Below are 144,179 nucleotides of genomic sequence, written 5' to 3'. Positions count from 1 at the left end.
GCTGTGATTTCCTTTGGCCCTAGAATAATGCCCAGTGTTCAGAGGCCACGTACCCTGAACTCGAAAAGTTCTGAGGACATAGTTGACTGGCTTACACCGGACACCTAATCTTCTACAGCTTCCGCTCGGAACCTTGACGCACCATCCTCCTCCAGCTCAGCTTCGGGCACCTTTCAAGTTACCACTCGCCCGCCTGCCGCCACCACCAACACTAGCACCACAGCTGCTTCACTTGATCTGTCAGAGGAGTTATTTACACATCAGTTGGAAGAAATGAGTGATGCGCAACCATTATTGCCAGAGGATGTAGATAACAGGGATATGTCTCAGTCAGGCAGCATTACACACATGGACATACGGTGTGATGATGATGATGTTGTACCCGCTGCTGCTTCCTTTGCTGAGTTGTCAGATACAAGTGAAGCGGTTGATGATGACGATGTGTCCGTCGATGTCACGTGGGTGCCCGCTCGAAGAGAAGAAAAACAGGGGGAAAGTTCAGATGGGGAGACAGAGAGGAGGAGGAGACGAGTTGGAAGCAGGGGAGGTCATCGCAAGGAGCTAGTGGCACAGTCAGACAGCATGTATCGGCACCCGGGGTCAGCCAGACAGCACGCCATACAACGCATGCTGTTGCCACCACCAGAATGCCGTCATTGCAAAGCTCAGCAGTGTGGCATTTTTTTTGTGTGTCTGCCTCTGAAAACAGCGATGCCATTTGCAACCTGTGCCAAAAGAAACTGAGTCGGGGGAAGTCCAACACCCACCTAGGTACAACTGCTTTGCGACGGCACATGATCTCAAATCACAAATGCCTATGGGATCAACACATGATGAGTACAAGCAGCACACAAATTCAAAGCCACATTCCTCCTCCTGGTCCAGCATCTTCAACCACGTCAACCACTGCTGTCCTCCTTGCCCCCTCTCAAACATCCGCCACTCCGCCTCTCACCTTCAGCAGTTCCTGCTCATCTGCCCACAGTCAGGTGTCTGTCAAGGAAATGTTTGAGCGTAAGAAGCCAATGTCACAGAGTCACCCACTTGCCCGGCGTCTGACAGCTGGCTTGTCGGAACTCTTAGCCCGCCAGCTTTTACCATACAAGCTGGTGGAGTCTGAGGCCTTCAAAAAATTTGTAGCTATTGGGACACCGCAGTGGAAGGTACCCGGCTGAAATTTCTTTGCACAAAAGGCAATCCCCAACCTGTACTCGATTGTGCAAAAGGAAGTCATGGCATGTCTGGCACACAGTGTTGGGGCAAGGGTCCATCTGACCACTGATACCTGGTCTGCAAAGCACGGTCAGGGCAGGTATATCACGTACACTGCGCATTGGGTAAACCTGCTGACGGCTGCCAAGCATGGAATGCGTGGCTCTGCAGAGGAGTTGGTGACACTGCCACGACTTGCAGGCAGGCCTGCTGCCACCTCCTCTACTCCTCCTACTCCATTCTCTTCACTAACTTCCTCGGCTGAGTCCTCTTCTGCTGCTGCGTCTTGCTCCACATCAACTGCACCCCCCCCCAGCTCCCCAGGGGCTATTCCACATCCCGGATACGACAGTGTCACGCCGTCTTGGGGTTGACTTGCCTGAAAGCAGAGAGTCCCACCGGACCAGCACTCCTGTCCGCCCTGAACGCACAGGTGGATCAGTGGCTGACTCCGCACCAACTGGAGATCGGCAAAGTGGTGTGTGACAACGGAAGCAATTTGTTGGCGGCATTGAATTTGGGCAAGTTGACACATGTGCCGTGCATAGCACATGTGTTGAATCTGATCGTACAACGCTTTGTGCATAAGTACCCAGGCTTACAGGACGTCCTCAAGCAGGCCAGGAAGGTGTGTGGCCATTTCAGGTGTTCCTACACGGCCATGGCGCACTTTTCAGATATTCAGCGGCGAAACAACATGCCAGTGAGGCGCTTGATTTGCGACAGCCCGACACGTTGGAATTCAACACTCCTAATGTTCGACCGCCTGCTCCAACAAGAAAAAGCCATCAACGAGTATTTGTATGACCGGGGTGCTAGGACAGCCTCTGTGGAGCTGGGTATTTTTTTGCCACATTACTGGACGCTCATGCGCAATGCCTGTAGGCTCATGCGTCCTTTTGAGGAGGTGACAAACCTAGTCAGTCGCACCAAAGGCACCATCAGCGACATCATCCCATTTGTTTTCTTCCTGGAGCGTGCCCTGCGAAGAGTGCTGGATCAGGTCATAGATGAGCGTGAAGAGGAAGAGTTGTGGTCACTATCACTACCAGAAACAGCCTTATCAGCATCGCTTGCTGCACCTGCGGCAACGCTGGAAGAGGAGTCTGAGGAAAAGGAGTCAGAGGAGGAATGTGGCTTTGAGGAGGAGGAAGACCAACCACAGCAGGCATCCCAGGGTGCTCGTTGTCACCTATCTGGTACTCGTGGTGTTGTACGTGGCTGGGGGGAAGAACAGACCTTCAATTACATCAGTGAGGACGAGGAACGGGACATGAGTAGCTCGGCATCCAACCTTGTGCAAATGGGACTGTCATGCCTGTTGAGGGACCCTCGTATAAAAAGGCTGAAGGAGAACAACCTGTACTGGGTGGTCACGCTACTAGACCCCCGGTATAAGCAGAAAGTGACTGAAATGTTACAGAATTACCGGAAGTCGGAAAAAGGATGCAGCAGTTCCAAAAGAAGTAAAAAAAATATGCTTTACACAGCGTATAAGGGTGATGTCACAGCACAACGGGAATCTAACAGGGGAAGAGGTGAAAGTAATCCTCCTCCTACCATGACCACGCCGGCAAGGACAGGACGCTTTACAGACGTGTTGTTGATGGAGGACATGCAGAGCTTTTTAAGTACTACGCATCGCCACAGCCCTTCGGGGTCCACCCTCAGAGAACCACTCGACCGACAGGTAGCAGACTACCTTGCCTTAACTGCAGATATCGACACTCTGAGGAGCGATGAACCCCTTGACTACTGGGTGTGCAGGCTTGACTTGTGGCCTGAGCTATCCTAATTTGCGATAGAAACTTCTGGCCTGCCCCGCTTAAAGTGTCCTGTCAGAAAGGACCTTCAGCGCAGCAGGAGGTATTGTCACTGAGAAGAGAAGTCGCCTAGGTCAAAAAAGTCTAGATTACCTCACCTTTATTAAGATGAATGAGGCATGGATCCCGAAGGGACTGACAGTGGGGGATGCATATGACTAAGAAAGGCCTGATGAGATGCCTTGGGCTATAAAATGGTCCACACGCTGCTGTATTTAATCTCTGCATGCCGGATGACTTGCGTGACTTCTTCGCCACCAACTAGGGTTCAAGCCGCAATGTTTTAGTGCACTTTCTGCCTGGAAAACATCAATTCTTCCGCTGCAACAATACCAAATTTTTCAGGCATGTGTACATGCCTAATTTTTCTGGGCTCTGGTGCTGCACTGTAGCTGCAAAAGCAAAACAAAAAAAAAAGGCACATACATGTGTCAATACCCCTTCGTGATCGTTACCTTGTTGTGGTGAAGGGGCTTGCGTATCACAATGAAGCGATCACCTCTATGAGTGTGTTGGCAATGGCAATGTTGGCACACCCCAGATGAGATAAGGTCGTTGCTTCATTGTGAACAGACCAAAAGCGAATGGCTGGATAATTTTGCATAGAAAAAACATTAATTTTCTTTGTGATCATCTAAGGTGATCATTAAAGCCTACTAGGCCAACAATGGGCCCACACTGCAGAATCATTGTTTTCTGGGTCACTTAACTGTCACTGACTCTACCTCAGCATGACCATAGGCTTTGAAAAACCGCCATCGACTGCAATCTCCCAAACGTGCGCACGAGCACAGTCATCACTACACCAAGATTGACGCATAGAGGAATAAAATTTATGTCATGAGTGTGTCAACTATTGACAACTCTTTGCGGTTGTGTAAACTCTATTCCATACACGTCCCCTGATAGGGGACGTAACAGGGATTAAACTGATAGGAATAGTACTACTTAACATACCACTCATATTGGGATTGCATAGTACATTGCACGTCGCACGCGGAGTGCCCCAAATTGGAAGTAAGAGGACCAACCAAGCATCTTTTTCCATCTCCCGATTCCTAAAATCTATTCCATACACGTCCCCTGATAGGGGACGTAACAGGGATTAAACTGATAAGAATAGTACTACTTAACATACCACTCATATCTGGTAGCACAGTAAATTGCACGGCGCACGCGCAGTGCCCCAAATTGGAAGTAAGAGTACCAACCAAGCATCTTTTTCCATCTCCCGGTTCCTAAAATCTATTCCATACACGTCCCCTGATAGGGGACGTAACTGGGATTAAACTGATAGGAATAGTACTACTTAACATACCACTCATATCTGGTAGCACAGTAAATTGCACGCACAGTGCCCCAAATTGGAAGTAAGAGGACCAACCAAGCATCTTTTTCCATCTCCCGGGTCCTAAAATCTATTCCATACACCACACCGGCCCCTGATAGGGGATAAAACAGAGATTAAACTGGTAAGAACAGATTTTTTTAATAAAAAAAAGAGGACAGCCTCTGCGGAGCTGGGTATTTATGCCCTTTATGGATTAAAACCCGAATCTGCGTCAACCTACGTAATTTTCCATGGGAGTTTTGCCATGGATCCCCTTCCGGCATGCCACAGTCAAGGTGTTAGTCCCCTTGAAACAACTTTTCCATCACTATTGTGGCCAGAAAGAGTCCCTGTGGGTTTTAAAATTCGCCTGCCTATTGAAGTCGATGGCGGTTCACCCGGTTCGCCCGTTCGCGAACATTTGCGGAAATTCACGTTCGCCGTTCGCGAACGGAAAATTTTATGTTCGTGACATCTCTATTCAACACGTGTTTTGTACATGGACTATCTGCTGCGGAGGCGGCAGTGTTATATATGAAGAAAAGTTAAAGTTAATAAAGAAGTTATATAAAGCATTTGGTGTGCTCTTTAAACCTACTGTTTCCATAGAACGGCGCTAGAGGAATTACAGAGTAACAGACAGTCTGGTTAGACTAAAATTCTGAGATATCAGAATTCTTCTAATGCCACAGCGCAAAAGGCACTTCATAGTGCTGCGCCTGCCACAAGCAGTGCAGTTATATGTTCTAATGCCTTTTTGTGGAGTGTATAAGTGGAAAAAAGAAAAATATATTTGCCGTTCAGCGGTGCAGTTATATGTTCTGAAGCCTTTTGTGTCGTGTATAAGTGGAACAAAATAAGGGCCTATTTGCCGTTCAGCAGTGCAGTTATATGTTCTAAAGCCCTTATGTGGAGTGTATAAGTGGAAAAAAGTAAAATATATTTGCCGTTCAGATGTGCAGTTATATGTTCTAAAGCCTTTTGTGGAGTGTATAAGTGGAAAAAAAATAAGGGCCAATTTGCCGTTCAGCAGTGCAGTGATATGTTCTAAAGCCCTTTTTTTGTGTATTAGTGCAAAAGAAAAATATATTTGCCTTTCAGAGCTGCAGTTATATATTCTAAAGCCTTTGTTGGAGTGTATAAGTGGAAACAAGAAAAATATATTTGCCGTTCAGCATTGCAGTTATACATTCTAAAGCCTTTTGTTGAGTGTATAAGTGGAAAAAAATAAGAGCCTATTTGCCGTTCAGCAGTGCAGTTATATGTTCTAAAGCCTTTTTTGTTGTGTATTAGTGCAATAGAAAAATATATTTGCCGTTCAGTGGTGCAGTTATATGTTCTAAAGCCTTTTGGGTCGTGTATAAGTGGAAAATAAATAAAGGCCTATTTGCCGTTCAGCGGTGCAGTTATATGTTCTAAAGCCCTTTTGTGGAGTGTATAAGTGGAAAAAAGAAAAATATATTTGCCGTTCAGCAGTGTAGCCGACCAGCTAAGACCTGTCCTAGGTTGCTAATATAGCTTATATGTTTATACAGTTAGACCTCCCAATAACTTTAATACAGTTCCTATGTTTATGTGTTAAAGACAAAAGCAGAGTTATTTACTGTGACTTCATGTTTGGATGTCATATAACTGTTATATATATTGTGTTCACAGAAGCAGAAAAGATAATATGCCTTTAAGATTCATTATATAATGTAAGGTAAGCTCAATGACACAGCAGAAACAACAGAAAGCATAGAGTTAAACTGTTGTTGCTGGGCATGAGTCTTGACCAATCCTAGCCAGCCTCACACAGCGAAGGAGTTTTGACAAATTACAGCCATTCTCACACACAGCTTGTGTGGGAAATTCCCCTAGCAGAAGCTGCTGGAATCATTATTCACCAGAGAAAGAAGCTGAACAGACACACACTCGTCTAAGAGCTATGTTTTATGGAAGCAAGAGGCCACTGTTATATAATGTTCCTACTGGTAATTTAGTGATTAGAACTGTATACTGAACCAGTTATATGTATGTTTACTTACAGTTCCACCATACAAATTTCATACAAACGAACTACTGAGCCATACAATCATACAATCCAAACAAATTTCATACTATACCAATTGCAAATTCCATATTGCAATCCAAATTGCATACAACCATACCAGATCATACTCAACCAATCTACAAATAGTTACTGCTAACTGCATACTGCAAATTGCGACCAAATCCAGCAAGTAGAACTATTAGTTAGACCTGAGATATACCTCTCAGAGAGATCATAAAGTGCTTAAATAACTTAAAGTGAGAGTACAGATACTGAAGAGAGAAATATATCCACCATCTTATGTTGAATGACAAGATTGAACAGTTGAACCACCATCTTATGCATACCACCATTTTGTGATACTTTATTCAACACGTGTTTTGTACATGGACTATCTGCTGCGGAGGCGGCAGTGTTATATATGAAGAAAAGTTAAAGTTAATAAAGAAGTTATATAAAGCATTTGGTGTGCTGTTTAAACCTACTGTTTCCATAGAACGGCGCTAGAGGAATTACAGAGTAACAGACAGTCTAGTTAGACTAAAAGTCAGAGATATCAGAATTCTTCTAATGCCACAGCGCAAAAGGCACTTCATAGTGCTGCGCCTGCCACAAGCAGTGCAGTTATATGTTCTAATGCCTTTTTGTGGAGTGTATAAGTGGAAAAAAGATAAATATTTTTGCCGTTCAGAGGTGCAGTTATATGTTCTAAAGCCTTTTGTGGAGTGTATAAGTGGAAAAAAGAAAAATATATTTGCCGTTCAGCGGTGCAGTTATATGTTCTAAAGCCCTTTTGTGGAGTGTATAAGTGGAAAAAGGAAAAATAAATTTTCCGTTCAGCGGTGCAGTTATATGTTCTAAATCCCTTTTGTGGAGTGTATAAGTGGAAAAAAGATAAATATTTTTGCCGTTCAGAGGTGCAGTTATATGTTCTAAAGCCTTTTGTGTCGTGTATAAGTGGAACAAAATAAGGGCCGATTTGCCGTTCAGCGGTGCAGTTATATGTTCTAAAGCCACCTCCACGCTGTCATTGTGCCACTCTGTGGCCTCCTCCTGATGGTGCTGCTGCCGCCACCTCCACACTCTGTCATTGTGCCACTCTGTAGCCTCCTGATGCTACCGCCAGCTCCACACTGTCATTGGGCCACTCTGTGGTCTCCTCATGCTGTTCCCACCCTCCCCACTTCATGACTGGGCCACTATTTTGCCTTTCAGCCTAGCTCACATCATTTATTTGACCCTTCTTCTGATCTGTCAGAAGGAAGGGAAAATGAGACGCACAACAGATCCTGTCTGTGTAGCAGCTGTAAGGCCTGTATGGTCCCATCAGAATTGGCTTGTGATTTGGTAGCCAAAAGCAGGAGTGGGTACACAACACAGAAGACATGCAAATATTCCATTCACGTGTGATCTCTGTTTTGAATCCACTCCTTTTTTTTTTTTTGGCATTAGCAATACTGATGGATTACTGATCCAATGCTGACCGAGTGAAGGCGGATTCTCAACAGACAGAAACAGTTTTTTGGGGGTTATTGTACTGATGGATCAGAGGAAGGGCAAAATAATCAGTGTCAACTACTATAACTGAGTTGATTTATACATATCCCCCTAGCACGTGTTGGGACTTCAATCTATATTATTTACAATTGGCCACTAGGACCATCAGTGTCCCTGGATTAACACGTGTTAGTAATTCTAAAATATAGCTTTTATTACTTGTCCATAAAATAGCTAACTGGGAACTCTATCTTAACTCTATAGTTAAAATTATCAGCATAGCCTGCCTGTCTGTTGGTAATTATTACAATGTGATCTCTGATTATCAGGTCCGTCCACTAGGTGGCTCTGTGCGCCTGCAGCAGCCCGTTTCATACGTCCTTTATTATTCAGGTGCCTCTCTGCTTATATAATGCACGCTGTTGTTCCCACAGCGTGTAGGCTCCAGCCACTTTAGCGGACTAGACTCATGTATTTGTAGCTCACTCAGACATAAATACGGCCAGGCTATTGCTGGCTAAAACGCTAACATCACTAACTGCCCCCCGACATGTTTCGCCAACCAGGCGTCTTCAGGGGTTTGGGCAGAGGACTGAATGTTAGGGGCGGAGCCAGGTTTATGAAACCTCTCTTTTCTCGTCATGGGTTTATTGACCAATGGATTTCTCTCTGGCTGTGGGCTTAGCATTAAACCAATAGCGATGCTTGTACTGGCTGTACCCAGGTTAGAGCTCCTCCCATATCTTTGTAATAGTGGGCTTCGACCTGCGCCGTGTAGGATGCGCTCATCTCTCATTAAACAGCTATGCGAACGGAAATATAAAAATGTTATGGCCCCAGGAAGACAAGAAAGAAAAATTAAAATGAAAAAACGAAAAAAAAAATACTTCAGTATCCATGGGGTTAAGAACCGTTAAGTGAAGGTGAAATCATTGGAAAATAATGATCAATGTTCAGGAGGGGAGGGGGCATTCATGAAAACTCTGTATTGGGTCCACCAATGTGGAAAAATGACCCTACCTGGATATCTAGGTTGCATTCACCACCCACCTGTTCTCTCCAGGCCAGTTCTTCTGATGGGGCACTGAATTTCCTAGTTATACCCCTGTCAGGTCACTATTTGTATCATTAGTGTATATACTGCTCGCCTCTGGGGTCCCTGCAATCCTAAACAGCCAAGAAGTGGTGACCACACACAGGGGTGCACCATCAATGAGGAGAGGTAAGAGGACTGCCTCATCTAAGGTCAAGTGGGAGGGGCGGCAGGGCTCTGGGCAGTGAGCACTTGCATTGTGAAAGCGCTCATGTCTCCATATTCAACTGTATCATCATCCTCAGGACGGCAATACAGTTGAACGCTGCGGTAGGGCATGGAAATGATGTCTCCCTACCTTGCCATTCCCAGTGATAGGCTTCAGAAGCTTACTCAGGCAGTGCAATGACCCCACTGTCATTGTGGCATTTTAGCCGGGCAGCATACAGCTCAGGACACAGACTGCTGACAGCCGCATGGAGGTAAGTATTTGAGTTTATTTTTCTTTGGCAGCATGCTGTTGGCCATTTTTTGTACGGGAACACATTATAAGGGAGTATTTTTGTACTGGCACACTGAAGGGCATTTTTTTGTACTAGTACACATAAGGAGGTATTTTTTTTGCACCAGCACTAATTATAAGGGGGCATTTTTTATACTGGCACACATTATAAAAGGCAGTTTTTGTATTGGCACACATTTTAAGAAGGCGTTTTTTGGTACCGGCAGACATTATAAGGGGTGGGGTTTGTACTGACACACATTATAAGGGAGAATTTTTGCACTGGCATACATTATAATTAGTGTTAGGCTCGAATATTCGAATAGCGAATATTATTCGCGAATATCGGCACTTCGAGAACTCGCGAATATTTAGAATATAGTGATATATATTCGTAATTTCGAATATTCTAGATTTTTATTCTAGATGAGAAGGCTGCAATGTCTTTGTCTGAGCTTAGCAACATCCCTAGCAATAGGAAAGTAGCCCCCCCCCCTTACTATATAAGAACCTCCCCAGCAGCCCTTGTATGAAGTATTGTGCGGTTCTGAGAGACAGCAGTGTCATTGCTGTGCTCTGTGCTTTGCTGTGTCATTACATTAGATAGTTAGTGGGAGATAGTCAATGTAGGTTAGATAGTGATATAGTGTAGCTGATAGGTTCTGCTGTCGATACAGACATGCTACATACATAGTGCTGTGATGTCACAAGTTCACAACAATACTTAGTGCACAATCACTAATAAGTAGTTAGACCTGTTAAAATGTGAAGCTGCACGTATTGCGCCAAAATATTTGCATCATTAGTGCCGATATCGCAAATATATTGGAGCACTCTATCTGCATATAAAGCTATTGTAATGTTCTGCCATGCCAACCATTTTCTCCAGTCTCAGGAAACTTTTAGCAGCTTAAAAAATTTAGCTATAGTGACCCACGCTAGTATTTCGAGCGCATTACACGAATATTACATTGCCGATTTCTCGTGATTAAGAAAAAAATCTCGAATTTGCGAATTCTCGAATATATGATGAATATTCTACCAAATATTCGCGAAATATTACGAATTTGAATATTGCCCCTGCCGCTCATCACTAATTATAATAGGGTATTTCTTTTACTGGTACACATTGTAAAGGGAATTTTCTTTTTACTAACAAACATTATAAGAGAGTATTTTTGTACTGGCACACATTAGAAGGCGTTCTTCTACTGACACACATTATAAGAGGAATTATTATGACTGGGGGGCATTATGGCATTATGGTGGGCTTTATTACTAATGGGGGACTATGGGGAACAGGATTTCTAGTATGGGCACTATGGGGGCACTATTAATTCTGGGGCACTATTAACACTAAGTGCATTCTGGCAGATAATTATTTCTATTGGTGGGACTTTTGGGAGCACTATTACTGTGGGGGCACCCTGTCACAGTATCAGCTTAGTACAATTATTTTTGGGGAGCACTATGTTTATGACACTATTAGGCCTCTTGCACACGACCGTATGACCTCCGAGACATACGGTCCGTGAGCGGGCCATATGTCCCGGAGAGGCATTGATCATGCGCATGGGAGTATACAGCATCATAGATTACAATGATGCTGTGCACGTCAGGCCACCCGCGGAGCTATTGTCCTGCACTCATATGAGAGCATACGGCCGTGTGCAAGACGCCTTAGAGTAGGGGGTACTATTTGCTGGGCACAGTTATTTTTTAGGTCATTTCGGGGGGGGGGGGGGGGAATTATCTGTTTCTGCACTATAGTATTGGGGAGCACAGCGGGCACCGTATTGGGGTGTTGAGAAGGTGGGAGGATGATAGAAAAGTAGGAAACTAAGATGTCTGTTTGTAAAACAGAGAAAGAGATGGCAGTTAGGTCTGAAAGGAGAAAATGGGGACAGAGAATGTCTATATCAGAGGAGACACCATTGGATGTAAGAGGTATGTGGGGCTATATCAGGCCCCATTCAGAAGACCGTAGTTTTGGACCGCATTTTTTGCGGATAGAATGCAGACCTATTAATTTCAATAGGTCTGCAAAAAATGTGGACAGCACACTGTCCTTTTAAAGCCTACCCTGGTTATACCCCTTTATATCTAAGTGAGTTACTGGCTTAGGTGAGCCGTAAACATACAGTCGTGTGTTTTGAAAATGACACAAATATTAGTATTCACAAAGTTTGCTGCTAAACTGCTTTTAGATCTTTGTTTCAGTTGTTTCTGTGATGTAGTGAAATATAATTACACGCACTTCATACATTTTAAAGGCTTTTATCGACAATTACATGACATTTATGCAAAGAGTCAGTATTTGCAGTGTTGGCCCTTCTTTTTCAGGACCTCTGCAATTCGACTGGGCATGCTCTCAATCAACTTCTGGGCCAATTCCTGACTGATAGCAACCCATTCTTTCATAATCACTTCTTGGATTTTGTCAGAATTAGTGTGTTTTTGTTTGTCCACCCGCCTCTTGAGGATTGACCACAAGTTCTCAATGGGATTAAGATCTGGGGAGTTTCCAGGCCATGTACCCAAAATGTCAACGTTTTGGTCCCCGAGCCACTTAGTTATCACTTTTGCCTTATGGCACGGTGCTCCATCGTGCTGGAAAATGCATTGTTCTTCACCAAACTGTTGTTGGATTGTTGGAAGAAGTTGCTGTTGGAGGGTGTTTTGGTACAATTCTTTATTCATGGCTGTGTTTTTGGGCAAAATTGTGAGTGAGCCCACTCCCTTGGATGAGAAGCAACCCCACACATGAATGGTCTCAGGATGCTTTACTGTTGGCATGACACAGGACTGATGGTAGCGCTCACCTTTTCTTCTCCGGACAAGCCTTTTTCCAGATGCCCCAAACAATCGGAAAGAGGCTTCATCGGAGAATATGACTTTGCCCCAGTCCTCAGCAGTCCATTCACCATACTTTCTGCAGAAGATCAATCTGTCCCTGATGTTTTTTGGAGAGAAGTGGCTTCTTTGCTGGCCTTCTTGACACCAGGACATCTTCCAAAAGTCTTCGCCTCACTGTGCGTGCAGATGCGCTCACACCTGCCTGCTGCCATTCCTGAGCAAGCTCTGCACTGGTGGCACTCCGATCCCGCAGCTGAATCCCCTTTAGGAGACGATCCTGGTGCTTGCTGGACTTTCTTGGATGCCCTGAAGCCTTCTTAACAAGAATTGAACCTCTTTCCTTGAAGTTCTTGATGATCCTATAAATTGTTGATTGAGGTGCAATCTTAGTAGCCACAATATCCTTGCCTGTGAAGCCATTTTTATGCAACGCAATGATGGCTGCACGCATTTCTTTGCAGGTCACCATGGTTAACAATGGAAGAACAATGATTTCAAGCATCACCCTCCTTTTAACATGTCAAGTCTGCCATTTTAACCCAATCAGCCTGACATAATGATCTCCAGCCTTGTGCTTGTCAACATTCTCACCTGAGTTAACAAGTTAACAAGAGGTCCTTTAATGACAGCAATGAAATGCAGTGTAAAGGTTTTTTTGGGATTAAGTTAATTTTCATGGCAAATAAGGACTATGCAATTCATCTGATCACTCTTCATAACATTCTGGAGTATATGCAAATTGCTATTATAAAAACTTAAGCAGCAACTTTTCCAATTTCCAATATTTATCTAATTCTCAAAACTTTTGGCCACGACTGTATGTGGCCACTTCTACATATGGCTGCAATAGGGGTCTGGTTAGGTCGAGGTACAGATGAGAAGATAGGATCTTCCTATGTCATACCTGTTATCTCAGGCTAGAAAAACACATAAAACCGACATACAAAGGGCTCAAGAAAAGATTGACACACCCAGATGTAACTGGGTGTGTCAAAATTTTAAAGTGATAATTTCTACATTGTAGCAGATATTACAGATGTTCCTACTTGAGCATGGCTCCTAATCTCACCAACCTCAAACCTGTCAGTTCCTACATATGTGGTGTTACTTATAGACGTCAGATTCTAGAAGTCACAGGATTCTCAGGGTTTCCTTGAAGAACTATGAAAACAGTAAGTTCCGAATTAAATGTTGATGATTCATTTTGCAAACCAGAAGTTTCCGCTATCTTACTTCTGAAACTCTAAGGACAGCTTATTTGAAACAAGTATTACAGAGAGTAGAACACCAGTCACCCTTCCTTCATGCAGAGGACAGGAGAGAGAATTGTGTCCTCCTTACTAATCACCATTTGTAAAAAAAAAAAAGTTCATCCAAGTGACTTAGTAACAGACTTAGTTTGGGTGAAGAAAAGACATCCATCCAGTTCACTCTATTATCATTGACTTTTGGGGGGAGTCTTATGAAACCCAGCTGCTATCTTCTTGAACTCCCCTTCTAAGGAAGAATTTGTGGTTACAAATGAATGTGAGGACATGCTGGAATGCTTCACTTCTGACAATTTTGTCAGTAAGGACAAAATTCTATGTCTTGCAGCTGCCACCCAAGGGATCTCACTTCATATAGAGACCATGGGAGCGGTACAAATTGAAATGAATGAAGCTGAGCTGCAATACCACAAACAACTATGAAAAGGAGGAGTGCTGTTCCTGGAAGAAAGTAGCCATGTTTTTTATGGTTAAATATATTTTTATTGAGATATAAGATACGTAATAGCATAAATCGAAAGAGTGCTTCATGAGAATGACAACTTCGACATGTATGAGGAGTAAATCCTCCAAGGTAAACAAATTACAAAGCATGTAACAATAATTAGACCCGTTTTCTGAAAACTACATAAGTGGTCTCAAGGCTGATATTGTCACTGTAGAAAACCTAAGAGACCAAGAATACACTTGAGAGGAAAAACTTAGAAAAAAAAAAGTGGAGGGGGGGTGAGAGTGGACAGACATGAACAAAGGGGAACAAAGGGGGGGAAAAAGGGGGGGGGAGGTGGGAAAAAGCTATAGCTTTAACCAGGTATTATTACGAGGCACTGGATGATACATTGCCGGTAGTTAACCAACCCGAAAATGCTGTTGAGGAGCGAAACCGATACCAAGGTTCCCAAACCCGCAGAAAGGCCGGAAGTATATTACGGTCAGTAGCGCCCAATTCCTCCATGTGAACCAGGAAATCAAGCGCCATGACCCAATGGACTCTCTGTAAACTCTCGGTCGATCTCCAGCTGCGGGGAATGATCTGTTTCATGGCCAGGACAAACAATCTTAATGAGCCCTTTTTGACTTGAGAGATTCGGCCAGGGAAAATTGACAAAAGAGCTATAGCAGAAGATGCTTGTGCATTAGATCTGTAAATGTGATTATGGAGAGAAAAGACTTCACGCCAGAGGGGGGCAACTCCCGGACAGTCCCACCAAATGTGAGACATTGTACCCACATCTGAAGAACATCTCCAGCATGTGTCTGATACTGATGGATAGAACTGATGTAATTTAACCAGGGTCCTATACCATCTGGTGAGTACCTTATAATTAAGTTCTTGTAGGTTGCAGGAAACCGTCAGAGCATGTGAAAAAAGTAAGGACCTCTTCCACTGCTCAACGGTAAACGTGCATCCCAATTCCGCTTCCCAATCAATCATGAATTTAAGTTTGGTGCGGGAGGGGTCAGCGGCGGTAACTCCAGGCTCCTCGGTGTTCAGCATGGCATATACCATAGAAATAACGTGTCTAGGCAAAATGTTTACAACACACATTTTTCTCAAAGTCTGTTAGCGGAGGGCATGACTGTAATCCAGGTGTCAGGAAATTGACAAAGCTGCGAAGTTGTAGATAAAGAAACCACTGTCCCAGGGCAGCGGGGATAACTCAAGGGTAGTATACCCTTTTGATTGCATATGTCTTTCAAACATATTTAGAGCTCACTCTTAGGTCGGAGGGCTGGTATTTGTTTGAGGCCTGATGGTAAATCTGGGTGATCAGTTAGGATAGTGAGGGGGCCTGGTAAATTTGCAAGGTGGAGTTTTGTGGCGAATCTGTTCCATGTTCTAGCTAGCGAAAATAGAAGTAAGTCTGATTGTGAGTGAGGCAACTGGATCATGACATTCCAAAATATACCTTTCGCCAGATGAGGGGTTAATTTGTGTTCAATTTCCACCCATAATTTTGAGCAGCAGTTGTGATGTAGGTCTAAGATACAGGTCATGATCGTGGCTCTGTAGTATGTGAGGAGATTAGGTAGGCCTGTTCCCCCTGTGTTTTTAGGTTGTGTCAGTAAGTTGTAGTTAAGTCTAGCCCTGGAGTTTTGCCAGATGAAGCGTGAAATTAGACTTTTGAGTCGGCTGAAGTAATTGAGGGGTACACCACAGGGAATTGTTTGATATATATATATAAAAGACGAGGCAAAATTCCATCTTGATGGCATTGATTTTACCAAACCATGATATGTAAAGTGGTGACCATTTTTGAAGGTCCGCTTCTATAGATCTAATCATGGGTTGGTAATTCAATTTAAAAAGGAGAGAGAGATTTGCTGGGATACGAACACCCAAGTGTTTGACAGACTGAGTGGCCCACTGGAAGGAAAATGAGTCCTTAAGAGAAGCGGCCTCACGTTGTGGGAGTGTGATATTCAGTATTTCTGACTTCTGAATATTAACTTTAAAGTTGCTAAGGCGGCCGAAGAGCTCAAATTCTTTGAGTACAGATGGTAGGCCAAAAAGGGATAGTTTATGTTTGGTCTTACCTAGTTTAAATCCTCGTATGGAGTGTTAGCTCTAATGGAGTTTGCAAGGGATTCCATCACTAAAATATATATAAAGAGTGACAAGGGACACCCCTGGCGTGTTCAATTTTGTATAATAAAGGGATAAAGGGAGTAGATAACAATCCATTAACCCGCACGCAGGCCGAAGGGAAGGAATATAGCGCTAAAATTCTATGTAGCATCTTAGCCCCTAGACCAATATGAATTAGTGTTTCTTCCAAAAACCGCCAATTAACTCTATCAAATGCCTTTTTAGCATCCACTGCGAGAAGGCACAAGGGCAACTTGTGTAATTTCGCTCTGGCTATCAGACCTATGGATTTGAGGGTATTGTCCCAACTTGTTCTCTATGTATATAGTTTGGGATAAGAGGATGTAGTCTCAAGGCCAGAAGCTTGGCGTACACTTTAAGATCTATATTTAGAATCGCTATAGGCCTATAGTTCGAGCATGCCTTAGGGTCTCTTCCTGGTTTGGGAATAACCGCTATATGTGCTTGTAGAGCCTGAAATGGAAAGGGACAGTCTTTGGAGATAGAGTTAAATGTGTCAGTCAATATTGGAACTAAGTCCTCTTCTAGGACTTTGTAAAAGCGGGGTGACATCCCATCTGGGCCGGGGCACTTTCCAATTTTCAAGTCTTTAATGGCGCATCAAATGTCGGGATGAGTAAAATCATCATCTAAGGAGGCAGCTGTATCATTGGAGATATGGGGTGGGCCGTATTGTGACAAGTAGTGTTGGATATCATTCCCACTAGGGAATACGTGTGTGACTCCCACGGGTTTGAGGTTGTACAGATTTGAGTAGTAAGAACTAAACTCTGAAGATATCTCTGATGGGGAATGAACCAGTCCTCCTGAGGGTGTATTGAGGGCCACTACATGAGTTAGAGGAATCTTAGTGTGAAGCATTCTCGCTAACCATTTCCCACTCTTGTTACTATATTCGAAATAACCGTGCTTAATTTTTTCCCTAACACATAGCGATTTCTGGTCTAAGATCTGTAAGATTTGATGTCGTATGGAGGAAATATAGGTTTTAAGGATATCTGAAGGGGATATCTTATTCTGGGACTCTTTTATGTTAAGATCTGAGATGAGGGCCGACAATTTATTTGTTCACTCTCTTTTCAGTCTGGCGCCATGCGAAATAAAGATGCCTCGAAGCACACATTTAAGGGCTTCCAATTTCAGCGGTGGGGAGGTAGGATCAGCTTGGTGATGTATGCCGAAGTCTTTGACTGCCCTTTTGATGTCATCTAAACAAATAATATCATTTAGTAGGTTGTCATTTAATCGCCACGAAAAGGAGTGTGGGTGAGTAGTGTGTGCTGTAAAGAGACCAAAGACCGGAGCATGGTCAGACCAAATGCGCGTATCTATGGAACATTTAGGGCCTGTGTCTAGGAGCTTCTGTGACACAAAAAGGTCTAATCTCCCGTAGCTGTTATGAACTTGAGAGTGGAAACTATAGTCCCTGACACCTGGATGCAGTGTATGCCAAAGGTCAACCAGCCTGAGAGCCGAAAGTTCAGCTTTAAATTTGTGAAGAGACACTGAGGAGACTGAAGACTTGCCAGAGGAAGAATCTACAGCTGGGTCCATCACCATGTTGAAGTCCCCTCCGAGAATGATTGAGGATCCCTCTGCGAATTTGGAAAGTAGTCTTAGAATTCTAGACCCAAAAGATGCTTGGCACTGGTTGGGAAAATAGACATTAGCCACCGTAATAACCGATTGATCAACCAAGAGTTTCAGAAACAGGAATCTGCCATTAGGGTCAATATCGGAAAATAAAACAGAGTACCGGAAGTTCTTGTGAAACACCACAGACACACCCCTCGCCTTTCTGGTAGGATTGGGACTATGGAACCATGTCTGATAAGACCTATTATCGCATTTCAGAATAGAAAATGCCTTAAAGTGGGTTTCCTGGAGCATAGCTATCATGACCCTTTTCTTATGTAGGCGGTACAGCACCTGACTCAGTTTCTCGGGTATGTTAAAACCACGCACATTATAGGTACAAAATCATAGGGGTGCCATCATGAAATACGTGTAAGGACCCAACTATTATTAAGGAAGCTCACACCTATAAAGGCAGAGAATTCGTACAAGGGGTAGAAAACACGGAGTGAAAGACGAACACACAGTAACGTAAGAAGGGGAAAATAAAAAGGAAGATACAGGAGTATAAGGGAGAGTCGACTAAGTCAACTCAGTTATACCCTAAATAGTGGCTTCGGTCACTAGCAACCTCTAATGCCGCCGTCCCTAGGTGGAGGAGAAGAGGACAAAGGCTCAGCAGCCACCTTACTAAACTCAACGGCAAGTAACAATTAACATTAGATTTAACAGGACAAAGAAGGCAGTAATAGAGAAATCACGGCATGTGATATCCATAAAAGGAGGACATCAAAAAGAGGTTAATCTCAATGAGATAATAGGACAGTGGCCTCTGCTGCAAAAGAGGATACACATATAAAACGGCATCAACATTCAACCATCTGGGCCTTGAGAGCGTCTGGAGGGTCTCTTCTGCTTAGGTGGATTTTTCTGCCATTGTTCCCTGTGTGGAATGGAGAAAGTCTCTCTTGGACGTGGCCAGTCCAGCAGTTCAATGCGCGGGAGATCAAAGGTCGCCAGAAAGCGGGACAGGTCCACTAAGGATTTGAACACCGCTGACTTTTCGTCCTTTTTAGCTATTAATTGGAAAGGATAGCCCCATATGTATGCAATGTTGTTGGTCTTGAGCGCCTCTAGGAGTGGTTTCAAGGCTTTACGTAACATCAAGGTACGTCTTGCCAAATCTGGTAGAATTAGGATCTCATTATTCTCGAATAAAGTTGGTTCTGTTTTCCTGCTTGCTTTCAAGATTGCTTCCTTATCTTTGTAGAAATGTATCCTACAGATGACATCTCGTCGACGGGATGGGTCCCCGGATTTAGGGCCCAAGGCCCTGTGTATTCGGTCGATTTCTATAGGATGATCAGCTGGTCTGGATATTAGAGAACCAAAAAAGGAAATAGCCCATGGCTCTAGATCTTGTGGCAGGACGGATTCCGGAAGTCCCCGTATACGGAGATTGTTTCTCCTATTACGATTTTCCATATCGTCCAAGTGAGAGAGAATATCTTCTATTTGATCGGAATGTTCCACAAGCGCTTGCTGATGGGAATCAAGCAATGCAAACACATGCTCTTAAGAGGTCTCAATGTCCTCAACCCTCCTGTGTATCAGAGCTTTGCACTGCCCTGGGATAGTTATCTCCAGGGCCACTGTAAGGGAGAAGAGGCTTGCACCGCAGCAGTGGTAGCAGACATGGCGGGGGAGGATGAGGCATGCAAACGTGGGCTGACTGCCACTGCATAAGAGGAGGGAGAATCGCCTCTACCCGAAGTCATGGCATGCCGAGGTGTAAGTGATTCCTGAGGCACAAGCGCACGGCGTTGTGTGGGAGATATAGCTTCACTGTTTGTCGTCGCCATCTTGGGAAACTCGTCTTCCTCTTGCTGCTCACCAGAATGACTGTGGTGGCCGAAATATCGGGAGATGGCTCCCGAGGATCGTTTCACAGGCGCAGGGGTTGAAGAGGTTCTCCTTCTGCACCCCTTCATGGGTTTAGGATGTCTGATGGCGTCCTGTTTGAGGTATATGTTCCGGGGTCGTTCAGGAGCTCTGTGGAAGCACGTCTCACAGCGCCATTGGCAAGCTCCGCCTCCCCGCCATGTTTTTTATAACTTTAAACCTCTCGTCCACTGAGATTTTGCAGCAAATCTCAAAATCCACTGAAGAGGGTAAACAAGTTATTAGAACTGAAATCCTGTGGAACTGAAAAAAAACGAATAAAGACAAAATATCATGTTTCAGAATTACATATTCAAAATCCCCTTGTTTTTTACGTCGTCAGCCGTTTTGCTTGATTGTTTCCCACATTATCAACAACAAAAATATTGAGCAACAGCTTTGTCTGAGAGATTTGTATACCTTTAGCACTGAAAGGGGCTTTTCCATAAACTTAAATTGCATCACATTTTTGCTCTACATTTAGCCAGGAGCATACACAGATCTCATAGGGCCCCATAGCAAAACTTCTCATGTTTTTGTAAAATAAATTACACTTTAATTGCATCATATCATTGGAGTGCAGCGATTTTTCTTCAATTGCTGAATTGACTACCAAGTCCTTTCACTTGCACCATTGCACCTAAGAAGAGTAATGCAAACCCCATTTTTGTTCATACATCCCATCCCAGGCAAAATAAAACACTTGTCCCATATTTTATGCTTGTCTTTAAGTGGAAAAAAATGTAATTAAAAAATTGTAAGAAAAAAACGATCGTCCTTGTCCTCACTGACTTTATTGACTTTCTATGTCAGAAAAGTGGATCAGGCACGCATTTTGACCACCATATTTCTCAATGTATTTACACCACACAACTGGCATAAATACACTGATAAATGACCCTCATCCAGCTCTAACTCACTGCTTCCCTTCACTTAATATATTACAACACTGGCTGTCTGCAGCTACCACTAGGGGGAGCTCAATGCATAAGAATTTATAAAGTTACCATTGACTGCAACTGAAGCTGTAATAATCTCTTTGCACTGAGCTTGTGGTGGTTGCATGAAAATGCAGTGTTTTCATGTCCAGAAGAGAATGCATTCAGCATGGGGCCCCCTCCTCCAGGACCCCTTAGCAATCACATGGTTTGCCTCCATTTAAGGTACACTACTGCATTTAGAGTGTACTCTGGGAAAGCTTCCAAACATCATGCTAAACGTGTCCATAGTCTACCATTTCCAGAGGGTCCTTTTGGGCTCTGCCTGGTTGGCATACGTAATTATCCTATAAACAACATAGAATAGCATAGTAGACTATATTACAGTTGTGTTCAAAATTATTCAACCCCCACTGAAATTGAGTGTTTTGGCCAGTTTGACATTCATTTTGATCATTTCAGTCATCTTGTTTACAATTAAATCAAAGAGGCACTTGTAAGTCAGACAAATATAACATAACATTTATAATGAAATAACCACAAATGTCTTTTCTGTGCTCACATCATTATCAGTTTTATTCAACCCCCAAGTGACATTCAATCTTAGTACTTAGTACAACATCCTTTTCCAGTTATAACAGCTTTTAAACGTGAAGCATAGCTTGACACAAGTGTCTTGCAGCGATCTACGGGTATCTTCGCCCATTCTTCATGGGCAAAAGTCTCCAGTTCAGTCACATTCTTAGGCTTGCGCGCTGCAACTGCTTTCTTTAAGTCCCACCAGAGGTTCTCAATCGGATTTAAGTCTGGTGACTGCGATGGCCACTTCAAAATGTTCCAGCCTTTAATCTGCAACCATGCTCTAGTGGACTTGGAGGTATGCTTGGGATCATTGTCCTGTTGAAAGGTCTAACGTCTCCCAAGCTTCAGGTTTGTGACGGACTGCATCACATTTTCATCCAATATCTCCTGGTACTGAAGAGAATTCATGGTACCTTGCACACGCTGAAGCTTCCCTGTACCTGTAGAAGAAAAACAGCCCCAAAGCATGATTGACCCCCCGCCATGCTTCACAGTAGGCAAGGTGTTCTTTTCTTCATAGGCCTTGTTCTTCCTCCTCCAAACATAGCGTTGATCCATGGGCCCAAACAGTTCTAATTTTGTTTCATCAGTCCACAGAACACTTTTGTGGTTTGTCCACATGACTTTTGGCATACTGCAGTCGACTTTTCTTATTCTTTGGAGACAGCAAGGGGGTGCGCCTGGGAGTTCTGGCATGGAGGCCTTCATTACGCAGTGTGCGCCTTATTGTCTGAGCTGAAACTTCAGTACTCACATCTGACAAATCTTTTTTCAGTTCCTCAGCAGTCACACTGAGACTTTTCTCCACTTTGCTCTTCAGGTAGCGCACAGCAGTCGAAGTCAGCATCTTCTTTCTGCCACGACCAGGTAGCGTTTCAACAGTGCCCTTTGCCTTGAATTTGCGAATGATGCTTCCTATGGTGTCTCTTGGTATGTTTAACATCTTTGCAATCTTCTTATAGCCATTGCCCTTCCTGTGAAGAGAAATCACCTCTTCTCTTGTCTTCCTGGACCATTCTCTTGACTTCACCATGTTTGTAAACACACCAGTAAATGTCTAGAAGGAGCTGAGTATCACAGTCCTTTTAAATCTGCCTAATTGGTGCTTATTATGCTTGATTGCTGCTCCTTGACATCCACAGGTGTTTTCAATACACAAAACACTTGAATGAACCTCTGTTCTTAACAGTGGTAGTCTTTAAGGGGTTGAATAATTGTGTCAATGAAGAAATCACAAAAAAAACATTTAATACTGTATTACAAAAACAAATGATGTCATTTTAGTTGCATTTGGTTCTTTAAAAAGTCCTTGTAAGATGTCATTCTGAACACAATTACAAATGTACACTAAATTCCCTAAAACCCTTTACAGCATTGGGGGTTGAATAATTTTGAACACAACTGTATGTCATCACACAGTGTCCTAAAAAAGTATACCTTTAACTGAGACCATAATAGCTTACATGTGAAGGAACAAGGAGCACCCTGGCTGCAGGCCTGATGTCCAGGAGGGCAGGTAAACCAGTCATTAGAGGTTTGCAGTCACTGACCAGAAGACTCCAGGAAGGGTGCCCTACTCCCCCAGGTTACTTGCAAGGGGGTCAGAGACTTTTGGGCATGGTCTTTGACTATTATACGGTACCTGACTTGAGGATGGTGCAGTGACTCATATGGACAAGGTTTAGCTTGAACAGATTTATTCAGGTTAAGGTAATGACTGTACATTTACAGAATCTCAAAGAGGGCACAAACTTGATGGTTGCACACAGTATTATTTCCATATACTGAATGAACAAACCACATATCAGAGGGTTCCTGCCGATCCAACTGTTTGACACGAGCACCCCTAGCCTTTTGGCCCCATAGATGCTACATACTGCACAAACTGAAGCACATTGTGGCATATTTACAAAGGTCCATATACAATCAGTAATGCACAAACTGGTGGAAATGATAGAATATTTGGATTCTTACATTTACACAATTTGGGCACAACAAGGAGGACCGGTATGGTTTCACTTAGCCAACTTCATGAGCTGTGATGCAGTGGTATTCTCCCACTCGGGTCGGTGAAGGTTACATGTCACATTTTACCACCAAGCTTATGAGGCTCTAATTGTGGTACCCCTCTGTCTGGTAGTCCCACACTTCCAGGCACTCCTGAACAAGGCTGATAAATGTAACATCCCAGAGTTATGTTACTAAACTCTTTTTCCCCGCTACTATTTGTTGGTAACATGTGCCTTGTCATCTAATGTGATTTTACATAATATTCCTCACAAATGTGCATTTTCTAAGCCTGTTACATGTATTTGCTGTAATTTCCATGTACACCAGCAGGTGGCAGCAATGTTTAGCAAGGTCTTAGGTCAGTTTAGCATATCTAGACTGGAATAGTACATTCCAGTTTAGCTCCCCCCTCTTTGAGCAGAGTGGGCTTGCCCATGTCCTGCCTCATGGGGAGGAAAGGAAGTTAGAGTGAGTGTGCCAGCCACCCTGGCTAGGGGAAGGCTGTGCTGGTAGGAGCTCCCAGTTCTAGGGATCCCAACCCAGAATATTGTCTCGACTGAGACCAAAGATCACCATTCCCAGCCTGAGTCTCCAGTCTCAGTCGGTTGACAAGCAAGCAGCCACCTCCAGAACTCCAGGACGAACCATTCCCTGTGAGCACAACTGTGAGTAACTATCCAGAGACCAGGAGAAGCCAAATTCCTCCTCAGCTAGTCAGTCCCATATACAGCAGAAGATAGACAGAGCAGAAGGTATAGATTCCTGCCACATATTACAGAGCCATAAGCAGACGACTAATCCTGCAAGAGAGCTCCAGGCACATGATAGAAGCAGAAGAGATATTGATCCCTGCCATACATTGCCAATACCTGCTGGGACCCAGGACTATTGCTGTAACTCATATGGATTAATGCTGCCTCCAGTAAAGACAAGTTGAATTATATTCCAAGTCTGGATCTCATTCATTGCTACCAAGTCCCTCAATTACTCCTACTAGCAACACACTTATTTATTGCAAGTGAGCCAGGATCCAGGAGTCCAGCCGTACCAAGGTAGGAGACACTGTTGACACTATACCTACTACCGTGTTTCCCCGAAAATAAGACATCCCCCGAAAATAAGACCTACTTACAGTTTTGCCTCTTGCTGTAATATAAGGCATCCCCCCGAAAATAAGACCTCCCCGATAATAAGGCCTCCCCGATAATAAGGTCCCCCGGAATATAAGGTTCCAGAAGTTACTGTAAGGCGTCTGACTCCTCTGGATCGTAGCGGCGGGTGCCGCCGCACAGCTCACTGATTGGCCGCAGCGCGGCCAGAGCTGTTCAGGCGGTGCGAGGTCTCTTTAAATTAGAGAGCCCGCGCCGCCGCCAGGACAAGCTGCCGCCTGCTGCTCGCTCTGCCCTGACGGAGTCTGGCTGACTCACATTTAGACAGTGAGTGAGTTGCGCAGGGCAGGAGTCAGGCACACTTTGTGGAATCTGGCCGGCATGGACACACAGTGGTGACTGAGGTGGGGGGGGGGGGGGAATGTCTGATAAAGTGGTTGGGGGATGTCTGGTGAAGGTGGGAGGGGGGGAGAGACTAAATAATCCACTGTCCGCTGGCACAGGGGAGGGGGGTCACTTAAAATGACACAGGGGGATCAGAGGAGGGAATCAAAATGACACAGGAGGATAAGAAAGGGGTACTAAAATGGTAATCCCCCCTCAGATTCTCCTGTGTCATTTTGATTCCCCCCTCTGATCCCCCTGTGTCATTGAAAAAATAAGACATCCCTGAAAATAAGACCTAGCGCATCTTTGGGAGCAAAAATTAATATAAGACACTGTCTTATTTTCGGGGAAACGGGGTACTACACAGAGACATTATACCACTCTGGCATTCCTCATCTGGTACGTGAGTTGCAACATCTTAAAGGGCCCTGTGTTAGTACCCTGCGCACGCTGCAATTGGCGTCACAAACAAAAACTATAGACTTATATACCCATATCCGGACCCACTGCATAATTTAGCATCCGTGTAACCGTACCACGGTCCTGCTCATTGCATAAGCATGTCCACATTGTTGCGGGACATTGTACAGAGTTGGCACACTGGTTTTTCAGCAGCCACTATTCCATGCTCCACACAGAAACTGCTAATTGGCTTTGGCCATTTCCAGGCCAAATCGAGGATTTGCAGAGTATTTCCTAGCAAGAGTCCATGAAAAATGAACTAACCAAAGGGGTACTACTAGGTAATAACCATGCAGGGTGCCCAAAGTTTTGCTTTTCCTTTTTTGCTTTTTTGTCATTTTGAAAATGCAAAAGATGTAAAAAAAACGTTTTGCTTAAAGAGGACCTTTCACTAGTTTAAAAACTAAAAACTAACTATATCAGTGGGCAGAGCGGCGCCCAGGGGTCCCCCTGCACTTACTAGTATGTCTGGGCGCCGCTCCGTTCGCCCGGTATAGGCTCCGGTGTCTGCAGCTCCCTCTGTTGTACTGGGCGGAGTTTTTGTATTAGGGTTGTCCCTTGCTGCAGCGCTGACCAATCATAGCGCAGGCTATGAGCTCTGCGCTACGATTGGCCAGCGCTGCAGCAAGGGACAACCCTAATACAAAAACTCCGCCCAGTACAACAGAGGGAGCTGCACACCCCGAAGCCTATACCGGGCGAACGGAGCAGCGCCCAGACATACTAGTAAGTGCAGGGGGAACCCTGGGCGCCGCTCTGCCCACTGATATAGTTAGTTTTTAGTTTTTAAACTAGTGAAAGGTCCTCTTTAACAAAGGGAATGTTTAACTTTATGCCTTTCGGAGATAATTTCCTCTTCAACTTGCTTAACTGTTCACAGTAACAGTAATTTTGACCAAGTGTGCCCAAACACTGTATAAGAACAGATCAAGAGAGCAATTTGCTGACACAGGAAGAAAACACAGCAAACAGCTTTTTTTGCTTGTTTCCTGGCAAAGATCTACTATAAATGTTCAAGAAACTGTTCATATTGTAGGTGAAGGCTGCCTGGTAGAAGAGTTAGGTACAGATAATCAAAAAGGTCATAGTTACGGTAAAAGAGTTCTAGATGCAATCTAGTGAACTTTATAGAAAGCACATTCATGTGGGTGGATGGCAGCTATTATAACCCACAAACCTGAGCGTGCTGATCCGTTAGCGGTCTTAGTGGACTGGTAATGTTACACCACAAGTCCCTGCATATCTTTAGCAATGAGTAATCATCATTCATAAAAGTAAAAAATGAAAAATAACTGTAAAAAAAAAAGTTTATATCTAAATAAAAAGTTGTGTAACTTTGTCAATATTATCTAGGCTTCTATGTTTTTGTTCCAGTGTGATGCCATTTTATTTTGTTTTCTCCTTTCTTCAAAGCCACCTTCAGAATTCTTTATGCCTTAAAACAACAGCACTATCTGATCTCATCTGCCTGATCTCAGTGCACCACATCATTGAGTAATATATTCTTCTCCTGTTTTATGCTGATTAATAATGTAGGGTGGAAAATGTATAGCATATACTCCCCATATAATCATACATTGAATTTCATGTGTTTGCAAGTCAACCTATTCAATTGCACTTCTGTATGACTTGTAATTCACATATGCCTTGAAAAAGAGCTCTCAAATATAGCCTCGAACATCTGTGTACTCTTTAAAAAGTTAAGGCATAAAGAATTCTGAAGGTGGCTTTGAAGAAAGGAGAAAACAAAATATGTATAGACCATGGGGTACTACATACCTCCCAACTTTTCAAAATCGCAAAAAGGGACAATATATGCCGTCACGCATTGCAGCAATTTTTTTCATACTAGGCCATGCCTCTAACTCAGCCCAAAGCATAATTACTGACTCAACTGCAGCAGCTGGTGATCGGGTAGGTGAGTGTAAGTTCCTTTTATTTTTTTCACAGAATGTGAAGACCCTGGGACATTTTTTTCCTTGCTCTTCAATATCCATTTAAATATTAGCACATAAATCCTCGAATTTTTTATATTTTAAGGTTCAAATTGCACCAAATAATGAAGTTATGGTCTAATATACAGGTAAAAACCATACAAATAGTTTAGTAAGGAGCAACATAGTAAATTTATTAATGCACATTTATACATCAATTCTCTAGGTCAAAAAGAGGGACATTTAAGGATCAAAGACGGACAGAGGGACTTGGGTCAAAAAGAGGGACACTTGGGAGGCATGGGGTACTGTGTAGCTGCACAACACCCTCTCCCAACTGCAGGGACAAACTAAAGACTCCAGCAGTCCACCTGCTTTCCTCCCTACATCAAAAAAAATCAAGGTTTTTTGCACTTAGTTCCTGCCTACAAAAGTGAATGTGTGCATGTCTGTGCATTAGGAATGAACGAACCCGAACTGCAAAGTTCGGGTTCGGTGTTCGGGTGGTTTTATCATTTTCCGTTATAACATGGTTATATCGGAAAATAATAACATGGTTAAGACAGAATGTAAAACAATATAGCCATTTAGGGGTTAAAAAAAAAAACAGCAACTCACCTCATCCACTTGATCGGCCTGCAGCAGCTTCTTCTATCTTCACTGAACAGGACCTACCAAAGGACCTGCAATGTGCGCAATGACGTCACCACGCTCTCCCACGTGGTGACGTCATCACTAAAGTTGAGCGGACACCTGGATGTTCGGGTTCGGCAGGTTCGGCCGAACTTGAAAAAAAAGTTCGGGTTCGGGACCCGAACTTGACCCTGAACCTGAACCCCATTGAAGTCAATGGGGACCCGAACTTTTGGCCACTAAAATGGCTCTAAAATAGTCCTGGAAAGGGCTAGAGGGCTGCAAAAGGCATCAAAATGTGCTTAAGAGCATGGCAATTGTTCTGCAAACAAATGTGGATAGGGAAATGACTTAAAATAACATAAAATACTGAAAAATTTAAAATAAAAATCTGGATCTAGGAGTAGGAGGTTGAGGAGGCGGTGGATGGGTGGATGTGGCGGTGTAGGTGGAAGCGGCCGTGAAGGAGGAATAGGTAGCCAACACTGATTTGTGTTATTTTTTATTTTTAAAATGGGGTATCCCCCAAAATATTGGGACATATAACAAAATAAAACAAAGAATAAGTGCACTTGAGTACAAGAATGGATGGTTGAGGCCGGTATAAATGTCTATTCTGCACAAGGTACAGACAAGTCCTGTGGGATCCATGCCTGGTTCATTTTAATAAACGTAAGCTTGTCAACATTGGCTGCGGCCTGTGATAATGCTCTCTGTCGTGCTAAACATACGTTCACACTATACACTGGCTGCAGGGCAGGTCAGCACCTCCAAAGCTTTTCCACATTTGGGCCATGCTAACCCTGCCTTCTCAGGTGCTGGCGGTGCCCCAGCTGCATTGGCGACCTCTTCCTCCTCCTCTGCCTTCGCCTTGTGCTTCCACTGTGCCCCCGCTGTCAGGTGGGAATGCCATCAGCAGCGTGCGCTTGTAGTCGCGCATCTTCCGATCAGTAACAGATGTTTTCACTAAATTTAGTTCCCTGTCAGCAATGCAGAGCAGGGGTTCATTCACGGCAAAAGGTGGTTCATGTCACCCAGCAATAGATCAGAGGATTATGAGAGATTTAGGCCCCTGTCACCCAGGCACAGGAGGGGTTCATTCACGGCAAAAGGGGTTCATGACACCCAGCAATAGAACAGAGGATTTTGAGAGATTTAGGCCCATGTCAACCAGGCACAGCAGGGGTTCATTCACGGCAAAAGGGGGTTCATGTCACCCAGCAATAGAACAGACGATTTTGAGAGATTTAGGCCCGTCACCCAGGCACTGCAAGGGTTCATTCACGGCAAAAGGGGGTTCATGTCACCCAGCAATAGAACAGACGATTTTGAGAGATTTGGGCCCCTGTCACCCAGGCACAGCAGGGGTTCATTCACGGCAAAAGGGGGTTCATGTCACCCAGCAATAGAACAGACGATTTTGAGAGATTTAGGCCCCTGTCAACCAGGCACAGCAGGGGTTCATTCACGGCAAAAGGGGATTCATGTCACCCAGCAATACAACAGAGGATTTTGAGAGATTTAGGCCCCTGTCAACCAGGCACAGCAGGGGTTCATTCACAGCAAAAGGGTGTTCATGTCACCCAGCAATAGAACAGACGATTTTGAGAGATTTAGGCCCCTGTCAACCAGGCACAGCAGGGGTTCATTCACGGGAAAAGGGGGTTCATGTCACCCAGCAATAGAACAGACGATTTTGATAGATTTAGGCCCATGTCAACCAGGCACAGCAGGGGTTCATTCACGGCAAAAGGGGGTTCATGTCACGCAGCAATAGAACAGACGATTTTGAGAGATTTAGGCCCCTGTCACCCAGGCACAGCAGGGGTTCATTCACGGCAAAAGGGGGTTCATGTCACCCAGCAATAGAACAAACGATTTTGAGAGATTTAGGCCCCTGTCACCCAGGCATAGCAGGGGTTCATTCACGGCAAAAGGGGGTTCATGTCACCCAGCAATAGAACAGACGATTTTGAGAGATTTAGGCCCCTGTCACCCAGGCACAACAGGGGTTCATTCACGACAAAAGGGGGTTCATGTCACCCAGCAATAGAAGTGACGATTTTGAGAGATTTAGGCCCGTCACCCAGGCACAGCAGGGGTTTGCATATGCCAAAAATGGTAAAATGTCACCGGACAATTGAAAATAAGGGCACTAAAATTGGAACTTTTTTGCATTAAAATGGCTCTAAAAAAGTCCTTGAAAAGGCTAGAGGGATGTAAAAGGCAGTAAAATGTGCTTAAGAGCATGGCAACTGCTTTGCAAACAAATGTGGATAGGGAAATAACTTAAAATGAAATAAAATAACTAAAAATTACTAATTATTAACCTGCAACTCAGAGAAGGAGGTGGATATGGAGTCGGAGGTTGAGGAGGCGGTGAATGTGGTGTTGTAGGTGGAGGCAGCAATGGAGGAGGAACAGGTAGCCAACAATGTTTTTTTTTTTTATTATTGGGGTAGGTAGCCCCCAAAATATTGGGACGAATAAAAAAAAAGAAAACAAAGAATCATTGCACTTGACTTGAGTACAAGAATTTATGTTTGATGGTGGTATAAATGTCTATTCTAGACAAGGTACAGACAAGTCTTGTGGGATCCAAACCTGGTTTATTTTAATGAACGTGAGCTTGTCCACGTTGGCTGTGGACAGGCGGCTGCGTCTGTTTGTAATGATGCCTCCTGCCGTGCTAAATACACGTTCAGAGAGTACACTGGCTGCAGGGCAGGCCAGCACCTCCAAGGCATACAGGGCAAGCTCTGGCCATGTGAACAATTTGGAGACCCAGAAGTTGAATGGGGCAGAACCATCAGTCAGTACATGTAGGTGTGTGCACAGGTACTGTTCCAACATGTTGTTCAAATGCTGCCTCCTGCTAACACGCCCCATATCAGCAGTTGGGGCCGGTTGTTGCAGCGAGGTGACAAAGCTTTTCCACATGTCGGCCATGCTAACCCTGCCTTCTGAGGTGCTGACGCTGACACAGCTGCGTTGGCGACCTCTTCCTCCTCCCCTGCCTTCGCCTTGTGCTTCCACTTGTCCCCCAGCGTCAGTCGGGAATGCTCTCAGGAGCGCGTCTACCAGCGTGCGCCTGTAGTCGCGCATCTTCCGATCACGCTCCAGTGAGGGAATTAAGGACGGCACATTGTCTTTGTAACGGGATCCAGCAGGGTGGCCACCCAGTAGTCAGCACACGTTAAAATGTGGGCAACTCTGCAGTCGCTGCGCAGGCACTGCAGCATGTAGTCGCTCATGTGTGCCAGGCTGCCAGAGGTAAGGACAAGCTGTCCGCTGTAGGAGGCGTATCGTCTGCGTCCTCCGTATCCCCCCTGCCATGCACCAGTGATGGGCCTGAGCTGCGTTGGATACCACCCTGCTGTGAACATGCTTCATCCCCATTCTCCTCCTCCTCCTCATCCTCCTCCTCATCCTCCTCGTCCTCCAGTAGTGGGCCCTGGCTGGCCAAGTTTGTACCTGGCCTCTGCGGTTGCAAAAATCCTCTTTCTGAGCCACTTCTAAAAGACTGGCCTGAAAGTGTTAGAGATGACCCCTCTTCCTCCTCCTCGTCCTGGGCCACATCCTCTTCCATCATCGCCCTAAGTGTTTTCTCAATGAGACATAGAAGTGGTATTGTAACGCTGATAACGGCGTCATCGCCACTGGCCATGTTGGTGGAGTACTCGAAACAGCGCAACAGGGCACACAGGTCTCGCATGGAGGCCCAGTCATTGGTGGTGAAGTGGTGCTGTTCCGCAGTGTGACTCACCCGTGCGTGCTGCAGCTGAAACTGCTTGCACAGTCTCTCCAGCATGTGCAAGGTGGAGTTCCACCTGGTGGGCACGTTGCATATGAGGCGGTGAGCGGGAAGGCCGAAGTTACGCTGTAGAGCAGACAGCCGAGCGGCGGCAGGATGAGAATGCCGGAAGCGCGTACAGACGGCCCGTACTTTATGCAGCAGCTCAGGTAGTTGTGAATGAATTTTTGCACCACCAAATTCAGCACATGCGCCAGGCAAGGGATGTGCGTCAAACCGGCTAGTCCCAGAGCTGCAACGAGATTTTGCCCATTATCGCACACCACCAGGCCGGGCTTGAGGCCCACTGGCAGCAAACACTCGTCGGTCTGTTGTTCTATACCCCGCCACAACTCCTGCGCGGTGTGGGGCCTGTCCCCCAAACACATCAGTTTCAGAATGGCCTGCTAAAGTTTACCCCTGGCTGTGCTGAAGTTGGTGGTGAAGGTCTGTCGCTGACCGGATGAGGAGGTGGTAGAAGAGGAGGAGGAAGCCGAGTAGGAAGAGTAGGCAAAGAATGATGCCCTGCGATCCTTGGCGGCGGAAGGACGTGCGCCAAACAGCTCTCTGCCTGGGGCCCAGCCGCCACTACATTTACCCAGTGTGCTGTTAGGGAGATATAGCGTCCCTGGCCATGCTTACTGGTCCACGTATCTGTGGTTAGGTGGACCTGGCCACAGATGGCGTTGCGCAGTGCACACTTGATTTTATCCGATACTTGGTTGTGCAGGGAGGGCAGGGCTCTCCTGGAGAAGTAGTGGCGGCTGGGAACGACGTACTGTGGGACAGCAAGCGACATGAGCTGTTTGAAGCTGTCCGTCTCTACCAGCCTGAATGACATCATTTCAAAGGCCAGTAGTTTAGAAATGCTGGCATTCAGGGCCAGGGATCGAGGGTGGCTAGGTGGGAATTTACGCTTTCTCTCAAATGTTTGTGAGATGGAGAGCTGAACGCTTCCGTGTGACATGGTGGAGATGCTTGGTGACGGAGGTGGTGTTGTTGGTGGCACATCCTCTGTTTGCTGGGCGGCAGGTGCCAACGTTCCTCCAGAGGCGGAGAAAGAGGCCGAGGCAGCAGCAGAAGAGGGAGCAGGAGGGGCCTGAGCCCTTTCTTGGTTTTGAAGGTGCTTACTCCACTGCAGCCCGTGTCTCGCATGTAGATGCCTGGTCATGCAGGTTGTGCTAAGGTTCAGAACGTTAATGCCTCGCTTCAGGCTCTGATGGCACAGCGTGCAAACCACTCGGCTCTTGTCGTCAGCACATTGTGTGAAGAAGTGCCATGCCAGGGAACTCCTTGATGCTGCCTTTTGTGTGCTCGGTCCCTGGTGGCGGTGGCCAGTAGCAGGCGAACTGTTTAGATGACGGCTGCTCTGCTTTTGCACCCTGCTCCCGCTTTTGCTACGCTGTTGGCTCGGTCTCACCACTGCCTCTTCCTCCAATCTCTGAAAGCCAGTGGCACGACCTTCATTCCATGTGGGGTCTAGGACCTCATCGTCCCCTGCATCGTCTTCCACCCAGTCTTCCTCCCTGACCTCCTTTTCGGTCTGCACACTGCAGAAAGACGACGCAGTTGGCACCTGTGTTTCGTCATCATCAGAGACGTGCTGAGGTGGTATTCCCATGTCCTCATCAGGAAACATAAGTGGTTGTGCGTCAGTGCATTCTATGTCTTCCACCCCTGGGGAAGGGCTAGGTGGATGCCCTTAGCAAACCCTGCCAGCAGAGTCTTCAAACAGCATAAGAGACTGCTGCATGACTTGAGGCTCAGACAGGTTCCCCAATATGCACGGGGGGGATGTGACAGACTGATGGGCATGGGTTTGAGGCGCCACCTGTGTGCTTTCTGCAGACGACTGGGTGGGAGATATTGTGAACGTGCTGGATCCACTGTCGGCCAGCCAATTGACTAGCGCCTGTACTTGCTCAGGCCTTACCATCCTTAGAATGGCATTAGGCCCAACCAAATATCGCTGTAGATTCTGGCGGCTACTGGGACCTGAGGTAGTAGGTTCAGTAGGACGTGTAGCTGTGGCAGAACGGCCACGTCCTCTCCCTGCACCAGAGGCTCCACCAACACCACCACCACGACCATGACCGCGTCCCTTATAGATAGCGTTCACAAAGCAAAGTAAAAATTGGTTAAGTATGCTAAAATAATTAACGCCAATATAAACCCAGATGTAGGGTATTGCACTAAATATTTGTTTTGCTCCCTTAGTGCCCACACAGTAGTTATGCCCTTTTGTACCCCCACACCTTAGTTATTCCCCCTTTGTTCCCCCACAGAGTAGGTATGCCTCTTTTGTGCCCCCACCCAATAGTTCTGACTCCTCCATGCCCCCACACAGTATTTATGCCCCTTTTGTGCCCCCACACAGTAGTTATGCCCCATAAGTGCCCCCACACAGCAGTTATGCCCCATTGGTGCCCCTTTTACAGTAGAATGTGACACCACACAGTAGTTATGTAGATTTATATGTGTATATACATATATATATATATATATATATATATATATGCATATGTGTAGACATGCTGTAGATGTTGTCTATATATAGATGTACAGTACAGACCAAAAGTTTGGACACACCTTCTCATTCAAATAGTTTTCTTTATTTTAATGACTATGAAGGCATCAAAACTATGAATTAACACATGTGGAATTATATACATAACAAACAAATGTGAAACAACTGAAAATATGCCATATTCTAGGTTCTTCAAAGTAGCCACCTTTTGCTTTGATTACTGCTTTGCACACTCTTGGCATTCTCTTGATGAGCTTCAAGAGGTAGTCACCTGAAATGGTCTTCCAACAGTCTTGAAGGAGTTCCCAGAGATGCTTAGTACTTGTTGGCCCTTTTGCCTTCACTCTGCGGTCCAGCTCACCCCAAACCATCCCGATTGGGTTCAGGTCCGGTGACTGTGGAGGCCAGGTCATCTGGCGCAGCACCCCATCACTCTCCTTCATGGTCAAATAGCCCTTACTTTCAAAGTTTTGTTAAAGTAATGATGGCCACTCGTTTTTCTTTACTTAGATGCTTTTTTCTTGCCATAATACCAATTCGAACAGTCTATTCAGTAGGACTATCAGCTGTGTATCCACCTGACTTCTCCTCAACGCCACTGATGGTCCCAACCCCATTTATAAGGCAAGAAATCCCACTTATTAAACCTGACAGGGCACACCTGTTAAGTGAAAACCATTTCAGGGGACTACCTCTTGAAGCTCATCAAGAGAATGCCAAAAGGGTGCAAAGCAGTAATCAAAGCAAAAGGTGGCTACTTTGAAGAACCTAGAATATGACATATTTTCAGTTGTTTCACACTTGTTTGTTATGTATATAATTCCACATGTGTTAATTCATAGTTTTGATGCCTTCAGTTTGAATCTACAATTTTCATAGTCATGAAAATAAAGAAAACTCTTTGAATGAGAAGGTGTGTCCAAACTTTTGGTCTGTACTGCATATTTGTCTATATAGATTTATAAGTATCTATACATTGGTATAAATATACTGTAGATCTAGACATGTCTATGTAATATGTGTATATAATAATGAATATGTGTATATTTACTGTAGATGTATATGTATCTATGTATAAATGTAAATGTATATGGGTATTTATATATTTATATAAAAATAAATATGTGTATTTAAACTGTTAATGTACAGTCGTGGCCAAAAGTTTTGAGAATTACATAAATATTGGAAATTGGAAAAGTTGCTGCTTAAGTTTTTATAATAGCAATTTGCATATACCCCAGAATGTTATGAAGAGTGATCAGATGAATTGCATAGTCCTTCTTTGCCATGAAAATTCTTAATCCCAAAAAAAACTTTCCACTGCATTTCATTGCTGTCATTAAAGGACCTGCTGAGATCATTTCAGTAATCGTCTTGTTAACTCAGGTGAGAATGTTGACGAGCACAAGGCTGGAGATCATTATGTCAGGCTGATTGGGTTAAAATGGCAGACTTGACATGTTAAAAGGAGGGTGATGCTTGAAATCATTGTTCTTCCATTGTTATCCATGGTGACCTGCAAAGAAACGCGTGCAGCCATCATTGCGTTGCATAAAAATGGCTTCACAGGCAAGGATATTGTGGCTACTAAGATTGCACATCAATCAACAATTTATAGGATCATCAAGAACTTCAAGGAAAGAGGTTCAATTCTTGTTAAGAAGGCTTCAGGGCGTCCAAGAAAGTCCAGCAAGCGCCAGGATCGTCTCCTAAAGAGGATTCAGCTGCGGGATCGGAGTGCCACCAGTGCAGAGCTTGCTTAGGAATGGCAGCAGGCAGGTGTGAGCGCATCTGCACGCACGGTGAGGCGAAGACTTTTGGAAGATGGCCTGGTGTCAAGAAGGGCAGCAAAGAAGCCACTTCTCTCCAAAAAACATCAGGGACAGATTGATCTTCTGCAGAAGTATGGTGAATGGACTGCTGAGGACTGGGGCAAAGTCATATTCTCCGATGAAGCCTCTTTCCGATTGTTTGGGGCATCTGGAAAAAGGCTTGTCCGGAGAAGAAAAGGTGAGCGCTACCATCAGTCCTGTGTCATGCCAACAGTAAAGCATCCTGAGACCATTCATGTGTGGGGTTGCTTCTCATCCAAGGGAGTGGGCTCACTCACAATTTTGCCCAAAAACACAGCCATGAATAAAGAATGGTACCAAAACACCCTCCAACAGCAACTTCTTCCAACAATCCAACAACAGTTTGGTGAAGAACAATGCATTTTCCAGGCAAAAGTGATAACTAAGTGGCTCGGGGACCAAAATGTTGACATTTTGGGTACATGGCCTGGAAACTCCCCAGATCTTAATCCCATTGAGAACTTGTGGTCAATCCTCAAGAGGCGGGTGGACAAACAAAAACCCACTAATTCTGACAAACTCCAAGAAGTGATTATGAAAGAATGGGTTGCTATCAGTCAGGAATTGGCCCACAAGTTGATTGAGAGCATGCCCAGTCGAGTTGCAGAGGTCCTGAAAAAGAAGGGCCAACACTGCAAATACTGACTCTTTGCATAAATGTCATGTAATTGTCGATAAAAGCCTTTGAAACGTATGAAGTGCATGTAATTATATTTCACTACATCACAGAAACAACTGAAACAAAGATCTAAAAGCAGTTTAGCAGCAAACTTTGTGAAAACTAATATTTGTGTAATTCTCAAAACTTTTGGCCACGACTGTACATGTGTGCAGTACCCCTGAACAGGGTAACTGCATAGGGTTAATTGTTATATTGTTATCTGGTCAAGAAAAATTTATTTTTTTTATGTATTTGCCTACTCAATAGTATTGTATGGATAAGTTAAGGTTAAACAACTTGACTCGGTCCCTTTTAGGTTGCCAGAAGATGAACCTGGGTCCTCCCTTGGTTAGAGGGAGTTCCAGTCTAGCTGTGCCACAGCGAGGATCTATGTTGTATGAGCTCCTCAGAGCTAGGCCTGCTTCAGGGACCTATCATGTCTGAGACTATAATTACTTAAGTAAGCTAAATTCTCTACCAAAAGCGCATCAGAGAGATAGAAAGGAAACTGGAAGCTCCAGAATCTGCAAGTCTGCTGTGAGAGGGAACTTTCGCACCATTCCATACTTGGTATGATGGTTTGGCCAGCTGTGTCTTAAATCTGTACCCCTCAGCCAGCAATTACAGAACCTACACCCAAAAACACAATTGCATGCCTAAGGTTCTGCAAACTTTAAAGAACAGAGAGAAGGAGTGCCAAAATTTTTGCTGCTATCCATACATTGCTATTGCTATTGAGAAAAAACTGCACTGTGATTTGCTTGGAAATGTGCCTTTATACTGTTGGATATACTACTACACATGTTCCGCACATTAGTAAAGGGAGATCTATTTATTTGCACCAACTAGCCTGGTCACTGCCTCCATCACCATCTGTCACCCATTGCTCCTGTCTTGCACCCTGCCAAAACACTTAACACCAATGGCACCCCAACTACCACCAGACAGGAGCCCCAACACCAGGATGTGCCCAGAGGGAAGATAGGATATGCCCTCCTGTCACTGCACGGCCCTAGGAGGGCATCAGTGTGAAGATTGCCACTGTGATCTGTGTGTACAACCACCATTGCCAGAGGGGGGGGCGCAGCCCCGCAAGTGCTTTAATTGGCCAGTCGGTGCCTGGCCGGCGGCGCTACCTGCGCGGTGCTGCGTACTATAGTAGTAACCTAAGTTAGTTACCTAACCCATCCCCACCCATACCCTCTCCAGCATTGCACCACCAGACACTTCATGCTGTGATGATCCCGCGAGACCCGTGACCTCAGCGCCAGGTCTCGCGAGATGACGTGGGTTGACGGGATGACACGGCGCACGCCGGACGACAGAATTGCGTGAGAAGACTGCATCATCATCATCTCACTGAACTGAAGTAGGTAAGTATTTTTTTGTACATTTAATGTGTGCACACCGGCTTCATACTCACGGGGGGCACCTGGCAGTGGCAGCAGTGTGTCACAGTGGCATGCCACACTTGACTAAACTTAATGGTCAACTACTCACCATCTGAATTCAGAAAGGGGGGCCTGCGCCGGCCATATGAGGGATGGGCACTAGCAGCAAATCCTTCATACTGAGGGGCCCGGGGGCAAAATCAAGAAATATATAGGGGGCAAAAAATGAAATATATACGGAGGGGACAAAATGGAATATATACAGAAGGGGCAAAATGGATATATATTCAGTTGGCGCAAAAAAATTAATATATACAGAGGGGGCAAAATGGAATATATACAGAGGGGGCAAAATGGAATACATACAGAGGGGGCAAAATGGAATACATACAGAGGGGGCAAAAAATTAAATATATATAGAGGGGGCAAAATGGAACATATACAGAGGGGGCAAAATGGAATATGTACAGAGGGGGAAAAATGGAATATATACAGGGGGCAAAATAGAATACATACAGTGGGGGCAAAATAGAATACATACAGTGGGGGCAAAATTGAATATATACAGAGGGAAAATAGAATATACACAGGGGGCAAAATGGAATATATACAGAGGGAAAAATGGAATATATACAGAGGGCAAAATGGAATATACACAGAGGGGGCAAAAAAGAATATATACAGAGGGCAAAATTGAATATATACAAGGGGCAAAATGGAATATATGCAGAGGGCAAAATGGAATATATACAGAGGGCAAAATTTAATATATACAGAGGGCAAAATGAAATATATACAGAGGGCAAAATGGAATATATACAGGGGGCAAAATGGAATATATACAGGGGGCAAAATGGAATATATACAGGGGGCAAAATATGGAATATATACAGAGGGCAAAATGGAATATACACTGTGGAGGCAAAAAATGGACCGGGGGGGCCCAATTCAAAGTTTGCCCTGGGGCCCATAGAACTCTTGTCCCTCAGCCAAAACTTGTCCTGATTGCATATGCCTGACACAAGCAGTGTGTTTGTTTGTGAAACCTCTGGTCTCCTACCCTGCCTTCTGTGAGCTGGTGCTTCGGGTTGCGAGGTTTCAGTGGGTGATGAAGAGGTCTGGTAAGTTACTCTAGTGCATCCGCCCATTTTGTGTTCTGTATAGTAGAGTGAGACAAGCCACGCTGACATCTTAGCTCTCAGAGATTCCTGGCATAAATCTTTTAAATTGCAGGGCGCGCTCAGTCGGGGTCCACTCTGCGGGGCAGCAGATTCCTCTAGTGCAAAAGGTATTGTTGCAGGGTGACATCTGGCTAACCCCATTTAAGGGGTTAAAAGGTTAAACTTTTCCAGCTCCGTCCTAGGGGCTCAATACCGGAAAAAAAGGATCATTTTTATCCTAATGCATTCTGACTGGAGAGCAATCCGTTCAGTATGCATCAGGGTGTCTTCAGTTCAGTCACTGTACGGTTTTTGGACGGAGAAAATACCGCAGCATGCTGTGGTATTTTCTCCGTCCAAAATTCAGGAACACTTGTCGGAAATGCCTGATCCAGCATTATTTTCCAGTAAAATGCATTAATGCCGGATCCGGCCCCAAGTGTTCCGGAAAAACAGATCCGGTTTTGCGGTCTGCGCATGCGCAGACCTTTAAAAATGTTAAAAAGATAAATACTGGATCCGTTTTTCCGGATGACAACTCGGGAGACGGATCCGGTATTGCAATGCATTTGTGAGACGATCCGCATCACGTTTGCATACGGAACTGCCTGACGGAATCCAACAACGCAAGTGTGAAAGTACCCTAACTAATTCTGTTTCTGTCTGCAGAATAAATTCCCATAAGAGGATACGCAAGTCCAGACACAGAGTGTGTTTAACCTGCCAGCAGCTCCTACCAGATGATATCGAAGGGCGCATATGTCTGAACTGCCAACCAGCTAATACCAGCTTTTCAAACCCAGGCCTCTGCATTTATGGACTGGTTCAAGTCTCAGATTACAGAGACATTGCAGAATCTGCTTCCAGTGCATGCTGCTAAGAAAGCTAAAGAATGCAACACTACTAACTACACCACAATTTGTACAGCCTCTGACAGCGCTGAGGAAGGTATATCTTCAGACGATTCATCTATAATGTCCTCTGAGCATCTGTACCTGTTCCATAGTGATAGAGTCTCCTCTCTCATGAAAACGGTTAAACGGACTGTGGGATCGGAAAAGAACACAGAAAATAAATCTAAAAAAGAGCAACTCTTTTATTTCCCTGCAACTAAGGGCAAATACTTTCCTTCTCATCCTGTTCTCAAAGAGTGCCAGAAGAGTGAGTGGCAAAAACCAGATAAAAGAGCGGATCAAGGCTCAAGGTTTAAAGCAGTTTACAGACTAGACCCAAAAGAAATCTCCAGTTGGGAAGTGCCGCCTAAGGTAGATTTGGCAGTCACCAGGCTCTCTAAAAGATCTGTGTTCTCTTCTCAGGATTCCTCTCCGCTTAAAGAGCCTTTAGACAGAAAGGCGGACTGCTTTTTAAAGAAAGATTATGTGGCCGCAACCTCCTCTGCTCACATTGCCTTGTTCTCAGCTCCAGTAGCAAGAGCCCTAAGGATCTGGCTTAGTCAACTGACAAATGACCTCCAAGAAGGGGTTCCTAGGGAAGAAATACTGGAGAATCTTCCTATCATGAAATCTGCAGCAGATTTTCTGTGCTATTCTCAAGTGGATGCGCTGAAGTTCTCTTCCAGATCCATGGTTCTGTCAACAGCAGCCAGAAGAGCATTGGGGATCAAACAGTGGTCCGGAGATGTACCATCGAAGTATCACTTCTGTGCTTTGCCCTTTTAAGCCAGCTTCACTGTTTGGTCAACAGCTGGAAGACATACTGAAGAAACTAAGTGAAGGCAAGGGTATCTCATTTCCACAGCCTAAGAGCTAACAACTAAGCTTTTTTGTGCCCAAAACAAAAGATTTCTGAACTTTAGAGGAAGATTTACTGGAAGGAACCAGTTCAGACAGAAACAAAGCTCATGTATAGAAAGTGAATGGGCACTCTGATAGATGGAGTCGCATATAGAATAAAATCAATATCAAGTTTATTTATATCACACAATATTATATCACTATGGTATATTGGTATTAACTATTAAAAGTCCTGACATAAGTAAAAAACAAAAAATAAAAATATATATAATATATATAAATAGGAGTAAAAAATATAATCAATATAAGAATATAAGTGATGGGTTTCCTCCTATCCGAATCCCGATGGGAAGTAACCAGTTATTGGCACATTGTGAAAGATAGATGCAATTCTATAAAGTAAACAGGCACAGTTATCATATATAAATCCTGATAGGAATCTACTGAAAAGACCTCTGGTATATTGAGACGATATATAGTTATTATTCGTAGATATGCGGTCAAAAATCCAAAGTTCCTTAGAAGTGGATATAAGGTGATCTTGCAATCGTTATACAAGCTCACATTTGCTTGTCAGAGAATGATGGTTCTTTCTTGTTCCACAATTATATGCGTGTGTCGGTAATGGCATACAAACAATTTGTAGACAGTGGTACTTTCAAAATAGATCGTTGTTCTGGATAGATTACACAGCAGCAGGTGATTGTTACATAGATTTAGTAAGCTCTCAGTCTGAGCAGATATTACTCACGGTTAGCAGCCTCAATTCGTGGCGTCCCACGTGCTTTCCTTGTATAATGAGTTTACCTACTGTTAAAAATCTTTCTTACGGTTGTATATCGGATCTTTAGTGTTCTGCTGGAAAATGGCTGTGTAAAGCTGTGGCACACGTGGTCCCGATATTTCCACTTGTTGTATAGTCAGCGGGATTCCTTTAGCGTCCCACGTGTCTCCAAGTATGTGGAGCCTCAGTGTTTGATGGTATAACGGCTATGTGCCGGTTGCTTTCAGAGTGGCAAACTTGGGATTCCGCTAGTGGGTACCTTTGGTGAAGCGCTTCACTTGTGGACCATCCGATCGATGTTGTCCGACATATGACCGGCTGTTTAAGTCCGATGACCGAGTATTACCGCCAGACACGTTTCGGGGACTATGCTTGTCTCCTTCCTCAGTGGCTATGCAAACGTAAAGGTTGGTCATTAAGGCCAAAAAGTTCAAATTTTAGATTCATCATACCTCACGACATGTCTCCAAAAATATAGGTCTTTGTTTCTCTGTGCATTAGCAAACATTATTCTGGCTTTTTTATGTTTCGTTTGGAGTATTGGCTTCTTCCTGGCAGAGTGGCCTTTCAGCCCTTGTTGATGCAGTACTTGTTTTACTGTGGATATTGACACAATCTTACCAGCTTCCGCCATCATCTTCTCAAGGTCTTTTGCTTTTGTTCTTGGGTTGATATGCACATGTTGGACCAAAGCACGTCCATATCTGGGACATAGAAGTTCTATGTCCCAGATATGGACGTGCTTTGGTCCAACATGTGCATATCAACCCAAGAACAAAAGCAAAAGACCTTGAGAAGATGATGGCGGAAGCTGGTAAGATTGTGTCAATATCCACAGTAAAACAAGTACTGCATCAACAAGGGCTGAAAGGCCACTCTGCCAGGAAGAAGCCAATACTCCAAACGAAACATTAAAAAAGCCAGAATAATGTTTGCTAATGCACAGAGAAACAAAGACCTATATTTTTGGAGACATGTCGTGAGGTATGATGAAACTAAAATTGAACTTTTTGGCCATAATGACCAACCTTTACGTTTGGAGGAAAAAGGGAGAAGCTTGGAAGCCTAAGAACACCATTCCAACTGAGAAACACAGGGGTGGCAGCATCATGTTGTGGGGTTGTTTTGCTGCAGGAGGGACTGGTGGACTTCACAAAATAGATGGCATCATGAGGAAAGAAGATTATGTGGAAATACTGAAGCAATATCTCAAAACATCAGCCAGGAAGTTAAAGCTTGGGCAGAAATGGGTCTTCCAAATGGACAATGACCCGAAGCATACTGCCAAACGGGTTGCAAAGCCCTGATCTCAATCCTATTGAAAATGTATGGGCAAAGCTGAAAAGGCAGGTGCGAGCAAGGCGACCAACAAACATGGCTCAGTAACACCAGTTTTGTCAGGAGGAATGGGCCCAAATTCCGACCAACTATTGTGAGAAGCTTGTGGAAGGATATCCAAAACGTTTGACCCAAGTCATACAGTTTAACCACCTCAGCCCCCATGGCTTAAACACCCTGAAAGACCAGGCCACTTTTTACACTTCTGACCTACACTACTTTCACAGTTTATTGCTCGGTCATGCAACTTACCACCCAAATGAATTTTACCTCCTTTTCTTCTCACTAATATAGCTTTCATTTGGTGGTATTTCATTGCTGCTGACATTTTTACTTTTTTTGTTATTAATCGAAATTTAACGATTTTTTTGCAAAAAAATGACATTTTTCACTTTCAGTTGTAAAATTTTGCAAAAAAAAAGAGATCCATATATAAATTTTGCTCTAAATTTATTGTTCTACATGTCTTTGATAAAAAAAAATGTTTGGGTAAAAAAAAAATGGTTTGGGTAAAAGTTATAGCGTTTACAAACTATGGTACAAAAATGTGAATTTCCGCTTTTTGAAGCAGCTCTGACTTTCTGAGCACCTGTCATGTTTCCTGAGGTTCTACAATGCCCAGACAGTACAAACACCCCACAAATGACCCCATTTCGGAAAGTACACACCCTAAGGTATTCGCTGATGGGCATAGTGAGTTCATAGAACTTTTTATTTTTTGTCACAAGTTAGCGGAAAATGATGATTTATTTTTTATTTATTTTTTTCTTACAAAGTCTCATATTCCACTAACTTGTGACAAGAAATAAAAACTTCCATGAACTCACTATGCCCATCAGCGAATACCTTGGGGTGTCTTCTTTCCAAAATGGGGTCACTTGTGGGGTAGTTATACTGCCCTGGCATTCTAGGGGCCCAAATGTGTGGTAAGGAGTTTGAAATCAAATTCTATAATAAATGGCTGGTGAAATCCGAAAGGTGCTCTTTGGAATGTGGGCCCCTTTGCCCACCTAGGCTGCAAAAAAGTGTCACACATGTGGTATCTCCGTATTCAGGAGAAGTTGGGGAATGTGTTTTGGGGTGTCATTTTACATATACCCATGCTGGGTGAGATAAATATCTTGGTCAAATGCCAACTTTGTATAAAAAAATGGGAAAAGTTGTCTTTTGCCAAGATATTTCTCTCACCCAGCATGGGTATATGTAAAATGACACCCCAAAACACATTCCCCAACTTCTCCTGAATACGGAGATACCAGATGTGTGACACTTTTTTGCAGCCTAGGTGGGCAAAGGGGCCCATATTCCAAAGAGCACCTTTCGGATTTCACTGGTCATTTTTTACAGAATTTGATTTCAAACTCCTTACCACACATTTGGGCCCCTAGAATGCCAGGGCAGTATAACTACCCCACAAGTGACCCCATTTTGGAAAGAAGACACCCCAAGGTATTCGCTGATGGGCATAGTGAGTTCATGGAAGTTTTTATTTTTTGTCACAAGTTAGTGAAATATGAGACTTTGTAAGAAAAAAAAAAAAATCATCATTTTCCACTAACTTGTGACAAAAAATAAAAAATTCTATGAACTCACCATGCCCCTCACGGAATACCTTGAGGTGTCTTCTTTCCAAAATGGGGTCACTTGTGGGGTAGTTATACTGCCCTGGCATTCTAGGGGCCTAAATGTGTGGTAAGGAGTTTGAAATCAAATTCTGTAAAAAATGGCCAGTGAAATCCGAAAGGTGCTCGTTGGAATGTGGGCCCCTTTGCCCACCTAGGCTGCAAAAAAGTGTCACATATCTGGTATCTCCTTATTCAGGAGAAGTTGGGGAATGTGTTTTGGGGTGTCATTTTACATATACCCATGCTGGGTGAGATAAATATCTTGGTCAAATGCCAACTTTGTATAAAAAAATGGGAAAAGTTGTCTTTTGCCAAGATATTTCTCTCACCCAGCATGGGTATATGTAAAATGACACCCCAAAACACATTCCCCAACTTCTCCTGAATACGGAGATACCAGATGTGTGACACTTTTTTGCAGCCTAGGTGGGCAAAGGGGCCCATATTCCAAAGAGCACCTTTCGGATTTCACTGGTCATTTTTTACAGAATTTGATTTCAAACTCCTTACCACACATTTGGGCCCCTAGAATGCCAGGGCAGTATAACTACCCCACAAGTGACCCCATTTTGGAAAGAAGACACCCCAAGGTATTCGCTGATGGGCATAGTGAGTTCATGGAAGTTTTTATTTTTTGTCACAAGTTAGTGAAATATGAGACTTTGTAAGAAAAAAAAAAAAATCATCATTTTCCACTAACTTGTGACAAAAAATAAAAAATTCTATGAACTCACCATGCCCCTCACGGAATACCTTGAGGTGTCTTCTTTCCAAAATGGGGTCACTTGTGGGGTAGTTATACTGCCCTGGCATTCTAGGGGCCCTAAATGTGTGGTAAGGAGTTTGAAATCAAATTCTGTAAAAAATGGCCAGTGAAATCCGAAAGGTGCTCGTTGGAATGTGGGCCCCTTTGCCCACCTAGGCTGCAAAAAAGTGTCACATATCTGGTATCTCCTTATTCAGGAGAAGTTGGGGAATGTGTTTTGGGGTGTCATTTTACATATACCCATGCTGGGTGAGATAAATATCTTGGTCAAATGCCAACTTTGTATAAAAAAATGGGAAAAGTTGTCTTTTGCCAAGATATTTCTCTCACCCAGCATGGGTATATGTAAAATGACACCCCAAAACACATTCCCCAACTTCTCCTGAATACGGAGATACCACATGTGTGGCACTTTTTTGCAGCCTAGGTGGGCAAAGGGGCCCACATTCCAAAGAGCACCTTTCGGATTTCACTGGTCATTTTTTACAGAATTTGATTTCAAACTCCTTACCACACATTTGGGCCCCTAGAATGCCAGGGCAGTATAACTACCCCACAAGTGACCCCATTTTGGAAAGAAGACACCCCAAGGTATTCGCTGATGGGCATAGTGAGTTCATGGAAGTTTTTATTTTTTGTCACAAGTTAGTGGAATATGAGACTTTGTAAGAAAAAAAAAAAAAATCATAATTTTCCACTAACTTGTGACAAAAAATAAAAAATTCTAGGAACTCGCCATGCCCCTCACGGAATACCTTGGGGTGTCTTCTTTCCAAAATGGGGTCACTTGTGGGGTAGTTATACTGCCCTGGCATTCTAGGGGCCCAAATGTGTGGTAAGGAGTTTGAAATCAAATTCTGTAAAAAATGGCCAGTGAAATCCGAAAGGTGCTCTTTGGAATGTGGGCCCCTTTGCCCACCTAGGCTGCAAAAAAGTGTCACATATCTGGTATCTCCGTATTCAGGAGAAGTTGGGGAATGTGTTTTGGGGTGTCATTTTACATATACCCATGCTGGGTGAGATAAATATCTTGGTCAAATGCCAACTTTGTATAAAAAAATGGGAAAAGTTGTCTTTTGCCAAGATATTTCTCTCACCCAGCATGGGTATATGTAAAATGACACCCCAAAACACATTCCCCAACTTCTCCTGAATACGGAGATACCACATGTGTGGCACTTTTTTGCAGCCTAGGTGGGCAAAGGGGCCCCCATTCCAAAGAGCACCTTTCGGATTTCACTGGTCATTTTTTACAGAATTTGATTTCAAACTCCTTACCACACATTTGGGCCCCTAGAATGCCAGGGCAGTATAACTACCCCACAAGTGACCCCATTTTGGAAAGAAGACACCCCAAGGTATTCGCTGATGGGCATAGTGAGTTCATGGAAGTTTTTATTTTTTGTCACAAGTTAGTGGAATATGAGACTTTGTAAGAAAAAAAAAATCATCATTTTCCACTAACTTGTGACACAAAATAAAAAATTCTAGGAACTCGCCATGCCCCTCATGGAATACCTTGGGGTGTCTTCTTTCCAAAATGGGGTCACTTGTGGGGTAGTTATACTGCCCTGGAATTCTAGGGGCCCAAATGTGTGGTAAGGAGTTTGAAATCAAATTCTGTAAAAAATGACCAGTGAAATCCGAAAGGTGCTCTTTGGAATATGGGCCCCTTTGCCCACCTAGGCTGCAAAAAAGTGCCACACATCTGGTATCTCCGTATTCAGGAGAAGTTGGGGAATGTGTTTTGGGGTGTCATTTTACATATACCCATGCTGGGTGAGAGAAATATCTTGGCAAAAGACAACTTTTCCCATTTTTTTATACAAAGTTGGCATTTGACCAAGATATTTATCTCACCCAGCATGGGTATATGTAAAATGACACCCCAAAACACATTCCCCAACTTCTCCTGAATACGGAGATACCACATGTGTGACACTTTTTTGCAGCCTAAGTGGGCAAAGGGGCCCAAATTCCTTTTAGGGGGGCATTTTTAGACATTTGGATACCAGACTTCTTCTCACGCTTTGGGGCCCCTAAAATGCCAGGGCAGTATAAATACCCCACATGTGACCCCATTTTGGAAAGAAGACACCCCAAGGTATTCAATGAGGGGCATGGCGAGTTCATAGGAAAAAAAAAATTTGGCAAAAGTTAGCGGAAATTGATTTTTTTGATTTTTTTCTCACAAAGTCTCCCTTTCCGCTAACTTGGGACAAAAATTTCAATCTTTCATGGACTCAATAAGCCCCTCAGCAAATACCTTGGGGTGTCTTCTTTCCAAATTGGGGTCATTTGTGGGGTGTTTGTACTGCCCTGGCATTTGAGGGTCTCCGCAATCATTACATGTATGGCCAGCATTAGGAGTTTCTGCTATTCTCCTTATATTGAGCATACGGGTAATGAGATTTTTTTTTCCGTTCAGCCTCTGGGCTGAAAGAAAAAAATGAACGGCACAGATTTCTTCATTCGCATCGATCAATGTGGATGAAAAAATCTCTGCCAAAAAAAGAAAAAGGAGGGGAAAGGCGTCTGCTAGGACATAGGAGCTCCGCCCAACATCCATACCCACTTAGCTCGTATGCCCTGGCAAACCAGATTTATCCATTCACATCAATCGATGTGAATGAATAAATCATTGCCGGGATTTTTATTTTTATATATACAAAGTGTTTGCCAAAGTATATGAACACCGCCACCTCCTCAGCTCATATGCCTCGGCAAACGTATCTTTTACTGCAGAGGAGAAATCTCGTCTTGCAGCGCCTCATACACCGACTTGTGTGTAATCTGACAGCAGCGCAATGCTTCTGTCAGAATGCACATCAGTGCTGCAGCTAGTCGATTGGTTGGTCCACCTGGAAGGTAAAAAAAACAAAACAAAAAAGAAAAAACCAGGCTGCAACGCAATAAATTTATTAACTTTTGAACCAAACATATAAACTTTTTTTAACTTTTTTAACAGAACGTTAACTTTTTTACTTACCGGTATTTTTTTTTTGTTTAGTTTTTTTTACCTTTTATAGAACAAACCTCTCCTTCCCCATGGGACAATGTGCAAAGCGCAAATCGCCCAAAGATGTGGCGAAGTACGTTATGCACTTTATCCCAGGTGAAAGGAGAGGTTTGCAGCAGCTGTGAGTAAAAGGGCCCTAATAGCCCTGTGTGCCTGTCCTGTGAGATGCAATCCCTATGCTAGGTGTACCTGTGTGTGGTACTTCCGGAAACACTCACCAAAGCATAGGGCAGGGTGGTCAGGACAGTCAGGACAGAAATAGCGGGTGTCACGCCTTATTCCACTCCTGCTACAGACACGACATCTTTTTCGGGGTGACGGTTGGGTTGAGGTACCAGGAACGACACTGGGGAAATGTCGCTCGTGTAGACGGCTAACTACACTGGTGGATGGGGCCACGGAACCTTTTGGATACAGGAGGTTCTTGATGATCTCTTCCTGGAATTTGAGGAAGGATCCTGTTCTCCCAGTCTTACTGTAGAGAACAAAACTATTGTACAGAGCCAATTGAATCAAATATACAGACACCTTCTTATACCAGCGTCTGGTGCGTCGGGAAACTAAATACAGAGACAACATATGGTCATTGAACTATAGTGTAGTATGTCACAACACTTGATCTGCCTGCAAACAGATTATACTCACAGAGCTTCACTTGTCAGGTGCGTGTATAGGATCTTGTGGAATTTTCAAAGACAGCTCAAAAACCTGGATAACAGCCAACATCGATGTCAAAAGGCTCTCAAGGAAGAAGTCACAAGAGAAGTAGGTGCGTACCAAAGGTCAGGTAAAAAACTATTTAATACTGGCAAAGAATACAACTATAAAACATATAAAATATCTGGAGTAATGCCCAGATATTTTATATGTTTTATAGTTGTATTCTTTGCCAGTATTAAATAGTTTTTTACCTGACCTTTGGTACGCACCTACTTCTCTTGTGACTTCTTCCTTGAGAGCCTTTTGACATCGATGTTGGCTGTTATCCAGGTTTTTGAGCTGTCTATGAAAATTCCACAAGATCCTATACACGCACCTGACAAGTGAAGCTCTATGAGTATAATCTGTTTGCAGGCAGATCAAGTGTTGTGACATACTACACTATAGTTCTCTTTTTCCAGCAGAGTTCTACTATTTCCAGCAGAGTTCTACTTTGATACGAGCAATATTTCTACACGCTTTTACAAATCAGGAATCTTGTGAGTATAACCTATTCACACGGTGCGTTAGATACTTGGAACCTGCTACACCATAGTGCGTTTTTTACATTACCTACAGGTTTCCATACATACGTTGGATTATGAGGTTGGCAAGTGATCCCACTAGTTGAAGATTATACAAGTGAACTTTTATATACAAAGAAGATTCCTCTCTTGCAGCGCAATCTTTTTTTATATATTTTCTTCAAGTTATAGACTTTTCCCACATTGTCTTCAGATTTGCAGCGCTTGAGGGGACTAGTATTTTCGAACAGAGACTCTATTTATTTATTTTCTGATCTGGTCATTGAAGTCCACCCCTCCCATGAGCAAATTATAGTCGTGGACTGAGAGGGGCTTTTCAATGACACGGGTTGCTCGCTCAATTTGGATTGTCGTGTCTGCGTGAATGGAGGAGAGCATGTAAACGTCACGCTTGTCTCTCCATTTCACCGCGAGCAGTTCTTCGTTACACAAGGCAGCCCTCTCCCCCCTTGCAAGACGGGTGGTAACGAGCCGTTGGGGGAAGCCCACGCGACTAGTTCGCGCGGTGCCACAGGCGCAAATCCGTTCTAGAAACAAATGCCTAAAGAGGGCCACACTTGTGTAGAAATTGTCCACATAAAGATGGTACCCCTTGCCAAATAAGGGTGACACCAAGTCCCAGACTGTCTTCCCACTGCTCCCCAGGTAGTCAGGGCAACCGACCGGCTCCAGGGTCTGATCTTTTCCCTCATAGATCCGAAATTTGTGGGTATAGCCTGTGGCCCTTTCACAGAGCTTATACAATTTGACCCCATACCGGGCACGCTTGCTTGGGATGTATTGTTTGAAGCCAAGGCGCCCGGTAAAATGTATTAGGGACTCGTCTACGCAGATGTTTTGCTCGGGGGTATACAAATCTGCAAATTTCTGGTTGAAGTGGTCTATGAGGGGCCGAATTTTGTGGAGCCGGTCAAAAGCTGGGTGGCCTCTGGGACGGGAGGTGGTGTTGTCGCTAAAATGCAGGAAACGGAGGATGGCCTCAAATCGTGCCCTGGACATAGCAGCAGAGAACATGGGCATGTGATGAATCGGGTGCGTGGACCAATATGACCGCAATTCATGCTTTTTAGTTAGACCCATGTTGAGGAGAAGGCCCAGAAAAATTTTAATTTCGGAAACTTGGACTGGTTTCCATCGGAAAGGCTGGGCATAATAGCTTCCCGGGTTGGCGGATATAAATTGTGTGGCATACCGGTTTGTCTCTGCCACGACTAAGTCCAAGAGCTCCGCAGTCAAGAACAGCTAAAAAAATCCCAGGGCCGAACCGATTTGAGCCGTCTCAACCCGAACTCCAGACTGGGCGGTGAAAGGGGGAACTACAGGTGCGGCTGAAGTTGGTGACTGCCAATCAGGGTTTGCCAGCACCTCAGGGATTCTAGGGGCTCTATGGGCCTGTCTGTGCGGTGGCTGCGACGGGGTAACTATTGCACGTGCCACCGTACCAGCTTCATCTGCCCTTCTGGTGCTCGCCACGTCACCATGTTGTACGGCAGTGCTGGTACTAGGTCCAGGGAGGGCTGCGCTGCTGGTGTATGCCTCACCACGTGATCCGGCAGCGACAGCCCCACTCTGCTGCTCTTGAAGCGGATCCTGCATAACCTGTGGTCTAGCGACACGGGGCCGGGTACGCCTGGTTCTATCAGGGACCTCCACCACCTCGTCCGAACTTTGGGTCAGAGAGCCACTGCTTTCCACAGGTTCATATTCTGACCCGCTAGATTCGTCAGATGAGGGTTCCCATTCCTCATCCGACTGGGTCAGAATCCTGTAGGCCTCTTGAGAAGAATACCCCCTGTTTGACATTTTGGACTACTAAATTTAGGGGTATTCCCTGAGACTACCCAAGAAAAAAAGCAAACCTGTCTTACAAAGGGGAGGCTAGTGAAGTACCGGAGGCCGCTGCGGTTGATAAAAAATATCAAAACTGATTTTTTTATCGCCGCAGTGCGTGTAAAGTGAATGTGCAGTGATCAAAAAATAATAATTTTTTGTCACTGCGGTGGGGCGGGCGTGGGTGAACGCATGTGTGGGCGACCGATCAGGCCTGATCGGGCAAACACTGCGTTTTGGGTGGAGGGCGAGCTAAGGTGACACTAATACAATTATAGATCTGACCGTGATCAGTTTTGATCACTTACAGATACTATAAAAGTACAAATGCTGATTAGCGATACGCTAATCAGCGAATAAAAGTGACTGCGGTGCGGTGGGCTGGGCGCTAACTGACGCTAACTACCTAACCAAGGGGCCTAAACTATCCCTAAAACCGCCAATACTAGTTTACACTGATCACTTTTTGTCTTTCACTACTGATTGACAGGGGCGATCAAAGGGGTGATCAAAGGGTTAATTGGGGTGCAGGGGGGTGATCTGGGGCTAAGGTGTAGTGTTGGTGCTACTCACTGTAAAGTCTGCTCCTCTGCTGGATCCAACCGACGAAAAGGACCAGCAGAGGAGCAGACAAGCCATATAACAGATCATATTTACTAATATGATCTGTTATATGGCTTGTGATTGGATTTTTTGAAAATCGCCAGCCTGCCAGCCAATGATCGTTGCTGGCAGACTGGTGACGAAATTGTTCTTTAAATTTTGCCGGCCCGCGATGCGCATGCGCGGGCCGGCTTTGAGCGAAATCTCGCGTCTCGCGAGATGACGCGTATATGCGTGACTCTGCGCAGCGCTGCCACCTCCGGAACGCGATCCTGCGTTAGGCGGTCCGGAGGCGGTTAAGGGCAATCAGATATGGTAGTACAAGGCATAGAATTTTTTTTTTTGCCTAAGCGTGGAGGAGACTATAGAAGAAAATTACTAAACAGAGAATCGTTTTGGATATTTTCATTGAACACGCGCCAACCTGAGGGGCTTAATAAACGCCTAGATCTGATTCTGCAGCAATAATTTATACACTAATAATCTGGTGCAATAAATCCCCCCTCTTCCTGGGAATATTATAGGGGCAAAATTTCTGTTGATCTGACTTCCATCACATTCCACCATATTTTGCCAAATAACTGTTATGTACCCAGCATATACCTTATGCGTATCCTTCTTATATATATATATACTCTTCTGCATAGTAATTATATATTTTTTACTATGCATATGTATGGTTTCATGTTTTTGTTTTTTCTTTCATTTAATTTTCATGAGAAGAGATAACTGAAGGTGTGGCACCTTTTCTTGGAGGCGGTTACAGGCCTGTGGAGACAATCAGTGGACACAGGTGCACCCTCCCCTTTAAAAGGTCTCACTTTTAATGTCTTTTTGTGTCATGAGGAAGGGCTGGAATTGTCTCTGGTAGCCCGAAACGCGTAGACAAGACTGCAAATTTTTGTAATTCATGGATGAGTTTTTACCGCAAGGTGAATAAACGCACATTCCTTTATCTAAGTGGAGCTGGATTTCTTTCAACCTCTTTTTGCAGTTTAAGGGCAATGATACCAAATATTAATGAAATGTATGTAAACTTTTGACTTTGCAGAAAGTAATAAAAATGCCTTAAAACATTCTCTCATTATTCTTTCATTTGGCAAATAATAATAATTATGGTAATCCTAATTGACCAAAAACAGGAAAGGTTTATTCTGATTTAATGTCAGATATTGAGAAAAACATGCATATGTGTCTTTTTATATAGTGTATGTAAACTTCTGGTTTCAACTGTAAATATATATGTGTATATATAAATATATATGCATGCAGGTATGTATATGTGTATATATTGATGTGTGCATCTCCCATAGACACTCATCACAAAAAAACATACACTGTGCAGTAAATGCTTTTTTTTTACTTGACGCCTCTGTATGGATTAGTGAAGCAGACCGCACTATCCGTACAGTATAAAAAAACTGCATAAAAAGTAAGCTGGCCAAATGGATGCTAAAACTGCACTTTTGGTCTCCATTACGGCAATGGAGGCCTGAGGACACTTTTGATGTACAGTATGTGTTGGAAGTTGCATATATCAGCACCAACATGGCAAGCCTCTCCCACAATGCAATGCTAGCTGGTAACACTGAGCTCACAGGAAGTGGGGCAAAATATTGCCAAAAAAATGAAAAATTGCAATTTGACCACGATGTATGGATACTAACAGGAAACCAGACATGATAATAACTTATGTATCTTAAAAGTCAGCACCCACTTACATCATCATTATCCAATTCTATAAAGTTCTGTGGGGGAAGGGGGTAGTATAAAGTGACAGGTAGTAGCTCTGACGAGGTGGTGGAGGTTCTGTGGGAGGGGGCTGGACACAACGTGGCAAGCAGGGGCTCAGTGGGAATAGTAGAAAGCACAAAGGACACTATGGGGCAGCATGCTGGATGGCGGGGGCTATATAGAAGGTGACAAGCAGGGGAGTGGGAGACGCAAGGCGATGGAGACTCAGGGGGGTGGGGGGCACAAGTTGGCAGATAGTGCCTCTATGGCAGGAGTGAGAGACACTAGGTTTGGCACATGATGATAGACATTGGCTTTGTGGGGAGCACAAGGTGACAGTCAGGGGTTCTGTGCGGATAGTGGGAGACACTAGGTGACAGGACTGCTATATCTTATAATTAACATTTCATCCTGTAAGATGACATTTTATATTAAAGTTTTATAGACCATTTATAAACTGTGTGGGTGTATATACAGTATATATCACATCTACTGTGTGATCGTATTCGGTATTCATTACAAAACTATAGGCTTCTCAGAGACATTTAGAAAGGGTTCCCTATGGTTTTGTGGAGACTACGATCTGCATGACTCACTTGTCAGACAAGAAGTTACTTTTTATTTCCTTCTAGAAATACAGAACTGTGTCAGCAAAAGCATTAGAGAAAAACACAGTGATCACGTCTACAGGGCTGCAGACAAGAAATGAAACACTTCAGCATAAGACTTTTCTTGTTTTTCTTCCTCGCCAAAGGTAAGTCATCACTATTTATATAATTTAGTAATGTAATATCTATCTATCTATCTAAAAATGCAAACAGGCAGCACTCTCAAGTAAATAATTTTTTTTATTTATTTACCCATGTGGACGCGGAATATCTATCTATCTATCTATCTATCTATCTCCTATCTATCTATCTATCTATCTATCTATCTATCTTTCTCATATCTATCTATCTATCTATCTATCTATCTATTAATTAATGTCCATGTAAGATGGGTCCACCCTTGACTTCTCTTTGATTGTTAAGGTCTCTATTTTCTCAGGATACAAAACAATACCTAAACTTCAGATCGAATTCCACTTTGGATGCTTCGTTCCACACTACTGATAACCTATTCTCTGGATAGGTGATCAGAATCTGATCAGTGGTGGTCCAGCACCCAGGACCCCCGCCAATCAGCTGTTTCAGAAGGCAGTAGCGCTGCAGCCTTCTCGCTGCTTGCCCTAGGCCGAGTGACATTGATACCTGGCACAGCCACTATACAATATACAGCACTGTGCTTGGTGATCACAGAGAAGGCTGCGGCGCTCACAGGAGTGCAAGTGCCTTCTCAAAAAGCTGATCGGTGGGGATCCTGGGTGTCGAACCCCCACTGATCATATACTGATGACCTATCCAGAGGAAAACCCCATAAAGTTTCTCAAGGACCTAGGGTTTAAGATATTCCAGTGTACATGTCAGCACAGTAGGCAGGGAAACATACATACACGGTGAGCCCTAACTTGCACCCAACCCGCTGTCCCTGCCTACCTGCAGAGCAAGCCCTAAGCTGCAAGTGCACAAATGGTCGACTGCCCCTATGCTGGTAAGTGCAGGGAGTCAAACCAAGCATTCACAGTAAAAACTGCAGGGACCTGTTCACACAATTGTAACCTAGAAACCCAGAGACAGACAAACACCCAGAGAAAGGTCGTGTAGGAAAAGGTCAAAGCCGGGAGGTCAATACAGTACCAATTCACAGAGCAGAGAGAGAGGTCCAAGTCAAGCCGTAGTCAAATCCAATAGCAACAATCCAAACCGCAAAATAGCAACTGGAGCACAGCAAGGAAAACCTTTAACTGGCAAGGGTGTATTGCCAGCAGGGATTTAAATAGAACGCTGAGTCCCTGGATCAGAACCTGATAGGTCCATGACTCGGCGCTCCATTAGTCAGAACACAGCACACAGGAATAGATCAGCTGAGCAATCATCCCACTGCTAGTCTCCTCCAGCACACGCCCGCTGTGGGGAGAAAGAGCATTGCATCTAGTTGCTAATGACGCTGTCGCATTACCAGGGGGCGTGGCCTAGCAGCATGTCTGCCCCCGTGCAGTTGCACTGAAGCTATGGATCTCACTGCTGGAGCCCGGACAGGTAAGTTTGTGACAATACCCCCCCCCCCCCCCACACACACACACACATACTTTTAAGAGGGGCCACCGGACCCTCAGCATGGGGAGCAGGCTTTGATGGAAAGTTGTCATGGAACCTCCTAATTAAACAAGGGGCATGGATGTCCCAAGCAGGTACCTATGTTCTCTCCTCAGGACCATACCCTTTCCAATGGATTAAGTACTGGAGCGAACCTTGAACCTTCCGAGAGTCAAGGATTCTCTCTACCTCGTACTCAACCTCATCTAGTACCACCACTGAATCAGGAGGTTAAGGTGGAGGCAGGGGCAGACGTTCCGCCTGTGCAGTCGGTTTGGCTCTACAGGGGCCCAATGCAGGAGGGGGCCCCTTCTTACCGGCAGCAGTGGGAGATGAGTGCTTCCATTGTGGAAGTGTTCATCTCTTTATATTCATCTGTATCGCCATCCTTAGGACAGCGATACAGATGGATGCTGCGGCGGGGCAGGGGAGAGGCTTCTCCCATCCCCAGTCCTCTCATAGGCTGCAGGCCTAGTGCCTATAGTCTATCAGAGTCTGGTGCAGGCAATGACGTCATCTCGCCACCTGAGCCGTACAGCACGGGACACAGGCCGGAAGAGGCCTACATCGCATCGCTGAAAGCAGCAAGGAGGTAAGTAATAAGTATATGTGTTTCTTTTTTTTTTATTTACACTTTGCTAGGGGCCCTATCTGGCACTCATGGGGGCATCTACTGGGGCCCTATCTTATGTACTGGCACACATGGGGGGCACTATGGAGGGGGGGATACTATTGGTGCCCTATTTTATATACTGGCACACATGGGGGGCACTAAGGAGGGGGAGGAGCACTATGGGGGGCCCTAACTTAGTTACTGGCACACATGGGGGACACTATGGAGAAGGGGGGAGAGGAGCACTATGGGGGCATCTTCTGGGGATCTATCTTATATACTGGCAGACATGGGGGGCACTATGGAGGGGGAGGAGCACTATGGACGCAGTATCTTATATACTAGAACACATGGGGGACACTATGGAGAAGGGGGAGCACTATGGGGCATCTACTGGTGACCCTATCTTATATACTGGCACACATGGGGACCACTATGGAGAATGGGGGAATAGGAGCACTATTGGGGTCATTATATAGGTGCATTATACTGGCACACATTATGGGGGCATTTTATATTGGAACATTGTCAGGCACCATGGACACAAGGGGAGGCGGACTTTAGGTGCACAATATAGGAATATTTTATACTGGTGCAAATTATACAAACTGAAAAGAATGGTGTGGTATTAAACAAGCAGGAAGTGCTCAAACCCACATGCAGTTGTGCATATATACACAGGGGAGCAAATCCTGCACTTGTGGCCCATTGCTAATGGCAATCCCCAGCAGAAATGCATACAGTGGAGGATGCCCGCAGCGAACCACAAGTACCACAATAGACATCCTACACCACATCCTGGGTGCAAATTATAGGGTACTATGGGGACCTTGGCTTTGGGCACACAGTAGGGGGCATTGGCACACATTATGAGAGTACTAAGGGGACATTGGCTGTACAGGGGGCACTAAGAGGAGGTATTTTTTTTATACTACCACTCAACAGGGCATTTTTATGTACTGGCGCACATTGTAAGGGGGCATTTTTCTACTGTTACACATTATAAAGAGAATTATTACTACCGGGGGCATTATGGTGGGCTTTATTACAGTTGAGGGACTATGAGGAACTTGAATACTAGAATGAGCACTATGGGAGCATTATTACTTCTGGGACACAGTGGGGACATTATTACTGTAGGGGCACTATTACTACTATGTGTAGTCTGGTTACTTAATTATTTCTATTAGTGGGAGCACTGTTACTTTTGTGAGCACCCTGGCACGGTATCAGCTTAGCACAATTATTTTTGGGGAACATTATGTTTACACTATTAGTGTCCTGGGTGCAGTCATTTTTTAGGACACTGTGTGCCAATAATTATTGAAGGGGAACTATCTGTGTGTAACTATTATATGGAGCACAGCAGGCACAATATTAGAGGGGTGTTGATTAGGTGGGAGGATGATGGAAAACTAGAAACTAAGATGTCTGTCTGTCAAACCCTGCAGAGAGAAGAGATGGCTGAAAGGAATCATCATGGTGGTGTGGTCTGAAAGGAGAAGATGAGGACAGAGAACATCTACATCAAAGAAGACGTCCCTGGATGTAAGAGGTATGTGGACCTGTATTAGGCTACCTTCACATCTGAGTTAGTAATTCTGGCAGGCTCTTCCAGCACAGTACAGCCTGCCGAAATGCTCCAGCACTGCTGAATGCAGACAGAATGCCCGCCGGCACCATTAACTATAATGGGGTCTGGCAGAGATCTGGCCGCAATCTGTAAAAAATGCAGAGAATCAGCGGGACAGAAACCGCTGCATGCCTGAGTTTGTGTCCGGCCAATTCCTTGCATTCTCTGCCGGATCAGGTGGCCGGAGTGTAGTGCTGCAGGTGTGAAAGTAGCCTTAACCTGTATGTTTTGTATTGCTATAAGTAATGTTAGGATGAAATAGGTTATGTTGAGAATTTGGCTTGGGGCGGGGGGGGGGGGGGGGGCACATTCTTTGCACAGAGGCCCTCTGCTGTCTGTGTCCTCCCCTGGGTGGAGGAATAGATCAGCTGAACAATCAGAGAAAAACCATTGCATGCAATTGCTAATGACGCTGTCACACCAGGGGGCATGGCTTAGCATGTCTCTCCCGACGCAGTTGCGCTGAAGCGGGAGATCTCACTGCTGGAGCCTGGACAGGTACGTTTGTGACAGTACAAAGGTGGGTTTCCATCTGCATGTGTAACTCTTCATCAATGGAAATTGTGAGGTCCAGGAAATTAATTTGTTTCTAATGTGCTGCATGGGTAAATCTCAACCTAGGGGAGGGAAGAGAAAGAGGACAGGAGTGATAGTAGCAAGAATGGTGGTCGTAGTACTCACTCTATCACTCACCTTGGCTGTACAGTGATGGGAAGGGTGCACCTGTTACTCCCTTCAGGGGACACCGTCATTTTTGGCGTCTCCTGCTTGGTGCAGCTGCAGATGTTGGTGCAGTGTAGCAGGGCAGAAAATAATGAAATCAGGATTACAGCAGAACAGCTGTTTACTGTAGGATTAGGTTTGAAGCACATCAGTTCAAATTCTCAGCATGCAGTGGGCTGGAAAATGTTAGACAAATGCACTTTTCACAGTTCACACAGTTCTTACAGGTAACATGGCTGCACAGGTAGTTAAGGTGCTCCTTTTAAAGCAATCTTCCTTAGAGTGCACTTCTCTAGCTGACTTTGACATAAGCATCCACGCATGGGGTGCAAAACTTTCTATCTGCAATGCAAACTCAGGGTGAACCCTAAACATCAGACTATGTTCTGAACCTTTATTGAACAGGTTGCTGTACTTAAAGTACACTTCCACAATATCCTCTATGGGATGTGGATATTCTTTTACACAGATGGCCAGTTTGCTCAGGTGAGTGTTCAGGCATCGAAAGAAAACTCTTGAACAAATATGCTGTAGGGCCCATAGGTTACCTTTAGACACCTTGGGGGTCATTTATTATCCAGAAATACGCCTATATAAGGCGTATTTCTGGTGCAGATTGCGGCATAACAGTTAGTTGCACCACAATATGTGACTTTTCCCCGCTCACGCCAGGTCTAACAATGTGGGCGTGGCATTGGCGGGGTAGGGGATGGGCCAGCAGGTTTAGGCATAGAAAATTGTCTAATTGTAAGCCAGCAAGGAAGATGGCTTACATTTAGACTGGAGTTCGATGCACCGAAGTTATGTAGAGGCCGGTGGCTCTTCATAACTTCGGCGGATCCACCGTCAGATATAGGGGTTATTAAGACCTCCACCTAAAACGCCGGTCTTAATAAATGACCCACAGAGCTTCTACTCTGCACCTCTCTTTCTTACTCTCTTCTACATTTTGTATCTGTTCTCTTTGCTGCCCAGACATTAAAGAGATTGTCCAGGCCAAAAACCAGAATTATTTTTATGTGCTCCTAATACCCCTAACATTGCATATTTTCCCCCCAATACCCATTTTTCTTGTCGGTGCTTTCCTTTAACCTATATGGGCATCAGACCATCTTAGCAGGACAATTTAAATTCTTCATTTACTGTTTGCTTCACTGTCTAGCTTTATTTCTAAACAAAACTGGCACGCTAGGCACTATGTTGTGTCACAGGGCTGGCCATGTCTGCCACACAGTTCAGTCTGCAGCAGACATGCCCTTTACACCTCCTATGGCCATATTACTACACCTATATGTATAGTTTAAAATACATGCAAAGACCTGAGTTTCTAAAAAGATTGCTCCAAGTTCCAATCACAATGGCCATATTACTACACCTATATGTATAGTATAAAATACATGCAAAGACCTGAGTTTTTAAAAAGATTGCTCCCAGTCCCAATTTTAATGGGCAGCTCTTGCTGAGGGTTCCCTCATACAGCTCATGCCCATTAAAATGAAAGCACAGATGCTGAATGGGTTCCAAAACATGCAGAGTCCTTCCATTGACCTGTGCATGCCTTAGCATTTATAGGCTTCACATAGAAGCCTGTGAGTAAACCCCTATGTCAGGGATGATATCCAGCAGATACTAGCGCATGCACGGGAAGGACAGCCCTCTCCAAGACTTCTTGGCCCCAGACATCGATGATGTCAGTTCCATCACCAGCTGAGGCCCAAAAGACTGAAGAGACAGGCTCACAGCAGAAGTGCTCAAATTGTAGCAGAAGAGGTCACGGGACCAAAAAAAACAATGAAGGAACATTAAGCTCTGTGGATAGTAAGTACTGCCATTCCACCCTTCCCCAAAGCAGGAAGATGGGGCTGAGGAACCCCTTTAACTCACACAAAGACTCTAGATTGTTCTAAACTCCTGCTTCTCTAGTAGAAAGGTAAACCTAGTGGTTGGTGGATGTTAATATGGTGGATGTTAATACGTTAAAGTGCTATTTTGCAGTGTACCACTGCTCTGCAGTAGGACACTGCATATCCAAGCAAAACCTTGAAATAAGTGTTTGTCCCCATTCCAAAAAAAAAATCATAATATCATGTATGTACCATTCCCAAAAATAAATTGGCATAACTAGGTGCACATGATGCTCCCATGGAGGTACCATTCATTTGGTGACAGATGGTGAATTCAGATACAAAAAATTGGTATGTCAACACAAAATGAAGAAAATAAATAATGAACTCATGAGGTACATGAAGATGTCTGCCGCCCAGAACATAACTATGGTAATTTCTGTGATCCCGAAATTATGTTTAGAGCCTCATTTACACGGGGGCTTTTGCTGGCAATTTTCAGCGCAGATACTGCATCAAAGGGTCACTGGCAGCAGTGTTGGCTCTGTTTCCCACTGGCAGCAGTGAGAGGCCATGTTGCTTATAGTCATGACCGCGCCATGAAAAGACATGTCCTTTCTTGGCACAATGTCTGGACAGATGCCACTGGAACCCATGGCTGTGTCTACTCGTGGTTTTTCTCTTTTAAGGTAGGATTAGCTGCAAGTAGGTCTGCGGCATTCAGATTGAAAAGTGGCAGCAGAAACTGCCTCAGTTTCTACCGTGGAATATGTGGCGTATTTTTGTCTTTACAAGCCCACCGCTGCAGTCCTGGGCTCTGTCTGTGTAGGTACTGTTGTTCTGGGATCCGCTCCACAGTTTCCTCTCAGCCCTGGCCAAAGCATGCTTGCTGCTTGTTTCCTGCAGCACTTCCTTAAGGGCCGATGCACGTCACCTCCTGGGCTTTATGGGTTAGGTCATGTGACCTCGCTGACCAATCCTAGCCCTCCTGCGCATATATAAGTGGCTCAGCCCCCTTCCCAGATGCCTCTGTGTCAAGGTCCTTGTGTCCTGCTAAAGTTCCTGATTTCCGCTTGTGTTCCTGTGTAACTGACTCGTACCTGTATTCCTGGACTCTGCTACCTGTTATATCCCTGCCTTCTTACCTTGACTCTTCTGTTGCCGACCCGGATTGCCTGACCTGTACCTGTGCCACCCGCCCTGACCTTTTGCCTGTCTCACTACGCCTCTGCCTCATCCTTCGGTCCTGCACCTCTGGTACATTTCTCAGGTACCTCCTGGTCCGCCTGGACCAGCTGCCTCGTGTGCCTATCCTCCTCAAGAGGTAGCGACCCGGTGTTCCTCTCGGGAAAGTCTATCCCCACCATCAGGGGTACTGTGAAGATCAAGGGGTTCACTTAGACAACGCCCTTAGAGGAGGTAGGACACATGGCACAGTGGGTTCACACCCTCTGGCTCGTGACGCCAGGGTTGGAAACAGATTGTATGTGAATTTAAATTCCTCTTCTTATAATAGTTTGTACTCCTTAGCCATCCTCAGCACCTCATGACATTCCTTCGGATTTCTATCAAGGGAAATATACCTGTAGGTCCAGGGCTGGCCTTATGTTACATGGCACCCTCTATGAGAAGACTTTTTCGGCGCTGGCTATTTTTGGAAGTGTAACACCCCAGAGTTGTGTTACTAGACGCCTCTACCCCGCTACTATCTCTTAAGCGCTTTATACTGTCATCAGATGTGATTTTGCTCATGTCCTCCACAAATGTGCATAAAACTATGTTAAATGCGATTGTTCGTGTAATTTGCCTGGTTACCAGTAGGTGGCAGCAACTCATTGGCAAGTACAGTTTAGTATATCTGAGCTAGAATGGATTATTCCAGCTTAGCTCCCCCTCTGTGAGAGAAGTGGGCAGTTCCTACATCCTGCAGCATAGGTGGAGAAGGAAGTTAGAGGCCAGCCACCCCTGTTGGAGAAGGCTGTGTGATAGTGTCCAGGAGACCCCCTGCATAGGGAAGACAGCAAGGACCTAGTCTCGGCTGAGACTTGGCCATATACCCAGTCTAAGCACCTTCAGCTCAGCTGGATGAGAAAAGCAGAAAACTACAGACAACCTCCAGGGTTCCAGGATGAAAGCATCCCCTGAGAATCCATCCGTGAGATAAGTCCAGAGAACTAGGAGAAGCCAATTCCTCCTCAGCTAGTCTGTCCCCACCAAGCAGAAGTTACCAGATAAGTGCAGAAGCTAACCCTGCCATAGTTACAGAGCTACCAAGCAGACATTTTATCCTACAAGCTCCCCATTTAAAGCAGAAGTATTCATTCCTGCCAATGATTGCCAAAACCTGCTGGGACCAAGAGACCAAAGCTGTATACTGCTTGGATGCAAGTTACTTCAAGTAAAGCAACGTTTGAACTTGATCTAAAGGTCTGGACATCATTTCTTCTGCAAAATTCCTCTATTACTCCTACTATCACTACACTCAAATTTATTGCAAGTGAGCCAGGAGCCAGGAGTCCGGCCGTACACAGGTAGGAGACACAGTGACACAATTATCACTACCCTTCAGTGACATTATAGGCCATTACACCACTCTGGCATTCCTAATCTGGGACGTGCGTTATAACACCTTGGAAAGGCCCTGGGATAGTACCCTGCGCATGCTGCAATTGGCGTCATGACAAATACAGAACATTAACAACCTGTATACTGGCCATTGCAGAAGTCCCACTGCAGTGAATGGAGAGGGTGCTGTGCATTTGCAGTAGAAGTGGTGTTATATCAATCTAATTACATAAATGCAGTACAAGAACCTACCATTGGACATATGTTGAGCACCAGAACTAAGCTCATCACATATATACAGCACCAGAACCAAATCTATTACATAAATACAACCCCAGAAACAAGCTTATTACATATATACAGCACAGGAACCAAGATCAGTATCTAAATACAGCACCAGTTCAAACACAGCTCAGTACAGATCCCATTTGCATAGTCAGGTTAGCTTTTGACATACACATTTGTACAGTGTGAAAGTACAACTCCCAGTATGGCCTGAAGAGTTGTAAAGGTATGCCTGGAGTTGTATCATAAAATGGAATGCTACCACCCATCATTGCTTTGTAGACCATACAAGAGGGTATAACACTAATCAGAAACAGTGGCTATAACATTGATCCAACACAGTCAGTGTGCTTCTTCACAGTGCCTCCATACTGTCCCTTTACTTGGAGCCCCCAGGCTGTGCCTCTTCTTTGTGCCCCCACAGTGTGCCTCTTCCTCTTCTCTCTAGCCCCATGCCGTGTCTCTTCACTGTGCCCTAATACTGTTCCTCTTCTCTGTTCCCCAATATTGTGCCTCTTCTCTGTGTCTCCATAGTGTGCCTCTTCTCTGTGCCCCCATACTGTGCTTCTTCTCTGTGCCCCCATACTGTGCCTCTTCTCTGTGTTCGCATAGTGTGCCTCTTCTCTGCGCCCCCATACTGTGCCTCTTCTCTGTGCCCCCATACTGTGCCTCTTCTCTGTGTCCCCATAGTGTGCCTCTTCTCTGTGTCCCCATAGTGTGCCTCTTCTCTGTGTTCCCCATAGTGTGCCTCTTCTCTGTGTCCCCATAGTGTGCCTCTTCTCTGTGCCCCCCATAGTGTGCCTCTTCTCTGTGTCCCCATAGTGTGCCTCTTCTCTGTGCCCCCCATAGTGTGCCTCTTCTCTGTGCCCCTGTAGAGTGCTTCTTCTCTGTGCCCCCATACTGTGCCTCTTCTCTGTGTCCCCATAGTGTGCCTCTTCTCTGTGTCCCCATAGTGTGCCTCTTCTCTGTGCCCCGTACAGTGTTTCTTCTCTGTAACAACATACTGTGCCCCTTCTCTGTGCCCCTATTCTCTATTTTCTTCTGAAAAGCAAGTTAGAGATGGAAGGTGGAAGTAGAAAAACACAGTTATTATATGGGTAAGGTTAACCATTTAAACGGATTAATTTCATTAAACAACCCCTTTTATCCTAATTTAGGCCTTCATTATATGTTCTTGTATAATCTCTATTTGCAGGACTGGTGGTGCCAGCAGAATGTGTGACTGGATCACTGAATGGAATAGTCATGTTACCTTGTACATATTCTGCCCAGAAAACCACAATGTGCTGGGGACTGGGTCAATGCCCAACGTCTGGCTGTAATAGTGAGATTATCAAGACTGATGGCGAAAAAGTGATCTGGAGGAAATCTAACAAATACCAGTTACTGGGACACATAGCTCAGGGGAATGTGTCCCTGACCATCACTCGGGCCACTAAAGAAGATGAAGGAATTTACTGCTGCCGCGTGGAGATCCATGGACTTTTTAATGATCAGAAAATAGAGAGAATATTAAAGATACAGGAGGGTAAGGAGAGCTTTACATTTGAATGTTAAAATATATTTTTCTCTTTAAAAGGGATTTCCTAACCCCAGGCAACCCCTTTAAAAGACCCTTTAAACAGATGCTTTTGCCTGGGAATTTTCCATGACCTGATTGCTTTCCTGCAGCAACTATTACAGGAGAAATGTGGTGTTACATGGTGCTCATTCAATGTCTTTCTGCTCTGGTTAGTAGAGGTAGGTAGGTAGTGTTCCCCTTTTAATGATGTCCATACATTTCCTAAGGCAATAGACACAAATTCTCGTCATGAGGCAATCACGTTAAAGGGGTTATCCAAGCCCTATAATGCCCCCCAAAATGCCCAGGCCCGTCTTACTGGTCATACTGACCCCACTGCCTGGCACCCGTGTCGTTCCTGATGCCGGCACAGCCGCCGCTGCATCTCCCCATCGCACGGATCAAAACATCCAGCGATGGGGCTGACAGCCAATAGCAGGCAGCGATGGATATGAGCCTCCCTAGCATTGGGGGATACGCTAGGGAGGCGCGTGGCATGGCTCGTGGTGTGCCAGCATCAGAAGCGACGTGGGTGCCGGGGAGTGGGATAAGTATGACCAGTATGAGGGGTCCAGGCACTAGGGCGGACATTATAGGGATTGGATAACCCCTTTAAGGAAGTTTTAGTGAACATTCTTCGGTGCATTGAGGAGTGGGCCCAAGTCCTTTGGAGCACTAGATTTTGCTGTACTTGCTATACAGCAACACATACCTGTCACATCCAGGGCCTCCCAGGTGACGTCTCCTCCGATGTAGATCTTCTCTGTCATCATCTTCTCCATTCGGTCTGGACACTTCTCTCACCCGCCTTGTCTCTGCAGAGTGTGACACACAGACATCTTAGCTTCCTCATTTTTCTGTACCCCATAATACTATCCTGAATAAAAATGAGTGCCCCCCATAGTAACAGTACTCTTCATAGCCCCACCAATAGTAATTCCCTTCTAGAATGCCCTCATTAGTAATACTGCCCCCTACTGGACCCAACAGTGATAATGCTCCAGAAGAGTGCCTCCATTAGTAGAAGAGCCCTCCAGTATTAATAATGCCCTCACAGAGCCCCCAGTGGAAATAATGCGGATCCCTCCTATAGAGCCCCCAGTAGTAATAAGAACGCCTAATGTCCCCACAGTGCCCCTAGTATTTATACTGCCCCCTACTGTTATAATGCTCGCCTGAAGCGCCCCAAGTATTTATAATGCCGCCTGCAGTGCCCCCTGTAGTTATATTCCTCCGTTTAGTGTCCTCAGAAATTATAATTCCTCAGCACCACTGCCATATAGTCCCATGTAAATAACACTATTTCCCTCCCTCTGCCAGAGTCCCATATAAATACCATCACACCATCTCTCCAGCCCTCTCTATCTACAGCCCCCTCCAAAATACAGTCCCATGTAAATAACATCACACCATCTCTCCTGTCCCTTCCAACATACAGTCCCATGTAAATAACATCACCCCCTCCCCAGCCGCCTTCAACATACAGTCCCATGTAAATAACATCACCTCCTCAATATTCAGTCCCATATAAATAACATTACCCCTTAACATTCAATCCCATGTAAATAATATCACTCCCTCCCACAGCTGCCTTCAACATACAGTGCCATATAAATAACATTACCCCTCAATATACTGTACAGTCCCATGTAAATAACATCACCCTACCCCAGCCACTTCCAAATTTCAGTCCCATGTAATTAACATCACAGGTCCTTCAGCTCTTGCAGTGCATTAGATTCAATTGTATTGCTGTCCTGAGGACGGCAATACAGTTATATCTAACAGTCAGACAGGACATTCGGGGCCTGGGACAAAACATCAGGGGCCCAGGCCCCGAATGTTTTGACCTAGCAACGCCACTACCTCAGCCGTGTTAGCCCCCCCATATCAAAATTTTTGAACAAAACATATGCAATTGGTTAGATCTTTGTTAGATCAGGTTAGATCAATTGTTGTTTGCGTTAGATCTCATACAGAAGTAGAGATATTAACAGTTATTTGCAGGGGGGGCTAACCCGTCATCAGCCCCCCCTTATCAAAAAATTTACCCAAAAATTAGCTATTTTGGAAGATATTTGTTAGATCAGGTATGATCAACTAGTTGTTTTGTTAGATCTAACATAATTACAGACTTATTAAGTGATTAATGAGGGGGGCTAGCCCCCCCACATGCAATTTTCAGGTAAAATTTGATGCAGAGTAATAGGCCTTCATTAGATCCGGTAAGATCAAGTGGTTTCAACGTTAGATCTCATTTAATTACAGAGATATTTCACATAAAAACACAGATATTAGGTAGTATTAAATAGGGGGGTTAGCCCCCCCACATGCAATTTTCTGGTAAAATTTGATGCAGACTAATAGGCCTTTGTTAGATCCGGTAAGATCAAGTGGTTTCAACGTTAGATCTCATATAATTACAGAGATATTATAGATATTTGGTATTACGTCAGGGGGGGCTAGCCCCCCCACATGCAATTTTCTAGTAAAATTTGATGCAGACTAATAGGCCTTCGTTAGATCCGGTAAGATCAAGTGGTTTCAACGTTAGATCTCATTTAATTACAGAGATAATTCACATAAAAACACAGATATTAGGTAGTATTAAATAGGGGGGCTATCCCCCCTCATACAATTTACTGGTAAAGTTTGATTCAGGCTAATAGGCCTTCGTTAGATCCGGTAAGATCAAGTGGTTTCAACGTTAGATCTCATATAATTACAGAGATATTATGGATATTTGGTATTACGTCAGGGGGGGCTAGCCCCCCCACATGCAATTTTCTGGTAAAATTTGAGGCAGACTAATAGGCCTTTGTTAGATCCGGTAAGATCAAGTGGTTTCAAAGTTAGATCTCATATAATTACAGAGATATTATGGATATTTGGTATTACGTCAGGGGGGGCTAGCCCCCCCACATGCAATTTTCTGGTAAAATTTGATGCAGACTAATAGGCCTTCGTTAGATCCGGTAAGATCAAGTGGTTTCAACGTTAGATCTCATTTAATTACAGAGATATTTCACATAAAAACGCAGATATTAGGTAGTATTAAATAGGGGGGCTAGCCCCCCCACATGCAATTTTCTGATAAAATTTGATGCAGACTAATAGGTCTTCGTTAGATCCGGTAAGATCAAGTGGTTTCAACGTTAGATCTCATTTAATTACAGAGATAATTCACATAAAAACACAGATATTAGGTAGTATTAAATAGGGGGGCTATCCCCCCCTCATACAATTTACTGGTAAAATTTGATTCAGGCTAATAGGCCTTCGTTAGATCCGGTAAGATTAAGTGGTTTCAACGTTAGATCTCATATAATTACAGAGATATTATGGATATTTGGAATTACGTCAGGGGGGGCTAGCCCCCCCACATGCAATTTTCTGGTAAAATTTGATGCAGACTAATAGGCCTTCGTTAGATCCGGTAAGATCAAGTGGTTTCAACGTTAGATCTCATTTAATTACAGAGATATTTCACATAAAAACACAGATATTAGGTAGTATTAAATAGGGGGGCTAGCCCCCCCACATGCAATTTTATGGTAAAATTTGATTCAGGCTAATAGGCCTTCATTAGATCCTGTAAGATCAAGTGGTTTCAATGTTAGATCTCATATAATTACAGAGATATTATGGATATTTGGTATTACGTCAGGGGGGGCTAGCCCCCCCACATGCAATTTTCTGGTAAAATTTGAGGCAGACTAATAGGCCTTTGTTAGATCCGGTAAGATCAAGTGGTTTCAACGTTAGAGCTCATATAATTACAGAGATATTTCACATAAAAATACAGATATTAGGTAGTATTAAATAGGGGGACTAACCCCCCCACGTGCAATTTTCTGGTAAAATTTGATTTAGACTAATAGGCCTTCGTTAGATCTGGTAAGATCAAGTGGTTACAACGTTAGATCTCAAATAATTACAGAGATATTATAGATATTTCGTATTACGTCAGGGGGGGCTAGCCCCCCCACATGCAATTTTCTGGTAAAATTTGATGCAGACTAATAGGCCTTCGTTAGATCCGGTAAGATCAAGTGGTTTCAACGTTAGATCTCATATAATTACAGAGATATTATGGATATTTGGTATTACGTCAGGGGGGGCTAGCCCCCCCACATGCAATTTTCTGGTAAAATTTGATGCAGACTAATAGGCCTTCGTTAGATCCGGCTAAGATCAAGTGGTTTCAACGTTATATCTCATATAATTACAGAGATATTTCACATAAAACACAGATATTAGGTAGTATTAAATAGGGGGGCTAGCCCCCCCACATGCAATTTTCTGGTAAAATTTGATGCAGACTAATAGGCCTTCGTTAGATCAGGTAAGATCAAGTGGTTTCAACGTTAGATCTCATACAATTACAGAGATATTTCACATAAAAATACAGATATTAGGTAGTATTAAATAAGGGGCAAACCCCCCACATGCAATTTTCTGGTAAAATTTGATGCAGACTAATAGGCCTTCGTTAGATCCGGTAAGATCAAGTGGTTTCAACGTTAGATCTCATATAATTACAGAGATATTATAGATATTTGGTATTACGTCAGGGGGGGCTAGCCCCCCCACATGCAATTTTCTAGTAAAATTTGATGCAGACTAATAGGCCTTCGTTAGATCCGGTAAGATCAAGTGGTTTCAACGTTAGATCTCATTTAATTACAGAGATAATTCACATAAAAACACAGATATTAGGTAGTATTAAATAGGGGGGCTATCCCCCCCTCATACAATTTACTGGTAAAGTTTGATTCAGGCTAATAGGCCTTCGTTAGATCCGGTAAGATCAAGTGGTTTCAACGTTAGATCTCATATAATTACAGAGATATTATGGATATTTGGTATTACGTCAGGGGGGGCTAGCCCCCCCACATGCAATTTTCTGGTAAAATTTGAGGCAGACTAATAGGCCTTTGTTAGATCCGGTAAGATCAAGTGGTTTCAAAGTTAGATCTCATATAATTACAGAGATATTATGGATATTTGGTATTACGTCAGGGGGGGCTAGCCCCCCCACATGCAATTTTCTGGTAAAATTTGATGCAGACTAATAGGCCTTCGTTAGATCCGGTAAGATCAAGTGGTTTCAACGTTAGATCTCATTTAATTACAGAGATATTTCACATAAAAACGCAGATATTAGGTAGTATTAAATAGGGGGGCTAGCCCCCCCACATGCAATTTTCTGATAAAATTTGATGCAGACTAATAGGTCTTCGTTAGATCCGGTAAGATCAAGTGGTTTCAACGTTAGATCTCATTTAATTACAGAGATAATTCACATAAAAACACAGATATTAGGTAGTATTAAATAGGGGGGCTATCCCCCCCTCATACAATTTACTGGTAAAATTTGATTCAGGCTAATAGGCCTTCGTTAGATCCGGTAAGATTAAGTGGTTTCAACGTTAGATCTCATATAATTACAGAGATATTATGGATATTTGGAATTACGTCAGGGGGGGCTAGCCCCCCCACATGCAATTTTCTGGTAAAATTTGATGCAGACTAATAGGCCTTCGTTAGATCCGGTAAGATCAAGTGGTTTCAACGTTAGATCTCATTTAATTACAGAGATATTTCACATAAAAACACAGATATTAGGTAGTATTAAATAGGGGGGCTAGCCCCCCCACATGCAATTTTATGGTAAAATTTGATTCAGGCTAATAGGCCTTCATTAGATCCTGTAAGATCAAGTGGTTTCAATGTTAGATCTCATATAATTACAGAGATATTATGGATATTTGGTATTACGTCAGGGGGGGCTAGCCCCCCCACATGCAATTTTCTGGTAAAATTTGAGGCAGACTAATAGGCCTTTGTTAGATCCGGTAAGATCAAGTGGTTTCAACGTTAGAGCTCATATAATTACAGAGATATTTCACATAAAAATACAGATATTAGGTAGTATTAAATAGGGGGACTAACCCCCCCACGTGCAATTTTCTGGTAAAATTTGATTTAGACTAATAGGCCTTCGTTAGATCTGGTAAGATCAAGTGGTTACAACGTTAGATCTCAAATAATTACAGAGATATTATAGATATTTCGTATTACGTCAGGGGGGGCTAGCCCCCCCACATGCAATTTTCTGGTAAAATTTGATGCAGACTAATAGGCCTTCGTTAGATCCGGTAAGATCAAGTGGTTTCAACGTTAGATCTCATATAATTACAGAGATATTATGGATATTTGGTATTACGTCAGGGGGGGCTAGCCCCCCCACATGCAATTTTCTGGTAAAATTTGATGCAGACTAATAGGCCTTCGTTAGATCCGGCTAAGATCAAGTGGTTTCAACGTTATATCTCATATAATTACAGAGATATTTCACATAAAACACAGATATTAGGTAGTATTAAATAGGGGGGCTAGCCCCCCCACATGCAATTTTCTGGTAAAATTTGATGCAGACTAATAGGCCTTCGTTAGATCAGGTAAGATCAAGTGGTTTCAACGTTAGATCTCATACAATTACAGAGATATTTCACATAAAAATACAGATATTAGGTAGTATTAAATAAGGGGCAAACCCCCCCACATGCAATTTTCTGGTAAAATTTGATGCAGACTAATAGGCCTTCATTAGATCCGGTAAGATCAAGTGGTTACAACGTTAGATCACATATAATAACAGAGATATTATGGATATTTGGTATTACGTCAGGGGGGCTAGCCCCCCCCACATGCAATTTTCTGGTAAAATTTGATGCAGACTTATAGGCCTTCGTTAGATCCGGTAAGATCAAGTGGTTTCAACGTTAGATCTCATTTAATTACAGAGATTTTTCAAATGAAAACACAGATATTAGGAAGTATTAAAAAGGGGGGCTAGCTCCCCCTTATGTAATTCCAAATATCCATAATATCTCTGTAATTATATGAGATCTAACGTTGAAACCACGTGATCTTACCGGATCTAACGAAGGCCTATTAGTCTGAATCAAATTTTACCAGAAAATTGCATGTGGGGGGGCTAGCCCCCTATTTAATACTACCTAATACCTGTGTTTTTATGTGAAATATCTCTGTAATTATATGAGATCTAACGTTGAAACCACTTGATCTTACCGGATCTAACGAAGGCCTATTAGTCTGCATCAAATTTTACCAGAAAATTGCATGTGGGGGGGCTAGCCCCCTGACGTAATATCAAATATCCATAATATCTCTATAATTATATGAGATCTAACGTTGAAACCACTTGATCTTACCGGATCTAACGAAGGCCTATTAGTCTGCATCAAATTTTACCAGAAAATTGCATGTGGGGGGGCTAGCCCCCCCTGACGTAATACCAAATATCCATAATATCTCTGTAATTATATGAGATCTAACGTTGTAACCACTTGATCTTACCGGATCTAACGAAGGCCTATTAGTCTGCATCAAATTTTACCAGAAAATTGCATGTGGGGGGGTTAGCCCCCTTATTTAATACTATCTAATATCTGTATTTTTATGTGAAATATCTCTGTAATTATATGAGATCTAACGTTGAAACCACTTGATCTTACCGGATCTAACAAAGGCCTATTTGTCTGCATCAAATTTTACCAGAAAATTGCATGTGGGGGGGGGGCTAGCCCCCCCTGACGTAATACCAAATATCCATAATATCACTGTAATTATATGAGATCTAACGTTGAAACCACTTGATCTTACCGGATCTAATGAAGGCCTATTAGCCTGAATCAAATTTTACCAGAAAATTGCATGTGGGGGGGCTAGCCCCCCTATTTAATACTACCTAATATCTGTGTTTTTATGTGAAATATCTCTGTAATTAAATGAGATCTAACGTTGAAACCACTTGATCTTACCGGATCTAACGAATGCCTATTAGTCTGCATCAAATTTTACTTGAAAATTGCATGTGGGGGGGCTATCCCCCCTATTTAATACTACCTAATATCTGTGTTTTTATGTGAAATATCTCTGTAATTAAATGAGATCTAACGTTGAAACCACTTGATCTTACCGGATCTAACGAAGGCCTATTAGTCTGCATCAAATTTTACCATAAAATTGCATGTGGGGGGGCTAGCCCCCCTATTTAATACTACCTAATATCTGTGTTTTTATGTGAAATATCTCTGTAATTAAGTGAGATCTAACGTTGAAACCACTTGATCTTACCGGATCTAACGAAGGCCTATTAGCCGGAATCAAATTTTACCAGTAAATTGCATGTGGGGGGGATAGCCCCCCTATTTAATACTACCTAATATCTGTGTTTTTACGTGAATTATCTCTGTAATTAAATGAGATCTATCATTGAAACCACTTGATCTTACCGGATCTAGCGAAGGCCTATTAGTCTGCATTAAATTTTACCAGAAAATTGCATGTGGGGGGGCTAGCCCCCCCTGACGTAATACCATAATATCTCTGTAATTATATGAGATCTAACGTTGAAACCACTTGATCTTACCGGATCTAACAAAGGCCTATTAGTCTGCATCAAATTTTACCAGAAAATTGCATGTGGGGCGGGTTAGCCCCCCTATTTAATACTACCTAATATCTGTATTTTTATGTGAAATATCTCTGTAATTATATGAGATCTAACATTGATACCAGTTGATCTTACCGGATCTAACAACGGCCTATTAGTCTGCCTCAAATTTTACCAGAAAATTGCATGTGGGGGGGCTAGCCCCCCCTGACGTAATACCAAATATCCATAATATCTCTGTAATTATATGAGATCTAACGTTGAAACCACTTGATCTTACCGGTTCTAATGAAGGCCTATTAGCCTGAATCAAATTTTACCAGAAAATTGCATGTTGGGGGGCTAGCCCCCCTATTTAATACTACCTAGATGGCTAGAAGGTTGGAGGAGTGTTTAAACTAGGGACTGGGGGGGAGGGTAATTACACTATAGAAGGGGAAGATAGTGCAGATAGAGACCGGGGGCAAGGTAGTGGGACTGGGGGAGAAATGGAAGGACGGACAAGAACAGTTCAGAAGGAAAGGTGTAGGGTAAAAAATATACATAAACCTCTCATATGTATGTATACTAATGCCAGAAGTCTGACTAATAAAACTGGTGAACTGGAATTAGTGATGTGTGAGGAGGACTATGACATAGTGGGAATAACTGAGACATGGCTGGATGATAGCTATGACTGGGCAGTTAATGTACAAGGTTACAGTCTGTTCAGAAAGGATCGTCAAAACCGGAGAGGTGGAGGGGTCTGCCTTTATGTAAAATCTTGTCTAAAGCCCACACTCCGTGAAGATATAAGTGAGGGACATGAACATGTGGAGTCACTGTGGGTAGAGATACATGGAGCTAAAAACAACAATAAATTACTAATAGGAGTCTACTATAAACCACCTAATATACCAGAGTCCACAGAAAATCTACTATTAAACGAGATAGACAAGGCGGCAAATCATAATGAGGTGGTTATTATGGGGGACTTCAACTACCCAGATATAGACTGGGAAACTGAAACTTGTATATCTCATAAAGGAAACAGATTCTTGGCAATAACCAAAGACCATTATCTCTCCCAACTGGTTCAGGACCCGACTAGAGGGACGGCCATACTGGACTTAATATTAACCAATAGACCTGACAGAACAACAGACGTGCAGGTTGGGGGACACCTGGGAAATAGTGACCATAAAGTAATAACCTTCCAATTATCATTCAAAAGAGCGTTTCTACAGGGAGAAACAAAAATACCAAACTTCAAAAAAGCTAAATTTAGCCAACTAAGAGAGGCCATAGGCCTAACTAACTGGGACAAAGTCCTCAAAAATAAAAATACAGCCAAAAAATGGGATATCTTTAAAAACATCCTAAAATCTCATTGTGAGAGGTACATACCGTATGGGAATAAAAGGTTAAGGAACAAAAAGAAACCAATGTGGATAAACAGAACTGTAAAGAAAGCAATAAATGACAAAAAGAAAGCATATAAAACCCTAAAACAGGAGGGTAGCACGGAAGCACTGAAAAACTATAAGGAAAAAAACAGAACATGTAAAAAACAAATAAAAGCGGCCAAACTAGAGACCGAGAGATTAATTGCCAAACAGAGTAAAACTAACCCTAAAATGTTCTTCAATTATATAAATGTTAAAAAGTATAAATCTGAAGGTGTCGGCCCTTTAAAGAGTAATGAGGGGGGAGTCGCAGAGAGCGACGAGGAGAAAGCAAAGCTGCTAAATATTTTTTTCTCCAATGTATTCACTGAGGAAAATAAACTGTCAGATGAAATGCTGAATGCTGAAATAAATTCGCCATTAAAAGTGTCCTGTCTGACCCAGGAAGAAGTACAACAGCGACTTAAAAAAATCAAAATAGACAAATCGCCAGGACCGGATGGCATACACCCCCGTATCCTAAGGGAATTAAGTAATGTCATAGCCAGACCCTTATTTCTGATATTTGCGGACTCTGTACTGACAGGGAATGTCCCACAGGATTGGCGCATGGCAAATGTGGTGCCAATATTCAAAAAGGGTCCAAAAACAGAGCCTGGAAACTATAGGCCGGTAAGTTTAACATCTGTTGTGGGTAAACTGTTTGAAGGTTTTCTGAGAGATGCTATGTTAGAGCATCTTATGGGAAATAAGCAAATAACGCCATATCAGCATGGCTTTGTGAGGGATCGGTCATGTCAAACTAATTTAATCAGTTTCTATGAGGAGGTAAGTACTAGACTTGACAGCGGCGAATCAATGGATGTCGTGTATCTGGACTTCTCCAAAGCATTTGACACTGTACCTCATAAAAGGTTAGTATATAAAATGAGAATGCTCGGACTCGGAGAAAACGTCTGTAAGTGGGTAAGTAACTGGCTCAATGATAGAAAACAGAGGGTGGTTATTAACGGTACATACTCAGATTGGGTCACTGTCACTAGTGGAGTACCTCAGGGGTCAGTATTGGGCCCTATTCTCTTCAATATATTTATTAATGATCTTGTAGAAGGCTTGCATAGTAAAATATCAATTTTCGCAGATGACACTAAACTGTGTAAAGTAATTAACACTGAAGAGGACAGTATACTACTACAGAGGGATCTGGATAGATTGGAGGCTTGGGCAGATAAGTGGCAGATGAGGTTTAACACTGAGAAATGTAAAGTTATGCACATGGGAAGGAATAATGCAAGTCACCCGTACATACTAAATGGTAAAACACTCGGTAACACTGACATGGAAAAGGATCTAGGAATTTTAATAAACAGCAAACTAAGCTGCAAAAAACAGTGTCAGGCAGCGGCTGCCAAGGCCAATAAGATAATGGGTTGCATCAAAAGGGGCATAGATGCCCGTGATGAGAACATATTCCTACTACTTTACAAATCACTGGTCAGACCACACATGGAGTACTGTGTACAGTTCTGGGCTCCTGTAAACAAGGCAGACATAGCAGAGCTGGAGAGGGTCCAGAGGAGGGCAACTAAAGTAATAACTGGAATGGGGCAACTACAGTACCCTGAAAGATTATCAAAATTAGGGTTATTCACGTTAGAAAAAAGACGACTGAGGGGAGATCTAATTACTATGTATAAATATATCAGGGGGCAGTACAGAGATCTATCCCATCATCTATTTATCCCCAGGACTGTGACTGTGACGAGGGGACATCCTCTGCGTCTGGAGGAAAGAAGGTTTGTACACAAACATAGAAAAGGGTTCTTTACGGTAAGAGCAGTGAGACTATGGAACTCTCTGCCTGAGGAGGTGGTGATGGTGAGTACAATAAAGGAATTCAAGAGGGGCCTGGATGTATTTCTGGAGTGTAATAATATTACAGGCTATAGCTACTAGAGAGGGGTCGTTGATCCAGGGAGTTATTCTGATTGCCTGATTGGAGTCGGGAAGGAATTTTTTATTCCCCTAAAGTGAGGAAAATTGGCTTCTACCTCACAGGGTTTTTTTGCCTTCCTCTGGATCAACTTGTAGGATGACAGGCCGAACTGGATGGACAAATGTCTTTTTTCGGCCTTATGTACTATGTTACTATGTTACTATGTTACCTAATATCTGTGTTTTTATGTGAAATATCTCTGTAATTAAATAAGATCTAACGTTGAAACCACTTGATCTTACCGGATCTAACGAAGGCCTATTAGTCTGCATCAAATTTTACCAGAAAATTGCATGTGGGGAGCTAGCCCCCGCTGACGTAATACCAAATATCCATAATATCTCTGTAATTATATAAGATCTAACGTTGTAACCACTTGATCTTACCGGATCTAACAAAGGCCTATTAGTCTGCATCAAATTTTACCAGAAAATTGCATGTGGGCGGGTTAGCCCCCCTATTTAATACTGCCTAATATCTGTATTTTTATGTGAAATATCTCTGTAATTATATTAGATCTAACGTTGAAACCACTTGATCTTACCGGATCTAACAAAGGCCTATTAGTCTGCATCATATTTTACCAGAAAATTGCATGTGGGGGGCTAGCCCCCCCTGATGTAATACCAAATATCTATAATATCTCTGTAATTATATGAGATCTAACGTTGAAACCACTTGATCTTACCGGATCTAACGAAGGCATATTAGCCTGAATCAAATTTTACCAGTAAATTGCACGTGGGGGGGGGCTAGCCCCCCTATTGAAGACTACCTAATACCTGTGTTTTTATGTGAAATATCTCTGTAATTATATGAGATCTAACATTGAAACCACTTGATCTTACCGGATCTAACGAAGGCCTATAAGCCTGCATCAAATCTTACCTGAAAATTGCATTATGGGGGGCTAGCCCCCCCTAACGTAATACCAAATATCCATAATATCTCTGTATTTATATGAGATCTAACGTTGAAACCACTTGATCTTACCGGATCTAACGAAGGCCTATTAGCCTGCGTCAAATTTTACCAGAAAATTGCATGTGGGGGGGCTAGCCCCCCTATTTAATGCTACCTAATATCTGTGTTTTTATGTGAAATATCTCTGTAATTAAATGAGATCTAACGTTGAAACCACTTGATCTTACCGGATCTAACGAAGGCCTATTAGTCTGCATCAAATTTTACCAGAAAATTGCATGTGGGGGGGCTAGCCCCCCCCCCCCCTCATTAATCACTTAATAAGTCTGTAATTATGTGAGATCTAACAAAACAACTAGTTGATCATACCTGATCTAACAAATATCTTCCAAAATAGCTAATTTTTTGGTAAATTTTTTGATAAGGGGGGGCTGATGACGGGTTAGCCCCCCCTGCAAATAACTGTTAATATCTCTACTTCTGTATGAGATCTAACGCAAACAACAATTGATCTAACCTGATCTAACAAAGATCTAACCAATTGCATATGTTTTGTTCAAAAATTTTGATATGGGGGGGCTAACACGGCTGAGGTAACGCCACTGACTATTGGCACATGTGCTTTGCTTCTTTTTCTGCTTCACCAGCCACTGCATATGCGCCAATAACATCATCTTCCATCCAGAAGAATAGGGGCTCGTATCCACTTCCTGGTTCCTCTGGACAAACAGGAAATGCCCACTCAGCCAATGATTGGTCACAGTGGTGACCCCGGGTGTAATGCCAGAGGTCTACCCCCAAGCCAGCAAAGGAAGCTGTCCCAGATGTATTCAGCAACTCGGAGGAAACCTGGACAAGGCAGTTGGGCTGTTGAATGAGTAGTTGCAAGAGGCTCTGGCCCTGCTAACTACAAAGCACACCACAGACTTAGCTGAGAGCCGGACTAGGAGACTGACAGGTGACCCATGCAGTGCATAACTAGGATCATCAGGGAATCCAGGGAGGACCACGTAAGGGGCATCAGCCATAGTGACAGGTGTGTGCAGGCAACAGACGGTGAGTGTAGCCTTTGCCAGGGTGGAAAGGCATCCACCTGTGTGCAACAAACGGTTCTCATATTTGTTAGCATACAAGGTTTGCATTGTATAAACAACAACCACTGCATGTCATTGCTGTATGCCTAGTATATTGTATGGTCACTAGGTGGCAGTGTTACATTTGTGTAAGTTCCTGTTTTTGCTATGTCTTTAACAATTAAAAGAGTTCAGTGCTCGTTCTGCCACAGAGCAGAGGTCAGCCAAACTGCACAGACTGTCTGCCTGTCCTTTGTTTAGCCTCAGAAAGTATTTCTAACAGGTTATGGGCCCAGGACATGCTGCAGAAGCCCAGGATATAACACAGATTACCCCTGGATATAACCAGATACAGCAAGCTAAAGCAATTGAGTGCAGGAGACAGCAACAGAAAGACAAACAGCATAAATGGCTGCCACCATCCCCTCAGCAAAGTTCTCCATCGCAAATCTGACAAATCAGAACTACCAATCCTGGAAATTCAAGATGAAAATGCTGCTTATAAGAGAAGGTACGTGGAAATGTATAAATGAACCCAGACCTGCACAGCCCACAGAGGAGTGGTTAGACAGAGATCAGAAAGCCCAGACCACAATTTCCCTGTGCATAGACGATGATCAAATCATACATATATGTAACTGTCAGACTGCTAAAGACATGTGGGAAGGATTACAGAAAGTGCATGAAAGAGTTAATCTCAGCAATAAACTGTATTTAATCAGAAAGCTGTATCAGACTAAGCTACAGAAAGACCAGGACATGCAGGACTACATAAGACAGACCTTAGAAATGGTGGAGAGACTGAGAGGGACTGGAGAAGATATAAAAGACTTCCATGTTGCAGCGTTATTGTTAAGTGGACTTCCTGAAAGTTAGGAGACACTTGTCACAGCACTGGATGCACGTCCAGATGATGAACTTGCAGCGTACTCAAGTTAGGGTTAATAGTGTTCCTGGGTGTTGTAGTGCAATAGACACTAACCTGAGACGGCTGACTCTCTGCAAGGGCAGGTGATGATGAGAATTGTTCGTGACGCCAGTGCCAATTAAACGGTGGCACGCCGTTTGCTGATAGCAGGAATAACTGAGGAACCACGTGATGTTAAAGCAGAACTCAAACTTTAGTAGTCATCATATAGGGACATTAACGGAAACGCAGTTCCTTTGCAGACAGTTGTTTTCAGTACATTTGATGCAGGCAATATATGTATAGCAAGGTGACTTCAGAGTGTTAAACACAGGATTTGTAGTACAGGCAGCTTGCACTCTATTCCTGACTGATCCTGGAACATAGAAAATCTTCTCCAAGGCCCAATACCCTAGCTCTGGCGTATATCCTTGGTTTTATCTTTATCAAGTACCTCCTCTGTTGTCTTGAGTACCTCTTGCTTTTCTGAGCTTTGCCTCTGTCTCTCTCTCAGCTTCCTCAGGCTCTAAAAACTTCTGAACTGACTTCCTGGCTAGGCCCTAGCCTATTTATACTAACCAGGGGGCTCCCTCTGCTGGCTGAAATATGAATTGCCTGCTGCAGGCCTAACTCTCTTAAAGGGAAATACACGTTATGATATAGCAGTGTCGGGTAACCTACCCGTATGCTGCACACCCCCAGACTTTAACATGAGTAAGGCCTCGTACTCATACACACCTTCCTGAACCGGCATAACATGGTACATAACTTAGGCATTACATTATAAATATAATAAATAATTATTTCGCACAGAAAAACATAACATTAGTAACTTCATGAACAAATGACACAAGGGAAAGGGGCGTCTTCTTGCTTCTTAGGCACGGCCGCTGACCTGGCACAGCGGACTTAGGGTGAACCAGGTTAGTCCATTTTCTTTGGTGGCAGTATAATAACGGAACTACCCAGGAGTATCCTGTGGGTGTATCACAGGCAAGGGCTCACGTGGAGGAGTCCATTCTTGCGCACAAATGTCAAGTAAAGCATTACCAGTAGCAACTGTTTGGGAGGAGACACCACCAGAATAGTCAAAGTCCCCTAAACGGACTGGCGGGCGTCCCCTGGTCATCCGGGTAGACCTTCTCAACACAGGGGTCTCCTCCTCCCTTAGCAACGAGGTAGAAGAGAGAGGAGCAACAGGAGGGTCTCCATCAGTGAGACCTTGATCAGGAACAACTAGATCCACTAGAGGGGAAACTGGATCCGGGGCATCTTGAACCGGCTCTTCTGGAGGTGAAGATACAGTAGGTGCCGGAGCAGGCACCAGCAAGTTCAACCATGGTGTCAGAAGCCAATGCATGGGATCAGCGTCATACCTTAGATTACTGACAGCCTGCATAGGATCCTCGGGCTGTATTGCTGACTCTGACACAGGAGATTCAGATCCAGAACTCTCGGCACTAGGTTCTGGTGTCAGGCAGAGCTTTAACCGGTTTCGGTGTACAATTTGGGATCCCTTGCCTTCCCGGGTGATCTCATAAGTGTGAGTTCCAACATTTGGGATTGCAGTGACAACATAGGGACTTCGCTCCCATTTACTGTCCAGTTTACTGGTACGGCGGTTATTTTTTAACCATACCACAGCCCCTATTGTCAAGGGTTCTGCATGGGCTGCTTGATCATAGTCTCTCTGCTGTCGGTCCCTAGCATAGTCCATACGTTCCTGAACAATGGCTTTGGCTGTATTCAATCGCCTTTGATGTTCAGCAACCCAGTCGGTGTTAGGTAATGGGTTAATGCAATCAGGTACTTGTATGTCCAATGAATGATCAGCAGGCAATGTCCCTTGGCGCCCAAACATCAAATAAAAGGGGGTATACCCGGTGGAACAATGTATGGTATGATTGTATGTGAACATGAGCTGTGGCAACAGATTAGGCCAATCTCCTCTGGTTTCAGGAGGCACGGCCCTCAGCATCTCTATCAAGGTCTGATTCATTTTTTCACATAATCCATTACCTTGAGGATGGTAGGCCGTTGTCCGGATCTTCTTACAGTTGTGTAAGCGGCACAGTTCATGGAACAGATGGGACTCAAAAGCAGGTCCTTGATCGGTGAGGATCTTTTCTGGACATCCTTAGGGCAGGAGGAAGTGCTTCCAGAACAGTTCGGCTGTAGTCTTGGCTGTCTGGTCTCTCACAGGCACCGCTACAACAAACTTAGTGAAATGGTCAATAATAGTCATGGCATAAGTATACCCTGAGCGACTAGGCTCCAGTTTCACATGGTCGATGGCGACAAGTTCAAGAGGACGAGTACTTACAATGGGTCTCAGTGGTGCCCTCTGATCATGGTGCTCACTTCGTTTTAAGGCACAGGCTACACACTCCCGACACCACTTCTCCATGTCTTCTCTCATGCCCACCCAGTAAAACCGCTGGCGGATAGTAGCCTCAGTCTTTTGGACCCCAAAGTGACCGGATTGATTGTGGTACATCTCCAACACCATACCTGCATCTCGTCGGGGTATGAGAATCTGGTGCACTCTCTCGTTGGACACTGGGTCTAGGCTTCTCCGTAGCAATAGGCCCTTTTGTATGAAGAGTTGATGGCGCTGTCTCCACAGTTTGATGAGCTCAGGATCTGCACTCTTACGCCGAATCCTCTCAGGGGCTCTGCCACTAGTAATGAAGTCCAACAATTCACCCAGCACTCTACTTTCAGACTGTAGTTTCACCCACCTTTCTTCTTTAGGTTCAGGCCTACTGGAGGGTGAAGGAACTGCAGCTCTGTCATTGGTAGCTCGAGCCTGATCCTGTTGAGCAAATTTGTTATAGAAGGCCGGCATCTCTACATCTTCCCAAGCATCTCGCACATCATCAGGAGCTGTCTCTGTGGGAAGCCTGGATAAAGCATCAGCATTATCATTAGTACGTCCAGCGCGATATTTTACAGAGAAATCATAGTTGGCGAGGCGAGAGGCCCATCTCTGCTCCAAGGCCCCTAATTTAGCTGTATTTAGATGTGCCAGAGGGTTATTGTCAGTGAATGCAATGAACGGGGTGGCGGCTAGATAATCCTTAAATTTTTCTGTCACTGCCCACACTAATGCCAGGAACTCTAGTTTGAAGGAACTATAATTCTGGTCATTTTTCTCAGCTCCTTTCAGGGAGCGGCTTGCATAAGCTATCACTCTTTCTTTTCCCTCTTGGACTTGGGCTAACACAGCTCCCAGGCCTCGCTTGCTAGCATCAGTATACAGATGGAAGGGCTTGCTGTAGTCTGGATAACCTAACACAGGAGGCTCGGTCAGTTTCTTTTTTAGCAATTGGAACGCTATCTCTCTTTCCTCATTCCACTCAATGGGCACCGGAGTTCTAGGGCTTTTCTTGGGTTGCCCCCTCAAGAGCTCCTGGATAGGATCAGCTATTTGAGCAAAATGGGGGATAAAACGTCTATAGTAGCCGGCAAAACCAAGGAAACCCCTCACTTCCTTGACAGTAGTGGGAACCGGCCAATTACGGACAGCTGCTAACTTATCAGGGTCAGGTTGCACTCCCTCTCCGCTTACCACATGCCCCAGGTATCTTACTGCAGGTTTGAGCAGGTGACACTTGGATGGCTTTACCTTCAAGCCATATTTGATAAGGATTTCAAATACTTCTGCCAAATGTTTCAGATGGTCTTCATATGTTTTTGAGTACACAATGACGTCATCTAGATACAGCAGCACTGTTTCGAAGTTTTTGTGACCCAAACACCGTTCCATTAGTCTCTGGAAAGTTCCTGGGGCATTACATAGCCCGAACGGCATACAATTGAATTCGAACAGGCCCATGGGAGTAGTGAAAGCAGTCTTTTCCCTATCTGCAGGGGCCATGGGTACTTGCCAGTAGCCACTGGTCAAGTCCAATGTGGAGAAATAGGCAGAGGAGCCCAGAGCAGTTAGGGACTCCTCAATGCGGGGCAGTGGGTATGCATCTTTGTGGGTTATTTGATTAATTTTCTTATAATCCACACAGAAACGGATACCACCGTCCTTCTTCTTTACAAGGACCAGGGGTGCAGCCCACGGACTACGGCTGTCCCGGATTACATTAGAGTCTTTCATCTCTTGGATCATTTCTTTTACAGTCTGATATGAAGTAGGCGGTAAGGGTCTGTATCTCTCCTTGATAGGAGGATGAGAGCCAGTAGGTATGGTGTGTTGTATGGCACTCACCTCTCCATAATCAGTAGCATGCTTACTGAAGGCCTGGTGGTACTCTTTGACAAGCTGTATAATCCCTTCTTGTTGTTGTTGGGGGGTAGTCTCGTCCCCCACATGGAGCTCTTCCCACCAGGGCACTTGTGGCTGGGTCACCGACGGACATCCGCTGACTGCAGCTGGCGGCTTTTCTGTCACTGGAAGACGAATGATGTCTTGGAAGGACACCTGGGACAGCTGGGCAACACGGCAATGCTTAGTAAGCGCAACAGGATGATCACTCAGGTTAATCAGACGGACAGGTACTTTACCTTGGGAGACGTTCACCAGGCACTTGGCAGCTCTCACATAAGGGTAATCCTCCATCTGGATTGGTTCCACCAGGGCTGGATAATCTCGGCCTTGGACTCCCAGGACAGCACGACACCATAAAAGAGTTTGAGAATTAGGAGGCAAAGTCACAGGCTTAATATCACTAATCCTGGCAGTACAAATTTCTCCTTTCCCATTAGCAAACCTCTGCTGGGCACTTAACACCGTAATAGTCTTTTGAATCACCCTCTTGGATGCAGAGGAAGCAGTGGGCAAAGTCTTGTGTAATACGGCAAGTACTTCTGAATAACAGTTTTTGAAGACATTGGTGCCTAGAATGACAGGATGTCCTCCTCTGTCGCCGGCCTGTACTACTATCACCCCCTGTTGTGGTAAGGTTACTTCTCCCACCTGCAGGGTGGGTTCCCAGTATCCATGAATCTTTACTGGTTTGCCATTGCTGGCAATAATTTCCACCCAGGATTCAGGCGGCTGGGTCAATTGGTTGGTGTCCCAGAATCTTTCAAAGGCGGGCAGCTGAATAGTAGTGACCTGAGACCCAGTATCTAATAGGGCTTCAAAGGGGACCCCGTTGATTTCTATATTGATTTTAGGATGGGATCCTACATAACGTGGCATCCAATTTGGATCCTCTGGACCTAGTGTTCTACCTCCCGAGGGGTGGTCCTCAGCCTCAGGGGTTGCCCGTTTAACTGCCAGCACGTGGATTCTGTGTGTCCCAGCTTTTTGCAGTATGTACACACGGGCCGCTTGCGATCTCTATTACGCCTCCCAGGATCCCTGGGGTGAGTCTCTTGGTAAGGAGGTGGGAACGGCCTAGGAGGTGACAGGAATTCTTCTGTCATTATGGGTTTTTCCCATTCCTCTATTTTTCTGCACACTTTCTCTAGACTTTTAGTGAGGTGATTTACTTGCTCTGTCAGCATGACTAGATCCACTAGAGGGGAAACTGGATCCGGGGCATCTTGAACCGGCTCTTCTGGAGGTGAAGATACAGTAGGTGCCGGAGCAGGCACCAGCAAGTTCAACCATGGTGTCAGAAGCCAATGCATGGGATCAGCGTCATACCTTAGATTACTGACAGCCTGCATAGGATCCTCGGGCTGTATTGCTGACTCTGACACAGGAGATTCAGATCCAGAACTCTCGGCACTAGGTTCTGGTGTCAGGCAGAGCTTTAACCGGTTTCGGTGTACAATTTGGGATCCCTTGCCTTCCCGGGTGATCTCATAAGTGTGAGTTCCAACATTTGGGATTGCAGTGACAACATAGGGACTTCGCTCCCATTTACTGTCCAGTTTACTGGTACGGCGGTTATTTTTTAACCATACCACAGCCCCTATTGTCAAGGGTTCTACATGGGCTGCTTGATCATAGTCTCTCTGCTGTCGGTCCCTAGCATAGTCCATACGTTCCTGAACAATGGCTTTGGCTGTATTCAATCGCCTTTGATGTTCAGCAACCCAGTCGGTGTTAGGTAATGGGTTAATGCAATCAGGTACTTGTATGTCCAATGAATGATCAGCAGGCAATGTCCCTTGGCGCCCAAACATCAAATAAAAGGGGGTATACCCGGTGGAACAATGTATGGTATGATTGTATGTGAACATGAGCTGTGGCAACAGATTAGGTATAAGTATACCCTGAGCGACTAGGCTCCAGTTTCACATGGTCGATGGCGACAAGTTCAAGAGGACGAGTACTTACAATGGGTCTCAGTGGTGCCCTCTGATCATGGTGCTCACTTCGTTTTAAGGCACAGGCTACACACTCCCGACACCACTTCTCCATGTCTTCTCTCATGCCCACCCAGTAAAACCGCTGGCGGATAGTAGCCTCAGTCTTTTGGACCCCAAAGTGACCGGATTGATTGTGGTACATCTCCAACACCATACCTGCATCTCGTCGGGGTATGAGAATCTGGTGCACTCTCTCGTTGGACACTGGGTCTAGGCTTCTCCGTAGCAATAGGCCCTTTTGTATGAAGAGTTGATGGCGCTGTCTCCACAGTTTGATGAGCTCAGGATCTGCACTCTTACGCCGAATCCTCTCAGGGGCTCTGCCACTAGTAATGAAGTCCAACAATTCACCCAGCACTCTACTTTCAGACTGTAGTTTCACCCACCTTTCTTCTTTAGGTTCAGGCCTACTGGAGGGTGAAGGAACTGCAGCTCTGTCATTGGTAGCTCGAGCCTGATCCTGTTGAGCAAATTTGTTATAGAAGGCCGGCATCTCTACATCTTCCCAAGCATCTCGCACATCATCAGGAGCTGTCTCTGTGGGAAGCCTGGATAAAGCATCAGCATTATCATTAGTACGTCCAGCGCGATATTTTACAGAGAAATCATAGTTGGCGAGGCGAGAGGCCCATCTCTGCTCCAAGGCCCCTAATTTAGCTGTATTTAGATGTGCCAGAGGGTTATTGTCAGTGAATGCAATGAACGGGGTGGCGGCTAGATAATCCTTAAATTTTTCTGTCACTGCCCACACTAATGCCAGGAACTCTAGTTTGAAGGAACTATAATTCTGGTCATTTTTCTCAGCTCCTTTCAGGGAGCGGCTTGCATAAGCTATCACTCTTTCTTTTCCCTCTTGGACTTGGGCTAACACAGCTCCCAGGCCTCGCTTGCTAGCATCAGTATACAGATGGAAGGGCTTGCTGTAGTCTGGATAACCTAACACAGGAGGCTCGGTCAGTTTCTTTTTTAGCAATTGGAACGCTATCTCTCTTTCCTCATTCCACTCAATGGGCACCGGAGTTCTAGGGCTTTTCTTGGGTTGCCCCCTCAAGAGCTCCTGGATAGGATCAGCTATTTGAGCAAAATGGGGGATAAAACGTCTATAGTAGCCGGCAAAACCAAGGAAACCCCTCACTTCCTTGACAGTAGTGGGAACCGGCCAATTACGGACAGCTGCTAACTTATCAGGGTCAGGTTGCACTCCCTCTCCGCTTACCACATGCCCCAGGTATCTTACTGCAGGTTTGAGCAGGTGACACTTGGATGGCTTTACCTTCAAGCCATATTTGATAAGGATTTCAAATACTTCTGCCAAATGTTTCAGATGGTCTTCATATGTTTTTGAGTACACAATGACGTCATCTAGATACAGCAGCACTGTTTCGAAGTTTTTGTGACCCAAACACCGTTCCATTAGTCTCTGGAAAGTTCCTGGGGCATTACATAGCCCGAACGGCATACAATTGAATTCGAACAGGCCCATGGGAGTAGTGAAAGCAGTCTTTTCCCTATCTGCAGGGGCCATGGGTACTTGCCAGTAGCCACTGGTCAAGTCCAATGTGGAGAAATAGGCAGAGGAGCCCAGAGCAGTTAGGGACTCCTCAATGCGGGGCAGTGGGTATGCATCTTTGTGGGTTATTTGATTAATTTTCTTATAATCCACACAGAAACGGATACCACCGTCCTTCTTCTTTACAAGGACCAGGGGTGCAGCCCACGGACTACGGCTGTCCCGGATTACATTAGAGTCTTTCATCTCTTGGATCATTTCTTTTACAGTCTGATATGAAGTAGGCGGTAAGGGTCTGTATCTCTCCTTGATAGGAGGATGAGAGCCAGTAGGTATGGTGTGTTGTATGGCACTCACCTCTCCATAATCAGTAGCATGCTTACTGAAGGCCTGGTGGTACTCTTTGACAAGCTGTATAATCCCTTCTTGTTGTTGTTGGGGGGTAGTCTCGTCCCCCACATGGAGCTCTTCCCACCAGGGCACTTGTGGCTGGGTCACCGACGGACATCCGCTGACTGCAGCTGGCGGCTTTTCTGTCACTGGAAGACGAATGATGTCTTGGAAGGACACCTGGGACAGCTGGGCAACACGGCAATGCTTAGTAAGCGCAACAGGATGATCACTCAGGTTAATCAGACGGACAGGTACTTTACCTTGGGAGACGTTCACCAGGCACTTGGCAGCTCTCACATAAGGGTAATCCTCCATCTGGATTGGTTCCACCAGGGCTGGATAATCTCGGCCTTGGACTCCCAGGACAGCACGACACCATAAAAGAGTTTGAGAATTAGGAGGCAAAGTCACAGGCTTAATATCACTAATCCTGGCAGTACAAATTTCTCCTTTCCCATTAGCAAACCTCTGCTGGGCACTTAACACCGTAATAGTCTTTTGAATCACCCTCTTGGATGCAGAGGAAGCAGTGGGCAAAGTCTTGTGTAATACGGCAAGTACTTCTGAATAACAGTTTTTGAAGACATTGGTGCCTAGAATGACAGGATGTCCTCCTCTGTCGCCGGCCTGTACTACTATCACCCCCTGTTGTGGTAAGGTTACTTCTCCCACCTGCAGGGTGGGTTCCCAGTATCCATGAATCTTTACTGGTTTGCCATTGCTGGCAATAATTTCCACCCAGGATTCAGGCGGCTGGGTCAATTGGTTGGTGTCCCAGAATCTTTCAAAGGCGGGCAGCTGAATAGTAGTGACCTGAGACCCAGTATCTAATAGGGCTTCAAAGGGGACCCCGTTGATTTCTATATTGATTTTAGGATGGGATCCTACATAACGTGGCATCCAATTTGGATCCTCTGGACCTAGTGTTCTACCTCCCGAGGGGTGGTCCTCAGCCTCAGGGGTTGCCCGTTTAACTGCCAGCACGTGGATTCTGTGTGTCCCAGCTTTTTGCAGTATGTACACACGGGCCGCTTGCGATCTCTATTACGCCTCCCAGGATCCCTGGGGTGAGTCTCTTGGTAAGGAGGTGGGAACGGCCTAGGAGGTGACAGGAATTCTTCTGTCATTATGGGTTTTTCCCATTCCTCTATTTTTCTGCACACTTTCTCTAGACTTTTAGTGAGGTGATTTACTTGCTCTGTCAGCATGGCGATAGTATCGGTAGCTGACACTTGAACAGCTTGGCCGGCCTCAGCTCGGTTAGTGATAAGCGGTTTTGGCCTGCAGGCTGATGATTCAGGTGGGGTGCTCAACTCCGGAGATACTGCTGACCCCAGAATTTTTATCGCCAGTTCTTTAAAGTCCAGAAAGGTACTGTTAGGGTGCTGGGCGGACAGCATCTTTAATTGGGTCCTTATTTGTTCACTAGACACCCCGGTGATAAATTGTTCTCTTAGGGTCTGGTCCTGATTATCAGCCTCTTTGGGATCTATCTGAATTACAGCCCCTAAAGCCTCCTGAAGTGATAGGGCATATTCACGGAGGGACTCATCGGGCTTCTGTTTCTTGCCAAAGAAGTGCATCTTTATCTCTGAGGCAGTCCTGGTTTCAAAAGTGGCCCTGAGGCGGGTGAATATCTGTTCTAGAGTACTCCGCTCAGTAGCAGGCCAGGATAATACCTCCCTGCGGGCAGCTCCCTCCAGTTGCGCTAGCAGGATTTCCATTTGCTGATCGACATTTATGGGGTACAGTTTGAATAATGCCAGCAACTTTTCTTTAAAGTCTCTTAGGGTATGGGTCTCTCCTTTGTAGCGGGGAAACCATGGGGCCCCAAAATAGTAAGGCATGGTAAAGGGCATCATGCTGGGGGCTATAGGATGATTCGGAGCCGCAAGCTCTCCCGGGGCCGGCTGCTCAGGCACTCCCGGTTCTGACATGTTAGCTTATTGAGATGTGGCCGCTGGTGACTAAAGGGGCCGGAACAATCCCCTTCCCTCCGGTTACAAGTTCTTACCGGTATCGCCGGGCTTGCGCAGGCCAAGTCTGGAGAGATCTCGGACGTCCTGAGTACGCGGTGACGTAGAAGAAAACGGGCCGCGGCGGTGCGATGATGACGAGGGGCGGGATTTTCTGTGTCTTTGAAGGGATCCGCCCACGAAGGTCCTCAGCAGCGCGGGAAACTTTACTCCAGGCGGCCGGTGGCCATCTTGGTCACCATTCCCTGACAGCAAGCAGGGTTGTAAAAAGTCCATAAAACCACACTCCGATGTGGCGATTTCTTCCTCTTGGTAGCGCAACACTGCACAGTGCTTTTTGGAGGTTTTAGGCACACTTTGGGTATGTTTTTCAGTCCACAAAGTCCACTTTAATAAAACAGGCAATATGTCACTTTGGTCACAGGGCAACTGTATAAGGCACAAAGTTCACGCTTCTTGCACTAGAAAGCGTGCGAATCCTGTTTGTGACGCCAAAAGAGAGGTGCAGCGTACTCAAGTTAGGGTTAATAGTGTTCCTGGGTGTTGTAGTGCAATAGACACTAACCTGAGACGGCTGACTCTCTGCAAGGGCAGGTGATGATGAGAATTGTTCGTGACGCCAGTGCCAATTAAACGGTGGCACGCCGTTTGCTGATAGCAGGAATAACTGAGGAACCACGTGATGTTAAAGCAGAACTCAAACTTTAGTAGTCATCATATAGGGACATTAACGGAAACGCAGTTCCTTTGCAGACAGTTGTTTTCAGTACATTTGATGCAGGCAATATATGTATAGCAAGGTGACTTCAGAGTGTTAAACACAGGATTTGTAGTACAGGCAGCTTGCACTCTATTCCTGACTGATCCTGGAACATAGAAAATCTTCTCCAAGGCCCAATACCCTAGCTCTGGCGTATATCCTTGGTTTTATCTTTATCAAGTACCTCCTCTGTTGTCTTGAGTACCTCTTGCTTTTCTGAGCTTTGCCTCTGTCTCTCTCTCAGCTTCCTCAGGCTCTAGAAACTTCTGAACTGACTTCCTGGCTAGGCCCTAGCCTATTTATACTAACCAGGGGGCTCCCTCTGCTGGCTGAAATATGAATTGCCTGCTGCAGGCCTAACTCTCTTAAAGGGAAATACACGTTATGATATAGCAGTGTCGGGTAACCTACCCGTATGCTGCAAACTGACACTGGAATATGTTAAAGGCAAGCTTGTGGATGAATACAAGCGCAAAACAGAAAGCAGGAGTAATGCAAGTGTGTGTTCAGAGACTGCTTTACAGATGAAATACAAAAATAAAAGCAGTAATGTGCAGCTAGAAAAGCGGGAATGCTTTGTGTGCAAAAAGCCAGGACACCTAAAGGCAGATTGTAGAATCTGGAAAGCTAGAATGCAAAAACAGAGTCGATGGCAACAAGCTAAGAATGTCCTAGAAACAAAGGAGAGTGCATTCGGATCCAAAAATGGTGTCACCTCTGTGCAAGCGTGGTGTGTGGACTACAAGTCACATGACAAATGACCGACATTTCTTCACTCAGCTTGATGAAAGCGGGATGGAAAGGATAACTACAGCTAATGGACAACTCATGAAATCAGTGGGAATAGGAGATGGTTTTCTAAACTGTCCTATCTCTCCAGATATCAGTAAAAATATCCATATGAGGAATGTTCTGTATGTGCCAGATCTTGAAAGCAACCTTTTGTCAGTAAAGAAACTCACTAACCAAGGCAATGTGGTCACATTTCAGGGTGACAGTTGTATCATCACAAAAGGGGATTGCTTGTTTGCAAAGGCTAAAATCAGAGATGAACTATATCAGCTGAACTGCAGTGAAATGGTTAAAACAGCCAAAGAGGATAAACATTCAAACTGCATCCACACTTGGCACAGACGATTCGGGCACAGAAATTCTAATACAATAAAGAGAATAACTATGCAAGTGGTATTAAGATGAATCCATGTGATCAAACAATGATCTGCACCAGCTGTATTAAAGGAAAAATGACTAGGACACCTTTTCCCAAGCAGACCAGCAGCAAAGCTCAAAAACCTCTGGACTTAATACATTCAGATCTTTCTGGTCCAATGAAAACTATAACTCCAGGAAAGAAAAAGTACTTCCTGACCTTCATTGATGATTACTCCAGATATACAACAGTGTTTCTGCTTCACAATAAGGCTCCATTCACACGTCTGCAAAATGGGTCAGCATCCGATCCACAATTTTGCAGAATGGGTGCGGACCCATTCATTCTCTATGGGGACGGAATGGATGCGGACAGCACACAGTGTGCTGTCTGCAGCCGCAATTGCGGAGCGCGGCCCCGATTTTGGGTCCGCAGCTCCGCAAAAAGATAGAGCATGTCCTATTCTTGTCCGCAGCTTGAGGACAAGAATAGGCATTTCTATGGGGGTGACGGGCTGGTGTGTTGCGGACCCGCAATTTGCTGCAGAAAAATCAAAAGCTGAAACTGAACCAGAGATTAGTATTAGGCACGAATATTCAAATCGCGAATATTAATTGCGAATATCGGCACTTCGAGAATTCACGAATATTTAGAATATAGTTATATACTGTATATTCGTAATTTCAAATATTCTAGATTTTGTTTTCATCAGTAACCTCCCTTCTTGCTTGAGGGCCAATGAGAAGGCTGCAATGTCTTTGTCTGAGCTTAGCAACATCCCTAGCAACCAATAGGAAAGTTGCCCACCCCTTACTACATAAGAACCTCCCCAGCAGCCCTTGTATGCAGTATTTTGCAGATCTGAGAGAGACAGCAGTGTTATTGCTGTGCTCTGTGCTTTCCTGTGTAATTTCATTAGATAGATAGCTAGTTAGCATATATATATATATATATATATATATATATATATATATATTACAGATAGTTAGTGGGAGATAGTCAGTGTAGGTTATATCCTGATATAGTGTAGCTGTTGCAGTGCAGTGTGTTAGGTAGTGTGATAGGTTCTGCTGTCCATACATACAGTACAGACTAAAAGTTTGGACACACCTTCTCATTCAAAGAGTTTTCTTTATTTTCATGACTATGAAAATTGTAGATTCACACTGAAGGCATCAAAACTATGAATTAACACATATGGAATTATATACATAACAAACAAGTGTGAAACAACAGAAAATTGTCATATTCTAGGTTCTTCAAAGTAGCCACCTTTTGCTTTGATTACTGCTTTGCACACTCTTGGCATTCTCTCGATGAGCTTCAAGAGGTAGTCCCCTGAAATGGTTTTCACTTCACAGGTGTTCCCTGTCAGGTTTAATAAGTGGGATTTCTTGCCTTATAAATGGGGTTGGGACCATCAGTTGCGTTGAGGAGAAGTCAGGTGGATACACAGCTGATAGTCCTACTGAATAGACTGTTAGAATTTGTATTATGGCAAGAAAAAAGCAGCTAAGTAAAGAAAAACGAGTGGCCATCATTACTTTAAGAAATGAAGGTCAGTCAGTCAGCTGAAAAATTGGGAAAACTTTGAAAGTAAGGGCTATTTGACCATGAAGGAGAGTGATGGGGTGCTGCGCAGATGATCTGGCCTCCACAGTCACCGGACCTGAACCCAATCGAGATGGTTTGGGGTGAGCTGGACCGCAGAGTGAAGGCAAAAGGGCCAACAAGTGCTAAGCATCTCTGGGAACTCCTTCAAGACTGTTGGAAGACCATTTCAGGGGACTACCTATTGAAGCTCATCAAGAGAATGCCAAGAGTGTGCGAAGCAGTAATCCAAGCAAAAGGTGGCTACTTTGAAGAACCTAGAATATGACATATTTTCAGTTGTTTCACACTTGTTTGTTATGTATATAATTCCACATGTGTTAAATTATAGTTTTGATGCCTTCATAGTCATGAAAATAAAGAAAACTCTTTGAACGAGAAGGTGTGTCCAAACTTTTGGTCTGTACTGTATATGCAGACCTGCTAAAATGTAAAGATTCACATATTGCACCAAATTATTTGCATCATTATTGCCGATTAGCGCAATCGCGAATATAATGGAGCACTCTAACTGCATATAAAGCCATTTTTAATGTTCTGCCATGCCAACCATTTTCTTCAGTCTCAGGAAACTTCTAGCAGCTTGGAAAATGTAGCAAAAGTGACCCATGCCTGTATTTTGCGTGCATTACGCGAATATTACATTGCTGATTTTTCGCAATCAATAAAATAATCTCGAATCCGCGAATATATGACGAATAGTATTCGTGAAATATTGCGAATTCGAATATAGCCCCTGCCGCTCATCACTACCAGAGATACCTTCAGTCAGAAGATCAACCAGAACCAATAAAGGTGTTCGAGCTGAGCGTTTATCTTACATAGCTCGCAGAGCCGTTCAAACTGAACCAGAGATACCTTCAGTCAGAAGATTAACCAGAACCAATAAAGGTGTTCCAGCTGAGCGTTTATCTTACATAGCTCGCAGAGCCGTTCAAACTGAACCAGGTTCATGGAAAGAGATGCAGAAACTGCCAATGTATGAGAAACAAATGTGGAATAAAGCCGCTGATGAAGAAATGACATCACTCAATGATCTCCAGACATGGACACTTTTAGAGCCACCTCAAGGTAAACATGCCATAGGATGTAAATAGTTTTTTAAAACCAAATGTAACTCTGAAGCAAAAGTCTGTCGGTACAAGGCAAGGCTGGTTGCTAAAGGTTACTCACAGAAGTTCGGTGAGGACTATGATGCTACTTTTGCTCCAGTTGCTAAACAAAGTACTTTCAGAACACTTATGACAGTGGCTGCCATGCGTACAATGATTGTGAAACATCACGATATTAAGACAGCTTTTCTTAATGGTGATATTGAAGAAGAAATTTACATGTCTCAGCCAGAAGGATATGTGAAAAAGGGACAAGAGCACCTTGTCTGCAAGTTGCAAAAATCTCTTTACGGCCTTAAACAATCAACTCGAGCATGGAACGGGAAGATTAATCAAGTTTTACTAAATGAAGGATTTAAAGAAGCAAAGCTGATCCGTGCCTATACGCTAAACAATGAGATGCTGAATGAATGTATCTGCTAATTTATGTGGATAAACTGATCATTGCTCACAAAAACAGCGATGAAATTGCAAAGTTAACAGGAGTATTCAATAAGCACTTTGAAACTAAAGACCTAGGTGAAGTGACATATTATCTTGGAATTGACATCCAGCGTGAGAAAGATGGAAGTTTCCTGTTAAACCAGAGTGCAAAAATTTAAGCTATTCTTCAGCAATTCAACATGACAGAGGCCAAAGGAACAAGCACACCTATGGATACAGCCTATCCAAAGTTAGAAGGAGAAGATGATCTTCTCACATCCAATGAACAGTACAGACAAGCAGTGGGGGCACTTCTCTACATTGCAACCACTACACGTCCAGACATTGCAGCTGCCATGTCTCTTCTTTGCAGGCGAGTTGATAAACCACGTCAAAGAGACTGGAATGCAATTAAAAGAGTTATGAGATATCTGAAACAGACAAAAGACTTAAAGGGGTATTCCCATCTTAGTACTTTATCCTCAACAGCCCCCATTGTGCCTCCATCAGCCCAAGTGCCTCCATCAGCCCCCATTAGCCCAAGTGCCTCCATCAGCCCCATTGTGCCTCCATCAGCCCCATTGTGCCTCCATCAGCCCCCATATGCCCCAATAAGCCTCCATAACCCCCCATATGCCTCCAACAGCCCCATTGTGCCTCCGTCAGCCCCATTGTGCCTCCATCAGCCCCATTGGCCTCCATCGTGCCCCCATTGTGCCTCCATCAGAACTCATTGTGCCACCATCAGCCCCCATTGTGCCTCCATCAGCCCCCATTGTGCCTCCATCAGCCCCCATTGTGCCTCCATCAGCCCCATTGTGCCTCCATCAGCCCCATTGTGCCTCCATCAGCCCCCATTGTGCCTCCATCAGCCCCCATATGCCTCCATAAGCCCCCATATGCCCCCATAAGCCTCCATAACCCCATCAGCCCCCATATGCCTCTAACAGCCCCCATATGCCTCCATCAGCCCCATTGTGCCTCCATCAGCCCCATTGTGCCTCCATCGTGCCCCCATTGTGCCTCCATCGCCCCCATTGTGCCTTTATCGGCCCCATTGTGCCTCCATCGGCCCCCATTGTGCCTCCATCAGTCCCATTGTGCCTCCATCAGCCCCATTGTGCCTCCATCAGCCCCATTGTGCCTCCATTGTGCCTCCATCAGCCCCCATTGTGCCTCCATCAGCCCCCATTGAGCCTCCATCAGCCCCCATTGTGCCTCCATCAGCCCCCATATGCCTCCATAAGCCCCCATATGCCCCCATAAGCCTCTATAAGCCCCCATATGCCCCCATAAGACTCCAACAACCCCCATATGCCTCCATAAGCCCCATTTTGCCTCCATCAGCCCCATTGTGCCCCCATCAGCCCCATTGTACTCCCATCAGCCCCCACTATGCCTCCATCAGCCCCTACTATGCCTCCATCAGCTCCCATTGTGCCTCCTTCAGCCCCCTTGTGCCTCCATCAGCCCCCATTGTGCCTCCATCAGCCCCCCCCCCAAGTGCCTCCATCAGCCCCAATCGTTGGTGGAATTGGTGGTGCATGTAAACAAAATACTCACCCCTTCTGAAGTTGTGTCCCGATCCTCCGCTGGCTCTCCAAAGCTGTCCAGACGTCTCTTCCTCCCACAAACTGTTCGGGCGGCCGCGCATGCGCTAAACTATCTTCCTTTGTGCTGCATTGGAGCCGCGGCACGAAGGAAGATTGAGGGAGGCGAAGCAAGAGAGGCCGGCCACTGGAACACCATGGGTGAGCTCTGCGTAAGCGCGGCCCATGGATGCGGCCGGCGATCGGTGGCCGTATCCATGGGCAGCGAATATAAATAGAATGTTATTTTTAGATTTTAGAAGAAAACTATAGGATTTTAAAAAGGCTTTATATTTAGAGAAAGGCTCAATGGGGGGTATATAATTGAATCAAACAGGATGAACAAGATGGGAATACCCCTTTAAGTTTAAAACTGTCAGCAAGTGGTGACTTAAACCACATGGGATATGTGGAGTCCGATTGGGCAGGTGACCACAGCACACGCAAATCCACAAGTGGTTACTTATTAAAATTGGGAAATAGTCCTATATCTTGGTCCAGCAAGAAACAGATGTCAGTGGCATTGTCCTCTACAGAAGCTGAATACATATCTGCAGCTTATGCCAGTCAAGAAGTTGTGTGGTTACAGCAATTACTCAAGGATCTTGGGGAGGCAACATCAGAACCTACCGTCTTATTTGAGGACAATCAGGCTTGCATTAAGCTTGCAACAAGTGAGAAGATTAATGCAAGAACCAAGCATATCGACGTCAGACATCATTACATTCATGACTTAGTTGATCAGAAAGTGATTGTACTTGTGTATTGTGAGTCTGAAAAAATGATTGCTGATGCTTTGACAAAGCCACTCGCTAGAAACAGATTTGTGGATCTTAGATCAGAAATGGGACTGACATAGATAGTGGTTGTTGAGTGGGGGTGTTAGCATACAAGGTTTGTATTGTATAAGCAACAACCACTGCATGTCATTGCTGTATGCCTAGTATATTGTATGGTCACTAGGTGGCAGTGTTACATTTGTGTAAGTTCCTGTTTTTGCTATGTCTTTAACAATTAAAAGAGTTCAGTGCTGGTTCTGCCACAGAGCCGAGGTCAGCAAAACTGCACAGACTGTCTGCCTGTCCTTTGTTTAGCCTCAGGAAGTATTTCTGACAATATTGACTCACATGCCCTCCATCCCTGCCATCAGTAGTGGCATCTACAGTACATATGGAAAAATAAATTAACTAGTAGAGTGCCATCCTCTACCTGTTGCCCTAGGTCCCTGCCCTTAAATGCATTATTGTAAATTGGACAGCTACGTCTCCCGTCTGCTCATCAGTGCTACAGTATGAGGAGTAGTGATCACTAATGCCATCGCTCTTCCCCATACAGACTCGTTGTTTGCCGGCAAAAGAGGCTGTTTACACTGCACAATCTGCTGCTGGCAAACGATCATTTAGGGCACATGCACACATTCAGGATTAATGTGCGGAGAATTCACACTGAAATCCGCAGGTGTTCGCAGGCAAATCCGTGCGGTCAATCCGCATCAATTGGTGCAGATTTGCATGCGGATTTTAAGTGAATGGAGAAAATTCAGTCAGGAAAAATAAACTAAATTGACAGGCTACGGATGTTAAAATCCGCACTGCAGGTCAAAATCTGCGCCGAAAAATTCTGCATCGTGTGCATTGAGAATTTCAAATTCTCATAGAATACAATGTACATGACCTACAGTGCGGATTTTCCGCTCGCAGATCTGCACGGAAAATCCGCACGCAATCCTCATCGTGTGCATGTAGCGTTAGGTGTCTGCATGAATTATGCGATTACCTGATGAACTAGTGTTTCGCTTATTCATCAAGTAATCGGCGGCACCTTTTCACAGCCAGATAAATACTAACGAGCATTCCTATGAACACTCGTTAGCGATTATCTGGCTAAGGCCTCATACACACGACCGTTGTTGTGTTCCGTTCTGCAAAATGGGGTTCCGTTGTTCCGTGATCCGTGTGTCTTCCTTTATTTTTGGAGGACCACCAGACATAAAGGAATGCAAAAAAAAGTCTAAGACAGGTTTGCCATGCAAATGATAGGAAGAAAACTGACGCGGACGACAATCTTGTGTGCCTCCGCGTTTTTTAGCGGTCCCATTGACTTGAATGGGTCCGCGAACCGTTTTCCGCAGAAATAATAGGACAGGTTATATTTTTTTGACGGACTGGAACCACGGATCACGGATGCGGATGACAAACGGTGCACTATCCGCATTTTCAACGGCTCCATAGAAATGAATGGGTCTGCACCTGAAACGCTAAAATCGGCGGAACGGACGCGGAAGCAAACAACGGTCGTGTGCATGAGGCCTTATTCTCAACCAGTGTAAAGGGCCCTTTGGCTATAATTTATTTCTGCCCATTACATCCAGATAGTGACACATGGGGGAGATTTATCAAAACTGGCATAAAGGAAAACGGCTTAGTTGCTTAAAGCAACCAATCAGATTCCACAGATTTTCCAAAGGAGTGCTGAAAAAATGAAAGGTGGAATCTGATTGGTTGCTATGGGCAACTAAGCCAGTTCTACTTTACACCACCTTTTTCACCTTTTTTAAATCTGTTTTTAGTTTGTGACTGTAGATTTTATTATTCTATTTTGTAAGTGAGATTATGGGGCTTTCATTATGCCTGAGCAATTTTTATGAGCATTTGCTTTACAGTAGCCACATGGGCCATAGACACAATAGTCTGGAGGGGAGTAACAGATATGCTCTATAACCTGGTTACAGGGAGGGAGTATATACAGTACATTGTGACCATCACCTATTGGATGGTGGATTCAGTGCTATAGGTGTTCTCTATCATTGTAATTCTGCCTGTGATGATAATCAGATGACTGCTGAAAAGTAATCTGCACACAGGGGCAGAGTTGCCATAGACCCTAAAGGGAAATTTCCTGGTGGGCTAATGCCCAGGGAGTCACCCAACAAGCTCTCCTCATGGCCGCCAACCACATACATAATGATCTCATGCTCTCAGTAGTAATTAACGTTAGGAGCATCAGGTACGTATGCATTTGGCCAGCAGCAGTAGGTCCCCTCCTAAATGATGCTATATCACCGTCCTCAGGACTGTGATACAGTTGAATGCTGCAGCAGGGGTGCCAGTATTTTGGGCTGCACTTTGGTATTTAGTTCTGCTAGGGGGGTATTTTGTGCTGCACTATGATATTGCTGGTCCCATCTACTTATGTTGTCCCGTCTTCTGTTAATTGGACCCCCTATAGGGACCTCTTTTACGTTCCCAGTCTATCACTGTCTGTACAGATCAGGAACTCTTGACTAATTAATAATCTTAGTGGTCAGTTGAAAAAAAAATAAAAAAATCAGCAGAAATGTTTAAAATAATATGATTAACATAAAATATGATTTAAGCAATAGGTGATTTTCCAATGACACATTCCCTTGAAACTGGCCATACACTTCTGGCAGCTATTTCTCCTAGGTCCGTCCCCCACCCCCCACATATACTTGCGTTTTAAACCGAGCATGCGTGTGTTTTTAATAAGGAGACTGCAGTAAGTTATTGCCAGGCTCTTCTAGCAGTGGCTGAGAATAAAACTGTCTGGCATGTTGACACTCATAGACATTAGATGGCTGAACAGTCCCACCAAAACCACGGAGTTCAGCTGACGTTAATCTGATAGGTGTGGTCAGTTTTAGACTGCAGCAACGTGTCTTCACAGAAGGAGGGAGAGCCCTGATAACAGAGCATACACCATCAATACTTGGAGGAAAAATGCTCATTTGGCCAATAGCTATCTTTCCTGACACCCCATACACATACAAGCTCGGTTCAGCCAAGCATCCATGTGTTTTAATGGGAAGAGCAGAAAGGGGCTGTGCCAAGTTTTTAATTTATTCACTATCCACAGGATTGGGGATAACTAGCTGATTGCTGGGGTTCTGACTGCTCGGACCACCACCGCACTATCATTTTGATGGAGCATCAGATTGTGCATGCCGCTCTATGGAAATGCCAGAGATAGCTGAGCGCTCTACTCGGCAATTGAATATTTACCTTTTATCAAAGATTCATGGTCTATAAAGAGTAAAGGCCATCAATGCTATAATCCCAGAGAACCCTTTTGTTACCATTGAACTTCACATATTTTACTAATTTTTTATTCTTCTTATTTCAGCAGCTCCGAGTCATCCTGAACCCCCCGACCAGCCACTTCACACCACTCACCGTAAGTCAGTGATGCTAAGATGGGTTAAACCATACTAACTGATAATTTGGGCACCTCATCATTGTACAAGGGCCTGCAGTAGCAATGGGGCCTCTCTACTGTTAAAAGGGTCTTCTCACTAAGAAAACACTGTTCGAGATGCCCTAGGAGACATGGGGATCGTGGAAAGAGCTTGTCAACTGTGGATCCCCTTCTATGTGTCAACATGAAGACTAGAGATACTGTAAAAAACTGCTTCCCCTCTGGAGGCCTCCATGTATTGCATGATTGCCGATTTATTAGAATATGCACAATGGATTATCCAGCTTTCTCCAAAGCCAAAAGGGCTCCCCCTTATAGAACCAGCAGCATACCTGACATAGAGACGGGGGCCATGCGTGCTGAGGGGCCATAGCAGTTATCTGCAATCACCAATAGGTGGAGTTCCCTGCATTCATATATTTATACCGCTCTAATTGAGTTCAATAATATGGAGTTAGCTCCCCATAGAGGGGGCTCCAGGCAGCCAGAATTGTATTATTTATCAAGTTAGAAAACCAAATTATGTAATTAATCAGCACAGAATTTTTTTAATGTAATGGATAATTTTAAGCCATTGGCAACATCCAGATTACTTATAAGGTGGAAGTCAGTACCAGGGCCGGTTTTAGACAAAGTGTGGCCCTGGGCAAAATTGAACGTGGGGCCCAAAATCCTGAAATATTGGACCAGAAGTCTGACAGGGCTTTGTAGGCACGGACAGCAGAATGCCACATTATATCTCTTTAGCCTTTCCACTGTAAGCTGCGGATCCTGCAGCCTCTTGGGTAGTATTTTTTGTGCTTAAAAAAAACCTAATGCAGAATCTGTATCAGGTTTATTTTCGATGTGTTTTTTTCTGATGCATTTTATAACACACTTTTTGATGCAGTTTTTCTGTGGATTTTCATTAATGCCCATTTTCAAAGGGAATTCTGGACATAGAACCCGCATATAGAATGGCCAGGGCACTTCATTTTATTCATGGTGCCGTTTATAAAACCACAAGCAGAAAAAAAAGGGGTTGTCCCATTCTGGCCCCTGAAGTGAAGGGAGAGCACAATGTGCATGCCTCGTCATCCTCCATTATGCTATGAGTGTTCTGAAAATAGCTGATCACTGGCAATTCCATAGCAGTAAAAGAAGATAATGCTGTGCATGCACACCGTTGTGGGGGACCTGTGGATGACACACTGTTATGGGGGATCTGTGGTTGACACTGTTATGGGGGACCTGTTAATGACACACTGCTATGGTCGGATCTGTGGATGACACTGTTATGGGGAACCTGTTGATGACACTGTTATGGGGAACCTGTTGATGACACTGTTATGGGGTATCTGTGGATGACACACTGTAATGGGGATCTGTGGATGACACACTGTAATGGGGACCTGTGGATGACACTGTTATGGGGAACCTGTTGATGACACACTGTTATGGGGTATCTGTGGATGACACACTAATGGGGATCTGTGGATGACACACTGTAATGGGGATCTGTGGAGGACACACTGTAATGGGGATCTGTGGAGGACACACTGTAATGGGGATCTGTGGAGGACACACTGTAATGGGGATCTGTGGAGGACACACTGTAATGGGGATCTGTGGAGGACACACTGTAATGGGGATCTGTGGAGGACACACTGTAATGGGGATCTGTGGAGGACACACTGTAATGGGGATCTGTGGAGGACACACTGTAATGGGGATCTGTGGAGGACACACTGTAATGGGGATCTGTGGAGGACACACTGTAATGGGGATCTGTGGAGGACACACTGTAATGGGGATCTGTGGAGGACACACTGTAATGGGGATCTGTGGAGGACACACTGTAATGGGGATCTGTGGAGGACACACTGTAATGGGGATCTGTGGAGGACACACTGTAATGGGGATCTGTGGAGGACACACTGTAATGGGGATCTGTGGAGGACACACTGTAATGGGGATCTGTGGAGGACACACTGTAATGGGGATCTGTAGATGTCATTGTTATGGGGGATCTGTAGATGACACACTGTTATGGAGGATCTCTGGATGACAATGTTATGGGGGATCAGTGGATGGCACACTGTTATGAGGCATCTGTGGATGATGCACTGTTATGGAGGATCTGTGGATGACACTGTTGTGGGGATCTGTGGATGACACTGTTATGGGGATCCGTGGAAGACACGGTTATAAGGGATCTGTGGATGACACTTTTATGGGGGATCTGTGGATGACACACTGTTATGGAGCAACTGTGGATGACACTGTTATGGGGGTTCTGTAGATGACACTGTTATAGAGGATCTGTAAGACCGTTATGGGGGATTTATGAATGTAATTGTTATGGGGGATCTGTGAATGACACACTGTTATGGACGATCTGTGGATGACACTGTTATGGGGGATCTGTGGATGACAATGTTATGGGGGATCTGGCTGTGATACGGCCACAATGTGTGACATAGCTTTACAGATGCCTTTATTAGCAGCCCTGGTCTGCTCCCCCCAAGTACTGAAAAAAAAATAAAGTTTAACTAGAGCCCTCTATGGTCCAGACAGCCATGCAGTAATTGAACATAGCACAGCCACGTCACAAGCACGCCGTTTGGTGTTGTCCTAAAAGTGCTACAGACCTAGCTCATAGTCAGGGAGCGCACACACAGGGGGTCGCAGGGAGCGCACACACAGGGGGTCGCAGAGAGCGCACACACAGGGGGTCGCAGAGAGCGCACACACAGGGGGTCGCAGAGAGCGCACACACAGGGGGTCGCAGAGAGCGCACACACAGGGGGTCGCAGAGAGCGCACACACAGGGGGTCGCAGAGAGCGCACACACAGGGGGTCGCAGAGAGGGCACACACAGGTGGTCGCAGAGAGCGCACACACAGGGGGTCGCAGAGAGCGCACACACAGGGGGTCGCAGAGAGCGCACACACAGGGGGTCGCAGAGAGCGCACACACAGGGGGTCGCAGAGAGCGCACACACAGGGGGTCGCAGAGAGCGCACACACAGGGGGTCGCAGAGAGCGCACACACAGGGGGTCGCAGAGAGCGCACACACAGGGGGTCGCAGAGAGCGCACACACAGGGGGTCGCAGAGAGCGCACACACAGGGGGTCGCAGAGAGCGCACACACAGGGGGTCGCAGAGAGCGCACACACAGGGGGTCGCAGAGAGCGCACACACAGGGGGCCGCAGAGAGCGCACACACAGGGGGCCGCAGAGAGCGCACACACAGGGGGTCGCAGAGAGCGCACACACAGGGGGTCGCAGAGAGCGCACACACAGGGGGTCGCAGAGAGCGCACACACAGGGGGTCGCAGAGAGCGCACACACAGGGGTCGCAGAGAGCGCACACACAGGGGTCGCAGAGAGCGCACACACAGGGGTCGCAGGGAGCGCACACACAGGGGTCGCAGAGAGCGCACACACAGGGGTCGCAGGGAGCGCACACACAGGGGTCGCAGGGAGCGCACACACAGGGGTCGCAGGGAGCGCACACACAGGGGTCGCAGGGAGCGCACACACAGGGGTCGCAGGGAGCGCACACACAGGGGTCGCAGGGAGCGCACACACAGGGGTCGCAGGGAGCGCACACACAGGGGTCGCAGGGAGCGCACACACAGGGGTCGCAGGGAGCGCACACACAGGGGTCGCAGGGAGCGCACACACAGGGAGCACACACACAGAGGTTGCAGGGAGCACACACACAGGGATCACAGGGAGCTCACAGAGGGGGCACAGGGAGCTCACAGATCAGTGACCATCAGTACTTGAGGGCAGTGCAGGGCTGCTACAATGAGTGTGTGACCCCCAACAGCCCTGCACCCTTCTCTACAGACACTGCTGAATGTTTTTTTCTGGATGGTGCTATTGTAACGCCCCAGAGGTGCATTACCACCTATACGCCTCTCTACTATCTCCTATGATTGACCCAATGTCATTTATGCACTTATTTCCAGGTCCTGCAAAATGTGTATACCCATTTCCTTGTTTTGTACCTGCTTAAGTGTAAAATACCTGGTTTACCAGCAGATTGAGGCATACATGGCAGAGCTAGTTTACCTAGAATGGAACCCCTCTTTCCGATCTAGCTCTCTCTAAGAGAGGAAGGAGTTTAGTCTAATAAGAGTTAGTCTATCTTACCCACTGCCAAGGGAGGGTGTGCAGCAGATGCTCGTCCCTGCTTGAAGAGTCTTGCCTAAGCTGGCAGAGCACCTTTAGCTCTGCTGGACAGCAAGGCAGAAGCCTTAAGCCTCCCAAGCCAAGGAGCAAGTTCCCTGGATAAAGTTAGACAGACCAGATTACAATGTTAAGTTGCAGCATACAGAAGAAAGGAAAGGATTCCTATTTAATCCTGTCAGCACAGCAGATCCAGAGAGCAACAGACGTAGCAGGGCTGAGTGTGTTTGCCTGCCAGAATTAATGCCAAAGCCTGCTAGTGACCAAGACAAAGCTGGAAGATTGTTTCCTGATTAACGTTTATGCAAGTAAAGCTGTTGTTCAATGTTATACCAAGTCTGGACACCATTTCTTTCTCCATCCCTTTCACCAACTACCCCTTGATTTGCTACACAAGACTGTGCCTGGGATTCTACCGTATCCATGTAGGAGCACCGTGACAGGTGCAACACCAATAAGGGACATTAGGCCACCTTACACCACTCTGGCATTCCTACATTGGGTACCACCATATCACTAGAAGGGGCCCTGTGCCCTTGTTGCATCAATGCAACTGGCGTCTCGACAAAAACTTTTCTCATATTAAAGGGATCCCATGGACGTTGACCCCCGTGTGCTGCACTATGATAAGAGAGGGTCCTGGGAGCTCCTGCAGTTTAGCAGCTGAGGACAGCCTGGGAGTCAGATGCAGCAGAAGGCCCAGTCATCCCAGTCTCATTTGAACCTTGCAGCCTGGAGCAAGTGCAGGCAAAGGAAGGGGGTGGATCTATGTTAGCTCCGCCCATACAAAATGTCTGATGTCTGTGGCAGCAGGATTCGGATGCTGTGCTGTCACTGAGGTCTGGTGTGATGGGTAGACTGTGCGGGGTGGACAGCAGTGGACTGTTGCAGCATGTTAGAGTGCCACACAGGGAGCATGTGGAGGAGATAAAGCAACTGAAAGGCTCCCGCCTTAGGCCCACTTAACTTTCAAACAGCAGGGAGGCCCTTTCGGAAAGGGGACCCTGTGTAATTGCCCTGCTTGCCCCCCCTAACGCCTGCCCTGGTCAGTACTTTAAATATGGTGCCAACTCAGGAGTTGAGTGGACTCCATAGCTTGCCAGTGATTACTGTGTTATACAGCAGACATCTGCCAACAGTGTCTGTGACCAGAGAAAACTCGATCATGATCATGAACATTTAACCCTTCAGATGCCATGGTCGCAATTAACCAGAATTGGACTGCACCCCCGTGACTAGATCACAGAAGCTGTTTGGTTGGTATGGCAGTCAGGAGGCTGTCAGGTCTGCCATAGCAAACTTACTGTTAAACCCTGCTTGTGGCAGGGCTTCATAGGAATACAGTGAATGCAATGAAATGATAAACCATCTATGGTATAAGAAATCTAATGATTGCTAGCGAGATTTTTTTAATTGCGAATTTTCGTAATGCGGATTTTCGTAATGCAAATTTTTATCGTGAATTTTTCAATTGCCGAGTAAAAACATGATTCCTCCGTGCTTCTTGCTTGTGGGCCAATATATATACCAGTATAGCTAATATTCGAGAAAACCCAAATATAGAGCAATTTAGTTAATATAGTGCTATAATCTTCTTTGTCTAATAGTTGTAATTTGTTCTCATCTGAAGTTCAGATTGGAAAAAAATTACAACTATTAAAAAAAAAGATTATAGCACTATATTAGCTAAATTGCTCTACATTCGTTTTTTTCGAATATTCGCTGTATTGCTATATATTACTGTTTTAGAATATTACGAATATTTGAAAAAACTAATATATTCGATATAGTGCTATGACTTTTTGGCCCACAAGCAAGAAGCAGGAAGGAATCATGTTTTTGCTCGGCAATTTAAAAATTTGCGATAAAAGTTCGCATTACGAAAATTCGCATATTACGCGATCATTACCTTGTCGATTTTCGAGTAAAAATATCATAGAATATAACGAATATTCGAATTCGTGAATATTCCCTGAATATTCTACTAAATATTCGTAAAATATCGCGAATTCGAATATGACCCCTGCCGCTCATCACTAATTTGCATGTTCAAGTCCCCTAGGGGGACTAAAAATAAAGCAAAAAAAACTGTTTTACAAAATATTTAAAAAAAAAAAAAAAAAAAATTCTGATCAATCCCTTTCTTCATTTTAAAAATAACAAAAAAAACAACATTGGTATCACCGCATCCAAAAATGCCTGAACTATCAAAATATTAAAATTATTTATCCCATATGGTGAACAACGATATAGAAAAACAAATCAAAATGGTCAAATTGTGTTTTTGTTTTTGGTTTCTTCACTTAAAAAAAAATTTGAATAAAGACATATATGCCCCAAAATGGTAAAACTACAGATCATTTGCAAAAAAGAGTACTTAAACAGAAATCTACAGAAAGGTTATGGGTGTCAGAATGTGACGAATTGATGCACGAAAGTTATTTTTTTTAAGTGCAATAAAACATAGCAAAAACTATATAAATGTATAAAGATACCATATCTTTTTTACTGCCCAGTGAATGCTGTAAATGCAAAACCTGTAAAAAGAATGGTGGAATTGTTTTTTTTCCAATCCTAACCCATTATGAATTTTCCAGATTTTCCAGATTCCCAATAAATTGTGTGAAATATTAAATGGTGCCATTAGAAAGCACAACTTTTACTGCAAAAACAATAAGCTCTCCTAATAGAACTCAGTTGGGCTCTATGGTTTCTATTTAACATTGCAAATGTTCATATAGAAATGTTCCCATATTTCTATTTTCTTCTAACTTCTATCTGGTTCCCATGTTTCCAATGTTTTCCTTTAACCACAGGCATTGACTCTCCTTATGTCACCCCAAAGACAACCTCTATTGACTCCGTTCCCTCCACTGTGAAGCAAGAAAGTCAGGTATGTAAGAGAAGAAAGAGACGGGAGGCAGCGCCTCATGTGTGGTGCTCTTTGATATTGAAATAGTGATATCCAGAATAGTTGCACTTACCCTCTGCCATTGTGAGGAGTCACAACAGCTATATTTCACTTTGCTGGTATTATCCGACCAGCTTATGGAGTGCCTGCGCTGCTGCCTGGGTTCCTACCCATGGCGGGGATGCGGACGTCAGGGTGAAGCGGTCAATGAGAGGAATAAAAGAAAAGTTGGAACCTCTGTATAGGTGCTGTCAGCAGGGAGGCAGTACCAGGTAAGTATTAGTAAAAGCAGATAATTTAATTATGGTCAACGCGTTTCAAGGGCGAACAGCCCCCTTCCTCAGGACTATTACCTAATAGTCCTGAGGAAGGGGGCTGTTCACACTTGAAATGCGTTGACCATAAATAAATTATTATCTGCCTTTACCAATACTTACCTGGTACTGCCTCCCTGCTGACAGCACCTATACAGAGGTTCCAACTTTTCTTTTATTCCTCTCACTGACCAAAGAAAGTCAGGTACAAATTTTTCATAAAGAGGTCATTTACTTTAATCCAGCATCAGGGTAACCTAATATGCTCTGGATTATCAAATATTCCATATTATCAGTTGTTGGAGGTTATTTCACAACTAATCTCTTGCTTCTTGTTGATATGACCTATGAAAACAGCACAATTAACAGTCTTTAAGAGTTTCCTCGGTTTCGCTGGAGTGTGTATATTATAATTACTTTTATTTGTCATGTCAAAGTCCGAAAATTCTGATAATTCAGTAGATAATGATGGACTTCTTCAGGCCAGAAGCAATTTCATATTCATTTCTATGACTGTCCAATAATACAGATGGTCTGATAATGCGGCACCTATCTGGCCCTATCTTCTCTCTCCTGATCAGGCTTCTCCTGTACATCAAAGCAAAATAGTCACTTGTCATCAATAGTGTTAGGCGCGAATATTCGAATCGCGAATATTAATTGTGAATATCGGCACTTCAAGAATTCGCGAATATTTAGTATATAGTGATATACTGTATATTCGTAGTTGCAAATATTCTAGATGTTTTTTTTCATCAGTAACCTCCCTTCTTACTTGTGGGCCAATGAGAAGGCTGCAATGTCTTTGTCTGAGCTTAGCAACATCCCTAGCAACCAATAGGAAAGTTGCCTACCCCTTACTATATAAGAACGTCCCCAGCTGCCATTTTCTGCAGTTTTATGGAGTTCTGAGAGAGAGAGCAGTGACACTGCTGTGCTCTCTGCTTTCCACATTACATTAGATAGATCGTTAGATAGCTTATATATATATATAATACAGATAGTTAGTGGGAGATAGTCAGTGTAGGTTATATCCTGATATAGTGTAGCTGTTGCAGTGCAGGGTGTTAGGTAGTGTGATAGGGTCTGCTGTCCATACATATATGCATAAGAAATTATCCCAGCAGACGTACTTGCTCTTCAGAATATGCTTTATTAAACGGTTCACAGAACGTGTTTCGGCATGTCAGCCTTCCACAACTGTAGTTGAGGAAGGCTGACATGCCGAAACGTGTTCTGTGAACCGTTTAATAAAGCATATTCTGAAGAGCAAGTACGTCTGCTGGGATAATTTCTTATGCATCTTATGGGGATTGCTCCTTTCCCGTGCGGACATCGATACTGAGGTCGTGAGCTGTCCGATTTTGGTATTTTGGCATAAATATATGCAGACCTGCTAAAAGGGGAAGTTTCACATATTGCGCCAAAATATTTGCATCATTATTGCCGATTAGCGCAATCGCGAATATAATGGAGCACTCTAACTGCATATAAAGCCATTTTTGATGTTCTGCCGTGCCAACCATTTTCTTCAGTCTCAGGAAACTTCTAGCAGCTTGGAAAATGTAGCAAAAGTGACTCACGCCTGTATTTTGCGTGCATTACGCGAATATTACATTGCTGATTTTTCGCAATCAATAAAATAATCTCGAATCCGCGAATATATGACGAATAGTATTCGTGAAATATCGCGAATTCGAATATAGCCCCTGCCGCTCATCACTAGTCATCAAGCATCTCTGCAGTGACTGCCCATGTGCTTTACCACATCTAAAACCAGCTGAGGCTGACCACATGAATGCTATGGGGTCCATGTTGAGAAGAAGCCCTGGCTTCCTATAACTGCATTTGCCTGCAGCCACCACTAGAGGGAGCTCTCTGCATACAAAATCTTACAGTTCGCATTGAGTTCAATAATAGCTGCATAAACCTATATGCAATGAGCTCCCCCTAGTGGAGTCGACAGGCAGCTAGAATGTTTTCCTTCTAATACAATGTGAAGAAAAGGGTATTTGAAGCCCAATGTGTGAAAAACACATCTGTAACCAGAAGCTGCCATCTACATCCTGCTATGATGATAATACACACAGCTACTTTCTCTTTTGTACACTATTTCCACATTATAAAATGTTTTTTTTTTTGTCTTCCTGCAGGATATCAAAATTGAAGACACCATAAAAGTGGATAACAAACTTCATCATATTATCGCCACCGTTGTCATACTTATCATTGTTCTGCTTTCATTGGCTGCGCTGTTATTTAGTTGTAAGTTACTACAATAGTTTTTTTGTCAAATTTTCATGATAACGCAAACAGATACAGATACACTTGAATTCCTACAATCTGGCATTTCATAATCCAGAAAATTTGAGAATACAGCACTTGTTTCCAGCACAGAAATGTAATATGCAGTTGGTGAAATTTTGCATGATAACCTAAAATATATGAAAATCTGGTACTTATCAGGCCCCACTGATGTCAGACGAAAGGAATTGTGATCTAATGACATCATAGTAAGACGCCTTACATAAGCACATCAAAATTAAAAAGAAACAGCCCACACAAAGGTCAAATACATTAAAGGGGTTGCCTAGTCCTTTTATATTGATGGCCTATCTTCAGGATAAACCATAAATATCTTATTGTCAGGGGATCAGCTGTTTGAGACTATCTCCAGCACTGGATATCGTCGGTAGAACCACACAATTTACAACACTGTGCAGTGGACAGAGCTGTTTACTGGTGCAGCGGTGCAGTAACCAGCTCTATCCAGGGCCGTCTTTAACGCGGGGCAAAAGGGGTAGCTGCCCCGGGCCCAGTTGCTCCTGGGGGGCCCAGGGCAGCTGCCTATTGAGCCCCGCTGGCCACTGCCCACAAATTCAATGACATCTATAATCCGTAGGACCGGGAAGCGGCGGAAGGGGGAGGGAGGGGTGGATGGAGAAGGGGGAGGGAGGTATGGAGGGGTTAGTAGTACAGTACAATGTGCGCATTGTAAAAAAATAAATAAATCAAAAGTACGGTAATCTGCAAAATACTATGTATTTGTGTGTCAGAAGTTATGCTTTTTTAATTTTTAGAATAATGATACAGCCATTTTATTTGATACTTTTGTGTTGATTCTTTTTTTCTCTATATTAAGGTACACTATAGTCACTAGAACCACAACAGCTAAACGTAGTAGTTCTGGTGTCTATAGCATGTCTCTGCAAGCTTTTTAATGTAAACACTGCCTTTTCAGGAAAAAAAAAGGAGGTATTTACATTACTGCCAAGGAACACCTCTAGTGGCCACTCATCAGACGGCCACTCATCAGACGGCACCAGAGGTGCATTCACGCTAAACAATCCTCATAGAAATGCATTGATTCAAAGCATCTCTATGAAGCCACGCATGCGCAATAGCCTCCCAATGCTTCCCTATGGGAAAGCAGTGGGTCGGCTATGATATACTCACACACTGCACATTCCCGTGCATTGTATTGAGGAGGTGATCTGTAATACACTCACAAACTGCACATTCCTGTGACTTATATTGCTGTAGGGCTTGCAATACTCACACGTCTGGTGGTAATAGGAACCTACTCAGTGGCACGGTACACTTGAAGGGTACAGGTTCACTTTTGGTGGCACAGCAGACCTAATTGTAAAAACAAAAACATGCAATGCAACAGCTCTCTGCAAACCAAATAAAGTACAAAAATGCATAATAATAACAGGTAGAATTTAGTGTTAGGACACGTCTTACAGAGATCGCCTTGACGTGCGGCAGACGGGCTCAAATAATTTTGTACAAAATGATTTGCCAAGCATCTCTAATTTATAAGTATAGCATTAGCAATTATTATGCATTTTTGTACTATATTTGGTTTGCAGAGAGCTGTTGCATTGCATGTTTTGTTTTACAGTGTTGTTTTCAGCCATAGCAACGTGCCCCTGCGCATTGAGATGTGCTGACTGACCCCCTTTTTCTTTGCAGCACACCTAATTGTTACAGAAACATACCTGGTGGCACAGTACACTTAATTGTTACAGAAACACACCTGGTGGCACAGCACACAATTGTTACAGAAACACACCCGGTGGCACAGCACACAATTGTTACAGAAACACACCTGGTGGCACAGTACACTTAATCGTTACAGGAATACACCTGGTGACATACTACACTTGATGGTTACAAGAACATGGTGGCATAGTATGCTTGATGGTTGCATGGCAACTTTCTGAATAGTTCTTGACCAGGGATGTAGTTTGTGAGGTACTTCAACTGGTCTATCACAATCGAGCTGTGGCAAAAGTGACTAAAGGCTTTTGCCTGTTTTATACTATGCACCTCTTGGTCCCTGTGGACTCACCATTTATACAATAGTACATCCCCTGTTACGGTAATGCTACAGATTTGCCATTCAAAACCCCAGAAATGTTTGTCACCCAGCTATTCCAAGGAAGCTATTTTAAAACATCATACTACACACCTTCAGTGCTGCATAACATTAAAATACACACTCTAACCGATGCAATATTAATACACACCTCAGCTGCTGAAGAACATCATGATCTAGAATCCAGATGCTGCAGAACAACATAATACACCCCACATGCTGCAGAATTTCATAATACACCTCAGCTGCTGCAGAACAACATAATATACATCTCAGCTGCTGCAGAACCTCCAAATACACATCTCAGCTGCCGCAGAACCTCATAATACACACCTCACATGCTGCAGAACATCATAATACACACCTCACATGCTGCAGAAGATTATAATACGGACCTCACATGCTGCAGAACATCATAATACACACCTTACATGCTGCAGAACATCATAATACACATCTCAGCTGCTGCAGAATATCATAATACACACCTCACATGCTGCAGAACATCATAATACACATCTCACATGCTGCAGAACCTCATAATACACACCTCACATGCTGCAGAACCTCATAATACACACCTCACATGCTGCAGAACATCATAATACACACCTCACATGCTGCAGAACATCATAATACACATCTCACATGCTGCAGAACCTCATAATACACATCTCACGTGCTGCAGAACCTCATAATACACACCTCACATGCTGCAGAACCTCATAATACACACCTCACATGCTGCAGAACCTCATAATACACACCTCACATGCTGCAGAACCTCATAATACACACCTCACATGCTGCAGAACATCATAATACACATCTCACATGCTGCAGACCATCTTAATACACATCTCACATGCTGCAGAACCTCATAATACACATCTCACATGCTGCAGAACATCATAATACACACCTCACATGCTGCAGACCATCTTAATACACATCTCACATGCTGCAGAACCTCATAATACACATCTCACATGCTGCAGAACCTCATAATACACACCTCATGCTGCAGAACATCATAATACACACCTCACATGCTGCAGAACCTCATAATACACACCTCACATGCTGCAGAACATCATAATACACACCTCACATGCTTCAGAACCTCATAATACACACCTCACATGCTGCAGAACCTCATAATACACATCTCACATGCTGCAGAACATCATAATACACACCTCACATGCTGCAGAACATCATAATACACACCTCACATGCTGCAGAACCTCATAATACACACCTCACATGCTGCAGAAGATTATAATACGGACCTCACATGCTGCAGAACATTATAATACACACCTCACATGCTGCAGAACCTCATAATACACACCTCACTTGCTGCAGAACCTCATAATACACACCTCACATGCTGCAGAACATTATAATACACACCTCACATGCTGCAGAACATCATAATACACACCTCACATGCTGCAGAACATCATAATACACACCTCACATGCTGCAGAACATCATAATACACACCTCACATGCTGAGGTGCATCTTATAACAAATAATCTCCCTCCGACTATAAATGATAATATCAGGAGTCACTTCAGAGTCATGTGACCAGTATAAATGTACTCATCTATGGATTTTCATGGTTGCAGTGACTTCTAATATTCTCCAAATTTACGATGAGGGGCGATCTTACATATTAATTGAATATTTTCTATGTACATTACTAAACCACAGCCTTGTTCTTTTTTTTTTTCAGACAGACATCGTAAAAGGAAAAACAAAGACACGGCTAAGTAATAAATATAACAAAATGGTTTTATGATAGAAAATTAGTTTGCATATCTCCCATTTCTCAGGGCTCTATCCTCCCTCTGAGGAAATGTTCAAATATAGAGAATAAGGTGATGTTAAAGGGAAACTGCCACCTAGAAAATGCATATTAAGCCGCCAGCAGTACCTTGTTGCAGCCTGTAGTATGATTATAAAGGTGTCTGTGTCTTTTCTGTGCAATGCGGCAAAAGTCTGTAAAAAGACCACGCTATGTAAACGATTGTCTTGAAGTCAAGGGGGCTTTGTTGCCTAAAGTCAAGCGCGCCCCCTTTACCGCCCCAAAGCGTTTGATTGATAGGATTTCCTTCACTACTGGATGCTTGAATGTAGTCTTGCGCGTGCGCTGTGTCCCTGCAATACCAGCGCCTGCGCACTGTTCTATTCTGCTATAAGGTATTGTTCAAAAGCTCAATGCTCAGGCACTCGTGATCCCGCGCATGCGCGACACTACATTCAAGCAACCGGAAGTGAAGGAATCGGGCATCCTATCAATTAAACGCTATGCGGCGGTAAAGGGGGCGGGCTTGACTTTAGGCAACAAAGCCCCCTTGACTTTGGCCCGTTGAATAAAAGTCTTTTTACAGACTTTTGCGCATTGAACAGAAAAGACACAGACACCTTTATAATCGCACTACAGGCTGCAATAAGGTACTGCTGGCGGTTTAATATGCATTTCCTAGGTGACAGGTTCCCTTTAAAAACCAAACTGGAAAACTGCAATGCGTTTTTCATGTGTTTTTGGTGTGGTTGCTTTTAGTTTTTTTGTGTTTACAGGTGAAACACATTTATTCAGTTTTCCAAACCCGTGTTCCACACTGCAACAGCATTGAAAATCTCATTGCCATTTTGTCAGTAAGGTTTGGCTACTGTTTTAACTCCACCAACCATACCTCCCAACTTTTGAAAATACCGCACCACTGCATATTTTTTACACGCCCATAACTCCACCCAATGCCTATGTATAAACACCCAATGCCACTCAGACACCTTTGCACCCCTACACAGTAGTTATGCCCTCTTAGTGATCTTATACACTAGATATGCTAAGTGCCCCCTCACAGTAAGAATGACACATAGTGGTCCCCTTTCAATAATGCTGCCCCCGTACAACAGAGTTGCCCCCTTAGTGCCACCTCACGATAGTACGGTTCCCTTAGTGCCCCCCTTAGAAGAGTACTGTCCCTTTAGTGCCCCTCTCAATAGTGAAGTCCCTGCAGTTTAACCCTTAGAGAACCAGGCGATTTTCCGTTTTGGTTTTTCACTCCCCGCCTTCCTATAGTCATAACTTTTTTATTTTTCCGTTCACAAAGCCTTATGAGAGCTTATTTTTTGAGGAACAAGTTGTACTTTCTAATGGCACCATTGCATACAATCTAGTGGGAAGCAGGAAAAAAAATTCCAAATGGGGTGGAATTGGATTTTTTTTTTATTCTGCCACTAGTGTAGCACAAGAGGTTTCCCGATCTCTGCTGGGGAATGCTGTTACGGGAGTGGGAGCGCGTGGCTCCTGCTTTCGGACCACTCAGATGCACATGGCAAACATGTGTCGCAGGTCTCTGCTGTTTGATACAGCAGAAACCTGGCAGCTATGAGGGCCCGTTGCATGCGCGAGCGTGCGTCATGTTTAAAAAGACTTCAGCCATACATGTACGGCGGCGGCATTGTGCTGTCCTCAGGACGCAGAATCATTTGAAATCAGGAGTTGTGGGACAGCTGCAGCGAGCCGGGTAAAGGGGACAGAAGTGGATACAAATGATAGTAGCAAGAATGGTGGTAGTAGCTGTTACTCATTCTGATGCTCCCCTGGGCTGTGCAGTGATAGGAAAGGTGCACCTTTCTTCCCTTCAGCACACACCCTGGTTTTTGGGATTCTCCTGCCTATTGTTAGTTCGGGTGCCCTTGGTGGAGATGAGTTTTAAGGTGTAAGGCAGGGGTCCCAGTGCTCTACAAGGCAAGGTGGTACTGTGATAATGAAGGTGATGCACACAATGATGAGGCCAGTGTTAGTTCAAACAGGTCAATGTGTGGGCAGTTACAGTGGATATAAAAAGTCTACACACCCCTGTTAAGGTTTCTGTGATGTAAAAAAATGAGACAAAGATAAATAATTTCAGAACTTTTTCCACCTTTAATGTGACCTATAAACTGTACCACTCAATTGAAAAACAAACTGAAATCTTTTAGGTGGAGGGAAGAAAACACCAAAAACTAAAATAATGTGGTTGCATAAGTGTGCACACCCTCTTATAACTGGGGATGTAGCTGTGTTCAGAATGAAGCAATCACATTCAAAATCATGTTAAATAGGAGTCAGCATACACTTGCCATCATTTAAAGTGCCTCTGATTAACCCCAAATAAAGTTCAGCTGCTCTAGTTGGTCTTTCCTGAAATGTTCTTAGTCGCATCCCACAGCAAAAGCCATGGTCCACAGAGAGCTTCCAAACATCAGAGGGACCTCATTGTTAAAAGGTATCAGTCAGGAGAAGGGTACAAAAGAATTTCCAAGGCATTAGATATACCATGGAACACAGTGAAGACAGTTATCATCAAGTGGAGAAAATAGGGCACAACAGTGACATTACCAAGAACTGGATGTCCCTCCAGAAGAAAACTGGTCTGGGAGGCTACCAAGAGGCCTACAGCAACATTAAAGGAGCTGCAGGACTTTCTGGTAAGTACTGGCTGTGTGGTACATGTGCCAACAATCTCCCGTATTCTTCATATGTCTGGGCTATGGGGTAGAGTGGCAAGACGAAAGCCTTGAAAAACATCCAAGCCAGGCTACATTTTGCAAAAACACATCTGAAGTCTCCCAAAAGCATGTGGGAAAAGGTGTTGTGGTCTGATGAAACCAAGGTTGAACTTTTTGGCCATAATTCCAAAAGATATGTTTGGCGCAAAAACAACACTGCACATCACCAAAAGAACATCATCTTTTAGCATGACAACGACCCAAAGCATACATCCAAATCAACAAAGGAATGGCTTCACCAGAAGAAGATTAAAGTTTTGGAATGGCCCAGCCAGAGCCCAGACCTGAATCCGATTAAAAATGTGTGGGGTGATCTGAAGAGGGCTGTGCACAGGAGATGCCCTCGCAATCTGACAGATTTGGAGTGTTTTTGCCAAGAAGAGTGGGCAAATCTTGCCAAGTCAAAATGTGCCATGCTGATAGACTCATAACCAAAAAGACTGAGTGCTGTAATAAAATCAAAAGGTGCTTCAACAAAGTATTAGTTTAAGGGTGTGCACACTTATGCAACCATATTATTTTATTTTTATAGTTTTGCTTTCTACCTAAAAGATTTCTGTTTGCTTTTCAATTGAGTTGTACACATTAAAGGTGGAAAAAGTTCTGAAATGTTTTATCTTTGTCTAATTTTTTTACATCACAGAAACCTGACATTTTAACAGGGGTGTGTAGACTTTTTATATCCACTATAGGTAGATGATTCGCACAGGCACTCTCAAATACAAGCATGGTTTTTACAGGTGGTTTTAGGCAATTTTGTCCAAGGGTGTGTGCATGGGAGGATAGGCAGTTCCATTCTCTCTAATCAGCTAGTACAGCCTCTCTTGTACAGCCTCCAGCACTTTCTCTATCTTCAGATTTATATATCCACATTACCCTTAAAGGGGTTTGCCAAGTGTTTTATACTGATGACCTATCATCACTATCTGATTGGTGGGTGTCTAACACTTAGACCTTCGCTGATCAGCTGTTTTAGAAATGAAACTGGCGCTCACAGTAGCACCGTGGCCTTCTCTCTGCTTACCAAGCACAGTACTGTACATGGTATAGAGGCTGCGCTTGAGATCGCCGCCCAGCCCCACTTCAATGGGGCTGACCTGTGCCTAGGGCATGTGACCGATAAACGTGATGTCACACAGCCTAGGAAAAGCTGGAGAAGGCTGTAAGTGCCCCTGCCTTCTCAAACAGCTGATTGGCGGGGGTCCTAGGTGTCCCACCGATCAGATACAGATGACCTATCCAGAGTTAAATTCAGGACAGCTCCTGCGGCCGTTGGTCAGGTGCATACATAATTTATGCTCCTAGCAATAATTAATGCTGAGTGCATCAGATTGTTATGTACCTGGCCACAGGCCGTGAGGAGTGCTCAGGCAGCCCTCTGGACATCTGCCTACTGGGAAATATCCCTGTAGGGTATATGGCCAATATGCCCCTGATGTAGCCTAACATAATGACATGACTGCAGTAAACACAACCTAACAGAAGAGAGCGCCAAAGGGTAAACAGGAATAATGCAGACTAGAGATCAGTGAACTTCTTGAAAACCGTTTCATGTCCAATCCTTTTTTTTTTTTTTAAAGCAATTTGATTTGTATCCAAATGTATTCTACAGAAATATGCTCCAATTGGCCTGAAAATTGGTATATAACACTCTGAGGTCTCCTAGGACACAGATTTAAAAAAATATATCTTTTCGTTATCTTCTTTAAAAATTTTCAATTTTTTCTCAACACCCCCTCCCCTCCCCCATTTTCCGCTTTTAAGCTCTTTGACGAAATGACAGCAATAGCAAATAATGTGAGAGTGACACTGACATACATAGCTATGGGTAAATGCAAGTTTGACGGTGTTCACAAACAGCATGTTTAGAAAACACACTGCAGCATCGCATGTATTATGTTTTTTCATATTAGAAGCCATCCAAAAATTGTCCCTTATTGAGGGCAGATGGCCTGTTGGGACCAAGGGGCACATTTATTAACACTGGCGTTTTAGACGCCGGTTTTAAAAAGCCCCTGCCCTGGCGGTGGATCCGCCGCAGGTATGTACAGGATTCTGTAATGTAGAGCTCCTGTTCTTGCAAGCTGTATGAAACAACTAGGACAGTGTCCTTACTTTATTTTTTCTATGCTTTCCCTGATTACAAAAAACCCTAAAATCTACCCAATTATATCTCCCTATCTTCTCTCTATAGTGTCTGCAGTACAACACGTTTTCTGGCTTGTGTCTGGCAGACACTGCCACAAGACATCCATTTACATACCTGGCTGGGAACAGAATGGCATTTCTTCCTTCTGAGCATACTGTACCCTGATTGGCTCATCCAGGCTGTCTGTTAGCCTCTGAGCCAATCAGGGAAAGCCCTCCCCATCACTTCCTCCCAGTGTCATCCGATCCTCCATCTTCTTCCTCCCTGTTACTGTTTTTGTGTAAGTCGTCCAAAAGGAAACTTTGGATTCATTTAGCAAATGAATTTTTGTGACATTCACAATGAATCCGATTTGTTTTGAATCAATTCACTTATCTCTAATGCAAACTCTTCATTGAAATGAAAAAAATAAAACATCTCCCAGAAACAGATCCTTCAAAGCTTATGGAGAAGAGCGGTGCTGCTTCTGGAAGACAGGGGGTAGCCATGTATTATTTTTTTTTAATCCTATGCAACTCCTTTAACTTAAAGGGAACCTGTCACCTGGAAAAGACAATTTACACTAATCACAGTACCTTAAAGTATCTCTCATAGTGTGCCCAAAGATGTATTCATATCTTCTTTCTGCGTTGTGCTGTCTCATAAAATCGACTTATAAAACTGTGTTTGGCACCTTTTTGAAGTCGTGCTGAAGTCACAGGGGCAGCGGCCTCCTTGACTCAACCGTCGGATAAGCCTGCCCCTATGCCGCTCCTCCGCATATTGATGGACAGTTTTCCCTGTAGCCGTGACCGCGCTCTCCTCGCGCATGCGCCGTGCGCGTCCTGCCGCAGCGCGATCCCTGCTACGGCTCCCTCCCTGGCATCTGCATGTTCACTGCGCCTGCGCTGCAGTGTAAGCAGACAGTGATCGCGCTCACGCCCTAGGGGAGAAGCGATGAGCGCGATGTATAGGAACGGCGCAGGCGCAGTGAACAAGAAGATGCCAGGGAGGAAGGGAGCCGTAGCCGGGATCGTGCTGCTGCAAGACGCGCACGGCGCATGCGCGAGAAGAGCGCGGTCACGGCTACAGGGAAAACTGTCCATCAATATGCGGAGGAGCGGCATAGGGGCGGGCTTATCCGACGGTTGAGTCAAGGAGGCCGCTGCCCCTGTGACTTCAGCGCGACTTCAAAAAGGTGCCAAACACAGTTTTATAAGTCGATTTTATGAGACAGCACAACGCAGAAAGAAGATATGAATACATCTTTGGGCACACCATGAGAGATACTTTAAGGTACTGTGATTAGTGTAAATTGTCTTTTCCAGGTGACAGGTTCCCTTTAATAGGGTAATGGTCACTTGTTGATTTATGTAATTATCATGTACAATACCCATATAGGTAACGAAATGTGTCTTTTGCAGGGGTCTGGCCGTCTTATCCCTGGAGGGTCTGGAGAGAACACAGGACCAAACCGAGCAAAATATTTATACAATAAATTAACTTTTATTAATCTGTCATATTAAAATATTGTCCTCCTAAATAAACCCATTTGTGGATGCAGTGATGACTGATAGGATATCTGCCTTTCAGCCGTATACGACATTTCCAGTTCTGCTGGTCGCTACTAGGATGTGGCCATTGCTAACTCTGGCATAGTTGCCCATAACAACCAATCAGATTAATTATTTCATTTTCAAAAGGAGCTGTGAAAAATGAAAGGTGGAATCTGATTGGTTGCTTTGGGCAACTAAGCCAGTTTTACTTTGCTCCAGTTTTGATTAATCTCCCCCATTATTCTCAATGCAATAGTTGAGACAGCACATGTATTTTATCAGTATACTGCCCCCTGTTGGGGATTTGTGTTCAGAAATGTACCTAACTAATACCAACCTCTCAAATGCCCCTGACATGTATAATACCTGCTTTCCATGATATGCCTGCTTGTGGAGCTGCAAGTACAGAGTTCAGTGGGTGTTCCCCATGAAGCATTGTCTCTCCGTATCCCTGATATGGAAAATCGTGAAATGTGAGAACAGCAGATCTAAGGTCTCCTTAGAAAAAATACATGTTATATGTGAATAATCCTGATTTTCTCTTACCGTAGATGCTTCTACCATTATCAGGAGTACCTCAGATATACATGGTTTATATATATTTAAAATAATGTTACCATAGAAACACATAGTACTTGGATAAGAGCTTTATACTCAAAACGGTCAGATTTTTTCTTTTACTTTTTGAAGATTTTGAAAGATTTTTTATTTTATTTTAGATATATTAAAGCAAACAAAAATGTGCGCAAAAGAGAACATAGCCACTGTGTGACGCCAATTTCAACCACTTTTGTTTATCGTTAACTGCCACGCAATAAAATGTTAACATGACAGTCCCTGTATGTATGATTTTCTGACATGGACAAGTCCGACAGGGTGGTAAATGTCCTTCCTTAGGGCTCAGGCACACAACCATACGTATTTTGCAGTCCGCAAAAAATGGATCCACAAAAAATACTGATAACGTCCGTGTGCATTCCGTATTTTGAGGAACGGAACAGCTGGCCCCTAATAGAACAGGACTATCCTTGTCTGTAATGCGGACAATAATAGGACATGCTCTATTTTTTTGCCGAATGGACATATTAACTAGAGATGGGACGGGGGATTTGTCGAATCCACGAATCCATCGAATCTTGCTGGATTCGTGGGATTCGTGGACTCGAATCCCGACGTCAGTTCCGTAATTCGAATCCGACGAATCCCGGCGAGTAGGGCTGAAACGATTATTCGAATAACTCTATTAAATCGAGTCAAAAAATTCCTCGACACAGTTTCCCTGCATCGAGTAATCGTTACATCACATGATCACGGAGCGGGAGTGAAATTAAGCGTCTCACCGCTTCCGTGTCCTCCGGAGGCCAGAGAGGCAGAACTTTGCGTAATGCGCGGCTAACGATGTGTGTCTGACGTCACGTAAGGTCCCAGTGCATGCTGGGATGAAGACTGTCTCGGACCCCATGTGTCTGCGGCTGCGCCCTCCTCACTAGTGCCAGTGCCATTAGGTAATTTAAGTTAACAGCACTTGAGGCACGCCAGGGGGGAATCGGGGGCACTGAGTCACTGTAAATTGATATTGAAATGAAAGGCAGATGGAGAGAGAGTGGTTAATGGAGGCTGCAGGCACCACCTTGGCATGTATAAAGTTATTGGTTTAGAGAGGGGTTAATGAACGCACCTCCAAGGTGCTTTCATTAACCCCTACAAACCAATAACTTTATACATGCCTAATGCCAAGGTGCTTCCATTAACCCCTCCAAACCCAATGGTCATGTATAAAGTTATTGGTTTGGAGGGGTTAATGGAAGCACCTTGGCATTAGGCTGGCATGTATAAAGTTATTGGTTGGAGGGGTTAATGGAAGCACCTTGGCAATGGGCATGTATAAAGTTATTAACCCCTTCAAACCAATAACTTTATACATGCCTAATGCCAAGGTGTTTCCATTAACCCCTCCAAACCAATAACTTTATACATGCCTAATGCCAAGGTAGGATTCGTAGGATTCGAGATTCGAAAGATTCGAGAACCTTTTCGGATTCGGATTTGAAAAAAATTTGATTCGTCCCACCTCTAATATTAACATACAGAAACGGAATGCACACAGAGTAACTTCCATTATTTTTTGCGGACCCATTGAAATGAATGGTTACGCATACAGTCTGCAAAAAAAACTTATATAGTATATGATAGTGGCAGGTCCAGGGGCACTATTGCTATAGGGGATAAGGACAGGGGAGAGGAGAACTACTATAGGGGATATGTGCACCATTTGTATTCATGAGCCGATGGGGGAATTATCATTCTGGGGGAAAAGTCACAAATTTGTAGCATGCTATTGTCACAAACAAATGTTGACACCTTTTGTGATTTTATGCCGTTTTGGCTATTTTTGAAAAGTGGGAGGAAAAGATGGAGTGGATAGCTGTGTTAATTACCGTAAGTGTATTTCAGATTTATTAATGTGACTTTTTGAAATGTGGCAAAATTAATTACAATCTGGTCAAAATGGTCAACCAATGTGCACCATTTGATAAATTGGGTGCAAATTACACCAACGCAGATTCAAAGCAAAAATTCTTCTCATGATAAAGTCCCTCCAATATATTACTGGATTCACCATGTTCTCCAGCTTCATACGGTCTGTAGAACTACAAGGAGCGACCTGCAGGATACAGAATAAAAGAGAAGTTTTCAACCTTATAAGTGAAAATAGTGGCACAGTGTGTGCTTCAATAATACAGGCAGAAATAATACCAAATATGTATAAACATGTTGCGCTGATCTTTATATGAGTCAGAGCTCCATTATTGTGAAACTGAGCTCCATATCCCCCTGCAAAGCCATAGATTCAAAAGATAACATGTCAGCTACCTGCAGTCACCACTGTTGTTCCGTATACGGTCTGCAAAAAAAACGGAAGGGACACAGAAAGAAAATACGTTCGTGTGCATGAGCCCTTAGGCTCATTCCCCTGAGTATATATGGAGCATATACCTAATAATCTATTTCTCAGTAATCTTTACTTAAAGTAGTAATCCCATTAGGGATGAGAGAATCGACTTCGGATAAAACATCCAAAGTCAATTCGCATAAAACTTTGTTTGAATACTGCATGGAGTGAGAGCTCCGTACAGTATTAGAATGTATTGGCTCCAATGAGCTGAAGTTATTACTTTGCGAAGTCTTGCGAGACTTCGGGTAATAACTTCAGAAATTAGTTTCTACTGTAAAAAAACTTTTACCGAACTCTGGCTTGGTTCCAACCCGATAAGGTTCAGATAACCTCTTGTCCACATGTTCTATTCTAGAATCAGTATTTCTGACAGAATTAGAATATGACTTTTATGACTGGGCCCAAAAAAAGCCTGAATGTCTAGGCAACTTTTTGTGATTTTGTGCAAGTGGTGGTTTAGTGACGTAACTTTTGTACTTGTTTGACTACCAAAATAATTTTTGCGATTTTTTTTTTTTTTTTTTTTTTTTTTTTTTTTACGTGACACTTAGGACTTTTTATTAGAATGTTTTTTTTTTTTTACTTTTTTGTTTTCCCTTTTTTTTAGGTTTAACCTCTTCCGGACACAGGGCATACAGGTACGCCCTTATGTCCTGGTAATTAGGGACACAGGGCGTACCTGTACGCCCTGTGTATTTTCGATCACCGCCGTGCGGCGGGCGGTGATCGGAACCCGGTGCCTGCCCCCCCCCGTGGAGGCGATCGCAGCAAACCGCAGGTCAATTCAGACCTGCGGTTTGCTGCGTTTCCGGGTTATTCGGGTCTCTGAGGACCCGATAACCCGGAACAGGATGGTGATTGGTGGTGTGATTTTACCCCACCAATCACCATCCTGCGTGGTGATGGTGACATCACCTCTCAGGATCGCTTCTGATTGGTAGGAGGGCGGGCTGGCGGGAGTTTCAAATGATAGCAGCGCTCCTCTCCTCCTCCTTTTGTGTCCGGAGCCCGACGAGAGAGGAGCGCTGCCTGCACGTGTGGATCGCAACCCCATCTGTGCCCCAGCACCCATCCTTGCCCCCAGGACCCGATCTGTGCCCCAGCACCCCCATATTTATCAGCAGGTAATTAGGGAAAGTATAGGGAAAGGTTGGGCTAGGCAGGGATATAAAAGGGAAAGTTAGTGGTAAAAAAAAAAGTTTTATTGCATCACCCTAAGTAGGGTGTCTGGGGTCCACAGCACAGCTGTGTGACCCTAGACCCCCCCAGGGGTGCTGCTGCTTGCTCCCCTGCCCCCCCCCCCCCCTCTCCCCACAACTTTTTTTGGGCGCAGGAATTTTTTTTTTTGTGCATACGCTGACTGTGGCTGGCACTCTTAGCGTCCGGCCACTGTTAGCGCATCGCACACCCCACCGCTGATCAACTTCGGACAGTTGATCAGCGGTTTCGAATTTTTTTAAAACTTTTTTTTAGACTTTTGTTTTCACATTTTTCGCCCTTTTTTTAGTTAGTCTTTTTTTTTTCTGTTAGTTTTAGGGATAAGTCTGCAAACACCCGTGCCCCCACACACACACCAAATAAAGATTTACACACACGCACATACACACGCAGACACACACTCCCCTATGGCCCGCCGGACATTCTCGGCCGAGGATGCATACGCCCAGCTTGCCTCCGACTCCGAGCGTCCCAGTGAGGACGAGGATGATCCCACTTTCCTGTTGTCATCCGAGTCCTCCTCATCATCTAGCGATGATGATGAGCCCCCAAGGCGGCGAAGACGCCGTCAGGCGGAGCAAGGGGACAGCCATGCTAGGGACCCTGTGGCCCACACTAGTACGAGCAGCTCTGGGGCTCGTACTAGTTTTCCGGCCCACCAGTTAAATCCACCGGAGCACCCTGCCGGTGAACTTGTCTGGTGTACCCCAGAGCGATATGAGCCCGTGATTCCTGATTTTGTAGGCCAATCAGGAATCCAGATTTCCACAGTGGGCTACACTGAATATGACTTTTTTAGTCATTTTTTCAGTGACCAACTGGTAAATCTAATAGTGGAGCAGACAAACCTGTACGCCCAACAGTTCGTTGCTCAACACCCGGGCTCCTTTTTGGCTAGGCCCGGTGGCTGGACGCCGGTCAGTGCAGCCGAGATGAGGACATTTTGGGGCCTCGTGCTGCATATGGGCCTGGTCAAGAAACATAGTGTCAGGCATTACTGGAGTGGAAACGTCCTCTACCAGGCCCCACTTTACAGTACGGCAATGACACGCTCCCGGTTTAAGGCCATCCGGAAATGTCTGCATTATTCAGATAATGCAGCATGTCCCCCCCAAGGTGATCCTGCCTATGACTGTCTGTATAAGATACGGCCGGTCATCGATCATTTTGGGGCCAAATTTGTACAGGCCTATGTACCTGGACGGGAGGTCGCGGTTGATGAGTCTCTCATTGCGTTCAAGGGGAGACTCATTTTCCGCCAGTATGTTCCCTCAAAGTGGGCGAGGTATGGCGTGAAGCTGTACAAACTTTGTGAGAGTACCTCAGGGTACACTTACAAGTTTCGTGTGTACGAGGGGCGAGATTCCCGTATTCAACCCCCAGAATGTCCCCCCACTCTGGGTGTTAGCGGGAAACTTGTGTGGGACCTTATGTACCCACTGCAAGATAAGGGTTACCACCTTTACGTTAATAACTTTTATACTAGTATCCCCTTGTTCAAGTCCCTCGCCGCCAGATCCACGTCCGCTTGTGGGACCGTGCGGAAAAATCAACGCAGCCTCCCTGCCCACCCCCTCCAGGTACCTATCCCCAGGGGTGCGACCCGTGCCCTTACCAGTGAAAACCTGTTGCTGGTCAGATATAAGGACAAGAGGGATGTCCTTGTACTGTCCACAATTCATAGTAACGGCATCACCCCTGTCCCTGTGCGAGGTACCACGGCAACGGTCCTCAAGCCCGATTGTATCGTCGACTACAATCGGTATATGGGAGGAGTTGATCTCTCTGATCAAGTCCTCAAGCAATATAACGCCATGCGCAAAACCCGGGCATGGTACAAAAAAGTTGCGGTCTACTTGGTGCAGGTTGCCATGTACAACTCTTTTGTGCTGTCCCGGAGCGCTGGCAACACAGGGACATTCCTTCAGTTCTATGAGGCAGTCCTCAAGGCCCTGATCTTTTTTTTTTTTGACCGTGTTAATCTGGGGGTTTAGGTCATGGGGTATTTTTATGGAGGAGATTATTACCGACGCAGCGATACCTAATTTGTATACTTTTTTTAAAATTATTTTAGTTTTTACATTTTTTTTTGGTGTCTCAAGTCTGAGAACCAGTTTTTTTATCCGATAGTCAGTGGATAAATTGGGATATAAATTTAGTACTCCATGGAAGTGTGATACTCCCTGAAGCAGCCATCAATGCAGAGGCCCGGATGATGAGTAGTGGTGTCATTCCGTATCCCCCTCCTGCGACACACTCTGCACTTTTTTTGAGTTCGTCCCTTCTGGGGGACCACACCTGGAAAGTGTTGGCCAGGGACGATCCGGGCGCCTCCAGTTCCCGAGGTACTCCGGCCTGCTCTTTCCCTGTCCGAAAAGATCAAAGCCTTGAGGACTGCCTCATAGAACTGAAGGAATGTCCCTGTGTTGCCAGCGCTCCGGGACAGCACAAAAGAGTTGTACATGGCAACCTGCACCAAGTAGACCGCAACTTTTTTGTACCATGCCCGGGTTTTGCGCATGGCGTTATATGGCTTGAGGACTTGATCAGAGAGATCAACTCCTCCCATATACCGATTGTAGTCGACGATACAATCGGGCTTGAGGACCGTTGCCATGGTACCTCGCACAGGGACAGGGGTGATGCCGTTACCATGAATTGTGGACAGTACAAGGACATCCCTCTTGTCCTTATATCTGACCAGCAACAGGTTTTCACTGGTAAGGGCACGGGTCACTCCCCTGGGGATAGGTACCTGGAGGTGGTGGGCAGGGAGGCTGCGTTGATTTTTCCGCACGGTCCCACAAGCGGACGTGGATCTGGCGGCGAGGGACTTGAACAAGGGGATACTAGTATAAAAGTTATCCACGTAAAGGTGGTAACCCTTATCTAGCAGTGGGTACATAAGGTCCCACACATGTTTCCCGCTAACACCCAGAGTGAGGGGACATTCTGGGGGTTGAATACAGGAATCTCGCCACTTGTACACACAAAACTTGTAAGTGTACCCTGAGGTACTCTCACAAAGTTTGTACAGCTTCACGCCATACCTCGCCCGCTTTGAGGGAACATACTGGCGGAAAATGAGTCTACCCTTGAACGCAATGAGAGACTCATCAACTGCGACCTCCCTTCCAGGTACATAGGCCTGTACAAATTTGGCCCCAAAATGATCGATGACCGGCCGTATCTTATACAGACGGTGATAGGCAAGATCACCTTGGGGGGGACATGCTGCATTATCTGAATAATTATTACAAGTAGGTTACACAAAACATAGGCATACACATAAACGGTAATTGAATATACTATGTTAAATAGACCCGGAAAAAGTAAGTAAAAACCCACTCAGTGTAAATAGATACACCAAACAACAAGAATGAACTGAGATTAGACGGGTATATCATCAAAAATAAATCCTTTATTAAATAAATGACATATAGACGAGAACGTGAGACAACAGATAAAAAATGGCTACATCTGAGGAGACATATCAGCACAAGTAAAACATAGAGGGGAGGGATGGAGTACAAAAATGGAGGCAGAAAACGAGAGTACAATACCTCACTAATTTCTGCATGTACTTCTGCAACCACAATTACTCAGTATATAGGGGCAAAAAAAAACTTGAAAGTACTAAAGTGCAAGTGCAAATGATAAAACACCACATCAGTAAATGGTTACAGACTGCACCGCAACATATGGATGTGTAATAGTTCCAATAGATATATGGGACCATACAACAGCCAAGAGAAAATTAAAGTGCAAGTGTGTAAGGAGTCACCACATCAATGGTCCAATATCACGATTGTAACTGTGGTGACAACTTAAAACTCCATATAGATAAAGATATGGCTCAGGTGCACGGCAACATCCACCTATGGATAACCCAAGTGGGTATAGCTAAGCACCCGAGGCAGTAAACATCTCCCCCAAAATCCACAAAAGCATTACATATCTACATACCCATGATATGGGGATATACACCTCAGGAGAGCCACGTAGCCCTGACGCACGTTTCGGCGGGGCTACGCGGCTCTCTTCCAGAGGAAGGCATCCGCCGAAACGTGCGTCGGGGCTACGTGGCTCTCCTGAGGTGTATATCCCCATATCATGGGTATGTAGATATGTAATGCTTTTGGTGCTTAGCTATACCCACTTGGGTTATCCATAGGTGGATGTTGCCGTGCACCTGAGCCATATCTTTATGTATATGGAGTTTTAAGTTGTCACCACAGTTACAATTTCACTTGTGCTGATATGTCACCACAGTTACAATTTCACTTGTGCTGATAAGTTGTCACCACAGTTTCACTTGTGCTGATATGTCTCCTCAGATGTAGCCATTTTTTATCTGTTGTCTCAGGTTCTCGTCTATATGTCATTTATTTAATAAAGGATTTTTTTTTTATGATATACCAGTCTAATCTCAGTTCATTCTTGTTGTTTGGATTATCTGAATAATGCAGACATTTCCGGATGGCCTCAAACCGGGAGCGTGTCATGGCCGTACTGTAAAGTGGGGCCTGGTAGAGGACGTCCCCACTCCAGTAATGCCTGACACTAGGTTTCTTGACCAGGCCCATATGCAGCACGAGGCCCCAAAATGTCCTCATTTCGGCTGCACTGACCGGCGTCCAGCCACCGGGCCTGGCCAAAAAGGAGCCCGGGTGTTGAGCAACGAACTGTTGGGCGTACAGATTTGTCTGCTCCACCATTAGATTTACCAGTTGGTCACTGAAAAAATGACTAAAAAAGTCATATTCAGTGTAGCCCACTGTGGAAATCTGGATTCCTGATTGGCCTACAAAATCAGGAATCACGGGCTCATATCGCTCTGGGGTACACCAGACAAGTTCACCGGCAGGGTGCTCCGGTGGATTTAACTGGTGGGCTGGAAAACTAGTACGAGCCCCAGAGCTGCTCGTACTAGTGTGGGCCACAGGGTCCCTAGCATGGCGGTCTCCTTGCTCCGCCTGGCGGCGTCTTCGCCGCCTTGGGGGCTCATCATCATCGTTAGATGATGAGGAGGACGCGGATGACAACAGGAAAGTGGGGTCATCCTCGTCCTCACTGGAACTCTCGGAGTTGGAGGCAAGCTGGGCGTATGCCTCCTCGGCCGAGAACCTCCGGCAGGCCATAGGGTAGTGGGTGTCTGCGTGTGTATGTGCGTGTGTGTAAATCTTTATTTGGTGTGCGTGTGTGTGGGGGCATGGGTGTTTGCGGACTTATCCCTAAAACTAACAGAAAAAAAAAGACTAACTAAAAAAGGGGGAAAAATGTGAAAAAAAAGTTTTAAAAAAATTCTAAACCGCTGATCAACCGTCCATCACATGATCCATCACCATGGTAAAAGATCATGTGACGGACCATGTGATGATCGGAGTGACGTCACCACAGGTCCTTTTCCTGCACACAGCAAAGAAAGAAGACAGAAGAGATGCCGGCTGCGCGATCAAGTGGATTAAGGTGAGTTTAATTATTTATTTATTTTTTTAACCCCTCCAGCGCTATTTTACTTAGCATTCTGTATTCAGAATGCTATTATTTTCCCTTATAACCATGTTATAAGGGAAAATAATAATGATCGGGTCTCCATCCCGATACTCTCCTAGCAACCGTGCGTGAAAATCGCACCGCATCCGCACTTGCTTGCGATTTTCACGCAACTCCATTCATTTCTATGGGGCCTGCGTTGCGTGGAAAACGCACAATATAGAGCATGTTGCGATTTTCACGCAACGCACAAGTGATGCGTGAAAATCACCGCTCATGTGAACAGCCCCATAGAAATGAATGGGTCGGGATTCAGTGCGGGTGCAATGCGTTCAACTCACGCATCGCATCCACGCGGAATACTCGCCCGTGTGAAAGGGGCCTTAGACTTTAGAGATACAAAAAAAAAAATTTGGTATCAAAAAGGATAATATAGGCTAAAACCTAAATAATTGTAAAAAAGTAGACTTATTAGGTATCGCCGCATCCGTAAGAATCTCCTCTATAAAAATACCCCATGACCTAACCCCCCAGATTAACACGGTCAAAAAAAAAAACTGTGTCAAAACAGCTATTTTTGGCACTTTTCCACTTCAATCCGTTTTTTCCGGTAACAAAGTAAGGGTTAACAACCAAACAAAAATTAATATTTATTACCCTGATACTGCAGTTTACAGAAACGCCACATTTGTGGTCGTAAACTGCTGTTACTAAAAGGCAGGGCGCAAAAGGAAAGAACCAACATGGTTTCTGGAAGGCCGATTTTGATGGCCTTTTTTATTGACACCATGTCCCTTTTGAAGCCCCCCTGATGCCCCCCTAGAGTAAAAACTCCCTAAAAGTGACCCCATCTAAGAAACTACACCGCTCAAGGTATTCAAAACTGATTTTACAAACTTTATTAACCCTTTAGGTGTTCCTCAACAGTTAATGGCAAATGGAGATGAAATTTCAGAATTAAAATTTTTGGTAACCTTACCTCACAAAAATGTAATATGGAGCAACCAAAAATCATATCTACCCTAAAAATAATCCCAACAAAACCGCCACCTTATCCTGTAGTTTCCAAAATGGGGTCACTTTTAGGGAGTTTCTACTCCAGGGGTGCATCAGGGGGGGTTGAAACAGGACACGGTGTAAATAAACCGGTCCATAAAAATCAGCCCTCTAAAAACCAAACGGCGCTCCTTTCCCTCTACGCCCCGCTGTGTGGCCGTACAGTAGTGTATGGCCACATATGGGGTGTTTCTGTAAACGGCAGAGTCAGGGCAATAAAGATACAGTCTTCTTTGGCTGTTAACCCTTGCTTTGTTAGTGGAAAAAATGGGTTAAAATGGAAGATTTGGCAAAAAAATGAAATTTGCTAACTTTATCCCCATTTGCCAATAACTCTTGTGCAACCCCTGAAGGGTTAACAAAGTTTGTAAAATCAGTTTTGAATACCTTGAGGGGTGTAGTTTCTTAGATGGGGTCAATTTTATGGAGTTTCTACTCTAGGGGTGCATCAGGGGGGCTTCAAATGGGACATGGTGTAAATAAACCAGTCCAGCAAAATCTGCCTTCCAAAAACCATATGGTGCACCTTTCCCTCTACGCCCTACTGTGTGGCCGTACAGTAGTTTACGGCCACATATGGGGTGTTTCTGTAAACGGCAGAGTCAGGGCAATAAAGATACAGTCTTGTTTGGCTGTTAACCCTTGCTTTGTTAGTGGAGAAAATGGGTTAAAATGGAAAATGTGGCAAAAAAATGACATTTTCAAATTTCATCCCCATTTGCCAATAACTCTTGTGCAACACCTAAAGGGTTAACAAAGTTTGTAAAATCAGTTTTGAATACTGTAACGGACCGACCGTTACAAATACCTTGAGGGGTGTAGTTTATAGAATGGGGTCATTTTTGGGTGGTTTCTATTATATAAGCCTCACAAAGTGACTTCAGACCTGAACTGGTCCCTAAAAATTGGGTTTTTGAAGATTTGCTTCCAAACTTCTAAGCCTTGTAACATCCCCAAAATATTAAATATCATTCCCAAAATGATCCAAACATGAAGGAGACATATGGGGAATGTAAAGTAATAACTATTTTTGTAGGTATTACTATGTGTTATAGAAGTAGAGAAATTGAAACTTGGAAATTTGCAATTTTTGTTCACATTTTTGGTAAATTTGGTATTTTTTTATAAATAAAAATGATTTCTTTTTACTTCATTTTACTAGTGTCATGAAGTACAATATGTGACGAAAAAACAATCTCAGAATGGCCTGGATAAGTCAAAGCGTTTTAAAGTTATCACCACTTAAAGTGACACTGGTCAGATTTGCAAAAAATGGCCTGGTCCTTAAGGTGAAATAAGGCTGTGTCCTTAAGGAGTTAATTTGGAAAAAAAACTGCCAATTATTAAAAAGTACGGTAATTTTTTTTTTAATTATAGCTTTTTATTTTTTAAATATTAAAACTGACACAAAAATGTATTATTGCAATGGGCTCCCTATTTTATGACAATCGTTTTTATATGTAACATGTATAGGTATGAGCGAACGGGGCGACTATGGTGATAGTTTCTGTTAGCGACTGCATTTTTATTTTTATTTTGTTTACATTATTTTATTTGCATTTTTATTATTATTTTTTTACTTATATTTTAATTTATTTTTGGCACATAATATGTCCCCCAGCAGGTCATTAAAAGATCTCTGGAGGATACTGACAAATTCATGTTTTCATGGTACACAGATGACTGGAATAAACACATACATATGAGCATAGAACAGTTTAAAATGAAATTAAGCCACAAAACATCAGGGACATATCTGACACTATCTGTGATTATTTATCAATCGCCCATTGGGTAACGGCACACAAGTCAGGAGATGTGCTCCATTCATTGGCGAGTGGGGCCTGGAGAGCATTACTTTTTCATTTTATGAAAGCTACAGGGGCTTCCATAATGTAAAGAGGCACTCAGAGTTAGCATTATTGTAAGGGTGAAGCACTATTGTGAGTGGGCACAATGGAGGCAACACTATTGTAAGGGGGACATAAAGTGGACAGAGCAGCACTACCGTGAGGGGGCACTGAGGGGGCATTTTACTGTGTGTGGGAACACTAAAGAGGCATAACTCCTGTGTTGGTGCACTAAGGAGGTATAACTATTGTGTGGGGCACTAAAGGGGCATTCTAGGGGGGTGTGGCCTGCCATACCATGGAGTGAGTCGCATTGCATATCGCTCCTGCCATCATCCTGACTTGTACCGCTGCCTGCAGTCCTCTGGTGGACGGGGAGAACCCTGAACGACGCCAGGGTAGAAGAGAAGTTAGTCCCCTGCCTTGCTGCCAGACGAATCAAAATGCCGAAGAGGGGGAAGAGCAGCGCCCGCCCGGACAAAGTGGAAAACAGCCAAAACGGGGCCGGAGTGGAGGGGGAGGAGAACCAGCACCAGGTGGTGAGCAGGAGCGCAGCAGCACGCCTCAGCAGATTTGCTAGAGTATCGGAGGGGGCGAGGGACTGGTCTCAATGTAAAGAGAGAACATGTCCTTCTCAGATCAAGAGAATCACTCCTCAGATGAAGAGGGAGATGAGAATAATGGACGCCAGGTCCCAGTGTTAAAGGGAAATACACATGGGGCAGAAAACCCTCAGAAACCAAGTGTACAAGAACCCACCCTTATAGATATTATGGGGGCAGTAGTTAGCTTTAACAAAACCCTAAAATCCCTCAATCTTCAAGTAGGCAGCCTGCGGGAAGATGTATCTCTGATAAGGCATGATATGTAAAAAATTTCTGAAAAAGCCTCTGAACTGGAAAAAAGAATGTCAGAGTTGGAGGATGAGGTTAGGCCTCTCAAGATGGCGGCTAAGTCAACGACAAGAGATATGGCAGCCTTATTTGCTAAGGCTGATGATTTAGAAAATAGATCACGTCGTTATAATCAAAATAGGGGGAGGTCCCCGAAAAAACAGAAGGGGTAAACACTACAGAATATATAGAAAAGTGGTTACATCAGAAATTTGCAGTATAAAGAACTGTCCTCACTATATGCTGTAGAAAGAGCCCATTCGGTACCCATAAGACCATTGCCACCGGGTAGACCACCAAGACCTATCTTTTGCTAAAATACTGCACTTTAAAGACAGAGATACCATATTGAGGCAGGCACGTGATAATGTAGATCATAAATGGAGCAAGAATTTCCATCTTCCCGGATTACTCCACAGAGGTCCAGAAGAGACGGACACGGTTTCTGGATGTCAAGAGGAGACTTAGAAACCTACAGATCCAATACTCCATGTTGTTTCCAGTTAAACTAAGAATGGTGGCTATGTGCTCTACCAAGTTCTTTGATGATCCAGAAGAGGCGACACAATGGCTTGACTGTCATGAAAATCAGCTGAAAGAACAGAACAAGGACACCTGAGAAGACGATATTCGGGAGGAAGCATCTTTGCTGTTCTGCGTGAAGTCCTGAAGAGCACGAATGTTCCTTTATTTTTCCCCCTTTGTTTTTTTTTTCCTTTCTTTTTCTTTCTTTATCACTCTCTTCCTCTTTGTTTCTATTTTATAAAGTGCAGGAGGATGTCTCACCACCAGAGGAATACATGATCGATATATTCCCAGTTCTTCTGATGCAGGAACGTGAGTTGCTCACAGGAAGTGCGGTTCACAAGTTTCAGTTCTTTACTTTTGTTTAGTATGCGGTTGAGAACTGCAGAGTTAGGTATGCTATTTAACAAGGCGGGCAAGTTTGTTTGGAAGTGCCCAAGATATACGATGATCAGGAGATATGTCTTTAAATATAGATCCTATACTTTTGGGAAGGGTTACGGGGTGGGGGGGGGGGGGGGTACTCACTCCAGGATGGTAATGGGGAAAACCTTTCACTTAGTGCTAGTGAATCGGCTGTCCTTAAAGGGGTGGGGGGGGGGATCATGTCTATGTTTGGTATGGGGAATATGACACATATGACTAGGATACTCAGCTGGAATGTGAGGGGAATGGCTGATACCAAGAAGCGACATAATATTTTCATCTATCTATCCCGCTTTCAGCCAGCTATCTGTTGCTTACAGGAGATACATCTAACTAAAAATACACTACAATGGCTAAAGAAGTCATGGGTGGGATATGCATCTCATGCAGTTCTCTCCTCACATTCCAGGGGAGTAAGTATATTAGTACATAAGAATATTAGATTTAAATGTATTAAAGAGCTCTTAGACGAGGAGGTTTATATGAGAGATTTACAGTATATGTGTGCTATGCAACATCGAGGGTATTCAAATGATATTGGTAACAGTATATAGCTCCCCGCCGTTTGCATCGACCCCTTTGAGATTGATACTTGACTTTGTGGCACAATATCCGGGAACTATGTGGATGCTTATTGGAGATTGGATAGATGTAGGATGGAGGGGCTTGGGAGATCTCCAGGTAGTTCTGCGCTATGTAATATTATGAAAGAGGTAGGTCTGATTGATATATGGAGGATAAGACACCCTGCAGAGCACAGATACTCCTGTACTTCTTCCACATACAGTACCTTATCCCGTATAGACCTAGCATTGGTGAATGATGCTATATTTCAGTTTATCCATTCCTCTGACTACCAGCCTAGAGCGTTGTCGGATCATTTCATAATAAATGTGGAGCTAAAGATTGGGGGGACCAGATCGGGGATGAAATTATGGAAGTGTAACGCACTTTGGCTATAAATTCTGGTTGATCTCTCAAACATGACTGAATTCATTAAAAAATACTTTAATTTTATTTAATACAGGTACGGCATCCCCACATGCTATCTGGGATACTATGAAAGCATATCTGAGGGGGTTATTGATCAAGTCTATCAGCGCACATAAAACCAGGTCCAAGGAAGCGGACGTCAGGGATCACAAAGCGGTAGTGGAGGCGGAGGAGGCCTATGGGGTTCCAGCCCAATAGCAGGGCTATGAGAGGCACAGGAACAACTGAGGTGTCATCTATTACAGGTCGCAGACAGGAAAGGTATATTTTATAAGCAACGGTTGTTTGCTGAAGGTGAAAAAGTGGGACATATGTCATCTGTTATTTCTAGGGCCCAGCAAGGGTCATCATGTATAACTGAATTGATGGACCCCCAGGTGAAATCATGTACAGATACATGGGATATTCTAGGGGTGCTTGAGAGATTTTATTCCTTTCTTTATACCTCTAGAGCCTCTAACTCGGAAGAGGAGTTTTTAAAGTTTCTTGGGGAGGCAGACTTACCTACACTGTCAGTAGAGGAGAGGGAACAATTTGAAGAGCCAATTAATCTGGAGGAATTGGAGAAGGCCCAAAAAGATATGTCTAATGACAAAGCCCCGGGATCGGATCCCAGTGGAAGTATATAAGAATTTTCAGGAAGTTCTGTTGCCAGAATTGCTAAAGGTTTTCAACTACTCATTAGAGGTGGGTTCTCTCCTGACTTCTATGCAGGAAGCCCTTATAGTAGTGATTCCAAAGCAAGGAAAGGATCAGAGATATCCCGACTCGTATAGACCGATATTCCTTCTAACGGCAGATGTCAAAATACTGGCAAAGGTCTTGGCAAAACATCTGTCCAAGGTGATTCTTAATATAATTCATCCAGATCAGACAGGCTTTATGCCCCAGAAATCTACGGCTATTAATATCCATAGAGTATATACTAGTATACAGGTCTCGGCGGACAACTGTGGAGATAGGGCTGTTCTGTCTCTTGACGCTGCTAAGGCTTTTGACAGTGTGGAGTGCGGGCATCTTTGGGGTACGTTGAGATGTATGGGATTTGGACAGCGGCTTATTAAATGGGTACAGGTACTATACTCTAATCCGAAGGCTCCGATTGGGGCTAATGGAGGAGTGTCTAATTACATTCAGCTGGCTAGGGGAACTAGACAAGGCTGCCCGTTATCGCCCCTACTTTTTGCTATAGTTATTGAGCCGTTGGTGGCAGAAGTGAGAAAGTCTACAAAAATTAAGGGGATTCAGTATGGACAGTTACATAATAAAATTGCGTTATACGCTTATGATACTCTCTTATTCTTGGGGGATATGTCAACCTCCCTATCGACCACCATGCGGTTTGGTAGATTGTCAGGACTTACTATTAATTGGCAAAAAATCTGCGCTGATGCCTATTGATGGTCAGGAAGTGTCTGCCACGGCCATTGCTAATAATATTCAATGCGTGGGAAATATTAAATATTTAGAAATCCAAATCTCACCCAGGATTATGGACTTTGAAGAGCTAAACCTGTCTCCGCTGTTGGTGAGATTTAGAAAGAAGGTTAAAGCATGGTGCAAATTGTTTCTCTCAGTGGTGGGCAGAGTAAACCTCCTCAAGATGATAATGATACCGCAATTGTTATATATACTCCACAATGCCCCGGTCTGGTTACCTTTAGATAGATTTCATAAAATCAATGCGGTTGAGAACTGCAGAGTTAGGTATGCTATTTAACAAGGCGGGCAAGTTTGTTTGGAAGTGCCCAAGATATACGATGATCAGGAGATATGTCTTTAAATATAGATCCTATACTTTTGGGAAGGGTTACGGGGTGGGGGGGGGGGGGGGACTCACTCCAGGATGGTAATGGGGAAAACCTTTCACTTAGTGCTAGTGAATCGGCTGTCCTTAAAGGGGTGGGGGGGGGATCATGTCTATGTTTGGTATGGGGAATATGACACATATGACTAGGATACTCAGCTGGAATGTGAGGGGAATGGCTGATACCAAGAAGCGACATAATATTTTCATCTATCTATCCCGCTTTCAGCCAGCTATCTGTTGCTTACAGGAGATACATCTAACTAAAAATACACTTCAATGGCTAAAGAAGTCATGGGTGGGATATGCATCTCATGCAGTTCTCTCCTCACATTCCAGGGGAGTAAGTATATTAGTACATAAGAATATTAGATTTAAATGTATTAAAGAGCTCTTAGACGAGGAGGTTTATATGAGAGATTTATATGTGTGCTATGCAACATCGAGGGTATTCAAATGATATTGGTAACAGTATATAGCTCCCCGCCGTTTGCATCGACCCCTTTGAGATTGATACTTGACTTTGTGGCACAAAATCCGGGAACTATGTGGATGCTTATTGGAGATTGGATAGATGTAGGATGGAGGGGCTTGGGAGATCTCCAGGTAGTTCTGCGCTATGTAATATTATGAAAGAGGTAGGTCTGATTGATATATGGAGGATAAGACACCCTGCAGAGCACAGATACTCCTGTACTTCTTCCACATACAGTACCTTATCCCGTATAGACCTAGCATTGGTGAATGATGCTATATTTCAGTTTATCCATTCCTCTGACTACCAGCCTATAGCGTTGTCGGATCATTTCATAATAAATGTGGAGCTAAAGATTGGGGGGACCAGATCGGGGATGAAATTATGGAAGTGTAACGCACTTTGGCTACAAATTCTGGTTGATCTCTCAAACATGACTGAATCCATTAAAGAATACTTTAATTTTATTTAATACAGGTACGGCATCCCCACATGCTATCTGGGATGCTATGAAAGCATATCTGAGGGGGTTATTGATCAAGTCTATCAGCGCACATAAAACCAGGTCCAAGGAAGCGGGCGTCAGGGATCACAAAGCGGTAGTGGAGGCAGAGGAGGCCTATGGGGTTCCAGCCCAATAGCAGGGCTATGAGAGGCACAGGAACAACTGAGGTGTCATCTATTACAGGTCGCAGACAGGAAAGGTATATTTTATAAGCAACGGTTGTTTGCTGAAGGTGAAAAAGTGGGACATATGTCATCTGTTATTTCTAGGGCCCATCAAGGGTCATCATGTATAACTGAATTGATGGACCCCCAGGTGAGATCATGTACAGATACATGGGATATTCTAGGGGTGCTTGAGAGATTTTATTCCTTTCTTTATACCTCTAGAGCCTCTAACTCGGAAGAGGAGTTTTTAAAGTTTCTTGGGGAGGCAGACTTACCTACACTGTCAGTAGAGGAGAGGGAACAATTTGAAGAGCCAATTAATCTGGAGGAATTGGAGAAGGCCCTAAAAGATATGTCTAATGACAAAGCCCCGGGATCAGATCCCAGTGGAAGTATATAAGAATTTTCAGGAAGTTCTGTTACCAGAATTGCTAAAGGTTTTCAACTACTCATTAGAGGTGGGTTCTCTCCTGACTTCTATGCAGGAGGCCCTTATAGTAGTGATTCCAAAGCAAGGAAAGGATCAGAGATATCCCGACTCGTATAGACCGATATTCCTTCTAACGGCAGATGTCAAAATACTGGCAAAGGTCTTGGCAAAACATCTGTCCAAGGTGATTCTTAATATAATTCATCCAGATCAGACAGGCTTTATGCCCCAGAAATCTACGGCTATTAATATCCATAGAGTATATACTAGTATACAGGTCTCGGCGGACAACTGTGGAGATAGGGCTGTTCTGTCTCTTGACGCTGCTAAGGCTTTTGACAGTGTGGAGTGCGGGTATCTTTGGGGTACGTTGAGATGTATGGGATTTGGACAGCGGCTTATTAAATGGGTACAGGTACTATACTCTAATCCGAAGGCTCCGATTGGGGCTAATGGAGGAGTGTCTAATTACATTCAGCTGGCTAGGGGAACTAGACAAGGCTGCCCGTTATCGCCCCTACTTTTTGCTATAGTTATTGAGCCGTTGGCGGCAGAAGTGAGAAAGTCTACAAAAATTAAGGGGATTCAGTATGGACAGTTACATAATAAAATTGCGTTATACGCTTATGATACTCTCTTATTCTTGGGGGATATGTCAACCTCCCTATCGACCACCATGCGGTTTGGTAGATTGTCAGGACTTACTATTAATTGGCAAAAAATCTGCGCTGATGCCTATTGATGGTCAGGAAGTGTCTGCCACGGCCATTGCTAATAATATTCAATGCGTGGGAAATATTAAATATTTAGAAATCCACATCTCACCCAGGATTATGGACTTTGAAGAGCTAAACCTGTCTCCGCTGTTGGTGAGATTTAGAAAGAAGGTTAAAGCATGGTGCAAATTGTTTCTCTCAGTGGTGGGCAGAGTAAACCTCCTCAAGATGATAATGATACCGCAATTGTTATATATACTCCACAATGCCCCGGTCTGGTTACCTTTAGATAGATTTCATAAAATCAATGCGATATTTAGAGATCTAATATGACGAGGAGGTCAACCTAGGATTAAATTAGAGACATTGCAATATGCTAAAACGGCGTGGGGATTGGCGGTACCAAACCCTTGGATTTATTACCTAGAAGTGCAGTGTCAGCATCTTAAGGGGTGGATGTATTATACGCTAAAAGATACGACTAATCAGATCTTAAGGCAAAAAATAGGTAGAAGTGATTTAATATGGATTTTGGAGGGTGCGGAAATGTATATTTTGGAGGAAAAGTTGCCTTTAACCCCATAGGGACCCATGACGTACCGGTACGGCATGGATCCCGAGTCCTTAAGGACCCATCTATAGTTCCGATCACCGCTGCCTGGTGTGCTAAATAAACCATTTTTTGTCACCTTACATCACAAAAAGTGTAATAGCAAGTGATCAAAAAGTCATATGCACCCCAAAATAGTGCCAATCAAACCGTCATCTCATCCCGCAAAAAATGAGACCCTACCTAAGATAATCGCCCAAAAACTGAAAAAACTATGGCTCTCAGAATATGGAGACACTAAAACATGATTTTTTTTTGTTTCAAAAATGATATTATTGTGTAAAACTTACATAAATAAATAAAAAGTATACATATTAGGTATCGCCGCGTCCGTATCGACCGGGTCTATAAAAATATCACATGATCTAACCTGTCAGATGAATGTTGTAAATAACAAAAAATAAAAACGGTGCCAAAACAGCTATTTCTTGTTATCTTGCCTCACAAAAAGTGTAATATAGAGTAGGGTTCGACCGATATTGATTTTTTAGGGCCGATACCGATACCGATAATTTGTGAACTTTCAGGCCGATAGCCGATAATTTATACCGATACTCTGGTAATTTTCTTTTTTTTTTTAAATTAAATTCCTACACAAATCTGCTGAAAATTTATATGTTTATTGTTAACGTGTATTTTTTTATTTATTTTTTAAATCTTTCTTTCATTTATACTTAATATTTTTTTTTTTATTAACTTTTAGCCCCCTTAGGTTCTAGAACCCTTGTCCTATTCACCCTGATAGATCTGTATCAGGGTGAATAGGATCTCACACTGTCCCTGCTGCTCTGTGCTTTGTGCACACAGCAGCATGGAGCTTATCATGGCAGCCAGGGCTTCAATGCTCTTTCGAGCCAGATGATTTGTTTCACATGATGTGGCAGTGTCAGAGTCTAGACGGGTACTGGAAAGGTATACTGGAGACAATATATCAGTATAATGTCAGTGAGGATAGAAAGAGACCCCAAAATATGTATATTAGGATATGTCTCTAAGGTTGGGACAGATGAATACAGAAAGGTTGCGGTGGGAAGGCTGTTGTATGTAGCCAGAAAATTGATAGCCCTACACTGGATACAGGAAAGCCCTCCAACAGTGGAGGAATTCAGGGTTAAAGTTAACAATATGCTGGTTTGTGAAAAACCTATGTTCCTTAAAAGAGGATGCCCACAAAAGTTTGATAAATTGTGGAGTATTTGGTTGTCTACTAGTTAGGGATCAACCGATATTGATTTTTTAGGGCCGATACCGATAATTTGTGAACTTATACCGATATTCTGGGAATTTTCATTTTTGAAAAAAAAAAATCCCTACACAAATCTGCTGAAAATTAATATGTTTATTGTTAAGGTGTATTTTTATTTTTTTTGTAAATCTTTCTTTTTCATTTATACTTAATATTTTGGTGTTTTTTTTTTTTTTACTAACGTTTAGCCCCCTCAGGGACTAGAACCCTTGCCCTATTCACCCTGATAGATCTCTATCAGGGTGAATAGGAGCTCACACTGTCCCTGCTGCTCTGTGCTTTGTGCACACAGCAGCATGGAGCTTATCATGGCAGCCAGGGCTTCAATAGCGTCCTGGCTGCCATGGTAACCGATCGAAGCCCCAGGATTACACTGCTGGGGGTCCGATCGGAGGAGCAGAGGAGAGGGGATCCTGTGGCCACTGCCACCAATGATTACTACTGGGGGGGGGCTTGGGTGGGGTGGCGCAATGCGCCACCAATGTTTTTAATACGGGGGTGGGGGGCGCACTGCGCCACCAATGATTAATACTGGGGGGCGCACTGCGCCACCAATGAAGAGAAATCTCTCATTCATTCATATACAGGAGGCGGGAGCTGGCTGCAGAATCACATAGCCGGCTCCGACCTCTATGAGCAGTAGCTGCGATCCGCGGTAGTTAACCCCTCAGGTGCCGCGGATCGCAGCTACCGCTCATAGAGGTCTGGAGCCGGCTATGTGATTCTGCAGCCAGCTCCCGCCTCCTGTATATGAATTAATGAGAGATTTCTCTTCATTGGTGGCGCAGTGGCCACAGCCCCGCCCCTTCTCTTGTCCTCCTTCCTCTCACTGGCGGCAGCAGCAGCACAGGGGGAGGGAGACACTGCTTCCTTCTCACCTGTGCTGCTGAGGGAACACAGAGAGCGCTGTCAGCAGCGCGATCTGTGTTCCCCATACGTTATCGGAATATCGGCAAAATAGATGCCGATACCGATAACGTTCAAAATCCGGAATATCGGTCGATAATATCGCTAAAACCGATAATCGGTCGATCCCTACTACTGGTTGCATTACGTTAAATAGGGTAGGAGTGGAGAAACATGCCGGGTCGAGTAGGGAGTGGGGAGGAGGGGTTGATTTTTTTTGCAAATTTTTTATTGTGGGGGATTAGTACTCTTTCGGGGGTCATTCTCACAGATATCTTCGCCAGTTTAAGGTCCAAACACTGTACTTTATTGCGGCACATCTGCATAAACATAAACAATTATACAAAATAATATACACTCACCCGGCTGGGCTCTAACTAAACATAACATATCCCTGACTCACCTAAAGCACCATTCACACACGGTCTTAACATGCAGCTTTCCCAGCCCAATGTCCATCAGCCTCCTGGCTGTACAGAGCACCGTTTACACACGGTCTCAAGTCCAGTACCTTTATGGGGGAGTGTGGCCCAGTAGTCCTCCCGACTCCGGCCTCGTGACCCTTACGCCCAGGCGTCCCCCAATGTTCCGGCTAGCACCTAGCCCCGTGGCCCCTCAGCCAGCCCGGTTGAGACCACTCGTACAGAGCCTCCAGCAGGACTCTGTTTCACAAAGACTCTGTCCCATTTGACTGACAGTCTGGGCTGGGCTCTTATCCCAGACTGATTGTGGCACCTGGTGCTGCCTCAGACCTGATGACTGACTGGGAAGACACAGAAACTCCTGCCATGAATCTCCCCTAGCGGCTATGTATATATATAAATTTAAGTTAGTGTCA

The 144,179-nt window shown here is 44.2% G+C and overlaps 1 protein-coding gene across 4 annotated transcripts; it reads left to right on the top strand.

The window, feature by feature from the left end:
- The first annotated feature begins 54,456 nt into the window (after positions 1-54,456).
- On the top strand, positions 54,457-131,319 carry LOC121007008 (hepatitis A virus cellular receptor 1 homolog). 4 transcript variants are annotated; one of them, XR_005780389.1, is made up of 8 exons: positions 54,457-54,571; positions 64,871-65,203; positions 100,953-101,003; positions 108,020-108,096; positions 110,582-110,693; positions 114,555-114,591; positions 120,935-121,321; positions 131,308-131,319. XR_005780389.1 is itself a non-coding variant. In XM_040439186.1 (7 exons), exons 1-7 carry the CDS (start codon positions 54,523-54,525, stop codon positions 121,011-121,013), a joined length of 738 nt encoding a protein of 245 aa, XP_040295120.1. In that variant the 5' UTR covers positions 54,457-54,522; the 3' UTR covers positions 121,014-122,105. The 4 variants fall into 4 exon arrangements, 1 of the variants encoding a protein (XP_040295120.1); XR_005780390.1 differs by lacking the exon at positions 114,555-114,591; XM_040439186.1 differs by lacking the exon at positions 131,308-131,319 and having other exon boundaries at positions 120,935-122,105.
- Positions 131,320-144,179: the final 12,860 nt, after the last annotated feature.

Source organism: Bufo bufo, chromosome 1 (assembly GCF_905171765.1).
Source record: "Bufo bufo chromosome 1, aBufBuf1.1, whole genome shotgun sequence".
In the NCBI taxonomy this organism is placed as follows: Eukaryota; Metazoa; Chordata; class Amphibia; order Anura; family Bufonidae; genus Bufo; species Bufo bufo.
The sequence above is the reverse complement of the archived record's forward strand: the minus strand, read 5'-3'. Positions and strand labels throughout refer to the sequence as shown.

What these genes read in the sequence shown, in the direction of transcription:
- LOC121007008 (XM_040439186.1), top strand. Translation starts at nt 54,523, where the DNA reads ATGAAACACTTCAGCATAAGACTTTTCTTGTTTTTCTTCCTCGCCAAA. An exon ending in GCCACTTCACACCACTCACC is followed by an intron (nt 101,004 to 108,019) that starts GTAAGTCAGTGA and finishes CTTTAACCACAG; the next exon opens with GCATTGACTCTCCTTATGTC. An exon ending in GGCTGCGCTGTTATTTAGTT is followed by an intron (nt 110,694 to 114,554) that starts GTAAGTTACTAC and finishes TTTTTTTTTCAG; the next exon opens with ACAGACATCGTAAAAGGAAA.